The 125,793-nt window shown below is 37.7% G+C and overlaps 2 protein-coding genes across 6 annotated transcripts; one reads left to right on the top strand and one right to left on the bottom strand.

Annotated features, from left to right (window-relative positions):
* Window positions 1–4,243: 4,243 nt before the first annotated feature.
* DHFR (dihydrofolate reductase) lies at window positions 4,244–17,715 on the bottom strand. Of its 4 annotated transcripts, none has more exons than XM_015849794.2 (6): window positions 17,567–17,715; window positions 17,232–17,281; window positions 16,211–16,316; window positions 15,701–15,827; window positions 6,245–6,360; window positions 4,244–5,104 (listed from the first exon to the last, which is right to left on the bottom strand). In XM_015849794.2, exons 1-6 carry the CDS (start codon window positions 17,650–17,652, stop codon window positions 5,017–5,019), a joined length of 573 nt encoding a protein of 190 aa, XP_015705280.1. In that variant the 5' UTR covers window positions 17,653–17,715; the 3' UTR covers window positions 4,244–5,016. The 4 variants fall into 4 exon arrangements, with proteins under 4 accessions (XP_015705280.1, XP_032297311.1, XP_015705281.1 ...); XM_015849795.2 differs by lacking the exon at window positions 4,244–5,104 and adding an exon at window positions 7,393–7,561 and having other exon boundaries at window positions 6,250–6,360; window positions 17,567–17,678; XM_032441419.1 differs by lacking the exon at window positions 4,244–5,104 and adding an exon at window positions 7,393–7,550 and having other exon boundaries at window positions 6,250–6,360; window positions 17,567–17,678.
* A 30-nt stretch (window positions 17,716–17,745) lies between these two features.
* MSH3 (mutS homolog 3) lies at window positions 17,746–125,237 on the top strand. Of its 2 annotated transcripts, none has more exons than XM_015849792.1 (24): window positions 17,746–17,864; window positions 18,775–18,898; window positions 20,023–20,246; window positions 21,457–21,660; window positions 22,452–22,568; window positions 23,344–23,461; window positions 23,921–24,066; window positions 24,535–24,701; window positions 51,273–51,385; window positions 52,618–52,732; window positions 61,048–61,132; window positions 61,759–61,868; window positions 73,029–73,161; window positions 80,156–80,343; window positions 84,302–84,470; window positions 87,701–87,765; window positions 89,112–89,228; window positions 92,690–92,797; window positions 95,691–95,805; window positions 99,534–99,691; window positions 118,024–118,210; window positions 118,410–118,539; window positions 120,700–120,874; window positions 124,674–125,237. In XM_015849792.1, exons 1-24 carry the CDS (start codon window positions 17,769–17,771, stop codon window positions 124,780–124,782), a joined length of 3,273 nt encoding a protein of 1,090 aa, XP_015705278.1. In that variant the 5' UTR covers window positions 17,746–17,768; the 3' UTR covers window positions 124,783–125,237. The 2 variants fall into 2 exon arrangements, with proteins under 2 accessions (XP_015705278.1, XP_015705279.1); XM_015849793.2 differs by lacking the exon at window positions 17,746–17,864 and adding an exon at window positions 17,952–18,258.
* The last annotated feature ends 556 nt before the right edge of the window (window positions 125,238–125,793 follow it).

Here is a 125,793-nt window from a genome sequence, read left to right as displayed (position 1 = left end):
CATTTTTCTAAACTGATTATCTCATATGAACTCTTTTTCTGCAGTGGACTTTCACTTTTCAGCCCATGTCACCTTTTGTCTTTGTTTCAGGGGCAGATTGCACACTGATGTTCAACTTGCTGTCCACTGGGACCCTCAGGTCCTTTGCTACAATGCCATTGTACAGATGGGTGGCCCCAGCATATTTTGGTGCTTGGGTTCCACATCCTCAATGTCTCCTAAATACCTTCAGATATGGGGACTCCACCACTTCCCTGGGCGGCCTGATCCAATATTTGACCACACATTCTTCCTAACATCCAACCTAAACCTCTCCTGGCACAACCTGAGGCCATTTCCTTGCATGTTGTCACTCATCAGCTGAGAAAAGAGACCAGTACTCTTCTCACTGCAACCTCATTTCAGGTAGTTGTACGTGTACAATGACATGGCATCCTCTCAACATTCTCTACTCCATACTAAAGTAGCACAATTCCCCTAGTTGTTCCTTACATATCTCATTTTTCTAGTGCCTTCACTGCCTTCTTTGCAGGAGAGAAGTTTTGACTGCCTTTTGCCACGCCATCTTTCTGCAGTGAGGATGTGTGGATGTTACAGTGGTACCTGCGGCAACTGTCTTCCCTCCCCTGCAAACACTGTTAAATGCAGGGTCTGTAGTGCTGTGTTGTGCAAGATTCTGCACTCATCTATTTAAAAAAGCTGCTGCTCCTCAAAGACTTTGTCATCTTGGCATATAATAAAAGACAACAGGTGAATGCAGTAAACAAATAGGGTAGTTCAAGGCAAAGTAACAGTGAAACACAATCAGTCATATTCTGCATAATACGCAGCAGTCACAGAGTGCCAGCAGCCTTGATGCTATGAAGGGCTTTCTTAGGCATCGCCGGAGATAAGTTTCCAGGAGGACTGTGAAAGAGATTAGTGCTGTTCTACTTTTCAAAGTGCTTGACAGGATTGGTCAGGCACAGGCATGACTAAGAGCTGGATGAAGGTATGAATAAGCCACTAAGACAAACAACCTCCCAAAGGCAGGTTCTTCAGCTACTCTTTAACCTCACCTTTAAAAAGCTAAGTCGGGAGAATGTCCACAGATGTTTGTTTCTTCTTGCAGTTCTAAGATCTTTTGTTTTGTTCTCTGCACCTCGCTCACAACGTTAATATTCTTTCTTTGCAATATGAGATAGGTGTGTACATTGAACACCCATTCTTCAGGAAGGTTACTGCTCTTTTCAGATCTGTGGTGCAAACTATATAAGGTATGGAGGCACTTGTGCATGGTTCTTGAGTGCTGCTGCTTAGGCATCCTCACCTGTGTGGTTTCTGCAGCTCTCATATGCACTTTCTTATTGCGCCTCCTGTCCTTGCTTGCATTATTTTGTTGTGCTTATGACAGCCAACAGAAATCACTTACAAAGAGAGTTTATCACAACAGAGCTTTTTTAGAAAGATAATTAGACTTAAAACAACCAACCCCAAAACATATATGTATATATATATATACACATATACATGTAAATGTCACATTAATACCTTTTAAAATGTGTAAAGAGGCAGCAGTTTGCTGTGCTGGAACCGTTTGCTGGAAGGAATGCACTAACTCGCTGTAAATAAGAGAGCTTCTTGAAAGTTCATTCATTACATGTGAGAGGTTCAGCAACCTGCTTGTTTAAAATAAGGAAAAGAGATTCTGCCTATGAGCCGCAGATACTAGGGAAGGTCTAAAAGAGAAGAGGCGAGACAGAGGCAGTATGCACAGTATAGAGAAATGCTGCTTTATTTGAAAAATAAATAAGCAAAACCAAAGAGAAGAAATTAAGGCTCCACTAAGAGTTTACCTTCACCAAGTCTCAACTCTGCTTGTAGTTTAGAATCCAGAATAACATTTTATTACTTTACCAGTTCCTTAGGCAATTTTTATGTATGCTTCACATTGTGCTTTCTTTGCTAACACTCTCTAATTGATCACATCAGGTAAGAACTCTGAGACAGGCCCTACTGACCTGGCCTGGTATCACCGCTTTGGCTCCAGTGAGTTAATACCAGAGATGGTATTTCTCTCAATTTCTTTCAGGCATGTTTTAATTACCTAGCTGTGACATGAAGGCTTCTTTCTGGAACAGATATGCTTTCTGAAGTGTTTGGTGTATTTTGGCTAATTACCTCAATTCAAAAATTGTCTGTGTGGGGATGCTCATGTGATACTTGCAGGAATAATTAGGATGGGTGGGAAGGCTATTTTAGAGACTACACTGCACTGAAATGTCCTGTAGCACAGGCACATCCATTAGCAATGGTGTGCTATGCCAGTGCTGGACTCCTAAGTCTTTGTCTTAGACTCTTACAAATACTCTACCCTGGGACAGTTTGAAAATATTTTTGCAGTAATATTTAACATTACAGAACAAACTACTAAAAGAAATTGTGTAATCTTTCTTGAAAACGAGTTTTCTTATCTTTCTTTTCCCCATCTTCACCCTTTTGTTCCAGGACTTTCATCTTCATAAGACTTTTCTGACTGCACCCTAACTTGGTAGGCTTCATTCCTAGTACCGCTGGTCAGGCAGAGGCAGTTAAATCACAACTACTTAATGAGGTAAGTATCTCCTTGTTTCACACTGGAGGAAGTTTTGTTAGGCCTACTCTTAGCCACCTCACTGTCAGCAAGTGGACAAACAAGCTTTGCTGTATTTTTTTCCCTCTCCAAATGCGCCACTGCCTGCTCACATCTGCCTTTTCTGTTAGCCTTGCATTTGAACACTTGAGAATTACACTGGTTTTAGGCATAAGCCTTCAACAAATTAGCTGTAGTTTGATGACGACAATATGGTTGTCTGGTTCCATTTGAGAGTTCATGTCAAATACTCTAGATGCTCTGCTTAGATAACATGCCTAAGCTAATCGTCATCGTTTTTCCCTTCCTATTTTCCCCCATGCTACATATATATACTAATATTGTGTAGGCTAAATTAGGAAACTCCAGTTACTTAGTGTTTGCCTTTCTTCTCCACGGATTGTTCTCAGTGGCAGTGATTTGTTGTTGGAATGTTCCCCATTCTGTCCTTGAATACAGTGTGACCCTAGCAATACTTGCAAGCTACTTTAAACATTAGCTTTCTACAACCAAATGGAAATTGCTGTCCACTTTCAGACAAGAGAGAGAATGAACAAAAGACAAGCAACAGAAACACTAATGGTTTGCACTTCATCTCTTATGTGGACCATCTTGTTTTAACAGTCTTGTTGGAACTACTATTATCCTTAGAAATTTAATTTTTAACCTGTTTAGAACACTTAGTTCTTGGGAAAGCATGAATGAGGGGGAATAAATTATATCTGCGCTATACTTTTTTTGGTGATTGGTAATTATATTGTCACTCATGGTGCTATTCATTGTACTCAGCTACACGGAAATGAAGAAAAACACAACATTTCTCCATGAATTAGAATCTAGAGCTTTTCACAGCATCACACATCTGTGAGATACGGGAGTAAACAAAACGTGGGGAAGTTGTATTTGGATCTAAAGATATTTCCTTCTTCAAACAACAGTACAAAATATTTTTAAATAGCAAGGCGATGGGTTCAGTGCCCAATTTAGATGAGCAGCACACAGATGTTCTGTGCTTTCTGAGCCTACCTGTCAGACAGCCAAGTACTGCTTCTGAACGTGGCCCCATGCAAAGTCCAGCCAGTAACTTGCTATTTTGCCTAACTAGCCAGTGGCTGGTATGTCAGTCTTTGGTGCAGAACTTGGTGACTGAAGGTAGCTAAATCCGGAGAAGATTCTACAAAGTCAAAGAGAAACTTCCTGTTATATTCCTTGAAGAATCATTTGCATCAAAGTGGAAATTCTTTGAAACCAGATTGATTCTGCAAAACTTCTGACTGTATCTCGTGCAATATGTACTTAGGCAGAAATTTTCTCATCTGCGTTCACATCAGTATCACAGGGTAATCTAACATTGCATAAAGCGTTTGCTTCCACTTTAAATAAATGTCAGTTGCCATAAATACAGCACTTTGCAGATGAGCTGTGCAGAGCTTTTAACACTGACCTGTCTTTTGATATTAACTGGTACATAATAAATGCTTTTGGGAGGTTATTATCTCTTGTCAGGGTCACTGTGACTTACATCACAAAATAACAAAAAATACCAGAAAAATATCAAATCCCCTTGGCAACAGTATGTTTTCTTCCCTTTCACAAAGTGTTGGCAAATTAAAATGCAGTAAGCTTTTGCAATTTGATGCAAGCATGTAATATTGATATTTAAATCTTTATTGATTGATATAAAAAGTCAGCACATATGGACAAAGAAGATCAGCATAGCAAAGTACTTACATTTTTAAATCTGAAAAGGAACATAGAAAAAACTGAGACAATAAAAATTATTCTTTGCATCGTTTTACTTCTGTAGAACTGCCATGGGGAATTCAACAACTGTTCAAAGCTGATCCTTCTTGTGTTTTTCTCTTAATACAGGTTACTGCTTTTCAAAAGCACGCAAAATGAAGTTTTAAACTTCTCATAGAAAACTGGCCAGTGTTATGCCCTGTTGAACAGACATAAATTGCATAAACTTGTAGTTATCCACTGCAACCCTTGCTGATGTTAGAATGGAGACTTAGTGCAACAGTTAAGGGCAACATTAATTTTCCTCCAACTTGTTTCATAAGATGATGCTTTAAAAATACTTTGGGGAAACAACCAGCAAAGTTTTGGGTTATAATTTAAAAAAAAAAAAGCAAAAACAACAGTTGCTCTCAATGCAACAGAGATAAGGACCCCTCCTTGTAGTCTCTCACTGTCAGAGTGGGAGCTGCAAATGCTGCTCATACTGCAGGGTACACATTCAAAACGTGGGGTGTGTTCTCTGGGATCTTTCACAGTTGAGGTACTGCACTATCAAGGAGATTTTCTCACAGTGATGTAATATGTATGTAATGTGTATTTCCAATCAATAAGATTTCATAATTTAAAATGCCTGGTTGCATACAGAACTAAAGAAAACCTTCTTATTGTGCCAAGACAGATTTTTGATACACTTCGAATTTGTACCGGATGCCATTCTCTTCCTGAATATCAGCAGGGACACCTGGGTATCTAGAGATGGGGGAAGTAAAAAAAACAAAGGATAAAAAGTAGAAAGCAATTGTGCAAATCACCAGTAATTTATCTAATCAATCAGAAGAGAGAGCTACCTGGTAAAGACATGAAAAAACCACTCTTATCACAGGAATACTAACTATAAGCTATTTTTGGGAATCACATTAATTACTACCAGCAACGTGTATATGCATCTTTCTAAACAGAAAAAGTAGACTGTGATGTAACACAGATGAAAAAGACAACAGACATTTTGACTGAATCCCCCCACACTACTTAAAATGTCTATAAAGGCAGAAGCGACACATTTTGTTTTGTTTTGCTTTTGATTACACTGTTTAGAGGAAACAGTAAAGTAAATGCCTCTTTCAAGAATACGTAGGTGATGCTACCTACTGCAAAGTGTTCCCCTCTATTCCAGAGTTACTAAAAGGATTTTTTATTAATAGATACTCTTAAAATCTCTTCAGTTCCCAGTGACAAAGTAAGGACTTTGTATGAGTAATGCTACATTGAGGGAGGAAGGAATTTTAAACTTTTTTTCCCCCTAGATCAGCATCTGTGAGGTTTCCATTTCAGTGGGGGAATTACCAGCTATATTAAATAAAGACCAAATTCTGATTTCTGTTCACTGACCAACACCTGAGAAACAACGCAGAAAAAGACAGGGATTTTGATGTCAGAAATCAGGATACTGCATTAGGATTGTGTTAAGGCACAGAGCGCTTTGGAATCTAACATTCCCCACTCACTTAGTTTGTCTGGGCCATACTCTTCTGCACTGCCAGCACTTATTTATTCTCTGCAGCTTCACAGCTAGTCCACTCCTGCACCCTAGGTTGTGGACAGAGAGCCCATCTTGCCACACTTTCTCTTTACTGCTGGTCTGTAAATAGCTAGAAACTGAAATGGGAGCAGAAAGATAAAATTCTTCCCTGCTGATTCTTGGGGCATCCATTTGTATTTTTGCTACCTCCCAACTTCCTGTAATCTTGTTAGAGAGAGCATAAAGCATGCCTGCAATGTGACAAAGATGGCAAAAACTCGAACAGAATGTGGCCTTAGCAAGATTCTTACACATTCGAATGATTAAGTCTCCCTTCAGAACACAGGACCATTATACATTCTGATACTTACTCTGTGAGAAGTTTGAAGTCTTTGTAGTCAATTTCTGGAAAAAATGTGTCGCTTTCAAATTCATGCAAAATTCGTGTCACAAACAGTCGATGATCAATGGGCTTCTCCATTGCTGCCTTTACAAATAAAACAAACAAAGTTGAATTATTCTGTGTAAAAACCTGGACTATTTATGAAGTCTTCTTCATGTTTAATTACATTTTTAATAATCTTGTGTTAAAACACTGTTTGAAACCTGTAAGACAATGTCAAGTTTCATGGCTTCCTGAATGAAAAAGTTTAAAAAGACACCTTCTAGGTGAGATCCTTACTAACAGACGCACACAAACTCTTGAGTTAAAAATTCTGTACTGGTGCCTGGCTACAGAATACGTGTTGAAGTGCTTTATTGATGCTTCTCCCTTTCCCCCAGATTGGCAATGAGCAATACATTGTTAAAAGATGATTCACCATGCATCATGCTACTAGGTTTTACTTTGACAAGTACAGGAACGAAGTAATTTCAAACATAATCCAATAAAATTAATTGCTAGCTTTGCTGAGAAGTTGGTTTCTGGAAAAGCAACTCTATTTCCAGAGAATACCTTAAAATGAAAGTTAGAACACAATATCCATCTGCACCGAACAAGTGTTCATCTAGATTCCTTACAAATATCAGGGCCAGCTGTAGGAATTGAAACATACATCTGCAGAATAATAATTTGCTTCACAAATAAGTACAAAATACTGAGTTCTGTTTACTGAGATACTTTTATTTTGTAGTAGAGGGATAAATGAACTTTTTACTCAGGTCAATGGGAACTTTTCTAGTGTTTCAGTTAAGGCTTCTGCACTCGCAGGGAAGGATGAATGGAGTGACTGACTGCAGCTGCTGCAAAGAAAGCTGAACTTAGCAAGAAGGGGATAGAATGGTGGCTTATGCGCTGGAGAAAACATTATGTCAGTTGAACAGCTTAATGTGCTGCTGGACTGCTTGTCCCCCAGTCTACAGGAAAAGTGCAAATGCCTTCAGACATTCTTCTGTCAGACAGAACAACTCTGGAGTGGGTATGTATACATGGCTCAGCCTCATGTAGACATAAGAACTAAATGTCAAATAGAAAGAACTTGGGGAAGAGCAGTGGGCTGGTATGCCTACAACAACCTACCTTCATAGGCCTTTGCTGTTTTCTAAAGATCTGCCTGACCACTGTGAGCCCTTTTGCTGATGAAGCTGTGCTGTGCTGTCCAGGATACTGTCTCTGGGTGCCAACATCCTGTGCTTCTGAGTGGGGCTGGTCCTTCCTGTTCCCTGGCAGCAACTTTCCTGGCAGAAAACTTACATAAGTAGATTTTGTATTAAACATGAAACTTTCCACATTTGGAGTCTCTAAGTGAAATTGCTCAGAGCAGACTATAGGCAGTGAAAGTGCTTTATGACAACTCTGAAATTTCTAAGAAGATAATGGTACTTCTTTGCTAGTGTTCACTTACTATTCACTCCAGTCTTGTCCAGGTTACTCTACCTACTTTTTTTTTCTTTCACAGGAGATTAATTAAGGGATGCATAGTGCTGATTTGATAGAATTTTGACATATTTGCTCTAAGCTTAATGATGTGATTCTATATTATACTTATTAAGCACATTTATTCTAAGGAATGCATGAGTGAATACTGCTTCATTGTTATATAATACATAGATGTCAGTAATTTTGACTATTTGGACAGAATGTGGAGGAACTAATATATATTTCTACTGATCAGGCAGCACTGTGGTAAATGAACATAATACTCCACAGCCAAATAATTTCCAGTAGGTAGATCAGTACTAGCTCTTTGTTTTTTCTCTTATTTTTCAGATTTCAGGACAGTGTATGTAACTGTATGTAACAGAAAAGCTAGATTTTAGGGGAGGACTTCTCAGAAGTAGTAGTATCAGAGCAAGGGGAGATTTTTAAAGCCAAAGGATGATGCTTCTGAGCTTCGTGGTTCTCTGTATTTGAAAAATCTGCACCCTCACCACATATTCAATTATGTTCCCTTACCCCATTGCTACACTGGGTCTCAACGACATTCCTAGTCTGATTTTCATTTATTGTGCTTTCCTCCCATAATCCACTCAGTTGTCTTGTGATCATATTTGTACCTGTACTTGAAACTGCACAGGTTGTCTGCTTATGTAGCAGCTACTGAACCTTTTAAGATTCTACAGCTTGACGAAAAAGGGAAAATCAAAGCTGGCTGTGGTTTTTCTTAGAGCATAGTCTATTAAAACTATAGTTTCTGATCTGTTCCTTCAGAAATACCAGAAGATTCCTCCAACAGAGATGACATTCCAAAAGAAAGAGAGGACAGGACTGTTGAGGTGTCAAGACCAGTCCTCTTGTCCCAGGAAAGTCACCCCCATAGGTGAACCAGCCTTTTATTACTCACATATGCCTTCATATACCTAGTAAAAGATTTTAGAATACCCTTCTCTTTTTTGTCTTTTCCAAGTAACCATCAATACACTTGTCTCTGAATCATACATCAAGAAGTAGATGACCTAAGAATTATATCCCCCATAATTTCCAGATTTATTGGACAGCCTGCCATGCAAGCTGATTAGTCTACATCTGCACTTAAAGGACTACTGCCTTGAATTAGTTGTCTTCGTAGAACACAGGTTAAAATAACCCTAAAGCTCTGCAACAAATAGCTGCACATTACAAGCAGTTTCAAAAGTACTACACAGAAAATTAATCTTTTTTAGGTTTAATCACCAAACCAGACAGCATAGCAACCAGTTTCTCTAGAAGGAAGCAATTATATCTGGTCATTCAAAGATTTGCAGGTTTTAGAAGGACGCACGCACACTGTCTTGCAATCTTCCACTGATTACATAAAATAAGTAACACAGACAAAGTAGCTATCTGAAGCACTTATTTCTGAAGTGTCTTTCTGCTGCTAGACAACAATACTGCCAATCCAAACAAAGTACCAGAACAACATAAAAGAGAAAAATTCAAAAGAAACATTCTGTCCACTTGTCTTCCGGTTTTCAACCCTTAAATTGCATTCTGAAGCCCCAAAAGTATTTATTTTATGCATTAAAATAAATAAATAAATAAAAAAATCCTAGCTAAATATCTTCCAAAGCTTATGCAGGTAACAAGACTTGCCAAAGTTAAGCCTTCTCAATTAGAAGAGTGGCTATGATGACCATGAGAATCAGCACTTTCAAAAATCTTTCCTGCCCATGTTCCAAGGGCCTGGCTGAACGAGGTAATTTCCCTGCCTTTCTAAGCTGCTGGGGCTAAACATGGTGAGGAGGGAACACTGTGGTAGCTCCCATCGCCAGTTTCCTGCAAGGAACAGGACCAGTGTAATAAAAATCTTGTATGACCTTTATTGAAAAGCCTACCCATGCTGACCCTGTAGAAACAGATAAACTTTATGAACTGGACTTTCCAATGTCAAGAGGGTAGTAAGGTCCTTGTTTAGAACAGCATCTTTTAAAACTTTCCCTCTATAATCTCACCAAGTACCTTTGAAAAGAAACTTAAAAAGCATCTCTTTTTAGAGCTACAGGATTACTTTTTCCCACAGAAAAGCCACATCAAAGTTTGCTCGCAACAACAAACAAGCAAAGAACAATAGGAATACTACACCTTTCTTTCCAGTGTTAAGAATTCTCTGAGTTTACGTAGTTTGGCACATGAAATGGAAAACCTGGATGTGTCCCTCCCCTGTCTGAGAAAGCACAAAGCTGCTGAACTGAAGAAATTCACTAGTCTATTGCTAACACTGTAATTTTATTTCCTATTTGTTACTAGGTAAAAGAACAAAGCACTGACAAAAGGCATAAGGATATACTTTCACAAAGCTATATGAGTTAAGGATATATTTTTACAAAACACAAATTTCTATAGTATGAGGATAGTATCATCAACTGTAATGCCGTAAGCTTGTCACACTTATATAAATGAGGTGTTAGGAAACTACAGTAATATGGCTGTAATCCTTTCTCAATCACAGTAATAAGAATAGAGTAAAACTCTTTTTGCACTGCCACTGTTCAAATATGTATGGGAAAAGTCTCCTGTGAAGAAGTATTTGCCAGCACTGCAATAATCAAAGTTTATATTTGTTTATGTACTGGGATGACAGTAATCTTCTTTGGAAACAAAACTGCTCAGGACTACATACACCTGCACACTTAAGTGAGATTGTCATGAATTCGGTGGGATGGGGAAACAAAGCACAGACAGTACAACCACTCTGCCTCATTCAAATCTATCTATACTGTCACAGCCAGGAGTGGTTCTCTCCATAGACCAGGAGAACTGCCAGTCACTATGTCTGAAACCTTCCATAACAAAGGATTTAAAATTTAGTTTCCAGTCAAAGATATTCTTGAGACGCCGTCATTTACCTGTAACTTACTAATAATACTCTACACAGTGTTATCAACTTTCAAAAATGTTAATAGGATTGAGCCAGACTAGTTAGTTTGAAAGTGAACAGAAAAGCCAGTGGAGTCAGTACGCTGCTTTTCATACTGGTTCTCACAGGTGAGAGAAATCTTTCAGGCCTGCCGTGTGATGCCCTCCATGTCAATGGCTTCAGAAAACTCAGAGAAGCTTGCTCTTTGCAGCAAGTTCTTTGAAAGCAGCGCTACACAGCAACAATGGCACTGGAACATGCAGAGTATAGCACATTAGCACAGAAAAACACATCATCTACATTGCTTCCCTGTATGTGGTTCTCAGTCCTTGGTCCTATCTCTGGAAGAACACAGCACTTCAAAACAAAATGAAAATGCATATGTGTCAGTCTCTATTTCAGGAGCTATGCAGTTTTAAACTGTCTTGTTTTATATGTGGTTAAGGCAATAAAATTAGTATATTTATGGTATGTGAGAAATTCAGACATGTTAAAATGTAATCTTTAAAATGTGTATTTTCTCAGAATTACCTCAAGAGATCACTGAGTCCAACTCCTTGCTAAAGTGGGTTCTCTACAATGGGTTGCACAGGTAAGCCTGCATATAGGTCCTGAGTATCTCCACAGAACAAGGCTCCATAAAATTTAGTATAATGCTGAAGTTTTGTCAGGCTTGAAAAAAATCACAATAAAACTAATAACACAAGTTATTGATATTTTTCTCTCTCTCAAAGTGATCCTTATGCTACAGCACAGATCTGAAGCTTAACAAATATGGCATTCACAGCTCACTCAGGACATCCAAAACTCGGTGGAGCTTATATACTTAGTTAAGAAACTGTTTAAAAGGGTAATTAAACATCTACAAGAGACTTGCAGCACTACATACACGTAGCAACTTAATCCTTCAGTAGTTTTGAAGAATGAAAGGAGTTGGATTTCCCAAAACAGTATGTCAAACACTAATACATAAGGAAGACACCTGAGCATGGATAAAAGACAAAACTTTCCCTCGGAGATTACTAGAAATTTAATTTTCCAACTTAAGCCTCTTTGTTAAATAATTTCCCCAAATATGATTTGATAGCATCACTTATTGTCCAGCTTAGCTATTAACTCAAAATAAAAAAACTTCATATGAAAGAACAACTTTTTGTTCTGTTATGAAATTACAAGTTCTCCAGATTTAATACATGAATACTATTCTGCACTTCAGCAAACATGGCCTTGAGCATCATTGTTTGCTTCTGAAGCGCAGAGAAAGCAAGAAGCTCAGTAGGAATGTATAAATTACGAAAGACAATTTTAAATGCAGCAGAAAAACCTGTTTTGTCAAGGGAAGAGCTTGTTTGACACTCAGCCCGTTTTGGTTTTACTAACGAGGCCTTGGCTTTGAGGGCCTGAGTCATACATTTTTTCCTCTTTTCTTTATTTATTTTTTAAGTTCTGTTGCTAGTTTTTCTTCTACTGGTAGGTTTGTTCTTTGGGCTTTTTGTTTGGTTATTTCTATAAAGCAAGATTTACACTGAACACTTAAAAACTACCACGTTATAAGGCCATTCCTTGCACAGAAGCAAGTCTACACATGTTCTCTTTTTTTTAAAGAGCCCCTGTTTAATACCTGGAGTTATAGAGGACTTACAGTTCCTGTTTGTCATGGTTTTGGCTGGGATAGAATTAATTTTCTCTGTAGAGGCTCAGAAGATGCTGGCTTTTGGATTTTGGATCAAATAGCGGTGATAGCACACCAGCACTTTGGCTGTTTCAGAACAGTGCAAGGCAAGTCCTTTTCATCTTCTCACTCTGCCCTATCAGTGAGAAGCTGAGAACACAGAGAGAGCTGTGAGGGGACAGAACCTGGACCCAAATTGACCAAAGGGATGTCTGTGGCATTATGTTCAGCAATAAAAGCTGGAGTAAAGTAGAAAAGGGGTGGATGTTTGGAGTGACAATGTTTGTCTTCCCAAGAAACCACTATGCGTAATGAGCTCTGTTTACTTAGCAGCAACTGAACATCTGCCTGCTGAGGGGTAGCTACAAATGAGTCTTTTCCTTTGCTTTTCCAGCATAGGCAACTTCTGCTTTACCTTGTCTCCACCTCAACCCATTGGCTCTTGCACTTTTATATTTCCAATTTTTCCCCATCCCACCTGGGCAGTGAGCAAGTGACTAAGGAGTACTGTGCTGTCTGCCAGGGTTAAACCACACAGTAAAATCTGAATGTTGTTCTACATAAATTTTAAACACTCAGGTTAAATTCAGTTTAAAAAGACTGATGCAGCTAGTACTGAGCAGATTTATTAGTCTCTCCCGGCTGTACTATTACTCAAGTCAAAAACCAAGACCTGAACCTCTCCTTTAACAGACAATTAGGAGACTTACTTCTGCACAGTGTGCATCCATACCAATGTCGTAGCTCAGAAAAGAAATGTGGTTTTGAAATGAATCCTCTAATTGTCCCCACTTTGGTTGCACTTGGGAGCAATCCTGGTGTGCATGAACTGAACTTCTTGAAGATGAATCCAAGACACAAAGTCTGCTTATGTGATATGCTCCAACTGCTAATAGAGACTCAAGGGACAGTAAGTGAGTCACTGCTGCAAGTTGGCAACACACAACAAGCACTCGGGAGCCAGCAGAAGGCTCTCAAAACATTAAGTGCTCATGCAAAACCACAGAATGCCTCTCAGCCACACAACGTCTTTGTAATTGCTATGACCTACTGGGCTGCCACACTCTTCCTTCCTCATCCATATAATCAGGAGCAACATCAGCTCTTTCCAGAAGATCCAGTAAGGTATCACACTGAGATCTAAGGAAATTACATTTGAAAACCTATGCTGTGAGAAGTCCAAAAGCTTCACTGGGAGCAATATTATACCTTTTGTATGTATGAGGACATTAAAAATCCAGTGAAGCCATCAGTGTCAAGTCAAACTTAAGATGATGGTCAGTGTTGAGCAAGAAGTCACTCTAAAAGCTTACAGAATTGAAGAACTGTAGGGGTTTGAAGGCACCTCTGGAAATCACCTTCTCCAACCACCCCTACTAAAGTAGGTTTCTGTACAGCAGGCTGCACAGCAAAGCATGCAGGCATATTATGAATATCTCCAGGCAAACCATTCCAGTGTTTTGTCACTCACAGCGTAAAGAAGCTTTAACTCATGTTTGTATGGAACTTTCTGTGTCCAGGTTTTACCCATTACCCCTTGTTCTGTCACAGTACCACTGAGTAGTGCCTAGTCGGTTGAGGAATCTGTGAACCACATATTAACTAATCTACATAGGCCCAGGACTGTGCTGCATCTGCTAAGCTGAACAAACTGGTTGCTCTACAGGCATGTACTCCTGGGTCAAAGGACAAACTCAGTCTGATGTTATAGAATGTTATACAGGAGCCCGCAAACAGCTTTCACTTGTTAACAATGATTACACTTCCATTGGGCCCCTGCCTTTATCTAGAAGTGCAATAAGACATTCCCACATGAACATTCTTTCTGTTTCAACAGCAAAAATAATGAGTATGCTTGGTTTCTTATAAGAAGAAAATCCTCCAATAGCTTAAATGACCAAATATGTTAACCTCTTAAATAGATGGGGTCTGCAAGACATGTTGCATGTGGATTAGATGCTTGTTCAGTTCTGCACAATTTGGGATTCCCAGTTTCAACAAGGACTTGTAATTACCTATACTATCCTACCCTTCTTCAAAGTGTCAGCTCTAATAAATAGTGTTTAAAGTGACACTTTACAGAGTACAAGTATCATTCTTACTGGGATCATAATACAGTAGTTCTTACTGAAAAACACCTCTTTACTGCACTGTTGTGCAGCAGTACTCAGATGCGAATAGGTTTTATTTAGCAGGCACTACACTGTTACTTCTGAATAAGAAGGAAGAGAAACAAGGTACAGGATCAGAAATATAAAAGGACTTGCTGGTTGGAATAGTGAATATCATCTGCATAAAAGATGTGAAAAGTACAGTCCTTCTTGGAGTGGTGTGCTCTCTTCATCATGGCTTGTCCTCATAACACTCCATCTGATCAGAAAGATCTGAACTTTGGGTTAAGCCTCCCACACTGCTAGAAGCAGAAAATGTCATGCATCTCAGTGGTATCTACTTCAAACCACTCCCACTGCACTTACTCACTGAAGTATGTATGGTCACTTTCTTATACACATCCAAAGAACTAAGATGAAAATAGTACTTTAAAATAAAGTATCTACATTTACTGAATAAAATGATTCACTTCTGTTACCCATCAAGTATTTTTACTTCCCACATATCTCTACATAACATAAAGGGAATACTCCAGCTATCCTCTAATATAGGCATTAAAATGTTACCTGCAGTTTTGGTGGAGGTGTATGGTTTCCACTTTCAATTAAGATCACATTAAGATCATGGTTGTAGAAATATTTATAAAACCATCAGATTTATCCCTAATGAGTTACATATTCCTTTGAGTGAGTACTTGGAAGAGGGAAAACACCTGAGATTTCAAACTATATTCCTTATGCTGATCTGCACAGTAATAGGTTCCAAAAGTAATCCTGACCAAAAATGATAATTTATAATTTAAATATTAGTAATTCTTTCAAAAGTTGTATTGTTTTCTGTAACAGCCAAGCTATCTCTCTTAGACCCTCTTTTCTTATTTGCACACCTGTATAAAGCACTACATTCTAGTTAAAAATGCTGGACTGCTTTTCTTCATTCTCACATCATCTACAGCCAGTTTCCTTTCTCAGTAAAATAAACAAAACAGCACAAGTCTTAGTGTAAAAACCCTAGAAATTTAGACAGTTAGGAAGAGGCCTCAAAAGTGCAATGACTGTATGATATTGCAAGAGCAATATTAGGTTACTTGGACAGATATTTTCAACTTGTTAGTCAAAACGTTTCTTCCTATGGTTTGCTCTGTCAACGGAGTTCACTAAGTCAGATGGGGAAAAGGCTTACCCCTGCACTTCCTGAAGTGGAAATAACTTGAGCCATCTTTCTCCCAAGGCAGAAAATTTAATAACCTAATAGTACTTTAAATGTACCTTATAAACTGAAGTGCCTCCAACAATCCAAACCATGTCTACTTTATCTTTTAATTCCGGTGTGTCCAAAAGAGCTAAGGCATCATCCAGGCTTTTAGAAAGATAATGTGCTCCTTTTGGAGCTTCCCTAGGAAAAAAAAAAAACAGTTTTATTACTAAATATGAAAGACAAATTGTCATCATAGTAGATACAATCAAGATATACAATATATTCTGCTGAATTTACAAGTGAGTAGATGTTTCAAATTAGTTCATTACACTGAAATGTATTACTACTCACCGTTAGTATTCTCACCTCATTATTTTATGAAGTGGTTAAGAAATAAATAAGAAAAAAAAAAAAAAAAACATTAAAAAAAAATGAAGTAATGATATCACTCAGAACCCATAGCAGAGATGCTTCCTAACCAGAAACAAATGTAAAAAATGTTACATTATTAATTCTTTTATGAGGCACTGTTACATACATTCTTAGGTTTAGATCTGTTATTTATCATTCATCATACATACTTGAGCTCCCTGCTGAGCACTATATTAATTCTGTCTTTCAAGGGACGATTCTTCTCAGGAATGGAGAACCAGGTTTTTTTACCCATTATCAGTGCATTCTGTTTACCTGAGTAAGAAAGAAATGATTTGTTTAAATGACACTTCAGCTCTGTATCAGGTTTGTTTCAGTTGTTTAGTGACATCTGCTGGACTTTCACTCCCTCTTCTGAAATCAATTTCAGCAGTTATCAAGGTACATGCTTGGGCCCTGATTCCACAGCGAGTCATAGGCACAAAAGAAAAGGTTTGTGCCCCCCAAGCCGATTACCCGATTCTCTTTCACATGCACTAAGAACAGAGTTATTTGCACTTCCTCTGTGAGAGGAAGTGTACAGTCAGAACAAGTTTACCACTACCAGCTTTTGCATTTCCTTACCTGCTCACTTTCATGACCTTCGTGTCTATACTGTAAATGGTTTTATTTCACTAAAGGTCTTGTTGGATCTGAACGTTATAACTATGTATTGCCAGCACAGTTGCATGTTACTGCATACATATAACACAGCATACGTGTTTGGTTGCACATTGGCATTGTATTTAGGATGTTATGGAGTTCTGGGATGACTCAGCCCCCTGTCAGACAAACCAAACCACAAGGGTCAGGGGATGCAATGAATGGCCAAAGTTTACCTAAAGCAAACAAGCTAGTGGACAAGCTAACAGAGCCTGAAAAAACAACCTGCTGCTGCTCAACTTAAACAAAACACTTTTGCCTTTTTGCACTTTCTGACATGAAGGGATAAAACACACCTTGGACCTTCAAAAAGGCAGGGTGGGAAACTTCTGGTGAGTTTGAAATGTGAGCCATAAGACCAAAAAAGAGCAATAGCTAAAAGTAAAGTAAAAGTAATAGTAAAGGCTCTGCTTTTACTGCAAACAGATGGGCTGGTGAGGTCAGGGAAGCTAATGGGAAGGGTCATTCCTGATCTTTTCCTGCGACTAATACCACACAAACTTAGTACGGCGGCACACTGCGTATTACCTTCCACATGGGAGGTGCTGGTCATTCTCTGGAAGTACTTGTATTCATTCCTGGCGAATAAAGAAGCAGAGCGTTACAGCAAGCCTCCTTAATATAACAACTTACATTACTGTGACACGAAAGGAGAAGGACCCGCGCACCCCCAGCCCTGAGGCGCTCCCGCCCAGCACCGCCAGCCGCCTCAGCACTTTCCCGCCTTGCCCTCCTGCCTACAACTCCCAGCACGCACCGCGCGGCTCGCCGCCTTGCCGGCCGGCAGCGTGCCGCGCTGCATATTGGGACATGTAGTTCTCCGTCCATCCCTCCGGGACCGCGCGGTAGCGGGCCCGCCGTACCTCAGCGGGGGCCAGGGCAGGTTGCCGTCCTTCCCGATGCCCATGTTCTGACACACGGCCACGATGGAGTTCAGCGAGCGCACCATGCCGGCCTCCTCTACCCAACGCCCCTCACTACGTGCGGTGGCGGCGTGGGGAGGGCCCGGGGCGGGGCTCCAAGCGGAGGCGGAGGCGCTGCCCGGCGGGTCGGGCTGGGCACGCCATGCCGCGAGGGAGGCGGCGGGAGCTGGGCGGTGCGGGGCAGCCCGTCATCAGCCGCTTCTTCGGCGTGACGGGGAGCGGCACTGCCCGGCACACGGTGCGATGCGGGCCGCGGGGGGGGCTGATAGCAAGGCCTGGCCGATAGCTTGGTCTCTTGGCCTTGGTGCGGTGGACTCAGAGGGGAACTTTGATGGGATGGGCCTGCAGGCTCGGTTTCTGAGGTCCAAGGGTCTGGATTTTCTCATTAATGTGCCTGAAATGAGTGCAAGCTGCTGGTAGCACCCGCGGTGTGTTTGGAAAGAGAAATGGTAGTGCTCTTATACATTGTTGCGGCTGCGAGTTACTTATTTGTGTATGGCCGCCCTCCTTGGATCCTGCCCGTCATTGGTGGGGAACTGCATAAAGGGGTGATTCCTCATCACTGGTGTGTGCCAGTCAGATGCACCCATGGCCACGAGGTCTGAAGTACTGTGTTCTGTACAAGCATCCAGGTAATGCTGGGTGTTTGCATCTGGGATCATTATTTAAGATTCAGACTAACTCATGGCGAGGATATTCTTTCATAACCTGTTTCAAGACCTCACAGAGCCAGAGGTGAATAGCTGGCATCTGGCAAGAGAAAGAGAGGCTCTCTTAGTCTCCTCTCTTACAAAGAGGCTGATTTCAGACATAGGGCGATAGGGTGGGGTGTGGCACTACAAGGAAGGTTTGTTCAATTCTGTGCTGCAGTTAGCTCTGAGCTGCCTTTTGAAAACACTGCAGCTGTGGCTGTTTCTTTTTGAGCACAACCGCCTACTTGTTAACAGCATGCACTGCTCCTCTTATAGTCTTGCATTCCATGAACTATTTTATAAGCAGAAATGTAGATAAAATAGTTAAGGATTTTGTGTGTGGTAAGTTAATTGCATTTTGCATTATCTCTTTATGAAATCCTCAGACTTATTACTGTCTTTCAGAGAGGATGGGAATAAAAGAAATGAAATTTCTTTGATTAATTTATATTTCAGGCTTCTGAAGTTAACACAAAAAGGAGAACATCAACTGAAAACAATGAGCCATGTGAGAAGAAGCCCAAGTCACTACAAACTACTATAGATGACATCTATAATCCTGTGAAGACTCAGGATAAAAGTGAGTTAACTGTCAACAGACCTTCAAACATTTATACTCAGTAAACAATTTTTCACTGTCAAATGTTAAATAAATAAAGAAAATGATCAGAATATGGTTTAGAATGTGTCTGTTGGGTGTAAGATACATCTTTGAAGTGTCACCATGAACATACTAGCTGTACTGCTGAAGCATTCTTTGTGAGTGAGGCTACGTATTGGAGCCTTGCTCTGAAATTACTCTGCAAAGTCCCTTCAACTGACTCAAATTTAGCAGGTTGTTTAATTGGTAAAGTGTAGGTGCCCAGACAGAAATGCTGCAAGTTAGAATCATTAAGGCTAGAGAAGATCTTCAAGATCCTCTAGTTCAGTTGGCAATCCATCACCACCATAACCACTAATCATGTCCCTCAGTGACATGTTTCAGGAGAACCTCCACAGATGGTGACTAATGTTTCCCTGGGCAGCCTATTCCAGTGCTTTACCTCTCTTTCCGAGACAATGCTTTATAATCTTTGTTGGTTTAGCAGTCAGTCTTTTAGACACATGCTGCAGGTTACCTGACACCACGCCTGTGCTGCATCTGGCTTTGAACCAAGCTTTTAACAAAAAATTGATGCTAGTCAAAAAACAAATTGTTTTATATGAAGTTTATTACACTTATTCTCCATTTAAAAGAATGAACTTCTGCATTCTTTCTAAATTGGGAGTTTGTTCAGTTTTGTGGTTGTGGTGGTTTTAAGTGTTATTATGGGACACTATCATGTAGCAATGTTGTCTGTGTAAGAGCTATGCTGAAAAACCACACTTATCCCTAGTTTTGTGGCTTTGCAGTTATCAGTTCGGAATAAAATTGTATTTCTTTGCTCACATATGAAGAAGGTGATGAATACTGACTTTCTAGAAAATTTAACTAAACTTATTACATAAGTTTACATACTTATTACTTACTTAGTATACTTTTTACATACTTATTATGTAATTGTGTTGAGTTGGCTGAGTTAAGGTAATGGGAGAGAATAAAGAGTGCACAAAAGAGAGACTGACCTAAATGCCTGAATTCCCTGCTGGCTGAGGTTACTCTAATAGACATTTGTTTTTAGAAAATAATTCACTAATGTTTTTTGTTATTTATTTTTACTGAAGAGGAGCCTCAGATGTATGAAAAGCCCCGCATATGTTTGCAAACTCTAGACAGACTGCGAGAATTCTACAGTGATTCAGACCAGACGTGTAACAGAGTCCAGGAGGACAGTTTTTGGGAGAAACAATCAGTGATTTTGGAGAAGTGCCCCAGTATTACTGAGAGAAGTTTGGAACAGAAAAACCCTCTTCAGTATGGGGACAGTAGCCCAAAGGCTGCTCAGAAGGTACGTGCAGTTTTGATTGTGGATTGGGATTATGCAGTTGTGGTCACGTGGAGAATACAGAAAAGCTCTTTCTTCTCCATTCCTCTTTCTCAGACACTTGTCTCTGACTGTTTTAAATTTCTTCATCTGTGAATTTAGTGCATACATACTGCAGTTAAGTGAGAATCAATTATAGATGTTAGAACTATAAAAATATAGTTTGCACATGCATGTGTGTGAAACATGAGCAGGGAAAATGTTTTTCCTTTTATCATTCTGATTTTCTCTTTGGTGGCATCAGAGGCAATATATGCCTGCCTTAGATTCACAGTTAAAAATTTATGTGCTGCAGTAACTACAGCAAAGGTGTCTGTTTGGTGAGCGAGGGCAGTGGAACTTTCTTTCTACTAAACTGAGAACATGAACATATGATGGATGATTCTGCAGAATCAGGTTTCTCTGTGTCTTTGAAAACAATATGTTAATCTTTGAAATAACAGCTGTTGCAGGATTGCTGTCTGTCTGTCTTCTGAGCTGCCATTGGACTTGAACATCCAATTGATTTTATTCCTTGTCATCTAGATAAGACAGTTAGAAATTTGAGTTTATTGGATTTGTTTGCAGATACAGAAATTCACAGCACAATCTCATTCATCATGTTTTGTGAAATAGTTTGCTGTTAAAACGTGTGCAGGGGGTGTCTTAGTATTCTTTCTCCTAGCAAATTTTACTAACACATGATATTTTTATGTAATTTAGAAGGAACTAAGCTGTAAGTTGAGCTCGCCTTATTGATATTGTTCACTGCAATATAAAAGGCTGAATCCATCACTTCTGTTACAAAACAGAACAAAACAAAGTTGTAAAGCTGAAGTTGCTCAGCTGGCATAGTCTGCATAATGTCAGTGGAAATGATAAATAGGGGAGAGAGTGGGCTCAAAGCCTTAACAGTTAAGGCTTCTAGAATCTGTTATATAGATTTTTCTGCATAAGAGTAAATCTGTGACATTTCCTAGATTTGCTTAGAGTGGATTGAAGAAGAAATATGGCAAGTTTTGATGCTTGAGATAGCAAATTAAGACTTGTACTGAATTGGCTTTTTGGTATTTTTTTATTTAAAATAGATTTTGGGAGCATCGTTATCTCTGCATTGCAGTTTTTTATATGTAAGTTGGAGTGATAAATCTTTTAAAATTATTTTTAACTTTTCTTTTCCATACTTCATTTACAGGAGGAGCCACACTGTGATCTTGGTCAGTTTTCTGCATCTTTTAGAAGCTGTGAAAATACTTCAGACATAAATCTCAATAAGAGAACAAAAACCATTTATACTCCCCTGGAACTTCAGTTCTTGGAAATGAAGAAACGGTATAAAGATGCTATTTTGTGTGTGGAGTGTGGATACAAATACCGCTTCTTTGGAGAAGATGCAGAGGTAATTTTGTTTTTTATAGGATTATGGAAGGATATTTGCATTGCATTAACGTCTTTGGTCTATGGACATTTCCAGAAGGAGGCTTCTTGTGGACTTTGATTTTATAGCTGTTTTTGTACTTGATAAGATGAAAAATCTTTGCATACATAAGTTAGATTAACCATTATACATACATCTTTTACCATAATCATAGGATAGCACTTATAGTGGTTGCTATTCTGCATATTAAGAACTAAAGGGACACTGAAGTGCTACAATTACTTGATAGACTTAAAGTTGAAACAGTTTTAGAGATAAATTGACTCTCATGGCACAGATCAAAGTCTACCATTTCAGTTTTGAAGGTAGTGAGCCAAATGATGTCAAGTAGATGAATGGATACTGCCTGGGTGCAGATGAGGTCTTAGATGCAAGAAAAGTAGCTCTGTGGAAAATAACATGTGCTGTTACATGTTTTCAGTTCTGAAGCATATTCAGATATTGCATCCACACATGCCTAGTTGCAGTATGATAATCTGACATATGAAGTCAGTGATACTGAAGTATACCTCTGTTTGATATCATATGCGAGGACAGAGGGCAGAGGAGACAACAGGCAACGCTGGACTTTTTCCTGTTGTCCTTCCATTCTGATAGTGGACTTTTAATTGAAGTTGTACATGGGTGTTGTCACAGAAATGAATTCCTGTACTGCATTTTGATAATGTTTGTGTTTATGGAAGTTCAGTTGTAACTGCAGCTAGTATAGCTGACCTGAACTACTGTCTGACTCTTTTTCTTGTACTTTGCAGATTGCAGCTAAAGAGCTAAACATTTCCTGCCATCAAGATCATAACTTCATGACAGCCAGTATACCAACTCACAGACTGTTTGTCCATGTGCGAAGACTCGTAGCAAAAGGACATAAGGTCATCTCTGGCTTTTAATTACATGCTATCCAGAATCGGATAGTATTGAAACAACTTGCACTCAGTGTACAGGAGTCTTGTTTGAACTGAGAAGTAGGAAATTCATTATAACCTGTTTCTGCGTGTAGAATGGCTAACTTGCCCATTGTTGCATTTTCTCTTTTGTAGTGAATGCTGTGAAATTCAAATAGGTTCAAGCTTTCTCTGCTGTTTTACAAAAAAAGTAGCCTAATGTTTTCTAGAACAGTTATTGTAGTTATGTTTTAATCCAACCTTTGCCATCTGATAAGTAGGAATATGTATACTCCACTCCTCTTTTTTTTTTTTTTTTTTTTTTTGGTTATTTGTCACATCCTTTTTTTCTTATTGTAGGCCATATTTTTTTCTTCTTTCCTCCCCTTTATTGATCTCTTCCCCATAACTGTGGCTTTCTTCTTGATTTCTCTTTTTTTACTGCTTATCAGAAAAAGACATATCCAAATGAGTTAGAACAGCCATTCTCTTGCAAGTGCTGAACTCCTGCTAAATAGTTTCAGAACAGGACAGGAAGCACAGGGGCAGAAGTTGAGACAGCTGTTGAAAGTAGACAGTACATGAGGAAAAGCTATGTCTTCCTGGACTCATTAGTAGGTCTGATGCTAACCTCTGCTCTTCCTGTTCAGCTTTAATGATGCATTTACCATTTGCATATCCTAAAAGATCCACAAAAATATTTTAAAAAAATTATTTATAATCAAGGAGCTAATAATGTTGTTTGTTTTTTGTTTGTTGGTAGGTTGGAGTAATAAAACAAATGGAAACTGCAGCACTGAAGGCTGCTGGAGAAAATAAAAGCTCTCTCTTCAGCCGGAAACTGACTGCTCTCTATACAAAGTCTACGCTTATTGGAGAAGATATCCTTTTCAACTTAATTCATATTCAGACTCTAATATTTGGCTAGCTCTTCAGCTATTTTGTATTAGTGCATTTTGTTTTTCTCTGAAGTACATGTGTTTTGCAGACATGAAGTTAATGTGACAAGTGGAACAGCCCCTGTGTAGCATCTAGCTTTAGATGTAACTGCTCTTGATTGGATGAGGAGGCCTGCAGACGTAGCTGAGGATGGCTTTTTCATAAACTGATGAAATTTGCATCATGTAACTGTGTGTAATATGAAAACAACCACTGACTTAAGTTCTTATGCTGATAGTTATCTCAAATTCACTATAGTGAAGAAGTCATACTAATAAAAATGAAATAGACAGTCTAACAGTAGCAGGAAAAATGTAGTTGAGAAGGTCTTAAATCTAGAAAGGCCTACATATAATCCATAAAAGTCTGTACTGTGTTGTGTTTTTTTTAATATTTGCTACATGTGAACCCTTTGCTCAAGCTAGAAGATTCTGTAGATGTTGAAGAGGTAACAACAGATGTCCCTGATAACTACCTCCTCTGTATTTGTGAAAACGGAGAAAATGTGAAAAACAGAAAGAAAGGTGACATTCTTATTGGTGTCATGGTAAGTTTACCTGAGAAATCAGTACTTTTGTTTTATTAAATCAGGCTTTTGTTTTATTGTTTTTCTTAGAAGTGGGTTGTTGTCATCTTATAATAATGAGTGTTCTGAATTCTAAGTTCTGTTTATTATGTAACAAAGTCCAGTGTAGCTAAGATATCCCATTTTTGTATATTTGCATAGTTCTTGATAGTAGTGAAGTCTGAGCAATAATAGACTTAGGATAACAATGACACATCTACATTTTTAAGTTATCATTATGGTTTACCAAGACAAAAGTGCAGTAGTCTTTTAAACGTGCTGTCATGTTATGGATTTGAGGAACATAAATGCATTTTTGATCTGTCACTTTCTTTAAGTGTGAGGATGCTATATAATTTTAATATACACCATCAGTTTTCTTTCTGGCTTTACTCAAATGCTCCCTGAAAGTTTAACTACCCAATGTTTATACATTATTTTATTTGACAGGCAATCCAACCAACTACAGGAGAAGTTGTTTTTGACAGTTTTTCGGATTGTGCATCTCGCTTAGAATTAGACAGTCGGCTTTTACGCCTGCAGCCAGTTGAACTAATACTTCCATCCGGCCTGTCAGATCAATCTGAAAAGCTCATCAACAGCATAACCTCCATGAGGTATGTTCTGTGGGGATTTTATTGTAGTAGTATTTGACTTTTGTTGTTGTTGGTTTTGTTTTTAGTTACAGCTAAGCTATTGATGAGGTTCAGATATAGAAGCAAGCACTGGTGTGTACTCTGCAAAAGCCCTTTTCAAAATGACCGTGGTTTGCTGCTGAGTACTCATTCTCTACTTACATTTAGACTGCACTTTGTGTCTTCTGACTGAGTCTATGAAGGGTTAGCATGCCTAAACATTTGTTGTTTTCATTTAGGTCATCTTGCTCCTGCACTCCTAATTGCGTGTTTTGCTGGATTTATTTCAGAGCTGACATAACTATCTTCAGGATCTGAAAATAGTTTCCCATGTCAGTAGTCCTTGTTTGTCATAGTATTAAGATCTCTAAATGGCATGGAACAGTTTTTCTACTAATATATAACTAGACAAGACAACCTTTGCAACTGGTATTTTATTTCGCTTGTGCTATTACACTATCTTAAATTTAAATCCAGACTTGGAAGGTATGATGACTGATCATCCATTTGTATTCTGAGTTCTTTTGGTGTCAAAGGTGAAGTTGTTTCACATTTTCGATATTAATTTTACCATGGCATAGAACCAGAAGAGGAAATAATTTGTGATGATAGATGAAGGGAATAAATGATTTCTCCAAACATTGCTCCTTTCCCCTCCCCTCTCTTCTCCCACAGAACTCTGGTTTGTAGAGAACCTGTTTAGAGTTTGGCATTTCTGTTTTAAGTGAAGTCATCAGAAGAGATATGTTTCCTCTTACATGTTAATAAAATTGGAGCTAAAGAAAGCCAAAGACAAATGAATGTATTACATAGGTACAGTTTTGTACTGGTGGGAAGACAGAAATGGCATCACTTCCCATATAGTAAAAATAGACAAATTCATGGATGGTGACCACTTGACAGATTCTCAACACTCTACCTTGACTATCTTACTTAAACTCTGCCCATGTCATCATCACACATATTCCTCTAATGTTCCAGACAACTGATTGGCTTAGTCAGTCTGCTCCATAGGTATTCCTTTCCCGCCTGCTAGTGTAATCCTTTGTCCCCTTATATGAGGGAAAAAAGAAGTTGGTGTGGTATCATGGATGTACAGTCTAATTTCTTGGCATAACTGGAACTTGCACAAATGTTTCTGTATTCAGCTGTTGTTCTTTCAAGGGCTTGAGTGTATGAGAGGCAAGAAAGTAAAAGGAACTGAATACCTGGAAATCCAACTGGGAATCCTTGTTGGAGATCATAAGAAAATGTGGTCTGTGAAAGTGTCATATCCAGCACAGTTCAGTGACATGTGTGACATTTGCAGCTCATGTACGAACTGCAAAATCATAAGGAGTTGAAAAGATCTGTGTTTGACTATAGATGTACTGAGCAAGCAATGCCAGTGTGTGTTCCTGCAGTGCAGTGATTTGTTAAGACCTGGGCAAAGAAACTCAGGTTTGGAAGTAATAAACATTTTGTAATTACCAGCAGATGTGCTTTTCTGTCACATTAATAATGTTCTTTCTCTTTTGAAAGTACAGGAATATGTCCCAAATATTTAGAAATGTATCATGATTAAGATTAAAAACCTTTTTTTTTGTTGTTCCAAGCATTGTGTATTGAGTTGTGGAATCTGCAATAAGGCAGTGTTTTGTTATGGGTTTTTCAGAAACTGTTTTAATTGTATGTTAAAGTAGTTCTGATGCAGATTTTAGAAAGCAGTTGTTTCTTTTAATTGAGTGCAGCTGAAAGCATTAAGTAACTGCTCATTCCTATTATAAATGAAAAACATCTCCCAGTAGTAGATATTGTGAGCAGATCTTAGTTTATATTTTTTTCCCCTTAATAGTAACTACCCCCAGAAATTTGGACAGTGTCTCTCTGGTCTAAATGTCTTTGATTACATGAAAGTGGAAAAAATCAAACATTCGTTCATCATGCTTTGGTAGCCTCACTTCCCAACAATTGTTCTGGTACTTTCTCATAACATAGATTTAACCACTAGAGGGCCCTGAAGTATTTAATAATAATTTAAGTGGTAATATTCTCCTTTCTATAAAATTGCTATTTTAAAAGTAGTAGGTTTTTTTTGGGTTTGTTTTTTTTTTTCCCTCATGTGTAATGGATGATCTAAAATATTAAATTTGCTTGTGTTTTACTTTGTAATTTCGCTCTTTGTCTGCATTTTTTTCCTAATAACTCATATCTGTTAGCTGGGAGAGATTTAATGGATTACATTTTTTAGAAGATCTTTCTGACTAAAACCATGGGAACTGTGATCTTGTATTTCATCAAGGTTCATCTTGTCTTTGTATTTTTATAATACCATGGAAAACTGGGGAATTTATAAAAACAAGGTACAAATAGGAAAGAAAAATTGTCCTGGGAAATATACAGCTTGAAGTGGTCAAGAACAAGTAGGAGAAAAGTCCTTCTCTCTGACTGTATGCAGATGCCTTGTAAGAGTTATACCAGTAGCTGTCTGAGTGATTTAGGGGACAGTTTGCTTTTGGATACTGCATATTATTACATCAAGGTGATATAGGCTGGGTCTCTGTTCTAAAAGATATTTGAAAAAGGAATCATAAAAATTTAGTCAAGGTAATCTACTGCATCATTATGACAGTGTACATGATCAGTTGGCTGAACTGAAAGGCTTGGAAGAATCTTGCTTTCTATATTTTTTCTATTTCTCTGTTTTAAAATATATAAAAAACAAATGTGACAAATATGTACTAATAAATATATCTCTGCCATCAGTCTACAAAAATAGGACATACAAAATGTGCATATTTATTTTATCTGTAATGCTGCACTTACCACTTTAATCTCTTGTCTGTCACTACAGATATGTCCAGACTCATCTAAATCATTCACAGTTTTTACTAGTGCTTCTATTTTGGCATTGTGTACAGGACAGTAAGACACCTGGAAGCAGGGTATTGTTCTAAATTTGTTTTTAACAGAATAAATGTCTAAATAACTTGCCAAAAATATTTTACTGTCCTTATCTGGTTGCTAATCACCAAGAAATACTACTTATGACTAAAGAGTGCTTCATTATAATAGAAATCATTTCTGCTCATTCATATAAGAGCAGTTGGAAAGAATTTTGAGTCTGAAATTGAAGTCCTAACAAAAAAGTGGCCTCTTTCTTTACTTTCAAAGTTTTATGGAGTACAGCGACAACAATATGCTGTAATACTCGAAGGTACAATGATAGCACAGTAAATTTACTAATCCTGTAAATCATTACATATATGAATTTCCACATTTTATATATGGCTGAAAACAGCGTCTTGCAATGGGAAGAATTTTATAGTCAGTTATTAAACATCTGAAGTACCAGGAAAGTGGTTTTAGTTGGAACAATCACAGGCACAGATGTTAATATAATGAACACAAAGTAATAAATGTTAAATGAGGTAACTCAGATACTTGCATGATTTGTTCAACCAGTGGAGCTTTAATTCAGTTGGTGCAAAGACAGTTTAGCTGAAATGCTTTCTTGGAGGGGAAAAAAACCCTCTGTCTTAAGATCTGTAGGTTTGATTGAAGCTAGACTCTGTGTAAAAGATTTTGCTTAATCTTTTGGTTTAAACTTTAGTGTTAGTTTACCAACATGAGTAAGCTTTAAAATGTTGTTTAGTTTGTGTCTTCTGGGTAATTTTTCCCCCTCGGTAATATAAAACTTGTGGAAGCAAGTGTTTTGAAATGTGTGACGTGGTTCCATGTTCATTTTATTCCACTCTGTTGAAGTTTCAGGTGGTAAATGAAATGGCCCTATTGCCAATGTTATGACAGACACTGTCCATAAAAACTAATCACTAGAAAGTGCTATTGAAGGACATTAAACCTGAGGTCAGTCCTGGTGGCAAGCCTTGGTTCAAAAGCAAACCTTATGTTAAAAGGAGCTTATGGAAAATGGTTCAGAACAAACTGTTCTGGCAGGTACTGTTCTGTTCCCGAACCCTTACTAACATCTGTTGCAAGTGCTGGCTGAGTTCGAGGAAAATCTTTTAACACTTTTAGTTTCCCTTTTTTTATTTTTTTTTTTATTTTTTTATTTTTAACTAGAAAACTAAGAAAAGATTATTCCTTGCCAAAACACGCATATGCACTGTGCTCTTCCTAGTCAAGGGTCAATATCCATTCTCCTACACAATTCCTTCCCCTTTTGCTTGTTCTCATTCTTGTTGTGTATCTATTTTTTGTTTCATTGAAAAGTGTGGTACTTTGGTCCTGCAAGTCTTAAGTTGTCCCAGGGCTTCTCTTTATATTTCTTTCCAATTTGCCCTTTTTATGCAAATAGTGTTAATGCATTATTCTTTGACATTCCTTGACAAGTGTTGCACCCTCTCATATTCAAAGCACCATTCCAAACAAGTCTGTTTATCTGTTTGCTTTTTAACATGCTGTGTTAGATGCCTGGCCGACAATCTAAAATTGGGATAACATGGTAAATAACCTCATATGTGTCTGCAGATTTCTCACTTTATTCTCCTTGCAGACCTTGTCTTCTTCCTACTAGCTGGAGTCTGCAGTGTGGGAGGCCGTTTTGGTATCAGTGCTGCTTTACTTGTGCTGAAACAGGTGCTGCTAATTGTTGCTCTGAACAATAGCTAAGACTTAATAACTCCTGACTGTGGCATTCAGGTTTCTGTTTTTGCTTCAGTACTTCAGTATTGCTTTTGGCCTGGATATTGCACCGTGGAATTGCCTTCTCAAATCCATTCTTAACTGACCCTGTGACAGATACAGTCAAATTACCCCTGGACTGAATCCCTCAAGTAGTTCATCTTCCAGCATTACTTGCAAATCAGGCTTTGTATTTAACGATCTTCTTAAGCATTGTTTCAAGATCTGTCTGCTTATACTGAGTCATTAAAGTGCTGAATACCCGTCTGATTTAGCAATGTTTTCTGCCTTTACCTTTGTGTCAGTTGTGGTCACAGATGGATGGCTGAGGTTGGCAGGAACATCTGAATCCATCTGTCCCTGCTCCTGCTCTAGCTGGGACATCCAGAGCAGGGTGCCCAGAATTAAGAGATGTCTTTTGTCTTTTTGTTTCAATGTATTTGGTGCTGTAATAGCATAGAACAAAATGCTCAGGATTCCTGGAAATGCAAACTACAATAATCTCTTAAGTTAATTTGTAAAGGGTATAGGAGCGAGCTATGGCAAATTTAATTACCTCTATTGGTCTGTACTGCTGCTCATTATGAATTATTCTCATAGATAGTTATGAGTTTGTCACCTGCAAACGGGTGGAAACTCAGCTGCAGTTAGCTCAGTGAAGCCTTGGAAATTAATTTACAGAGCACTTAGTTTTGCATATCTTTAAATGTGGCTAACAATTGCTGAGATCAGAAGATGCTTTAATAGAGTTAATACTGAAGATTTCTTTTAAAGAATGTAGATGTGCATCTATTTATGTGGCTTAGCTTTTGAGGTTTGTAAAGGAACAAGGAGGGGGAGGAGGCTTGTAAAGGCAAATCCAAGATACTAAATGATTACAAGAAAAAATAGTTTTGCAAATGAAATTACTAAACAGCGAAAAATAACTGAAGTGTGGGTTATCTGGTAACGAGTAACCTCATGGTTTGTATAGTTTTAATATTCTCATGGATTTTTAAGTGAAAGGCAAGCTGTGACAAATATCTTGAGAACGCTTTGTATAAATGGATGGTACAAGCAGTGGAATTCGCAGCAGGAGAAAAAAAAAACGCAAGTCAAGTATGAAAACAGCATGTGAGCTATTTTCTTTAAATAAAATTAAAAAAAAAAACCACCAACAAATGCATCATTGAACAGATGTTTATGGATTAAAGAGGCTTTTTGCACTGCTAATAATCCAATTCATGTTCTGGGCAACTCAACTGTACAGAGATCTGTTTGAAGAATATTGGTCATGTCATTGGCTTACTTGGCTTGAGTGCACCGGAAAAAAAGAAGTATTACCAAATCATTGTTGGATGATGCTTTTCCATTTGATCTTGTTGCAATCATAAAACAGATGCTGTTCTCAGTATCATAGTTCATTCCTGTATTCTGTGACATTGCCACTGTAAGGTGTAAATCTGTTTTGACAAATTTCTTCTGTGTAAAAACAACTTCTCCCCTGCCTTCCTTACTGCCTTTCACAGATTCAGACACAACACAGGCATATAGCACCCTTTGGGTTCAATTACTGTTCTGTTACGTGTGGATTTGTTGTTAGAAAAGCGTGGTAAGGAAGCTGCAAAGCATTATGTCAGAACACAGTGCAAATGTTCATAGAGACCTTTTCTCCATGTGGGTGATATTAGATAAAAATTATTAAGAGTAACAGCTGTCCTTTGGATACCTTGCCCAGCCAACCTGTTCATGTAAATTCCGCCAGGCAAAAGAGAAGCTTTGTGCCTTGGTAAGTCTCCCCAGTTGTTCTTGACTGGTTTGGAGGTGCATTGTTTTTCACAAGACTGCAAACTACATGGAAAAAAAAGGTGTTGCATTCAGGAGTTTTCTTTGTGATATTCTTTCACTGATTGGTCATATTTGTGGTTTAGTGGTTTGTGCTGTATTTTGGTTCCCTTTCTTCCCAGAAGTTGAGACAGAAATTGTTAAATGAAAAACGATTAAATTGATCTTGATGGTTGTCCAGCTTCTAACAGTCAAACATTAACTTTTTAATTATGAAAAAACATTATATTGAAAAGAACAGGAAAACCAAAGTGTTCTTGTTTCATGTCTTGGCACATATTTGATTTGTTATTATAGGAGAGAGCAGTAACTGTTGTTAGCTTGTTTGTTTATCTCAATATATATTTATATTATTGACTGTTGATTTCTTATATCAACTATGGATGTTTCTCTGCCAGGGAAGAATGCTGAAGCTTGTAATTACAGATCCAGATGGGGAGTCTGGAGTTCTGCATCTCACTCTTTCTGGAGGTGGCGCCTCCATGCTGAGGTGCTGCTGATACTGTTATTTGGGGAAGAGGGGGTGTAGCAACCAATTTACAGCAACAATTTTTCCCCAGATATCTGTAAGAAAAATAATTATAGTATGTTAGTTGCCTTGGTGGATTATAGTAATAAATTATCAAGATTGAGAATCCTAATTTGAAGGGACAGTTTGCATTTACTTTTTGAAAGTTTTTGTATTTCAGATTAAGAGGTCCCTGCTCTGATTCAAGATACTGACACGGCATTGTTACTGCTATGTGATTCATACTAGTAATTTAATTTCCAGATTTTCAAATAATCCAAGTATTATTTGAAGAAGTGAACATTTACTGATGGAAATCTGCTTTGCTAATTAGGTAGCAGAGTTGTTACACATATCAGAGATTTTCATAATAGAGCAAGTGGTTATATCTGGCAGGAATGTGTAGTATGGGAGTCGCATAGTTGTATTCGGTATAGAGACTGCATAACTGCACTGAGATGAGAGAAGGGAATTCACACATTTTTGCACGCTGCTGAAGTTGTGTCACCTTTATTAAAATACAGGTATAAATGACTTGCAAAAGTGTTGAATGTCCCAGTGACTCTAATTGTCCAGATACTGTGGAGTACAGAAACTGGACAAGAATGAAATTTTAGGGTTTTTTTCTTCTTAGAAATATCCAAACCCCAGACAAAACTGCTAATTATATTTAAAATAAAAGTGATTCCCTTCATGTGGATACAATTATTTTAGTACTTTGCTGTTAAGTCCATACCGTAGGCTATCCCACATCCTGACAGTTCCATGGTAACTTCCAGTGGGCCTGTTCTGTGTTTGAAATTCGAAATTAATTTTCATCAAGCAGTTATCTAGCTGGACTTCTGCAAAGCCGAACACATATTTACAGTTCTGTGCACTGCGGAGGAGCTAACATATGATGAAGATTCACATATATATAAAAAGTGCTAACTCATAACCAGGACGTGAGTTGCTCATTTTCACTTGTTCCAGATGTCACTGAAGATGCTGCAGTAACCAGCAGATATACTGCACACATTTAAATTAAATTTAAATTAAAATTCCTAAGCTCTTAAACTATCATACTTTTGTTGTTGTAGTAGTTTTTAGCCGTCTATGTCGGCGTGTTTGGCATACAAATAACAGTGATTCTAGAGATAGAGAAGATTAATTTCCTCTTAATCCATCAACCCGCCCATCCTGAGTTATGTAAGAGACAAAAGCCATGAAGGCTTGAATCCTTAAACTACATTCTTTTTCTTTGTTTATATTGTGCTTCTAATTCTCAGATGAAAGATAACTGACTGCCTCTCCATCCCTTCCTGCCAGCCCTTTATGCCTGTGCTACCTGCTTTAGTGAGTCTTTGCCACCTCTTCATGTCTCTGCCGTTTTGTTTGCTGTCTCTATACTGCCTTTTTTCCCAACTCTAGGTGTATTTCATGTGCTCCTTGACAGTGCCAAGCAGTACATTGTGTTTTGCTGTACCTACTGTTATGCAAAGTCAAGGCTGACAGAGATCTTAAGACTTCGTACTTTAAACGGCCTCACTGAAGGTTTTACTGCTTTTGGGCTATGTATTTCACTTTCTACTGAACATCCTCAGGACTTGAGGAGGGTTCAGGAGAATATTGCGAGGATCAAGGTGATATTCACAGGGCAGTGTTGCATTTGCTATGAAAGATTTCCTGGTATATTGCTGGAGAGAGGACAAGTAGGAAAAGACTGAAAAAAGCCTTTAATTTATGAGGAACATGTAATCAGTAGTGTAGCTGTCAAAAACCCTTATTACAGTATTAATTGATGTGTTAAACTGTTTTAATTCTCTGAAAAGATTGAACATGGATTTGCATCTCTAAGTGGAGAACCTAAGCCTCCTGATTAAAAACATTCTACATATATTACAAATACAGCATGCTTGTTGTTCCTCATGTCCTTGATGGAAAAAATGCTTCATTTGTCTCAGGAACTTCATTAAAGGATTTTTATTTTGAGTACATATACGTAATAGTATACACATGTAATATACTTGTTTTGCTGTGTGTATGCAGATATGCTGTGAAGGATTTTGTAAACTCCTTGCCTGTAAAAATATCTCTGCTTCATAATGAATTCATAGCTGTAACAAGAAAAGTACCCAGCTTACAGAGTGCTTAAAAAAAAATCTGAAACTAAGGAAAACTGTAAAATGATGACTGGGCTTTGCTTTTGTCTTCTCTCAGTCTGAAGGAATATCTGTTTTCCTGGACAAGTTTTAAATATTTTTAATTGATTAAGTTTAGCATCTCCACCAAAGCTCCTGCAGTCTAGTTGTGTACACAGCAGCATTTTGAGGAAAGTGGTCAGTGCTCACATTTACATTTGATTGATGAAACTTGTCAGTCAATCTAGAAAATGCTTTTCCTTTTTTGAGTATTTTATGGTCAGATTGACCTAATAACTCTCTTTGTTCAGGCAAGCCTTGGAATTTGAAGAGTGGGAACTGAATGTAGTACAGAGAACTCTTTTCTTTAATACAGAGAAGTAAGGAATGTTGCTCCTTTCTGCTAGATTACTCTCATGGGTTTGAGGAGCAGAAGTTCTGGGAAATAGGTCTGTCTCATCTACTGGAGAGTTAAGTGCTCACTGACTTGTGTATAGAGGCAACAAGATGCAGAAAACATTGTTGAAAACAGGAGAGAAAGTACTGAAAATAAAGTACATAGTGGTACGTATTTAGTTATCTAATCTGGTTGTGAAAAATAAAATGTTGCCCAGGGCTCAGACACAGCCAGTATGAGACCACAGTCTCTCTTTGACATGAGAATTTGAATACTAATGCCTTTGGGTTTCCTAAGTAAAGAAATGCTTTCATAACTGACGTAATCAAATGCAGTCAGGATGAGATTGTGTTAATTTATTTTTTGGAGTGCATGTTTTCAAATAGTTTGTGGCTTTTTACTCAAAATTATAATGTAATTTTTGTGAACCTTGGCTCACAAAAGAGTGGAAGCTACCAACTCTATCAAAAGAAAAAGAAAAATGTAATGCTAAGGTTACAGCTGTTGGTTAAGATACTTGGGTTTATGCTGTCTTGTACAATGTAGGATTTCAATTACATTGATAAAATGCCTCACTTACTAATATCCAGTCATTCAGATAATGCAGGAATCTTAACCTACATTCTGTTTGAGCCTGACATTTCGTATGATCCATCAGCCGGGTACTGAATTTAGAGAGGAAACTTTGGTGATTATATAGAAGATATGCAGAAAAGAGCTCTGTAACTTAGGGTTAGTGTAGCCTTTGAAATACAACAGATCATTTTGAAGACAGAAGTGCTATAAAAAGCATAAGTAAGGACAGCAATGAGTCAAACACCCTCAGCTCTGACATGAAAGGATAATTAACTCTCTTTCATGACTACATCCATTCAATACCTGACTAGAGCCTCAGCAGAGGCAGCAGGGACACCTGTGACACGGGCCACTGAGAAGCAGATGAGTGTGACTAATCATTATGTTTCTAATTATCATAGTGTTATAATTTGCAGAATGGTTCTACCCTGTTCATACTGTAGATTCAGGGGCAGTGTGTGTCAGAGTTATTTCAAGGCGTGTCAGTAAGAGAAGGATCCCGTTGCTACTTGGTCAAGGTGCATATGTCATTTTTAGAAGTCTTCTCTATGCAAATAAAGGGCTTCCTGTTACCAGTGAGTTATGTTTGACTCTTGATGCTACATTAGCTACTATTCAATTGGTTTAAAAGAAAAGATGAACTTAAGCAAAACTAACACATTATATGACATGGAGTTTTCTGATGCTACAAAAGTGAATTGTAATTTGCATGGCAGTTTATTCAACCTGTGTTATATAATTAGCATGCTGGCAAATGTCATTAATCAAAAAGCAATGTGTTGCATACGAAGGCTTTGATATGATCTCACACAACATTCTTGCCTCTAAATTGGAGAGACGTGGGGGATGGACTGTCCAATTGATAAGGTTTTGGCTGAATGGGTGCATTCATAGAGTGGTACTTGAAATCTCAGTGTCCAGGTGGAGGTAAGTGATGAGTGGTGACCTGCAGGGGCTTGTTGTGGGTCTGGTACACTCAACAGTTCTGCATATGACACCAGACTGACTGGAGCAGTTGATATTTTAGAATGAAAGAACGCCATCCAGAGGGATCCGGACAAGTTAGGAGGTTGGCCTGTGTGAATGTCAGCCTAGATAAGAGGAGGCTCTGGAGACACCTTATCATAGCTAATAAATTGTTACAGAGGACCTGTAAGAAAGCTGGAGGGATTCTGTATCAGGGGGCGCAGTGATAGAACAAGGGCTAATAGAGTTCAACTAAAAGACAGTTTATTTAGATCAGATGTTAGGAAGAAATTCTTTATTTTGAGAGTAGTGAGATACTGAGAAACTGAGGCAACTCCGGTTGTCCCATCCCTGGAGGGGTGTTCAAGGCAGTCTCATCTAGTGGGAGGTGTCCCTTTCTATGGCAAGGGTTTGGGACTAAATGATCTTAAGGTCCCTTCCACCCCAAGCCATTCTGTGTTTGATTTTTAAGATACTTCGGGAGGACACCACAGAATGAGATTGATTTATAATTTTTAAGTGGTATTTGTGGGTTAAGCTGCTGTCCCATAGATCCTTTTGTGTGTTCAGCATGAAAGTTTTTGTGACTTCTTGGTGAAGTGCAACAAGTAACTGGGACAGTTCAAAAGCTGTTATTTCTGGGTGAATTGTTGAGAAGTTATTATTTATTATTATCCTAGCTGTTTTCTTAAAGTCCAAGATTTTATGCCCATGGAAAATGAAAGAGACTGGCTGAAGATGGTAGAAATGACAGGACTGTTACTTTTGGTGGTTGTGTTAATCTAAGTTAGTTTAAATTGCTTGGCAGGCTGTACTCTTGGTCCTGTGAGCACTGCGATCTAAATTGGAACTGTAATATGATAAATAAAAAGAAAAGTCACTCTTTAAAATTGTATACCTCTCCAAATTTTTATCCTTTAAAAAAAAGTACATATCTTGAAGCATGATCATAGATTTTTATTAAGAGGGATATATTTTCAGATGCCTTTACATCATAATTTTCTGTGAATGTAGACTACCACCTTAATATTATGTTTGGTGAAGTGAATTCCTGTGTGTTAGGACTGTGCTTTATAGACAGATTTCAATATACAGTGCCAATGACTTTTGGTATTTTATAATACAGGATCTGAATGATGTGTCTCCTGATTTTTCTCAGTTGTGTGCTAAAATGCTTTTCCTGACAAATATGAGCAGTTTCATTTTGTAGTTTTTGTTTTTTTTTTTTCCCCTCTGTTTCTAGCATTGTAAACATTTAATGCATTGGTAATAACATGAATTTTATTCTTCACTTCCCCTAAATTATCAAATCTTCAATTATTTACTCTCATTTATTAGATTTTACATTAGTTACTAGTAGAATATAGCTTTTTTTTTTTTTGCTTTTTTTTTTTAAAAAAAAATTCTGTCATTTTTAAGAAAACAAACCAAAATTCTGTCACTTCTATTTTCAGTTCAGTTCTACAGAGATGGTATGCAGTCATATGGTAATGAAAATCACATTTTGGACTGAACACTTGCCAGAGAGAACATTCTCTTAAAGCGAGGCCTCCAAAGTGTTAACATGAGATAAATTAAGTCTCTGTTTCAAATTCTGGTCTCCTTTTTCATTTTTCCTTTTAAACTCTACCATTAAAATTATGCTACCTTCATCTGTTTCCTTCAAATATATTTTCTATGTGTAAAACAGTTTAACTTCCATTATCGCTGTTGGCTCCTTTATCACAAATCCTAGCTTGGAAGGTAGATGTAATACAACATCTGTATTACACGGGGAAGGCTGATTTCCTTGCTTTTTTATTTGTGTTAACTTTTCATAGAATATGAAGTCAAGGTAGGTACCCATTCATGGTTAAAATATGCCACTCCTAATTAGAGGAATATGGCAGTGAGATGAAAATTTGTGTATAGAGGGCATAATTATTAACGCTCTTCATATTTACTGTATTAGGAATGTCATTGTGTTTAAGCATCTTTGCACATCTCACAGGAAAAGCCTGAAATAATTTGTTGAAAAATTAACAAGTTCATTTCATCACATTTAATGGATTCTTAAATCTCTATCAGCTTATCAAAGGAAACATTAATTGAAAGTGTAATTGACTGGCCAGCTGTTCTGTGAGCTGTTCCGTGTATTCTGTCCAGCAGCCTCTATTAAGAATGTTACAAAACATGTAAAGCTCTTTTTTCTGAAATGTGAAGCTGAGCAGATGAGGAATTCCATGTGCCAAATTCTTCTGACACTGGGAGATTTAAATGATATCTTCTTAGTTGAATGCACGTTGGGCGACCAATACCTATGGACATGCACTGCTTTTTATGGAAGCAGGCTGTTGTCAATTGATACAGAAGTCACTTTTAAAACAGGATGTGCACAGGCAGTGCACCAGAGTACTTCAATCCAAGAGGGGAGTATTGCATGACTAAAGGAGAAGTGGCTGGAAAGCTGCCTGACAGAAAGGGACCTTGTAGTGAAGGACAGTGGGCTGAATGTGAGCCAGCAGTGTGCCCAGCTGGCCAAGAAGGCCAATGATATCCTGGCTTGTATCAGGAATGTTGTGGTGAGCAGGAGTAGGGAAGTCACCCTGCCCCTGTACTCAGCACTACTGAGGCCTCACCTCAAGTACTGTGTTCAGTTTTGGGCACCTCAGTACAGAAAGGACATGGAAGTACTGGAGCAGATCCAGAGAAGGGCAACAAGGCTGGTGAACGGTTTGGAGAATATGCCCTATGAGGAGTGACTGGAGGAACTCGGGCTTGTTAGTCTGGGGAAGAAGAGGCTGAGGGGAGACCTTATAGCTCTCTTCACATGAGGGAGTTGGTCTCTTCTCACTGGTGACAGGAGACAGGACGAGGGGAAATGGCCTCAAGTTGTGCCAGGGGAGGTTTAGGCTGGATATCAGGGAAATGCTCCTTTGTAGAAAGGGTTGTTAAACACTGGAGTAGGCTCCCCAGGGAGGTGGTTGAGTCATTGTCCCTGAATGTCTTTAAAATCAGTTTGGATGTGGTGCTTAGGGACATGATTTAGTGGAGGCTTGTTAGTGTTAGGGCAGTATGGTTAGGTGGTAGTTGGACTTGATCTTGAAGATCTTGTCCAACCTGAGCAATTCTCTGATTCTATGATGCTATGTGGATGGGTTTTCCTTATTATGTACTAGAAATCTTGTGGCAGCAGTGTGTTTCTGAAGTTTTGGCTCTGAGTTTGGATGGAATGGTAAACAGGCATGTGCTGAAGAAAAGTTCTATCTTATCAAATTAATCAGAGGGCTGGAGCACCTTTCTTATGAGGTAAGGTTGAGGGAACTGGGCTTGTTTAGCTTGGAAAAGTGAAGGCTCTGGGAAGACCTCGTTGTGGCCTTCCAGTAATTGAAGGGAGCATATAAACAGGAGGGGCAACTGTTTACGAGGGTGGGTAGTGATAGGACATGGGGAAATGGTTTTAAGCTGAGACAGGGGAGGTGTAGGTTAGATATTAGGAGGAAGTTTTTCACCCAGAGGGTGGTGAGTCACTGGAACAGGTTGCCCAAGATGTTGTGGATACTCCACATCTAGATGCAGTCAAGGCCAGACTCAGTGTGGCTCTGGGCAGCCTGGTCTGGTGGTGGGTGATTCTGCACTTAGCATGGGGGTTGAAACTGGATGACCACTGTGGTCCTTTTCAACCCAGGCCATTCTATGTTTCTATGATTCTATGACTGTCATATGTTAACATCCAAAACCATACAAGTATTTACTGCATGGGTTGAATGTGTTTTAAGCTCACAGAATTTATTCCAAATACGCAAAAGGCCTCAAGGAACCGTTCCTTACTCTAGTTTTCTTTTTGTGATCTGGTTGCTACACGTGCTGTAGAAGCATACAGGTGGATCTTTCCTTGAAAAGAAGATAAGGCTTACAAGGTGTAGACCATCTACAATGGCAAACTTTGTAGTAATGTGCAGTTGGATTATTGAAGCTTCTTCAAAATACTCTGATTTGGAATGGAGATGCTGAATATTTTATTTATGATCTGTAATTACATCTGCAGTTACAAATGTTGAAATGATCTTGTTACAGCATAATGTTTTTATTTCTGTACAGTTAGACAGAATTTGAACATGTTAGATATTCCAAACATTGATCCTCCAAAAGGAGGGGGGGGGGAGAGGGAGGAAAAATGTGGCAGACTAAATAGTTACATAATCTATCATATCCTTTTAGTTGGAGTCAGTTCAAGTGATGCTGTCAGAGGTGTGAGAGGAAAATGAAACGTGAATACCAAGCTATGCATGCCCGAAATCAAAATACAAGAGACTTTGTGCCATGCTCTCAGTAGAAAAATATGGCTAAATAATCAGCTTAAATAGAATGTTCTGTCCTATTCCATATGACGTTTTCCCAGAGAAAATGGGAAGGCATATCTCCTCCTCACCTAGTTACTGGATAACTGAAGTTCACTAAGTCAAGATACTCTTTAAAGAGAATTCCTGCATGAAAAATGAGTCTCTTTTCCAAAGAGCATCTGCTGCTCAGAATTTTGAGTCTCTGGGATATGTGAGAGGAATTTGTACAAGTAGATGTGGTGTAAGTGTAGTCACAGTCCAACTCTAGAACCATAATTATTCCAGCCTCTGCTCGGTTTCTGAGCTTATCTCATTCCTACAGCACAGAGGAAACAGCCTGGTAGATGGTGTAAAGCAAGAAAGGCTGCTTGGCCAGCCCATGTGTCCTTGTCCTAATGTGTGGAGGTAAGCTGTGTCTGGTTTATATTGCGTTTAATAGCTTTCATAGTTTTGTTGAATCATTTATTTCTTTGAATCCTGTGAAAAAGTGACTTGGATGGGATTTCTGGAGGTAATTTCTCTTAAACTTGTGCTCAAGGCAGTGTTAGATCAGGTTGCACATAGTTTTGCCCAGCTTGGAAAATCCTCAGAAACTGAGGAGTCCCCAGGCTGTCTTTATCACCTTTTACCTTGCTTAACTGGTTTCGTGCCAGTTTTTTTTCCTCAAGTCCAAGCAGAATTTTGAAAGAGTTGCAGCTTGTGGCTGTCTGGTTTTGTCCTTGCGTTGTGTGCCTTTGACAAGTGTCTGTTCCAGGATTTTTTAATATGCCTTTTAGGTAGGAGTTGCCATTTAATTTTTCTCCATATCAAGTAAACCCAGTTTATTTAGTCCATCTTCATTTGATTATCTCACTAATCATGTTAGAGCTGCCCCTTAGAATTTCATCAGTTTATTAATGTGTGTCCTGTTCTGCAGGTCCAAACTGGACCCATGACTCCAGGTAGGTTTTGCAGATAAAAAAAGATAGAGCGAAATAATCATTTTTCTTTATCTCATCATACTTGGCCCAATGTGGCCCAGTATAAGTTGGTCTTCACTGCCACAAGAACGATTTGATTTTATTGTACTAAAATTACTTTATCCTGCTATGTTTGCTTCTTTTCTCTTTGTACATAATACATACCAAAGTCCCTTACTGTCTTAAACTGCATAGAGAATAAAAACAAGGATAACAAGAACAAAAGAAATAGCCAAGTGAGCATCAGCAAATACCAGCAGTTACGAAGCATAGTGCTTAATATTATTCAGTTACCTCTGCTAGCTCAATTGCAGTTGGCACAGCATAGCCTAGCCATGTTCTTATTACTGGTTTCTGTAGACCTGTTTAATGACTGTGATCTGCAGTCTTGTGCTGTGTGTACACTGTTTTGTTTGTGTGCTTTTTCGTCTTGCAGCTTTGCTGAATGTATTTTCCACCTTTTTAAGGGATAGATAATACATGAAGGACTAGCTATTAAAAAGTTTCAAGTCTGGATATAAATCAGATACTTATTTTGCAAGTAGTTAATAATGAAGAAAAAAATTGAGAATATCAAATCTTGTGCAAAAATATCTGGATAAAATTATGTAAATCTTGAAAACAGGTTGGATTATTTTCCACTTTTTTGTTGTCATTTCTTAGAAAAATGTGGTAGTTTAGACCATGAGCTGAAGAATGATTGTAGGTTGTCTGCCTGTGCCAGGTATAACAACATGTCATCTTAATTTGGAAGCAGTAATGTATACTTTCTTTTCAAATGTAAATTCAAGTGAGATGTTATGGACTCCATTTTATTTTCATTTTTTTTTCCTATTTAATTTATTTTTTAAATTTGCTTGTAATTCTACAGTGTTGTGCAAGGAATCAAGAGGATTCAGCAGTCCCCTCCTTTTTTTTTTTCTTTTTTTTTCCTTGTTATTTTTTCTTAAAAGAAATACACACCTTTAGATGTGTATTACTGGGTGACATTTGAGAACAAGTTAAGTCTCTCCTGGCAGGACATGGCTGAAGAATGCATGTGAGAAATTTTAGGCACTTGTTTCTGGTCTGAACTGTGATCTGCACTTCTAGTGAACTGAAAGAAGAAAATTTCCAGTTTCTACTTGTTTCTTTGGGGTATCGGGGTTTCTCCAGCTGTGAACACAAAGTGATGGAGCAGAGTGCCAATTAGTTACATGTAGCTAATTTTGACGACTGATCGGTTTCCAGATAGGGGTCAGAATACAACTTTATGTAATGCAGACAAGGCATAGATGGATTCTTCCTGGAGACATTTCAGCTCTTCCATTCCCACATGACAACTGCATGGAAAGTACAGCCATCTGCTCCCTGGCCTTCGCCCTGCTTCAGGGTGTCCCTGAGGGACCTCCTTGTTTCTCTTAGTGCAATACACCAGTCCAGCCCAACAAAACAGATAGACTGTCTTCTTGTAAGAATTCTCTTTTGCTTTGCTATTAGCATCTATGTATTTGTTTATTATAGAAGATTCTGAACTTTGCTTGCACAAAGTTGAAACCTGAGCAGCAAGTATACTGTTTCTGCAGAGCACAGGAAGATGTGTAAGAGACTGATCATAACCTAAGATAACCTAACATAACTGCTAAATGTAACTGGTTTCAATAGAGTAATGAGGGGAAAATCTGAGTGTGGCCTTTCTGCTTGCAGAAGAAATTTACTTTTTTTGCATGATTTTTGTTACATGTTTAGTGCTCCTAGTATATTTCTACCACAGTTCTCATGCTGATTAAAGAACAAGATTTATGTTTTTGACAGTTCTTGGCAGGTAGAGTTGTAGCAGAAGTGTGGGAGGTTAGTTCAATATGATTTATAACAGATATATGGCTGGACTCTGTTGTAGTCTTCATTAATTCTTATATAATCTTTGGAAAAGGTGTTTCATAAGCAGATGACGACTTCCATTCAAATTCCCATTTATGTTCTCTAATCTTTGCTATAGAATTCGTATCTTGAGCAAAGGCTCTATTTGTGCTTCAGCAGCTCTCCTTAGCGCTGTTGCAGATGTTCTGCAGCTGATATGTTCTACAACATTCAGCCCAGAGTTCTCTTTTAATCCTGTGAAGAAGTCACAGTATTACACTGCATTCAAGAATCTTTTCAGATCTATGCTGTTTTGTAGTCATATGCTTGTAATTTGTGATTATTTAAGTAGTGTCACCTTTCTTGGACAAACTGCTAAATATTTTCCTTATGCACGTGTAGGTTCCAAATAATTTTGAATGTCTGAGGGTCAGTGATATTTCAAATATGTTAAACTAAGAATGCCTGAGAGATTTTTGCTCAGACATGGCGTAAGAGATGAGAGATTAGTAAGGTGTATGAGAAACTTTGTTAAACGTTGAACTGACTTTGTTCAAATTGGATGTGGTCATTACTTTTTGTTCCCTAGGAAGGTAGGTCTTTGAACAAAACATGTTCTACCAAGCTTTACTCCATCAGCCTGATCCTAGGTTGAGATCAGAATGGTGAGTTTTAGTGGCAGTAGGCAGCAATTTGACAGAAGAAGAGTGGTTATGACTTCACCACACAACCTGGTAGGTGAGAAACCTTTTTAGAGGGCATAGAAGGGAACTAAAGTGCTTTGTGCTCAAAAATTTCTGCTGTTCAGAATGGAAGAATGTAGTATTCCTGTCAATCAACACAAGCATGAGCTGGTGTGAAGCAAAGGGTGGTACATCTACTTCACAGTGGTGTATAACACTGTGAAGGAGGTGTAGTGTTGTGAGGGGGATATTAGAAATGATACCCTTTGGGACAAAGTGATAGTCCCTACTTTGTAATAAACATTCGTATTAGAGTTAAAAATTTCTTAAGCTGATTTAACAGTGTTTTGCAGAAGGGAATAATTCTTATAAAATCAAAATTTTCAGCAGTAATCGCAATTGGCTTCTGGGAGAAATATGTAAAGAAAAAGATGAAAATATAGATATAAGTTCCTGGATTACATTTCTGGATTTTCTTACAAGTGTTTGTGTGGGTGGGACTCCTCAGCCCTGGGGTTGCTTCTCTAAATTAAATCTCTTTTCCCTAAACATCACTTTAGCTGTATTTCTCCAAGAACAGCGTTTCTCTACATCTTTCTAGCACGTATCATATCCATGAGATTTTGGCACTCAGCTTCTCATGGTGGTTTCAGTTAAAAACCATTATAACTCTTCTGTTCTTGGTGTTGCTGTGTTGCTTTTAACATGCTATCATCCTGTACAACTCTTTCAAGTTCTGCAACTCAAGGAAGTTCAGGCTGTAATTATGGTTTATCCAACACAGTCTCCTCTCTGTCGTCATATATTAAAATTCCATTTGGTCTGACTTTGCACGTGCTCTTAATCCTCACTTTTCATTTCTGTCATTTCCTTTGTTATCCCAGTGACAGAGACTTGCAACTTCATGAAGAGATCTGATGTTAGTCGTGGTCCTGCTTCAAGCAGAGGTTGAACAGCATGACTTCTGAGCATCCCTTGGTGACTGCAGCAACTGGCACATGCAGTTCTGCACTGCTTGCTGTAATACTGCTTTACACAGTCATGCTGCTGAGCAGTGTAAATAGGAAAGCTTAGAACTGGTGGAGTCAGAAGGGGCAGAAATCAGGGAATGGACTCTAAGGGATGAATACTGTTGCTAACCAAATACAGAAGTAACACTTCTGGCCCCAGGGAGTGTTGTGAGAAGACTGTGTTATGAGCCTGAGAAAATAGCCAGTGCTCCCAAAGTGTACTGGTGGCAAGCTTTTGCCACACTGTTCCTTAGAAATTGTGACCCAAGCTATCTGCTGTGGTCCTGATAGTTACCGTATTTTCATTTCACTGTCTCCAAGGCATTTAATGAGGTTAAGCTAGCAAAAATCTTTATTTTGTTGTTTTTCTTTTCAATCATTACTTCCCCAAGAGTTTCTAGGAAAGCAGGATAGCATGCATCTGAAATCTGTTGAACTGTTCTGTGACAGAAAGGTACCGCATTTTTCACAGTGGGTTGTGTCGGAATGAATATTTGTTAGTGTTAGAGAGGTATTCCTATATTTTGTTGGTTTTTTTGTTTGTTTGTTTTGTTTTGTTTTTTTTTGTTTGTTTGTTTGTTTTTTTCAGTTGACATTGCTCTGGAAATTTTGTGTTTATTTGAAGTTCATACAATAGAGGATTTTTTAACTAGTTGGCTTAGTCCTGAAAAAAGGAACCACGATGTCGGTGGTGATTTTACGGACAATCTTAATGGTCTGTGGAGCTGTGTCACAATGGGCTGCCGTAAACGATGCATAAGGCACTGCACGTGACTTAAAATAGTGTTATTCATTGGATAGAAACCATTCAGTGCTGTCACTGTGCAAGTAAACTATATATGCTTTGGATGCTTAATGAACAGAACTCCTGCAATAGAAGTTAGAGCATCTGCACACTTATTCCACATTCTACTTGTGCATATGTTTTTTCATGTTATATGTGTTGGTCACATATTATAGGCAATTTCTTCAGCACGTCGGAGTTTGGAGTTGAAGTCTGGTTTTCTAACTTTTTTTGCAATCACATCAGCTTCATATAATTTGCAACTGGAGTTGTCCTTTGTGTCATTTTTTTTTTTCTTTTTTTTTTTTTCCCCTGTGATAACCAAAGTATTGAATCCTACCATATGTGCCATTAATGAATGTGCCATTCATGGACCTTTCTAAAGTATGTTTCTCTATTTTGATGATGAGATCCTGGTACTTTTCTGGGTATTCTTTTCTCCAACCAGTTTTGTGCCCACTCAGTATAAATGTTTTCATATAAATCAAGCTTATGTAAATAGGCCCTGAGAATACCATGTAAAGCAGTGTTAACTAACCTCACTGAAACTTGCAGAATCACAGAAGGGCTTAGGTTGGAAGGGACCAACCCTTAAATTCAGTTCCAACCCACTGCCATGGCAATCAGATGGCAACCTGAAGATCAGGTTAGAACAGGGCCCCATCCAGCCTAGCCCTTGAACACCTCCAGGGACAGGGCACACACAGCTGCTCTGGGTAGCCTCTGACAAGGCATCACCACCCTCTGAGTAAAGAATTTCTCCCTAACATTTAACCTAAATCTCCCCATTTTTAGTTTAGAACTATTCCTCCTTGTTCTGTCACAGTCTGCCCGTTTAAAAAGTTAGTGTCCCAGTGTCTCTCCTCTCTCTGCTGAATCTGTTACTCTGCTGTTGAAGAAAATGGAATTTTCATTATCTTGATAATTCCTTGCTGACTTTTATTTATCTTGCATTATATGTGCTTAGAAATATTTTCCTAGTAGTTCCTGAAATCTGGAAGAAAAGATCGAGGAACTAAGCAAAATGCGTCTCATCCCATTCTTCAAATAGACAAATGGAAGAAGCCTGGAAGAGGCAGCTTGTCTGTGACCATCTGTTGATGCAGTAGCTTCTGGAGTCCTAACTGTGTTTGTATTTTATTCTGTAGTACATAATTTTGTTTTCATAGAAGGCATAGAGAGTCATACAATGCCTACTCAAAATACCCTTTGCTTTTCTGATAGCCTGTCTGCTATCAGATAGCATGTATCTCCAACTTCCAAAAGCTAAAAGAAAATTTTCTTTTCTTTTTATTTTTATTTTTTTGCATTTGATTGCGAACTGCATTTTGATTTGAAATGCAAACTGCATTTGATTTGCAGTTATGCTGAGGTTTCTGCTCAGCTATAATTTTGCTAAGGTGACTAGAAGGAAGTCAAGATGCACATATTGACAGATGTTGATATTTTGATAGATAGTAAAAATATAAGCAAGAGATTTTCCCCAACTTTTCTCTTTATATCTGTATTTATAAAGGTGTGTCAGATTTGCTTATTGGCTTTTTAGAGTCTCCCATTGGAGATAGTGATGTCTCTGGGACAGGATGTTTGTGCAGAATGTGGGGTGAAGTGTGTGTATGTATAGTGGAATGTGGTAAATGGCCACATGCACAAGATAACTGTTGTTTTGTTATTACTGACACCAGTGGTTTATATCATTTTGAGATGGGCAGATGCTCAGAGGAGGTCTCTGTGCTGCCAGTCTCCTTGCAGCAACACTGACTGGTGGCTGAAGGTTGCTGAGAGCAAATATGGGAAAGTGCTTTTCTGTGGCAGGAGAAAAAAGCTGCGCTTCTAAAAACGTATGCAGTCAGTGCCAAAAGAACAGCTGCTTGGAAATGTCATTGAGACGTTGCCAGAAAAGCTACTGGAGCTCCATGCCAAGACTGACCAAAAAAAGGAAGGATGATTGTTACCCAGTTCTCATAGAAAAGCTCAAAGCTAGAGCCCCTGAGCTAGAAGCAAATTGCCTAAGAAAGGCAACAGTGCTACGAAACGTAAAGCAAATATCATTTCTTCTCAGCCTGTTAAGAAGTTAATAAGAAGTTATACTGAGTATTGAATATCTGAATGGATTAAGGCAGTCAGGTAACCTTGCTCTTCTGTGTGGTGTAGGCATATCTTCCATATAGTGGCACACCACTGTTCCTAGCAGAATGGAGTATGAGAAGCACAAAGAGCAGTACGAATAAAATTTATAAGAAAATTTATGTAACAGTTATTTGTGCTTTATAAGTCTGTGCTTAACATTGGCAATAAAAACATCTGCCCTTCAAAATTCAGTATCATTTCGTAACTTGAGTTATGATGTGTGGATATACAGAACATATGGGTGCCTGCTCACTAAGTGGAATGGGTATGGTGGGGTAGTAGTTACAGGATAAAAGTCTGGTGAGTTTCTTACTTTTTTGTAGGGAAGCTTAGTTTTTACATACTTTATGCATGTGTTTTGTATTTGAATTTTGAATTGCACAGCCTTAATGAAGTGCCTCCTATTTTATTGAGAATGCTTTTGCATTTTGTGTGTGTGTGTGTGTGTATTAATGTGTATATGCTAGAATCCCACTTGTTACAAATTTACCTGTCAATGTATTGATTTCATAACAGCAGCTGATGATCACTTCCTCAGACAACTTCCATAACTCATGTGGTGAGCAAAGATAGTTCTGCATAAGATCCCAGTGCAGTTTTGAGACTTTGAGACCTGGGAGTTTGGTAAGGGCTGCTATAGATGCCTTCACAACTTCACTTGATGATTTGAAATCCTGAAACAGGTTCATTTCAGAGATGTTTATGCAAGGACTGTAGAAGGTCATTGAAAAGTGCAGTGTTCTTCACTGACTAGCCTCATCAGTGTTGCGGAACTATAGGGATTGTTTCTTCTGAGAAGCACTGGAAAGGCTATCAATAAAATGCTGTATGAATTTTTAAAAGCAATTTGCTGCAGATGTTTGACAAGAATGATGTTTACAGAAGTTGATAGAAAATTGACTCCTGATTTAAATAGGCATTGGTAGCTGGAGAGATAGAGCATCAACATATCATTCTGTCTGTAATCACAGAAATGTCCTGTGGGTGATCACTTGGCTACGTGAAGGACAGACACAAAAACTTTCCACAGCAAATTTTGTTTTCATAAAAATCAAGGTTTTTCCATGTGTTTAGTAGAAATGAATAATTCTACAGGTTTGTTGTTGTTGTTTGTTTGTTTTTTGCTTTAGCCAGAATATGATATGCATACTTTCAGGTAGATGAGGTGTCTGCTGTTTGTTTCACAATGCCTGTCTCTGGTGCAGAAACACTGAAATACATGAAGGGCTTTACAAATCACAGGTCTAGTTCTAATTTGGACATTTTACTTTAAATATAGCTGATGAACAGAAGTATTACAATAAAAGTCAGACAAACTAATTTTTCCTAAAGTTTATGCCATAGAATTGGATAAGTTCGGTTATAAAGTAAAAGAAAGTTACAAATGCATTAAAAATAATGATAAATCTTAACTCTTACTTTAAAAACAGGCAGGTGCTGTGAATCATCCAATGAACTACTCTCCAAAATCTCTTGATTTGTCTTTGGTTCTGAAAAATTATCTCTGCAGGCCTTGTGTTGTTTTTCCAAAGGCAATGTTATGAGAGCATACTAAGTACAAATGAAAAATAAAATCTTGTTTTATGAGTTTCTTTACGTCTCTGCTCATCCACAGTCAAAATTAAAGATCCACTCAGTCACAGGACTGATTCAGAGGCTTGTACTCTGCTAAGCTCTGGACATGAGCTAACACATTCTAGGAAGTGTAATGCTTAAGTGGTGTTCTTCAGAAGTGCTGTTCTGATTATACTTTCTCATTTAGTAAAATTGATGTATTGAAGTAGATTGTTAGCAAGGGTTGGAACAAGTGAACAATTCAAGGAAGAAAACAGCCAGTTGCTACCAGAGGTTGAGAAACTGACTAATTGTCTTTCATGGAAATCCAATTGCTTTAAAAATGTCTACATGTTTTGAATAGGGATGGAGCAAAGAGAGTTCTGGTGGGTCAAAAGATTGAGAACTTAATTGGATGTCAGCTAAAACTAAGGCACTTAAAATAAGCAAGGGATCATCAAGGATGTGGTAAGGAAACTCTAAGACTGTTAGTTTGACACGTGTTATAGGAAAATAACTCTAATTTTTAAGAATTGATCCTCAGAGATGTATTGATCCTTTCTCATGGGAGCATGTAATGCAGAAAACCTATCCTTTTTCTTGTAAAGTTGAAAAGCCTTGTAAGAAGAATATTGATTTGTTTCATTCCTATAACACCTACACATCCCTCTAACTGGCATAATTCCAATGTGCTAGGAATACTTAGTTAATTTATGTCCCATGATAATATGAAACTGGAGCTTGGATACTCGTATTCCAAATAGGTTTGTTTTATACACATCTTTTAGTGGCACCTTCAGTGGATACACTGTTTATGTATGATTATGTTCAAAAATTGCAAGGTTTTTGTTTGTTCTTATGGTTTATTTTCAGCTATTATTTATCAGCTATATGCATTCAGCTGATATTGTTCTGTCTGATTTTGACTTCAGTTAGCAGTTCATAAAAGCACCCCATGTAACAAAAAGCTGTGTCTGGAAACACAAATCATGCACCTTTCTTTGACTCAGATTTTGGCCAGGTACTGAACAACTGTAATCTCATGCATGTTGTAATAATTAAAGGTTTTTCCACCATCTTACATTAGTAGACTGGGGGAAGCAGGGGTCACAGGAAACAAACTTGAATAATTTCTTATGGGTCTCAAAACTGGCTGGAGTCCTCTGCAGGTGTAGTTGTTCTCTGTTGCTTGCAACCAGCAAAGATTTGTTGAGCAGAACTCATTTAAATGACTCAGCATTGGAACACTAAATTTACCTCATTTGTTGACGCAGTTAAGCTGAGAGGAATATGTTGAAAGGTCTGTATTATTATTTTTAACTTCTTTGACAACGTAGTAAGAAGGAAACATGGTAATTTTTGTAGTGCAAGCTGAAGAATGAATGCAGCAATAATGGCCTTGCAAATATGATGCAGTGGTTAGAATGCAAAGGAGCAGTTTTGCAAAAACGTGTTAAACAGATTTAAAGCTGTCTGGAAGTCATAAATGTCATGTTGGAAAAAAAAAAAGTTGAATTGAAGCTGAACTGCTTTGTGTTTTCCTTTTGCTCTGTTTTGGAGTAAGGAGTGTGCTAAGAATTGTATATCCATCTTTTGAAAACGTCAAATATACTGATCAAATGCAGCAGTGCAAAAGAGCAGCCATGGGAATGCTGAGAGGCCTAGCGTATGGCCTCTGCAAAAAGGTGGAATGAAATCTTCAATTTGAGCACAAAGAAGAGTCTTTAGATAAAAAGTAAATTACAGCAATGCTTTTTCTGCTGCACATAAGAAAAGGTGCAATAGCTTTATGTTACAATAAGTTGCATTTCAGAGAAGAGTGCCTTCACAAGTAAAGCTTAATTAAATGAGGTGATATATAACATGTGTGAGTGACTTAATTGTTCAATCAACATAAGATTTCAAGTGCAGATAAAAGCCAATAGTTGTTATAACTTATGAAAATGTATTTGCTTTGCAGGGAGACTTGATGAACTCTTTAAGTCTGTTTTGCAAGTTTTATGTTGCTGTTTTTTGTCTTTATTTTGTTTGTTCTTTTATACATTTCGTCTTTCACAGTGGAAAAAAGAAAGGCTTAAAACATTAAAACCTCCTTTAAAAGTTCCCAGTCCAGCTGTGCAGTTGGTATCCATTCTTTACCCATTCTCTTCTTATCAATTGGAAGAGGAAAGATGTACACCTTTTTGTAACCTACCAAGGCTTTCTTTTTGAAAGGAGCATGAATACTGGAAGTCATTCAAATATTTTTTTCTTTGCAGGTTACGAGATGACAGAATTAGGGTAGAAAGAATGGAAAACTACCATTTTGAATACAGTCATGCTTTCCAACTGGTTACTGATTTTTATGCAAAAGAGGTGCCTGAAATTACAGGTATGTCAGAATATCTTTGATGCATGTATTCCTGTTAGCTTGTACATGCAGAAGGAGTACACATGAGGATACGTCATAGACTTGGCTACTTCCAATCTATCTAAATGCCCCCCAACTTGATCCAATGCATTAAGAATAAATCTTGATTGCAATAGGCTTTGCCACTGGTTTCAGGGGCCTAGAAATCTGCAAGGGAAATCACAATAGTAAAGAAGACATTGAATTTCTCAGCCTCTTCCATGTCCTTCTCAACAGATCTACTGCCCATTTGGCAGCAGGCCCATGTTTTCCCTTGTTTTATTTCTGTTGCTGATGTAAGTGTAGAAGCTTTTGTTGCTTCTTGTATTTTGTCAGTTTCAATTCCAGATGTCCTCTCACTTTACTAAGCTCAGCAAGCTTGAGTGGTGTCTCTGTATCCTTCCTCATAGCGTCTTATTCATCCCATGCATGCCTCCTGCTGCTTTTACTTCAGTTTTTGCACACTGGGGCCACCTTTGAGTTTGGAGAATCCTTGAAAATGAACACTGCCTATGTAGAAATGAATGCAGCACCCTTTTTTTAATGTCATGAACATATGTGTTAAGAACAAATTCCATGTATTTAGCTAATTGATGGAAATTATACAGTATCTGAAATGTTTCTTCAAGTTCTTCAGTGTATTTGTTGACATTCTTAAGAATGGAAAATTTTTTTTGATAAATTGTCATTATGTAAGGTTTCAAAAGTACCCTTTCATAATGAGATAATGGTGTAGTGAAATTTCCTATTGTCACATTTGGAACATACATTGTAGTAGAGTACCCTCTAGATACAGAAGCACTATCTAGAAGAAATATCTGTTTTACCAAGATGGAACCTTATTCTGCAGACTTGCTGAGACAAATGAATCATCAGGCATTTGTTTTCTTTTTAATTTGCAAAGATGTTACCCACAGTAATGGAGATTTTAGAATTCAGTTCTAACTTGTATTTAGAAATATCTTCTACCAATTGTTAATTGTTTTTAAGAAGAAAAACCCATGGAATCCAGTGTTTAATATTTCATAATTTGTTTGTGTTATTGTCAAGGTGTACCATTTTTTGGAATCATTATTTATGTTGATTTATAGATATCATACTACATTGTATGCATAATGAAGACTTCAATTAAATTGAAAAATTGATTATGCTTTTTCTAAGATGCATAGGCAGTAAGCAGTGATTTAACAAGGAAATTACTCTTTTCTTTTTAGGTCCTCAAAAACTATCTGTAATTCTAAGCTTGGATAAGCCTGTTATTTGTGCTCTGGCAGCAGTAATTACATACCTCAAAGAATTTAATTTGGAAAAGATGCTTTACAATCCAAGGTAAGTTGCATTTCCACTTCAAAGCAACAACACTTCTACCAGAGATATCTTGTAACTTTTATCAGACAAATTGCCTTAAATTAAATGAGCTCACCCAGAATGACTGAAATAAACATTAAAAAAAAAAAAAAAAAAAGAAGAAGAAGTTTCTAATCAGAACTGGAATAATCAAGTGATTTTTTTATTTATTTTTTTTCACAAGTGGAGTTTTGTGAAAATATTCTTGAAGTATGTTCTTACAGACATTACTGTCAGTAACGTAAATGCATAGGTATTGCAGACAAGTATTATTAAAAATGAACAAGGAGCAAAAACTTGTAGATACTAGGAGGGAAATTATAAATTTTGTCAGTAAATACTTGCTATCATATCTCAGTTTCAGCTTTACTCGATGAACAAGTATCATGTTTTTTTTGGCAGGTTTTAAAGCCTCTTTTTATGCTGTAATTTAGCTTTGCAAGATGTTGTTTTATTTTTCCATAGAGGTGTGTAAATCATACTCTCTTTTTGTAGCTCTGGAAGCAGATATAAATGCTGACATGTTGCAATGTTTAGACAGCGCTCAGCAGATCTGTTTAAATTACTGAATCTAGTTAACAGTTAAAAAGAAAACAGACATCCAGCGCATCCCAGCTCTGTGACAAATCACGGAATCACAGAATTGCAGGAGTTGGAAGGGTCCACAAGAGATTATCGAGTCCAAGCTTGATACTGAAGCAGGTATCCTACAATATGTGGCACAGGTAGGCATCCAGACAGGTCTTGAATATCTCCATAGAAGGAGATTCCACAACCTGTCTAGGCAACCTCTTCCAGTGCTCCACCATCCTTACTGTAAAGAAATTCTTTTGCATGTTAACACAAAACTTCCTATGTTCAAGATTTAGGCTATTACTACACATTACCCAGAGGTACCTGGCTTCATCCATTTGCCTCTCTGTAGATATTTATAAACATTTATCAGACTCCCTTTCAGTCTTATCCTCTCCAGGCTGAACAGACCTTTGTTATTCAGCCTTTCCTCATACAGAAGACAGCCTGGAGCATCTCCTTGTAGGAGATCCCTGTCTTTTTTTGAACTGGAAGCCCAGAACTGGACACACTAGTCTAAATGTGGCCCCGCCAGGGCAGAGGAGGTGAGGACCACCTCCCTCAACCTGCTGGCCATGCTCTTTTTGACACACTCCATAATGCACTCCAGGACACCATTAGCCACAGGGGTGCACTGTTTGCTTATGGCCAACCTATTGTCCACCAAGACACCCAGTTTATTGTTGGAAGAGCTTCTCTCCAGCAGGTCATCCTCTAACATGTACTGATGTGATGTGTATGTGATGGCATAGAAGGCTATTAGGTTGGTCAAGCATGGTTTCCCCTTCCTGAATCTATGCCGACTACTCCTGATAACCTTTTTCTCTTTCACTTGCTTGGAGGTGACATCCAGAACAAGTTGTTCCATCAGCTTTTCAGGGATGGAGGTGAGGCTGACTGGTCTGTTGTTTCTCAGATTCTCAATTTGCCTTTTATGAAGACTGGAGTGACACTGGCAATCTTCCAATCTTCAGATACCTCTCGCATTTACCAAGGTCTTTCAAATATGATAGAGAATGGTTCAGCAGTCACCTCTGTCAGTTTCCTCAGCACATGTGGGTGCATCCCACTGGGCCCATGGATTTGTGTGCATTGATTTTGGCTAGATGCTCTCTGACCAGATCCTCTTTGACCAACAGAAAGTCTTCCTTTACCCAGACTCTCTCTCTTACTTCCTGAGGGCTAGTTTTATCATTAAAATCTGAAGCAAAGAAGGCATTTAGTGTCTCTGCCTGTTCAGTGTCAGCCACCTCATTTAGTAAGGGACCCACGTTTTTCCTAGTCTTTCTTTTACAGTTGAAATACTGAAAAAAACCTTTCTTGCTATCCTTTACCTCCTTTGCAAGGTTTAATTTCAAGAGGGCCTTAGCCTTTCTTGTTACATTCCTGCAACTCCACCATTAAGTGATTGCTGCATCCCAAAATTCCCCCAATCATTGCATCCTTGACTAGTTCTTGAGTTGGCTTCGTGGTACCTAGGAACAGGGAACCAAACTTGCAAAAAACTTGTCAGACCTTCCAGTGCAAGGTTACTGAAAAGATAACACAGCCATGAAAATAAACTCTTCTTCCCCTGGGAAGTCACAGCTCATATGTTTATTAGGTATTTTCAAGTGAGCACTCAAAAGTTTAAACAGTATTATGCAGCTGTATTAAAAAAAAAAAATATTGCCATTCAAGCATCTTTTTATCCCTTTCTGCACAAAAGGCTCTGTCCTCACTTATGTTTGAAAATATCATTAAGGTTTATTAAACGTTTTATGAAACAGCTTTCTCTGTTACGCATATGGTGTGAAATACTGTCCTGGTAGTCTCTGTGTTCCTCTATCCTGCAAACAGGTAGTAGTCGACAAAGAAAACCAGGATGCAAGCTAGAAACTCTAAAATATTTCACGTCAGTTATAGTTCATAAACGTATTGCACAATGTTCAAAGAATTTCAAGCTCTATTTTGAAGGAGTCCCTACATTATACATGTATTAAATAAATCAGTTGCTTTCAGAAAATGATTGCTGGTGTCCTCTTTAAATATTTTTCACATAGCTTCTAAAATATTTGTAGTTTGGTATTCTAGATTTTGGAATAGATTTTATCTCTCAAGTTGCCCTTCCGCTTGATAAGTACCGTTAAAATATTAACAAAGTATGCTGGACTCATAGGCCCAATGAGAAAGCAGTTCTTGTGGTATCTTCTAAGACTTCTTGCTTTTTCCACCAAGGAGTGCTCTAATCTGTGGCATTCTAGTGCTGTGGTGTTCCCATCCTTTGGCCGGTTGTTTGCAAAAGAGCTTGGATGGTGAGGCAGGAACTAGAGAAATCTTGCAAGAAAAATCTGAACTAGAAAGTGAACTCCTTTGGTCTCTCCATGGTCATGCTTCTGAATCACTATTGTCACAGTGTTCAATCACAAAGTGTATGTTTTCTGGTGGAGTGGGATACAAGTTCACATTTCACATAGAAATAAACTCAGTAGCAAAGGAGGAATGCCATCATGTGAGGGTTTATCTAGCAGCAGATAGTTGTTGATACCAGCTTCACCTCAAAATCAAATATAATTATAGACTAAGAAGGAAAAACACTAACTCTTGCAGTTGACATTTGCCTGCTGTGTGTTGCTCTGATAAATTTTATCTGAACTTTTGAATTTCTGAATGGAAAGTCAATGAACTGTTTGCTATCTTGGTGATACACTATGAAGAAATAAAAGACGTTCCTTGGGATAACATTGTTTCTGAGCTCAAGAACTCAGATTCTACTGCATTTATTTCTAAAGCTTCTACTTCTTTATCTTGCTAATACTGACTTCTAATTGTCACTTTTAGTATGTCACAGTGTATTTGCATGTATTGAATGTGAATATACTGAGCCAGACTCAATTTTATATACTTCTCTTTAGAAATGCTACTTAAATACTGGAAAGAGAAAAACTTTAAGACAAAGGATGTCAGGTTCATGGATTTTCTGTGATTCTGCAGGACGCAGAAAAGAAATACTTTCATTGTACTGTCAAGCAACTTAGAATTCCTTGGAGAATTCAGGTCAATGAGCATATACCAATGAGTCAGTGAGCATGAATTCGTAGCTATGAGACAGTTTTCAGTTTATTGATGTGGCACAGATCTGGGTGAAGAAGACGTATTTGATAGGAGGAATGAAAAAACAATTCCTTATACCTTAGCATTTTCTTCTGAGAAACACCTTTCTCCCAGCTAAAGAGAATTCCAGCTGAATTTTTATAACAAGAAATGATTACTGATGGGAAATTTATTTTATTTTGGTATTCAGGTAAAAATGTAAAATGCAGTTTTAAGTTCCTCAACAAAGCAAATTATTAAGAGAAAAAATGTTTCTGCCACAGCAGAACCCCAGGATATGGCTAGGCTACTCTGGATCTCCAGCAGCAAGTAAAAATAGATTTAGCAATGAATGAGAGAAGCTTTTATGTCATGTGTTCTATTGCTTTACATACTGAGACACCTTTATTGGTTTTGGCATGAAGCTGTACATATCTAGGAGAGATTTTTAAAGACAGATGAATACCCAGTTTTGTTTGAAAATATCATCGTTTGCATAGCAGTTGCTGGGAAATGTGTCTATGTATTTTTATATTGCTTTCCAGCATATTAGAAAGAAAAAAAGAGACTGTAGTCTTTACAGTTTGACCAGTGACAGATAAATTTAAGAAATTTGAGAAAGGAAGAACCATCCATCTTTCTGAAGTAGAGAAGTAGCTGTGGGTTTGGAGAACTGTCAGTAGTGAAGGCAGAAGTGAAAGAAAGGAGATGGAGCAGCTAAAGTGGCTATGAGGGAAGTAAGGAAAGAAAGGAGGACTTCAACAAGAGGATAAGTGATTTATTTGTTTATAGTAGAAATGGGAAGGAGTTTGTGAGATGAAACTGAGAGAAGTCAAAATTAGTTCTCTCAGCATAAAATGGTGGTCTTCCTTGAATTTTCAGGAGAAATGTCATTGAAATCAAGGACACTGTGTGTATATAGCTTCTATATCTTTTGTATGTTGATGTTTTGGAAAACTGTATTCAAGATATTGCACAGGTTTATTTCCTCCTATGTGCTGTGTGTGAGACTTTGAGAAAGAGAGTACTGAAGTGATTTTGGGAGGTCTCAAGGTCAGCTCAGAAGCATGAGGACTGGAAAGGGAAAGGTATGTTTTTCGGATACTAAGAAGAGGTGCTTATGAAAGGATGTGCCTTATCTCTGGATGGCACAGAAGACTGACAGAGAGGACTTCTTCCAGTATGGAAGTTTGAAACTTCTAGGAAGCTGAGGCTGTGTTCAGGTGAAGTGTTCTGAGGCAGCAGTCATTTGGGAAGAGCAAGGCTGCAGACCATGGGGGGAGTTCAGTGGAGAAAAAGGAGAAAACTAGTTCGGGATAAAAATGATGAAGGTTATTTTTCTTCCTTCATCCTCCTATGCTGTCTTATTTGTATACTTGTACTATGTTTTGTGTTTCCAATTTTGGTTTTGTGGTTTTTTTTTATTTTTTTATTTTAATTTTTTTTTTTTTTTTTATTTTTAATTTATTACTATTTTTAGTTAGGAATTTCTGGACTCTTGACACATCAGGGATTTGTACCAGACATTCTAGCCCTGTGACAATATCCACTAACAAATTTAAAACTCTGGTTAATTAAATAGAGAATGCAATCTGGGCTTGACGTCCTTCACTACTTAGACTGTGGTAAATGTCTTTCTTACCTAAAGCTTCTGAGAAATGAAGAGACTGCTTTTTACTCCTTGAAGCTGAACAGGAATCCCTGCAACTCTTATGTAAATGCATAGGTTCATTCACTTTTAGAAGTCTTGAAGATGTAGACGAGAGGTCTGTAAAAGGTAATTGAGCAAAGAAAATCTGCTATTTAGTAGACTTTCAAAGCAGTGCTTTGCAGCTTCATTGGGAAGCTTTTAGAGATTTGCAAAATTAAAGTATTTGAAAACGGCTGATCTGAATAACATACATTGACTTGGGCTGTGTCACTTATTGTGAAATGGTATGGAATGTCTCCTGCAGAAGGAAGCACACTTTAAAAGCACACTTTTCCTATAAGCTCCTTGGAACGTATAAAGATGAAAGCAATCAAGTTTCATAGGTAACATGCAAGAATAAAAGTTTCAGGATATAGTTTATTGTTTTAAAATCATCATAGTAACCCTTTAATAGTCATCATCAAGTGCAATTCTACTCTGAAAAGCTGTTTTATGAATAGCAACCTCTTCCTAGTAAGCATTCCTTAAAAGTTTCATAAATCCTAGCAGAAACATGCTGTTTCCTCTTATTTCTTTCTTCCTAGGCATGATCCTACTTTGCCTGCTTAGAATAACTGGCTATTTCTATCATGAGTGTTTTGCGCTGTTTAAGTATTTGACACTTGTGAAAAGTCACTCCTTTATAACTCGCAGAAGAAACCTATGTGTTGCGCTCCAGCTGAAGTGATTTTGAAGGGCCATTTCTGCTGGCACAGAAGATGGCAAATAGCAGCATACTAGAACTTCTCACAAAGGCAGTGCTGACACTCACTGTAAAACCAGCATTGACTTAATATTTTGTTTACAACCTCCATCTCATGAACTTGGGCCCTTAATTCCCTACAAAAAAAGTCTCTTTGTTCACATTTTTATCAAGTTCTGATCCTAAGCTGAAGGAAGATGAGGGGGTGGAAGCAAAACACATTCTTCATGTGACATCTGCAATTGTTGGTTCAGCATATTCTGTAGTTGATCTTGGCTATTACTCATATACTCCAAGCTCTCAATTACCAGGATTAATAGCAGGGTTGGAGTAACTCAGATAAAGCAAACAGCTGAATAAAATAAAACATACGTAACTTATGCCATGAGAACTTCTTCAGCATGTCTTCTTATGAAGGACTAGTAACTTGAACTTGCCACTGGGCAGTTAGCTTCTTTCAAATGCCATCATAGAACACTTGCAGTGGATAAGACATGCTCTGTGTTAAGTGCTTTGAAGCACCGGGCTTCCGCCAGTTAAAATGTGGAAACACTGCAGCCAGTATAGTCTTGAAGCTCACTAGTGGAGTTGATAGAAACAAGCAGAAGCATCCTTTGTGCTTTTAGGGAAAGAGAAAGGCATAGTTCTTGAACCTTGAATCCAGCGGGTTTATGAGGTCACAGGCTTGAGTAGTGGCAAATCAAAATGCAGCAAATGGGGAAATTCCAGGTCATGTAAATTCTAGATGTAGAAGAGATGATTAGGTGCTTTTGGAAGAGTGAGTACAATTTAGTATTGATTACAGAGATTGGGAGTCAAGCAAGAATCATTTCTATTTAATTTTGCCAGCACCAGCTGGGACTGAATATCATAAAAGGAAGTACTGTTTTGTTGCTTATAACATTGTGTATTTTGGAGGACATTTCTTCTTTTGCCTCCAAGCCCTGTTTTGCTAAGGCTGGTCATGGGTGCAGTTCTGAGTTAGCACTGTTTCCAAACTTTCCCTGAACTTCTTGAGGGCACTCAGTTAAATCAACTTAAAATAAAATAAAATAAAATCTGCAGAAAATACTTTTAATTTGACCCATTATTTAGGAACAAATTTAACAGCAGGTCTGAACACCTGCATGCAACTTGAATGTAGAACATTATTTTCTGAATTTTTCATGCTTTTGAAATCTTTAGTGTTGGTTTTTTGGTTTTTTTTTTCTTTTTTTCTTTTAAATATATAGCAGTAATGCAGCTGTGTATGCCTAACTGAACAGTTGGAGTATGAGCGCTCCCCCACAGAGCTAAAATAGCATGCACTAAAGAAAATTTACGACAATCCAGGAAAGCAGTTTTAAATTGTACCCAGCAAGTCATTCCTTTTAGGCTAAGACAATAAAGAGCGTCCTAGATTTTGTGCAAAAAGCAGTCAGTGGTGTGATTAACCTAGACAATCATGACTTGATTTGTCAGAAGCATTTAGTGAGGATCTTGCGCTTCACTTCACTGTCCTGACTACCACATTTGTATATCTGAGGCAGAGAAGTTTTTGTTCCTTGTATGATCACATACCTAATACATTTATTATTGTTGGCTCTGTTAAGTATTTTGCTCTAGCTGTGCATAAACATCACATTTGGGTTGGTCTATTCCTGTTGTGTTAGGGGGCATCAGAAAGTTCTGTCGTTTTGGTCACGTCGTATTAAAAACAAAATGAAACAGTTTAAATATGCACTATTTTCCTTTTCTTAAATAATGGTGCTAACAGACAGTTTAAATTAGTTCTAGTCACTATATAAAAAAAAATAAAAATAATGTATGTTTTGGTACATGTTGTTTTGATGACAAATGATCATGTTTGTTCAGCTCTCAAAGTATTAGGGTTACCCCTGTCCCTAGTCCTGTAGTGATCAAAACACTAGCAAGAGTGTTTACCTCCTGAGTTCCATCACAGACTGAAGAAAGCGCAGTTCTTTTACAGCTGAGTGCATCAGGATTAAGTAACAGGAAAGCTGAAATGTATTCTGAGCTTTGTTGGAATCATTATAAGAAACAGGGCAAATGAATCTTCTAATTTTGTTTTCCCAAGCAGTAAAATAAAATATGTTATTGGTGTTCATCTGGTATTTATTTGAATAGATTATGATTTCTTACATAATTTTTTTGTTGTTATTTCATATGACTGATGAATTCTCTGAGAAACCTGACAGCTTTTAGCCATTACATATGTGCCAGTATTTCAAATATAGCATCTGAATTTTCTCTCCTCAGCAATTTCAAACAGTTGTCAAGTGAAAATGAATACATGACAATTAATGGGACAACAATGAAAAATCTTGAAATTTTACAGAATCAGGTAAGGAAAAATATAGTGGTTTTTTGTTTGGTTTTTTGTTTGTTTTTGTTTGTTTGTTTGTTTGATTGTTTTTAATTGTTGAGATTTTCAGAACTGTTTGATATAGTATTCCTAATGAAGTTGTTTAAGTTGGTTTGAAAATTTCACCCAGATGTTTGTTCAAATTATTTTGAATGGGATCAGACTGAAGGAGGATTATATTTTAAGAGGTATAAATGAAAGATAACCTCTAACACATTTTAGTACGAATTAGGAACTTTATTATATTTTGAATAACAAAGAGTTTTCCTAAAGTTTTAGACTTCTTTAGCAAGAGCAGTCAGGTGATACATATGCAATAGCATTTGTTTTTCATCTGTGCTGCTGGTTTATGTACAGACATAATTTCACGGGTTGAAAGTATTGGATTTATTTTCTACAGGCACTTTCTGACTGAAGAAAACACATATTCAAGTAACTCATGACTGCTGGAGAAGTTTTGTGCAAGGTGTTACTCATTAGAAACACAAATAGACATGTTTTAGTTGCACAATCTTATAGTCTAAATAGACAGTTTACATAGTGTAGTGAAAATCCTTTAGCTACGTAATCGTTTAAAATAATGATGCTTATTTTTATCATTTTAGACTGATTTGAAAACAAAAGGAAGCCTGCTGTGGGTCTTGGATCATACTAAGACTTCCTTTGGTCGTCGGAGACTGAAGAAATGGGTAATTCAGCCGCTCATGAAATCCAGGTTAGATATCTCTTTTTCTCAGGCTAAATCTATATTTTAAAATTATGACACTGAATATTCCCAATGCTTATTTTTCTCTAAGATCTGAGACCCATGGTAGAGTTTGCATGCCAAATGTGTTAGATGCAGATGCTGTATGTAAAGGTTTGAGACAGTTAATCCACTCTGCCTTAACTTCTGGGCACAGAACGTCTAAGTAGTTTGGTATGGTTGGTTTGGAGCAAATTAGAGATTGCTGTGCAGAAATCAGATTTCATACCATTTTAAATCAGTTATGATTAAAATCCTCTATCAGACCATGAATGAGGAATTACGTGCTACTAATGTTTTATTCTAAACTTGCCAATGAGTGTTTCACCTACTTCTTACCCCACAAATAACTACATCCTTACTGCATTTTACTAGTTATTTTTACCATTACTCCTGTTAATGGTGTGTTACATATTAAGTGTTTCTTTTTGTTAGTTTGGAAATGTGATGACTGTTCACTCACTCATGTATTTTAAGCTGTGGTTTATTTTGTAATGATGAGAAATGCTTTATACTGTAATATGTATCATGCTTATCCTTATTTTATCTTGAAATGGACGCTCCATCTTATAATTTCCCCTTGTGGGCTTTATTGGACTGTACAACTTAACCTTCAATATAGAATAAATAACAACAGTATCGAGTCTTTCCATGTGATATTTGTTACCTACAATTTGAGTTTCAGGATTTCTCCCTTTGAAAGTGAATTCCTTGAAAGTTATCAGTGTGAAATTTGCTCAGTTACTGTGTTATTCTCTTCAAATATACTGTACAGGAAATAGTTTTCAGAATTGTAGGAGTTGGAAGGGACCTCTGGAGATCATGTAGTCCAACCCTGTGCTCAAGCAGGTTCCATACAGTAGGTTACATAGGAAAGCATTCAGGTGGGTTCTAAATGCTTTCATGGACCCTACAACTTCTCTGTGCAGCTGGTTCCAGTGCTCTGTCATCCTCAAAGTTAAGGAGCTTTTTTCTCACATTCAAATGGAATTTCCTTTGTTCTAGATTGTATTCATTGCCTTTTGTCTAGTTGCAGGGCACCAGCAAAAGTCATGGCCCCCATCTCCCCCAAATCCTGGCCATCAGACATTTATAAACATTGATAAGATCCCCTCTTGGTCTTCTCCAAGCTTTCTGCATAACAGAGATATTCCTGGACCCTATCTAAAATAACTCTTCTCACTGTTTTACTTCTGTTTTTGATTTGCTAATATCAGAAATGAGCTGTTCTACATGAACAAGTATGCCAATGTTTTAGCATCATGCTGCTATTGATAGTTAATACACGTTTGTATGGAAGCGTTTTGTTTTTTAACCAATTTTTAATACACTAAGTCATTATGTGCTTCTGAAATATGGCTGCTACATTTTATTCCTAGTCTTTTTGTAAGAACCTTTTCTCATCAGTGTTAAAGAAAAAGGAAAAAGAAAAAGAAAAAAAAGCATGTAGCCATCTTTCCCCCACCTTTGTTGCTGATGTGAAGTCTCATAGACCTGTTTCCCCTGTAGAAGCCATACTGGTTGGACAGTATGACATGGAAATTTTTTGCAAGAATTTAATATATTGATTTCAGGATGTCTTTTTTTTTTTTTTTTCTTTTTCTTTTTTTCTTCTGATAATAGCATGTATAGAATTTATTCACTTAAAAATGGCTTTACCCTCCCTGAACTCTACTTTAGGGAAGTTAATTGTCTGCCTGGTGTTCACCTTAAAAGCATATGGATAGAATTTCTGGGCCACTTTACAGAAATAAATTGAAATAAATTCCTTAAAATCTTTTGTAGCCCCATAGGCACCCTACAGACTTTTGGGAATTGTTTGTGAAGTTGTCAGTGGAGGGAGCCAGAGCACAGGCTCAGGGACCAGTGAGGTTAAGAACCTGTAAAGGAATGGCTCTAACCACACTGCTCCTGGATGAGTGCATGTGATGCCACATGTGAAAGTCTTCAGCAGTGATGCAGGCACACTTGACTGGCCACAAGGATAAAAAAAGTAAATTCTTTCTAGGGGACTCCAGGGTTTCTTTAAATTTAACCAGTAAATTTTAATTTGTATTCTCCTTTCTGTAAGTGCACAACCAATAGTAGAAGTTAGCAGTTTTTATTTCTTCTTGCTTCTCTGCTCTTTACTACTCCTAGAGAGCTAAGACTTCTCCTTTTTAAGTCTTTTTTATTCAGCATAGCAGAAATTTCTATGGCTAGATACCAGTAGTCTTTGTTTGAAGTGAAAAAAGCTGTATTGTTTCCATATTGACTAGAAGTTGTAATTTCACATGCATAGCAGTGCATTAGACATCCGGTAGCATAGCAGTGCATCAGACATCTGGTAGTATTGTTTCCAGTAATGAACACAAATGCACTTAGAGAACATTCTGTAATTCTAATTCACCTGTGCCTCATGGAGTGACATTTTCAGTGGAAGTGAGATTTTTGTACTGCAGCCTTTCCAGTCAGTGGGTAGGTGCATTTCCCCTGGCATATCAGAAAGTGAGAGAGTGCAATTACAGCTTCATGCCTTAAAGTTGAAAACCACTTGGGATGATGGATAACTTTCCGCTGGAGAAACACTATGTCAAGTTTAATAAAAGTAGAATGTGTATGGACAGATTACTTGGGCAATCCTGAAGGCAACCACTAGATCATCAGTAGTGTAATATATTGAGAGAATACCAAGAAAAGGTTTTAACCATTAGACAAGTGCAATTTGGGAAAACAAAACAGGGACAACTGAACAAGGTGTAAGGTCCTCACTTTCCTGGATGTACTAATCTGACAATGGTGAGAATGTATCAGTCACTGAAGACTGTTTTGTTTGTTTGTTGTTTTTTTAGGAGGAATTGAGGAAAGTCACTGTTTTTTGTACAAGTTGTGTTTGTGCAAATTATAGAAATATTATCTTGACTTTCCTGTGTTGCCTTCAAAGTTTCATCAAGTGTCTTTTTCACCTAACTTCCCTTTTCTGAGGGAAATGAAAAGAAAATAGTTGAGTTAGTTGGAACATTTTTGACTGAAAAGCATCCTGTTTTCATGTAATGCTGTAAAGTCTGAGCAGACGACAGAGATGCTGTCACCCTCAACAGTCAAAAAGCCAAGGCACTGGGTTCAGGATACAGTGTTCTGGTTTAGGTTCTTTTTTTTTTTTTTTTTTTTTTTTTTTTTTGTCTTTGTATGCTGTATGTGATCAACATTCATGAGTAATTTCTAATACAAAGCTATAAGTAACCCATCCTTTTTCTCACTGGTTAGTAGTTTGTGCCTGTGCCTTGCCCAGCTGTTGGTTCTTCCACAATGTATATGAAATCTGTTACTATGAGATCAAATAAACATCTTCCACCTGGTCAGGGTTGGTTGTAATTTAACAAAGAGTTCAAATCTGAAAAAGGAGAGTGGGTAGAACAATTAATTGGAGTGTCATTATTTCCAAATTAAATCAGTCTCCAAAGCTAATAAAGCTGTGATGAGTGCTTAAAGTAGAATGTGAGGTAAAATATCATATAGAACAGTTCATAGCCACTGTAGGGGAATGTGTATGCAGAGAACTCTGTGGCCTGTATGTATAGAACATAATATATTGCATAAGACATTTTTTTTTTCCTGGTCTATTTCTGGAGAGATAGAATATCTTAAATTCAAGTGGGTGGATATTATGAAGTTGCATTTCTAGTGCTGTAGCCAGGGATAAGTTAGGTACTTTGCCAACTGAGCGAAAGATAATCTGGGAAATGTTCACGTATCCCTTTGTTACAAAACTGCTTAGTTTATGAGTTAGAAAAGTGTATATTGTAAAATCTGAAAAGCTTACATGGTGGGGAGGTATCTTGAAGTGATAAAATGTTGTGTATGTGACATTTAGATTACACAACACTCTGGCTCTTATTGGGACAGTATCTATTTTATTTTGAAGGTGTTTATGGCTTGAAGTAGCCTGTGCAGACTGAGTGATCCATAGTGACCTTCTTTAATATTCTGCCATGTGTCCTAGCATTTTGCTGTGTTACATGTGAAGAGCAGAAGTTAGCTTGACAATGTTAGGGATCTCGTTACAGACAACAGAGCTCCTTAAGCATACACATACACATAGTTCAGAAGTAGTGCAAATGGAAGCAAACAAGGCATGCACCATGCTCTGGTGTCAGTAGATCTTGTCTGTGTCAGCCTGAGCAGAAATAAGGAAAAAAATGCTTGCCTATGCACACAACTTGACATGCATGTTTTGGAGATGTGTGTTGATTCTGTTGTGTACTGAATGCTACAGAACATGCTAAGTGTACTAGGGAAAACAGAGCAATAAATAAAAAGCCTCTACAGCAATCCTCCATGTCCATGTCTTCCATACCCACCCTACCAGTAGCCATATCCCTGCTCTCTGTGGAGAAAGGCTGGGGACAGAGGCATCACTCCTGATTCCTCCAGGTCATGAATGCAAGTGCAGAAGCATGGAATTAAGGAATTAAAAGATATTGTTGACATCGGGTGGGTGGCAATGAAGTCTCTTTCTGCATGCCGCCAGGGATACCAAAGTGTCTATGGTGAGCACACATTTTAGCCCTGCATATACAAACCAACCTCCCAGTGTGTTCCATCGATTTCATGTGCTTGTCTCCAGAACACATTATTAGCCAAAAATGATTAAAGCACTTTAATGTCCTTTAGTTTGGTGTGTATTTTCTAGCTCAACTATGTACATAATTGATTTATACTCGTTTGATCTTTTTCTAGTTAAAGCTGATGCTTAAACCTCAAGAAGGGAGGTAAATGCATTTATTTAGACAGATGCCAAAAACATTTCAAGCTTTTTTTTTCAAAACTTGATAATTACCCCTCACAAACAAGATTCCTGTTTTTCCTTTTTTTTTCTAGTAGCCTTTGTAATGCCCTGTTTCTTTCTGTTCTGGATGAAATGATGCTTTTAAAAAGTCTTAAAAGATAATACTAATAATTTCTGTTAGTCTGAATAACGTGCTTGCAAGATCATAGAATGACCATAGCTTTAGCAGTCTCAGAGCTGAAGATGGTTCCTAATGTCCCTCCAGAGAGGAGGAAGTATTCCTAATACACATTGCCTTTTGTTTGGAGGAGATGTCCAACAAAACTGAGATGATTTTCTATGATTCTATGATGAAGAGCTATTAGGTTTAGTGCTTTTGGTAGCAGCGGTAATTGGAGGAAGGTTAGACTAGATGATTTTGTTGGTCCCTTCCAACCTTATGATTCTATGATTTTATGAAGACAGTCCCTTTATAGGGATGTTGGCAATGACATGTCTTTCTAAATGTAAAACCAGATCATTCTGATTCCTCTTGATCTGAACATATAGTCCAATTATATTTATATACCTCTACACAACTTATAGTCCTAAGGGAAAGTCTTTTATGTTTGACTTTGACCTTGTTGCCGTATCTAAGGCATCTGAATAGTAAAGCAAACTACCTGGAAGTCTTAAAATAAACTCATCTTATTCATAGTTTGTCTGCTTACTGTCTGATACCATCAGCATCCAGACCTAGCTTAGAATTTTCTTTTCAGCAGGCATTTAGATATAAAATCTGTCCCTCCTACAGCACAATTTCATGGGCTAAATTTTCCTCCTAAGCATAAACACGCTATAGCATCTGTGCCAATATGAAATGCACAAATGCAGGTTAGAACATATGCCCGAAATCTCAAAATTGATATAGTAAAGAAAAAGATTGCAGCATCATCACATATATTCATTCATTTTTGCTTGCTGTGTTTTGGTACCATGGAGTGTTGTCTCTTACTCTTTATAAATGTAGTAATCAGGCATGCATTCATGTAAGCTAAAGTAGCAAATGATTCCCTTTTTTTTCTCACAAATAGCTGAAATATACTGTGTGTGATCATAAACAAAAGTGTTTGATTGCAATTTGCATATTTCTTTTTTTTTTTTTTTACATTCTTTTAACAGATGTGAAAACAAAGTTTATGGTATTTGTGTATTGCTGTTAAGTACTTAAGGTCCATTCAGGAATATTGTCTGCTCATGGCTCCGTGTTTATTTAGGGGAATGCTGGACCTCTGTGCAGGGCAAGGAGACATTGTGAGTTTTGCAGTAAATGATTCTGTTTCTCCTGCATATGGAAAACCAAGTGAACAGATCTGGAAGGATGCTAATTTTTTTTAGTTTTCACGTGAATTTCATTGTGGCCATCATTATTATACTTGTTTTTTACTCTTTAATTGGTGATAATGCATAAATTACAGTGGTCATAGCAGATGAACAGTTCAAAATTTAGCCCATGAAGTCACTCAGATTCAAAAGAGAACCACTGAAGTACAAAGCCACACAGGCTGTTCTAAAGGCTCGCATAGTTTACTGATTTCCTAGTGGTAATTCTGCTGTGGCTTTGTGTTCTGATACCTGTAGTTGCTTGTTGTGAGAGGAGAAAGTGGTTTAAAGCAGAAAACACTGTGTGCTATTTAGCAGTTTTTGAAAGCTGTGAACTCATCTGATGTGTTCAATTGCAAACAGTGCTCTGTAGGATGATCGAGAATCGGACTGTGTGACAGAATATAAAGCAACAGATGTCTGTGCAGCCTTCATGTTGTCATGCGATTGAAAGTAGCTGGTGTCAGAGATGTGGAGCATAGACCTGGGCAGCTGGAAAATGTTACCTCCCCAGGGTATGCTCCCGGTGATGTTCAGTGCAGGGACTTTCACAGGTACAAGAGACATCCATGTGCCTCTTGCATTTTCCTAGTGTTTAGGTAATACGTGTTCTTTGTTCAAAATAATTAGGAGGAGGCTGCTACACACTGACCTAGACACAGTTCATGGAAAGCAGCTTTTGATGTTGAACATCATTTATTATATTTTTGGAATGTTCACTATATTTCACATATTGTTGTGGTCATCAAACAAATTTAGTAAAAGTAATTGAGCTACCTATGAACCCACATTTTCTGCATTTACTGAACGTTAAGAAGTATATAATAGATTCCTATTTGTAATTCTTTGCCTTGTATAAATATAAAACTTTATACCACCGAAGTTGGGTCATATGGACTGTAAGTTATGTAGTGTTTACATAATTAGTTTCAGTTTGCTTTAAAGGTAATGAGTAAATACCACATCTAAAAATACTGGGTTTGCTTCATTGTGGGAAAGATATCTAAACATCTTTTAGGTCTGTTAGAATTGCTGATTTGGACTGATAAGATGCTGAGGCACTAATTCAGCGTACTGCATTTGTGTCTGCAGCATTCTGTTATGGCAAAATAATTTTAACTGCACGATTCAAATATTTTCCTATTTGCAAATTTTCTTTTTTATTTGCATATTTAGCAGCAGAATAAAAGAGGACAATATCATATGACTTTAATTTCAAGTAATTCTTCTAAAATACTAAAATGAAAAACATTTAAGTAAATTGCAAAGTGATTTTAGTATTGTATTAATGATGTGCCTTAGTTTCAAACCACAACACGATGCTATTCTTAGATGGAGAGTATGGCAGAAGTGAGAGTTTTGCTTTGAGTCAGCTGACTTCTGTTGCGTTATTTTTCAGATGACTGCTTGGAAAACTGGATAGATTTCAGATTTCTGACATGATTTATACAGATGGGGAAGAATATGCTAATAGTGGACCTAAATAGAGAATGGAATAGTAGCCAATATATAAAATGTGAGACAGTTTCTTAGCATCAGTTGCTGAGTTTCTTTGTATAAATGTTAGATTCAGATTTTCTCCAGGCAGATTTTCTCTTTTGAAACCATACACAGATTAGAAACCCCAAACTGTACACTGAATATTTGTGCATTGCAGAATAAATTTCTTTTCAGGTAGTTTAATGACTGATCAGCATAATATATTCATCTCCGCAAAATGTTTACTAGTGTCAGTAAAAATATTTTAAAGTTTAAAAGCATTCTTTGAAATTCACCATCTGGCTGTTTTTGTCATTTTTCTTTCCTGTTCTTCCTTCCCCATATATGTGCAGTTTTACATAACTCTTCTCAGTTTTTCTGGCTTTCAAAATAGGAATCCCAGTATGGTTTGTTTTCAGGTGGAAAAAGTGGGTCATCTGATACTGGATGCCATTCTCCTGACCCCTTCTGACTTGTAGGATTAAGGCAGAAAAACTGTACTAGTGCTTAGTTTTAGATTGCTGGAGCTACAGTACCATAGCCATATGTGAGGATGATTAAAGCGCGGATTAAGCTTTGAAGGGAGGAGTTTTTTTAATATCTACATCTACTTTACACGTTGTTGTATGTTTTCAGATGGCCAAATAGATACAATCATGCCGTTTGAATTTAGTTGCAGTGTTCTGGAATATGTGTGCTGCTTACATGGGCTTTTTATAATAAAAATACAGACGATTTTCTTCCTTAAGATGCATGTGTTTGTAATTTAGCAGCCTAGCTCACTCTCACGCTGAACAGCATTCCAAGGTCTCAAGCACAGCAAGTTTTAATAACTCTGTGAAAATTTAATCATGGCTGATGATACTGACCTTTCAGAGTTTCAACATAACTTTAAGCTAGCTTCAAAGTTCCACGCAGACAGAGTGCATTATTATTTTGTCACCGACATTAACACATCCCAATTTCCTTTCCATTATCCAGCTGTCATTCAGAGAGCCTCACTGACTGAGGCACAAAACTTATATCTGCTGTCTCAAATACACTGTGTGACAGCCAACAGCTTGCTCATTGATGGTTTAGTTATGTAATCCTGCTGGTACCATGCTGGTTGCCACAAGGCTCTTAGAGATAAAATGTAAAATTCAGGTGTGTTGTATGCTGAAAGCAGCTGCTGTACCTTCAAGCAGTTGCGCTGTTGGTAGCTGCTTTCTGCTGCTGATGTCTAAAGGCTGCTTGGCTGCCCAGAGCAACAGCAGAAGTGTTTAGCTATGTGATAAGTGATGTTTCCAGAAGAGTGGGACAGGGTCAGGAAGAAGATGGCACACTCACAGCATGCAGAGTGGAGCCTATGCAGTCTGATGTCTCTGCTATGGGCTGGGAGAAAAACAGTCTGTCAGGGCTGAGATACATTTTAGGGCCTGTGGTGTGGAGTAGACCATCCAGTTTGGAGGGAATGCAGCTCATTTCCATGCTGTTCTGTGGCCAAGCTGGAGGAGTCCATCCCTGATCCCTGCAGTGGCTGTGAAACAAAGCCTATGCATTCTCTGAATCCACTCAGACAGCAGTAGGTGAGGCATCACAAATCTTGGCATTGTACAGCCAGGCCACGCTGGGAACTGGTGCGTGCTATTTGTGATGGATGAGAGAATGGCTTTTCTGTTCTAGAATACAGCAGTATGTCACTGAAAAATCCAGCACTTAAGTGCTGTTAGACTTAGGCATATCTCGAGTGTACATATAGCCACGATGTTCTCCCTTTCACATGTGGTGTAATAAAATTTCAAGGCCTCTTAGATTTAACTGCCTTTGGGGCCACAGGCCTGTGGCTGCTAGTCTGTTGTAATGTCTGCAGTCTGTGGAACTGCCCGATTTTGTTGAATTTCTCATGGGTAGATTTTGTTAGCAGCTACAGTGCTGAGCGATGTGGCAGTTCTGGTATAAAAGCCATGGACACTGGGCAATGCAGGCGAGACAGGCAGTCTCTCTCAGATTCCTAAATTTGGATTACTGTTTGTTTTCCTCTGCTGACTGACTTCAGAGCATCTCACTGTCTGTGAGAAGAGGCACAGGATCAACTGCATTTGCTTGTATGCGCTTGGCTAGTTCATTAAGTGACAGCATTAGTGAGTGCTTTCTCCCAACCCTACCAGGATGGATGGTCACACTCAGCAGCAGCAGCATGATAAATGGGGTGATTTATGGACTCTCTTGTCTGAGGAGGAGAATGTTGGATAAAGTCAAGTTAGATGAAAATGCATGCTTTTTTTTTTTTTTTTTTTTTTTTAAATAAACACTGAATTGTCTCAGAGATTTTTCAAGTTTCCTGGAATATCATGCTTCCGGTTCAGAGTTATCTGTTGTAAATTTTCCATCTGCCTACTTTCCAGCTTGTTAGTACCTGGATGGTGTGCCTGCAGGCACACTGGTGAGGGACTTTGGGAAAAGATCTGATCTAGAAGAAATGTGTTTTTGTCATGAAATTTCAGCAAATTTTATCACAGCTTTCATTTAGTTAACTTTATTCTGTTGTGTGCACAATTGCCACGGAGATAAAGCCTGGACATGAAAATCCCTTGACATGTCTGTTCTGCAGCTGTCTTAGAGCAAGATAGCTACCTTTTGCTTTGGCAAGATTTCCTTTGTTCTTGTTCATAAGTTCTCAAAGACTCTGCATGTTTTGCACTCTCTCATGTACCTCTGATCTCAGTATTTTGTAGAAAAAGTGTTGGGTTAATTTGGGTTGCACAAAAACAAAAGAAAGGAGTTTATATCTTTGTAAGAAAGGTTCAAAAAGCTGCATAGTTATTTGTTCAAAAAAGAAAATGTTTACTGAAGCTGTGGAAACCCCATCCCTGGAGGCACAAGGTCATCTTAGATGGGGCCCTGGGCAGCCTGGTCTGGTGAGTGGGAACCTGCCCACAGCAGAAGGTTGGAGCTGGGTGGGCCTTAAGATCCCGTCCAATCCAAGCCATTCTGTGATTCTATGAGTCTATGATTGTTTGTCTTCCGTTCTGGAATATGGAAATGCATGTTACAGTTTTTGAACAAGAAAAAATCCTAATGGGGTTCTGATTATCAGTCACTGCTCAGTGTAAAAAGTAGAGAGGTGAAGTGGTAATAAATATTTATCCTGTGTTGCAATAAAGTATGAGAGACGTAGCTAAAAAGAAATTCCTCCTTCCCTTCCCCAGCTCCCAGACTGGTACTTGCCTGTAAATTTACAGTAGAGTATTTAGGACTGTGTGTTGCTCATTTTACATATCATTAAACAAATATGTAGACAGTGGCACAGTATATACAGAGCTGTTTTGAGCACAGAGTGGGCTGACATGTGCAGGGTCTTTTCATCTTGAATGAAAGCTTAGAATTTTACACGTTTATAAATTCTACTTATTTCATGAGAGTGTGCTCATAGTCAAAATGTTAAAAAAGGGGGTGGAAAACATGGGAAAAAATTGACTAGCTATATACCTTTCCTTCATAGAGTTTTATTAATTGAGCTTGTGATTAATCTCTTACAGTGAAATAAATGCCCGGCTTGATGCTGTGTCTGAAATTCTCCTGTCAGAATCCAGCGTGTTTGGCCAGATTCAGAATCTTATTTGTAAGCTGCCAGATTTAGAGAGAGGACTTTGCAGTGTTTTTCACAAAAAGGTATATCCATGGTTATCCTAATTTATTATCTTCTAATGCCGTGTTTTTATCTCAGTGTATTTTTCATAGTGTGTTTAAAAATATTTTCTTACTAGCAAGACCAAAGCTGACATAATAAAGGGATACAAGTTTATAAAAAAAATATTTTGCCTTATGGTAGACACTTATGTTATCTTGCAAGTTATCAGGGGTCTGTTGTTTGAAGAAGAAATGTTTTAGTAAAATTAGAGTACAAATGCAGTGTATTGCTAATGCTAACAGGAAAAACATTGAAGGTGTTCCTGTGTCAGTCACTGGATTCAGTGGGATGAGAGGATGCAGTAGGTCCTCATGCTGTCAGTTATTTCCTTTTAAAACAATGCATTACATTCTGCATACTTATCTAAAATCACACTTGCTTGTGAAACCATTTGGCTGTAGTTAGCTGTGTTAAGATTAATGTTAATTTGTTTATAAATTCTCTGATTTGGATCTCACTTGCACATTTTAATAAGAATTACTTGTAATGAGATGCTGGCAGTTCTTAGCTGAAGCAGATTAATGCACTAATAGCACCTATGCAGTACTTCATGTTCTTTTATTTCACTGTTATATTTAGAGGTTTTGACAGCTTGTTTTAGATAAAAGAATAGGTGGGTAGATGGAGAGCAAAGTTGTAATTTCTTTGGATGGTACAGCACAAAGACTTCATGTCTCTGAAAATTTGAAACTCAAGTTCTTTTTAAGGCTTTAAGGTGTTAGGCACAGGGAGTCACTTTCATATTTCAATGAATGGACAGAGGTCTGCCATCATGAAGTATAAGAAAAGAGGTAATGTGCACCAACTTCATCATCCTCTAAAATGTACAGTATCTACATCATACAAAGGTACTTCAAAAAGTATTCACTTTTTAATGGTTTATCTCATTTCAGCTTCAATGATAAATGATAAATGACAAGACTTGTAGGAATACAATCTGTATTCTGGCAATACTCCACTTCCATCTTTTACTTCTTTTTGTCTATGTATGTGTTAGTCTGTATCTGTTTGTTTAGGGGCTGTTCTTTCCTGTTGTAGACTCTTTACTCTTTCAGCTTTAAAATTGGCATTTTAGGTGGGACAATTCAGAGGTCATGGATTTTCATGTTATTTTTGGAATGAGGTGATGTAATCTGTCTTATCATCAACACTGGTACGGTGTTTCGTGAATCAGATGTTGGAAAGAAGTTGCATTAGTGGGGGAAGGCTCCAGTAGAACCCTCAGGAAAAGTAAATGGGGTGAGAGGAATGAGTTTTCTTGCTCCAAGCATGCAAATTGCCTCTGATGAATTAGCTTCCCATGATAAAAATCTAGTTTGTTATCCACAGCAGAATGTAGTAGGGCGTACCCTAAGCACTGAGTAATCCCTCAAAACCTGTAGGACTTTGAGTAGATGATACAGTCCCTGCAAAACAGGGTCTGTTTTGAATAAAGAAACGAAAGGGGTGACAATAGCAAGACTAGGGGAAGTGGTTTTAAGTTAAAAGAGGGAAGATTTAGGATGGATGTTAGGGGGAAGTTCTTCACTAGGAGAGTGGTTAGGCCCTGGAACAGGCTGCCCAGGGAGGTTGTGGATGCCCCGTCCTTGGAGGTGTTCAAGACCAGGTTGGACGGGGCCCTGGGCAACCTGATGTAGTAAAGGCATATGTTTGGTGGCCCTGCCAGGCAGGGGGGTTGGAACTACATGATCCTTGAGGTCCCTTCCAACCCGGGTCATTCTGTGATTCTGTGAAAGCAAACATTAGAAAGCAGATTTTGAGGTCGAGATAGATAGTGAACTTGACTGAAAAAAGGACTCTTTGTTGCATATTCAAGAACACAGAGTAACTGGTTTTCATGGATGAAGACTGCCATTTTAGTTTCCACTAGGAGTGTTTCCAGTTCTGTTAACTCCAGATGTCCATCTCCCATATGTTCCTACATGAGGTTCCCCTTCTGTATTTTCATTCCTGTTCAGGAGTACAAAAAGATTTGAACACACTGACAAATGAACTAATCAACAATTAAATATTAACTCTAATCCCTGATGTGCCATAATGTAGTCTTGACAACTCAGTGTTAACTACTGGAAAAATAGGTAAATCTGACAAGTATTTAATCTTTCAGACTCTTAGGGCTTCATTGATGTTATCATTTGGGAATATATGTTTCACAAAGGCAGGCTTCTGAAGTGTGCAGGGGTGGCTGTGTTGTATCAGTTGTTCTGAATACCTTTCATTCACATCAGTCAATGCAGAACTTCTGCTCAGTGATTAACTATGTGCCTGCAACCTCAGGTGGAGACAGAAAAAAAGAAAAAACAAAAAAACACCTGTATTTCAGAATCAACTTTGCAAGGCAAAAGCAGGAACTCTTCCGGTAAATAAGTATGTCGTCACTGCATATTTTCCTGGTCTGACTTAATTATTTTAATAAGTCAATTTACGATTCTTATCTGTTAGTATCGTAGTGGTTTGTAATTGCTAATCTGACCCTCCACAAGCTCCCATTGTCCCAAACCACCAAAAAATATTGCTAATCTAACCCCAGATCTGGAGTTAGAACAGCATTCTTGTACAAATGGGGAGGAGAGGTAAAAAAAATCAGGCATTGCTTCAAAGGTGGTGTTGCCAGCTCCAAGTTTGCCCCAGTTTGGAAAGGAATTATGGGAATGATAATTACAGGAATGAGACGAGCAATGTTACTGTTGCTATGGAGAGAGGAATTAATACAAGAACTACTTGTTCTCAGTTTCAGCAGCTCCAGCACCTGACATCTTCCCAGACAGAAATGCTGTTAACCACAAAATAGCCTTGCCCTTCTCTGTGGCAAGAGTGGGATGGCTGGAGATAAAGAGATCTGAAGACCTCTTGGTAGCATTCAGAAGCTAACTTCAAAAGGCAAATAGGAAACAATATTGTCTAACTCTAAGAAACAAGACGTTTGTCTAGGTTGTGCCTGGAGCTGATGCACAATGAAATCTTGCTGGAAAACACATCTCAAAATTACTGTTCTCTATAACAAGTTCAGCCTACTACACTGCTCTTGGAGGACTCTGGGAATTATGAATGGCTGGATCCTACCTTTTTTTTCTGTCAGTTAAAGTGATGGCAGCTTGGCCTTGGAGTGTATAGAATGGCAAGACAGTTGCCTGAGTTCTATGCTTAAATGGGTTTAGCAACCAGTGCAGAACATGCCCTCAGTACATTTAGAAATGTGTTCTACAAAACCATGTGTGGTGGGCTGTGTTTCAGAAGACAAATATTTGTACAGGTTTAATCTCTAAGTGTTGATCTTATCTGCACCCGTGGCTCCATAAGCTTTTTTTTTTTCTTACTAAAGCTCAGTCACCAGAGTGTAACCAGTCATCATAACAAACAGATAGCGAATTTATAGCACACATTAAAGTGAACAAGTTTCATGAAGTCTTCTTGCACAAGAACTGAAGTCAATCAAACCTTGTCAGGGCACATAATAAAATGTCATTTTGGTATATTCTGTTCCTAACTTTAGAGTCTCCTTGTTTTTGAGTTCCTCGTAAGTTGTCACAATTAGAAAAACAAAACCTGTTTTGTTCTGAATCAGTGTCTGAAGCCACGCCTGATAATTCATTAAAGGCTCTATGATTTTCAGTATCCTGATGATTCAGAGAAAAACACTGTATTTTTTATTTTTCCTCTTATTATGTCAACACCTGTTATATATGGCCTTGAAATTTGTTTCTGTTTGTGTAAGATATTTAAAATAAATTCTTCCCATAGCACGTTATTAACTTCAGCACATCTATTATGCTCACTATACTAAAAACTTGAAGGTCATTGTTTTTGCTTGAAATGAGTGATGAATGAATGCTGCTTTTCAATTCCCATTTCTTGAATTTTAAATGCTTTTAACTTGGACTGGTCAATGGCTGTTAACTGTAGTCTTGCTGGCTCCTTTTTAGATCTGCTGGAAACAAATTCTCTAATGCAAACAATGCTCAATGGCGTTCAGTGGTGTTCTCAGAAGGGTGTTAGACCTGTCATACTGCTGCTCAACTTCCATGTGTTCTCCCTGGTGGCAGCCACACCATTTTCATTATAGTTTGAGGAACTGCCGCTTGAAAGTATTTGACATCACTGTCAGCACTGAGGTTATTTTTCTTGTGCCAGAGAAGCTGTAACCATCACTGGGAACATTTCAAAATTAGTCTTCAAAAATGGCACTGAATAGGTTTGTGAGAATCTTTGGTGGTTGCAGGATTATTAATCCTGCTTTATGTAAACTAATCTTACAACATGTTTCAAAATCTTCTAATTTATAACACAATTATATATTGCTTCTGTAAAGTTAGTTTGAATTCAAATAGAGCTAGTCCCACTTTAATGGAGCCTATCTTTTCATAGTCATTTTATGCATCTGTTCAAGTTATTTGTTTGCTTTGTTCTGCACTGGAGCCATAAAATTTTAGATGCAAAGTCCTGCAGTGTTACTGAGATCAAGCTGAGGAAAGAATGATACTCTGAATGAGCAAAAAACTATTATTTTCATCTTTTTCTTGGGAACATTATGTTCAGCTAAGTTCTGCTAAATAAAATTTGCCATTCTCCAATGGCATTGAAGATCGTAATAGAATCAAACAGGTTTTAACTAATTAGACAACTGTGTTTGTAGCTTAGCAGAGTTGCTGCAAGAAACTTCAGAATGTTTGTTATGTACTCTTTGATATCACCTCATGATAATTGTGAGGATTGTTTGTGGTGCTCATGTACAAGATCAAGGTTTTTTTCTATTGTGGTGGAGGGTTTCGTGTTTTTGTTTGTTTTTAATTTTGTTTTCTTTTTTGCTTGATTACTTCATCTACCTCCCAACCCTTCTTACAGCACCTCAGATACATTTTATTGTTCTCTCTGAAACTTTTGCCTTTGCCCTCTCCTTGCAGGTAATGTGCTAGTTGAGTTGCAGATTGAATCTTCCCCCCCCCCCCTTCCTTTTTTAAAGAATAATTTTGTGAAAGCAAAACAAAACATAAAAACACCTGTTTGGCTTACGTATTTCATACTGCCCGTATTTTTTCATTCTTTTCTTTTCCTGAATGTTGTTCTGCTATGAATCACTTAATGCTGTCTGTCAGGAATCCACAATACAATTTTGTGTGGCAAGGCTTCAGCCTTTGCATCCTTGAGGAGTACACTTCGTAGTCAAGGGAAGTCTTGCAGAATTTTATCCTTTATCTGCATCAAGGCTGTTGACGATGATGCAGTCAGTCATACTGTAAATTACTCTGACTTTGAGTCCAGGCCTGGATTTATCACTTCTTCGGTCTTTCAGACCTTTCTTTTGTGCTGCGACTTCAAATGCCATTGACAGATTTACTGTGTTATTATTTTGTTTTATTTTGTTGTCAAAGCTTTTATAAGCAAGTTCCAGATTATCAGAAATATGTTGATAAATTGCAGCAAGCGCAGGGGAAAAATGAAGTTTTCATGAGAATGAATAATGGGTTGTTTATGAAGAAAGATTAAAAGATTATAGTTTGGTTAAATTGATTATTAAAGGATAACAGAAGGCTCTGAGATATTTGTAGGGTGTTAATAGCAAAGAGAGTGGAGTTAGTATAATACAAAAGAGGAAAACTAGAGATATTTGGATTAATTTAATGGAAGGTAAATTTAGGCTACCAGATAAAACTTTTGTATGATGAGATTTAGTGCGTTTTGGATTAGTTTTTGAAAGGAAGGGGGAAGCACATAGTTTCATGGAGTATTAAGAGCTCAAGTCTAGAAAAAAAGAAAACTCTCATACAACTGAGCAGTTGTGGAGATACCACCTGGTAGTTCTGTTCTATCCTACCTTTCATGTGTACAAAACAAGGATGAATTTGAGTTTTCTGAAAGCATGCAGAACGTAACCTGTCTTTGAAATACTATGGTTAAATTACACATTTCTATTGTCAGGCACCTGTCAACCAAAATGTAAGAAAATATAGGCATAATTCTTTATTGGCAACTTTTTTTCCCCAAACTTTCTAAGGTGTAAATGTCCCTGAGTCCCAATGAACCAGGTTAAGGAGGTGTTATGTGTCTCTGAGGACTGTGGTTCTGTTTGGTATACGCATATGTTGCAGCATAAATGCAAGCTTACATTTCTACGGGAAGTTACTGGTTTTGGTGAGACGTTTTTTTTTAAAGGAACTGGTATGCAGTTTTCCTGCTCTGTGGGTATTGAAAAGCAGCCTCTGACTGCACTTTGTGTTGCATGCTGCTCTCTGAGAGATTCCCTTTCAATAATACCGTAATCAGTTGCCTGAAGGAGACAGAAAAATCTTTTTCATACCTTTGTGGGTAGGAGAGGGTGAAAAAATAAGTGCTTGCTTTCTCCTTTTTTCCTTATCTAGAAATGTGCAAGTGAGGGCCATTACATGGGGTTGCTAGGAATTCAGTGATGGATCCATCTTGTCACATAGACCTGGCAGTAACCAGCTAGGCACTGAATCTGGCAATAGCTACCAACATTTTAAACAGTGACTTCTGGCTTCTTCTTTTCTGTGCTCTTGTGCCAGAACTCTCCCTTTCTGTGCTTAACCTTGCCTTTCCAAATGCTCTCTTGCCAAAACTACAGCCTAGGAATTCAGATGGCAACATGTAGATGCAGAAGCCTGCATGGATATGTTGTGATACTGATGAAAATACTCAGCCTACTTATTTGCTGCCCACACATTATCAGCCTGTTTTTCTGCTTGCTGTGTACTGCATGTGTATTACACATCTCCACCCAGTAATAACAACAGTGATGATCAGCTCTGGATTGATCCCTAAAGACAGCAGTTAAAACAATTAGCATTTTGTATATATCAATTAGCATGTTTTATTAACATTGCAAATGTGGTAAGATTCTGCAGTTGCACAGCAGTGCATGCGTCTTAACTGTATTTTGTCTGGTTTTCAAAATCCTGAAAAAAGCAGGGTTTAATGAAAATGTACACTGTAATGACTTAAGTATTGCTTCCTTTTCAGTGTTCAACCCAAGAGTTCTTCTTGATAGTCAGCACTCTGTCTCATCTGGACTTGGAAATTCAAGCCCTTGTTCCAGTCATACAGTCTCATGTGAAATCTCCTCTGTTACAAAATGCACTGTTGGAAATACCAGAACTTCTCTCCCCAGTAAAACATTATTTAAAGATTCTTAATGAAGAAGCAGCTAAGTAAGTAGAGAAAACAGGTGAATTTCCACGCCTCATAGAATTTCTGGCTAAGTATATTCAGTTGTGTGAAGAGTGCATCTTGTTTTAACAAATCTCAGTTTTATACTTTAGTTTTTATATTTCTGCACATGTTACTTTTAGTTAATGCAGTGCTTCTTGCAGTTTGTTGGGTTTTTTTTTAAGATAAACTAGGTGAGCAAGCATTTTGCCCTGTGTTATGTGCCTCAGGAAAACTTCTCAGCTGTTCTGGGGAACAAATCGAGTACAAACAGTGTTTTGCACATATCAATTCTTTTAACATGCGTTTACTTTATAAAATTTAGGTAGATAAGCTATTTCTTTTGAAGAGGGACCTGACGTTTAATGGAGTGGCTGCTCTGCTGACAGAAATATGCTTTTTACAATTTTTTTAAAAATTCACCAAATCCTTGAGGCCTTCCCCCAAATTGTTGTTGTTGGTTTTTGTTGTTCTATATACTCAGTAATGATGAGAATATGGAGTTTAATAATTCTGAAGACTCCATGTAGCCTGTGGGATTTGCATCAGCTCTTAGCATTTCTGGGGTTACTGCCCTGTTCATGCACTGTGCAGAATGACTAAATGAGCTTCTACCTCAGTCTTGAGATGTGCTTAGGCTTTTTGCTGTAATTACTTTTCTGTAGTCTTGGAAAGGAGAAAGCATGGAGGCATCTGTCCTTTTGATTGATTCTGTTCTTCTTTGCCACCCCATTCCTCAAAATAAGGTAGGCAAAGAAATTGTAATGAATTTGCATTATATGGGAGAGTGACTGCAAATAATTTATTGTGTATACTGCTTCTTTGGAAGTACTGCTGTCTCCATCATTAACCCTAGATCCTGCTTTTAACCACTGGAGGAAGAAGGCAAGAAAGCGTAAATACAAAATAATGAAGCAAGAACATGGATTCAGTTAAGGGAGTGATACCTGTCTGGTTCAGATTTGCAGGAGAGTAGCTTGTGGGCAGAAAGACTCATTCCTTTTTGAACAGCAAACAGTTTAATCATCCAAAAATGATTTTGTCCTGGTACTAGTCAAAAAGGCAGCCAACCTTGCCTCTTCTGGGTCTTTGTCTCCCTTCTCTGTAGTTTTTGTTTACACAACATGTTTGTGGGAAAGACATTTTGAATACATAAGCGAATATCGTTTGGCTTTATGCTCAGGTCATCGTGAACTTCCCTCTCATAGCAAATTTCATTCAACATTAAGCATTTTCCTGTGTGTATGAGATTTAATTGGTATATCTATGGTTTCTTGATGAAGTATGCAGCATATAGTTTCATGTTTCATTATATTGAAGCAGCATATCTTTTTTTTTTTTTACTATTATCTTTTTTTTTTTTTTTTTTTTTTTGCCAGCAGGCTAAGATTAGATATCCACTTCATGTATAAAATTTTTGTCATCTTTCCCCTGCTGAGAAAAATTCAGGAAGAAAACCCAAGACGTCCTTTATTTGCTTCTTAATTAGAGACAGATGCAAGGTGTATAAATTTGGACACTGAGAAGGAGTGAAATATTTGCCGTTCATTGGACAGGTGAAATAATAAGATTTCTCCTGATTCACTGTGTCCAATTATAGTTTTGGCAGTTTATGGCAAAACAGAATTTATTTTAATTATGCCAAGTTTACTGTGAGTTAAAAAATATATATCTTGTCACTGTCTTGATGATATTTAGAGTAACATACAAAAAAAAAAAAAAAAAAAAAAAAACAATAGTAAAANAAAAAAGACACAATAGTAAAACCAGATCTGCAGCATGCACAGATATTTACCTTTATTCAAGATGAAAACTAAAATAATTTTCATTGTGGCCCAAATACATCACTAACTTGTGTGAAAATATTATTCATGCTCAAAAACTCCTCATAATAATTATGATGACTATTGATATACATACGAGCACAGACACACACGTGCATCATGTGTTAATTTTAGTATATGGTGCAGTGTTTTTCAAAACTCTGTTCCAAGAGGTTTTTGACATGGAGTTTGTGATTTTTATCTTGTTTTAAAGTTTCAACCTCTAAATTTTTGGTAAGCATTACATACCAGTGACAGTCTTTGCTATGAGCTGCTGGCTGTAGAGATCTTTTTTCCTCACATTTCCATGGAAACAAGTCTAATTAGCACAAAATTGTTTCTAAAAATTAGTATTATATTTTAAAACTGTGTCTTTACTGTCACTTATATAATAGATACATCCATGTAACGTAAAGTCAGAACACAGCTTTTGTGTTTCCTGCCTGGTCACTGGGTCAAACTGAATTCATTTTCAAGGAAAAGGATATCCAAGAAGTCATGACACTGGAATTCGTCATCTCTTCCATATTTTATTACCTCATTTCCTAATTACTTGCTCTCCAAATATAAAATTCAGGGAAATTATGTAACTAACAGTTACTGTCTCATATTTTCTCTAAAATACAAATATGTAATACAGTTAACTTAGTGCAAATTGGACTACTTTCTGTTGTTTTCCTGCTACCTACTAAGGTATTTATTTACTTATTTTTGATGACAAGCTCATTTGTAATAATTTGTTCAATTTCACAGTTTTAAGCATTTGAATGGCACTTTCTGTTTCAGGTTTCAGTCCTGAACTAAGATATTGCAGTCAAAACAATTCTGTCATTTTCTGACACTGAGTCTGTAAAAGAACATTGTTTTGCATGTATTAAAAATATTCAGGTTAATCTTTTAACAAGAAGAGAAAAAAGCTCATCTGAGCAACTTCTGATTATATTCCATGTATATCACTCTGAAAGTATTGCCTTCTACTTATTTCCATGGAAACTGCAACAGCTACAAAGAACACAGGAACATTATTTGATAGAGCGCATTTTCAGCTGCAAAACGCTGTTTTTCAACAGTCACCACTATTAGCTATGCATTCCCACCAGCAATGATTGTGAGCCTGTGTGCTGTACTCACAACAATCTGCACCCACAGAGAACAGCTGTTACTGTTGCCACAGCTGAAACGCACCATTCATCGTCTCACTGTACTCGCATCCAGTGTTTGCCTCCATAAATGTTCAGTAAGCATCTATGAATGTCAATTGGTGCAACTCTTTCTGCATGGAGGACTCTAGTGACACTCCTTTGCTCCATACACACTTCCATGTCAGACACTATTCTGGCAGAGTGCCCCTCTGCTGCCATCTGTCAAACAGCATTGACATGTAATGGGATACTTGTGGGAAGGTTCAGCCTTTGCTGCTGTACCACCAACAGCCGCCTCTGCTGTTTTGGGCCAGCATCATAAAATAGGAGGCACTGCTTTGAGAGCAGCCTTCCTTCAGACTTTGATGAAAGCCTTGTGGGAAGATCTTTCTTTGCAGTCTTCACGGAAATCTGCCCATACTTGGCAAATTCTAAATCTATGAAAAAAATCGTTAACAAGTTGTACAGAACTTATCCAGAGCTCCACATTCAGTATTGATAAAGATTTTGCCTGTATTCAGGATGCTGAAGAGTGAGACAGCAACTGAAGCAACTGTAATTCCAGAATTACAAACTGAGACAGAAAGGAACAACTTGTTGTGCTTTCTTTTGTTATTTTTTACACTGCTGGGCTGTGAGAGAATAAGTAGAAAGCTTCAGGATTCACATTCAGAGGAGGCAAACAAAAAAGCCAAACCAGAACAAGAAAACAGCAGAAGAATGAGCATCATGTGTTAGAGTAGGAAGGAATTTTGAAAGTGTTTTCTGGAGCTGTCTTTGTGTAGCCTTTGATAGTTTGTATTCACAGTGCCTCTCTGTTTATGTAGTGTATATAATAGCTTCTGATAAATTTGCTGCACCAAGTAGAACTTAAAGGGAAATAAAGCTATTGTTAAAATAAATGAGAATAATTAATAAAAATAAAGACATAGCTGGTAAAAAGCGAATACATTTTCGGATTTACTGTTATTTTTTCTTACACTTCTTATGCACAGGACTGGAGATAAAACCCAACTATTCAAAGACCTTACAGATTTCCCTGTCATCAGAAAGAAAAAGGAAGAGATCCTGGATGTGCTGTCTAAAATCCAATTACATCTTCTGGAAATTCGTAAACAAATTAAGAATCCTTCTGCAGAGTACGTTACAGTTTCTGGTCAAGAGGTAATACGATGTCTGTGGTTTATGACTGTATCTTTGTACCCTACTAAAAAATTGCGGAAGGCTGGGGCTTAGCTGGAACTCTCTTCAGTTTGTATGATATTTGATGAGGTCATCTTAACATATTCTTCTGTACATCTTTGGAATAGTTTTCTGACAAGGATGCTTTTTTAATTTGTTAACTCAATTTACTTTAGTGATTTAAAGAACAAAAAACATTAGTGAAGTTGGATTTGATTCTGTAATGCTTTGCTTTTTTTCTATGTGTAAAAACAGTTGCATACTTTGAGGTTAATTATGTGGCTATTAAGTGCAGAAATATTCTCAGAGAACCAAGAGACATAGCATTAGGTTAATTTGAGGAATGGCAGAATAATTTTGTAAGTACTGATTAAGACTCTAATTTGAAGGACAGAAGAGAAGAGGAACAATATTAAGGAATGATAGATTCATTTTTCACTATTTTTAACAGTGGCTGTGGACAGAGCATTTGTATGCTATATGCTGCGCAAGTGTGGACAGGTCGTGCTTCAGTGAGCTGAGAAGTTGAACACAAAATAAAAAGAAGATGGTTCTGGAGAGATTTGTAAGGGTATTGAAAGGAGCAGTGAGGCAGCGCTGTACAGCATTATCATTTGGGAACTGACAGGAGCAAGTCTGGGGAAAAATGCATAGAAAACTGGGAAAAGAAAGAAACACTGAGAAGCAGTGAGGAAATAGCATGAGAGCTGGGGTTAAGAGAGATTAACCAATTAGGATGGAGAAAAGAGCATCTGATGAAGAGCTCAGGTGAATATTCCTCTCAATGATGACGCTGAGAAGAGCAGCTAGCAAGTTGGGTAGGTGGTCAGCATGGATGCTGAAGTCAAAGAAAAAAAATGGAAGAGAATTTGAGGAAGAAGCAAAGATCCAGGATTAGAAATGTTTCTCTTGTATAGGGTGGCTTGAAAAGTGGATGATGACAGTTTTATGGAGGAAGGGAGAAAAGAAGGTCTGGTTAAAGACAGAGGAGAGTCTGAGGGTGTAACCAGATATTAACTGAATCAGACAATTTCAAAAGCCACAAGTCAGCTTTTACCTTTTTAAGAGAGGAGGTATTTGTAGGTGTGGATAGCTCATAAGCAATTGTGAACTGAGAAATCTCTCTTGAAAGGAGCAGAAGATTTTGGGTAGCTGTTACTTGATTATGCCTGGTATCATCAAAAGAGGCAGCAGACAAAGGGTTGCAGAACCTTTTTGCAGAAAGAAGATGGTCTCTGAGGTGAGGAATGGTGCTAAAGGTGCGGAATTAATGGAAAGGGAATTGAGTGGGAAGAGCAGAGAACAGGAAAAGTCTCTTTCAGGTTAGATCTTTCTTCCCCAGATTGGTCTGATGTATTCTTACAGTCTTGTAGCACCCTGACAGCTGTAGTAGTGTTCAGAACTTCTTAGCAATTGGCTAAGGTTTGTGGTTCTTTTGTTCTGGAGGAGTGTGAAGCTGCACGGAAACTTCCTGGAGAAAAATGAACTTTAACTATTTGCTGTCTAATGTGAGCTCCTATAACTGTTTTTGCCAGCATACAATTAGATATTCAGTCAGCATAGTTTGATAACACCTGTGAAATTCCTGTTAGTATTCTGATGGATCTTCAGATGACGCACACCTTTTCTGACACACAAGGAGTCACACCCTTATCTATCTTATCTTTTGTTTCCATGCCTCTACTGTAAATTTCTATAAGTGCTAAATAGAAGAGGAAGCTGTCCAGGTAGTGACAGCATTGCTATTGGTTTTAGGCAGGGTTGAGAGAGAAATTTTGCTTCCTGCAATGGCATAAACAGTGTGTTGGTCCCAATGTATTCAATACTTCTGTTATTTCTCTATGATAGAACTAAGATTTAAATGGTGAAAAAGCTAATGCTGATGCTTTTGATGTTTCAAAGAACATCGCGGTTTCTTTCATGGTTTCTCACTGGCCACACAAATAAACCAGGCAATTAAACTGTCTGTTCACTTAGACTGTCTTGGATTCACTTAGACATCCAGCACAGATGTAAATGTGGATTATTTTCTGTCTTTGTTTTGTGAACACATCATATTTAATTATTTTGAACTTCCAAAAAAACCTAATACCAGAACAACAGCAGCACCACTAGCAGTAGCAGCAGTTGGCTCGTTTTCAAATCTTTGCAGATCTCGCTCTTCTACCTGTTTGCAGTCATGTTCTCTCATGTCCACTAAGCATTTTAAAACTTTATACTGTATCAAATATTTTATCAAATACTTAGTTAAGAACTAGAATCATATGTCATTTGTGGAAACTCGTGATCATTTTAAGATTATTCTTCATTGTAATTGGAGGTGGTTGCTGGCTATTCTGGTGAGGGAGGGAAGGTTTTATCTAAATCAGTTTGCCTGAAATGGACAAGCTTCCTGAGATGAGAATGTGATGGTTCACTGTAAAGGTGATCAGATTCTGGGTTAATTTAATCTCTGTTAGAAATTCATTTTGCAACTAAATTCTTTTATTTAAGAAAGCCTGAATTCTTTGACATCTAGGACTTTAGCACAGTGCTATAATCAATATGAATCATATGAAATACTGCAGTAAATGCATGATATAATTTTTATTCCTCTGAGCCTCTTACCATTACTGCTGTTTTCCCCTATTCCTTCTCTTTCTGACCTCAAGTGTATCTAAATTTGAAATAATGTACTGAAGATAAAGTGCTGGCATTTGAGATTTTGAGTTCTTGTTTGTGAAATGTTACAGGTGAGCATGGCTCAGAGTGAATCACTGATCCTTCTGAAGGCCTGTCTCCCTGGCATGGAGTATCCTCAGCACATGTGGATTACTGTGTAGGTGCTGTGTAAATAAACTGTGTGCCGACTGGGTACACAGCTAGGTCAGATCACATAACAGGACTCACTTAATAGCTTTGATCTGGTTTTGTCTTGGTAGGAGGGAGTTGAGAAGAGCATGTTAGTGGTTGAAGAAGGACAGAGAAGCTGCAGCAAGGGGTCACAGCACAGGAACAGCTCAGGAAGGGAGCTGCTGGTAGAAAATTTTCATGTCATAACCCTCACATCTGAGGACAAGGAACACTATTAGCTCCTGATCTACGCAGCCTTTTTCAGGTCAAACATGGTTTTCCTCTGTTGTAGGCAGATTTCTTATTAGAAGAAGAAAATATGGTTCTGTTGTCTTCCTAACAATCTGTGATGTCTAATACCAAATCTCTGTTTATTTTAGTTTTTGGTAGAAGTAAGAAATTCCAGTATATCATCTGTGCCATCTGACTGGGTTATGGTTAGTAGGTATGTAAAATATCTTTCAAGTTTGTTCTATTCCAAATAGTAAGAATAAATTTGGTGTTAATTTTAACCATGAACACATTCTTGTTGCGCCATGTACCTTTTATTTTTAAACTGAAAACCAACAAATGATTATATTTATTTACTGCCATAATAAGTTTTGCTTAAAAGCATACAAAACCAAACTGCAGAATTAGAGTTCTTGAAATGTTTTAATGTGAGATATCATTAGTGATATATATATATATATATTATACAATATATATAAATGGCATGTATATATACTGGTATCTGAACTGTTGTTTTGGTTCAATTGTTGCTGTAGTTAGTAGATGCAGACCTCTCAAAATGATAACTGTTCTTATTCTATTTAGAAAGGTAAAGGTTAGCATGCATAGATCTGTTTGTATGTCTCAGTAAACTTATATTTAAAGTGACATTTTACTCATGTACGCAAACATTGTTTGTCGTGCTATTTAGTATTATCTAATCATGTTCTTAGACATTTTGGATAATATTTTTTTTTTTCAGTAGAGAGATGGAATGAACTATGTAATTGGCTTTTTTTCCTTTTCAGTCACTGGTTTTATTATTTAAGCAGGTCAAATACCTCAGTGCTATAAGGTGTGAGCCCAGACTTCTGTCACCTGAAGTTGGCATAATCAGAGTGAACTCTGAAGTGTTTTTATTGATTTGTACATGAGATCACTATTGAACTAAACGGATTAGCCAGAGGTAAAGAAGAGCAAGTTGCAGTTAATCTGGACTTTGAAAAACAAAACAAAGCAAAAAAAACCCCTCAAAACCTCAGAATTAAAGATTTTCTGGGAATGCCAGACATAGTACTTAATGAAAATATATGGATAAATAACAAGTGCCTCAAACAGAAACTAGTATGCGTGCAGAACTCTGTATTTAACACATTTATATCAGGCTTTTATTTTCCCTTTTTAATCTGATTTTTCTTTCTTGGGAGTTCTTTGTGTATTCGATCAGTAACAGGAAAGCCATCCATTTGTGCGGTGTGTGGCTGAACAGAATTCTGTGAAATACGTACCCGTCACTGATAAGTACTAGTTTGTGAAAAAGCTTTTAAAAGCTTTCTGAATGGGCAGTGGTGCAGTAACCAATCACTTTATTCACAGTACAGACCACTGGCATCAAAATAGTTTTCTGCAGCATTAAAATACCTTTTGTACACACACACACACACACAAACACACATACACACACAATATACATTTTCAAGGCTCACATGGAATAAGAAAATTTGTCTAATTTGGAATGTAAATGATGTAGCTGATTGCTTAGTAACCTTGACTTCCTGTTTGGCTTTTTCTCTCTTCCAGCACAAAAGCTGTCAGCCGTTTCCACTCTCCTTTTATTATAGAAAATTATAGACATCTCAACCAGCTTCGGGAGCAGCTAGTCCTTGACTGCGGTGCTGAATGGCTGCGTTTTCTAGAGTGAGTTTACAACATATCCCTTACCATTGCTTTGCATTTTATATTATTTTTACTACAGGTACAGAAAAAGTAAGATCTTTATCTTAAAAAGAAAACAACAACAACAAAAAAAGATGGTTATTTTACCCTGAGCAAATTTAAAGATATCTTCAAAATATTGTTCTTGAAGTATTTTAAGGCAAGAACTTAAAACCAACTGAGAACTGACAGCAGCAGTGATATCTCCAGATTTTGAAATTCTGATGAAAATCTATTATTAAGTATATGTGGTTCTCAAAGTTTGAAAGATATTATCAACTCAGTGTAAATGAATGGAACGGAATCTAAGTTTTGTTAGTAATGCACAGTGCAAATGAAGAGAAATAAGAATTTATGATATAAGCTAAAAAAATTCTCTTTCAGTATTAACTGATAAATTGTATGGCTTCATAGCTAAGTATACCAATAATAAAAGAAAAAAATAAAGTACTTTTGCAGTGTTTCTCACTGGTTTTGGACAGGAATGTTCAGGGTACTAAGACAATCTCTTGGGTCAGTGTGAGCCACCACAGCTATACACTAACTCTACAACTGACTGTGAATCCGTTTCTTAGAAGATAATTAGTGTATATTCGTGCTTCACAACTGGAGTGTAAGATCTGTTTATCTCAGACCAGTTTCAGAGAAACTTATTTGACTGTTCAGCTGAAAGATCTTCAAATTTGAAGTTTAAAAATGATTTCAACAATTTCTGAATGCCCTTGGTTCTTCAAGTGTTGGGCTTTCAATTATTTTTTTTCACTTCCACAAGTTACAGACCACTGAAATTGTTCCTATTGTTGTGCACTGATTACTGCTTGACATTCAGTTGTGATTTTGTCCTCACTGCTGAAACTTCACAAGTTCCCTCTGAAACCGTCTCAACATGACAGAGAGTTTTTTTAAATACTGTGATTGACTATCATGCTGAATTTCTGAAAGTAAACAACACTGTGTTGAAGCCTCCTTCTACTTATATATAGTCATATGTCAGTGGCCTTTGCTGTAGTTATCTTCTTTAAAAAAGACTGCAATTTTGCTTATCATTGATTCTACTGTGTTCTGATTTAAATACAGAACAGACTATATGACTCCACCGTTTGTCTTTTAAAGAGGAGTGATCAAACTTAATGATGAAAATACTTAAGTATCAAAATACTTTTGTGGTGGATATCTGTAAGTTGTGTTCCATATCTGCCTGATGTGGTGGATTTGGCTGCACCAGTATTGGGTCACATGTGATAGGATACAGTGGTGTTTCTCCTAAGGGTCCTATCTCGTGTTGCACGATAGGACTGAATATGGGCTGAATATGTATTTGGCTTTACGCATGTCCTTCTCCTGGTGCTCTTACATCTCTTTATGTGTAGAGGCTCCTTGCTGACAGAAGTGGGACCTCTGCTCTCAGTGAGCAGGGTTGGAGTTGCAATGATTCTGCAACAAGAACAGGTTTTGAAGCATGTAGCTCTATGAACAGGATTCTCAGCAGAAATACAATTTTCTGAGGACGGAGGAGTTGGAAGCAGGTGGCTGGAACTAGAGGGAAGGAAAGGAATTTGTTCAGGATATCTCTGTCAGGTGCTAACATGGTTGTAATATGCAGATGCACCCTTGCAGCCTGTTACTTTACTTACCTCTTGACAGTTTCCAATTAACTATCACCAGATTCCCACTGCCATTCCTGACACAGCACTAGACTAGGAGTAACTCTTGGATCTTTATGCATCTCCAGAACCACAGGTTGACCACCCCTATGAAAGACATTAGCAGTATTTTGGAGTACTAGTTTTTAAGTAGTGATTAAACACTCTGGAAATTAACTATGACAATTAGTTGTTGAATGATGTACAATATTTCCAGTTTTGGTAAGTATTAAAATAAGTTTTCATGCTGTGAGCTCTTCAAAACAGTTGTGAGGCCTGAAAATTGTCTTTAGACTCTTGCATTACCGTCAGTTCTGGAAGGGCAATTGGAGCAGAGCCATCATTTTCCGTTCCCTTTATTGGTACCTGAATCATACTAAAAGTGATGTCATGCATGTAACCAAGAGCAAGGCTCTGCCTGTTGTTAGGAACTCAGCAGTTATGTTTATTTGTTACAAATGAGAAACATGTTCCAATTTGCTCTTCTCTAGCTGTTTTGGTACAAAAAAGACATTGAGGTGCTGGAGCAGGTCCAAAGAAGGGCAACAAGGCTGATGAAGGGCTTGGAGAATATGCCCTGTGAGGAGGGACTGAAGGAACTGGGGATTTTTAGTGTGGGGGGGAAAAAGGCTGAGGGTAGACCTTATTGCACTCTTCCAATATCTGAAAGGTGCCTACAATTGGAGCAGGGTTGGTCTCTTCTCACTGGTGACAGGTGACAGGATGAGGGGAAATGGCCTCAAGCTGTGCCAGGGTAAGTTTAGGTTGGATATCAGGAAAAACTTCTTTACAGAAAGGGTTGTTAAGCACTGGAATAGGATCCCCAGGGAGGTGGTTGAGTCACCATCCCTGGATGTGTTTACAATCAGTTCGGATGTGGTGCTCAGAGATGTGATTTAGCGGAGGACTATTGGTGAGGGTAGTGTGGTTAGGTTGTGATCTGACTTGATGGTCTTGAAGGTCTTTTCCATCCTGAGTGATTCTATGATTTGAAATACTGTAAAGTAGCTCTGGTAAATAATTATTGCCACTAAATTAGCCATGTAAATTTAAACTGTGTGTTAACTTCTCTGCATTAGATCTGTTGCCTCTCCCATTTACTTTGCTGTCTTCAGTGCTGGTAGCAGCATACAACATTCTACTCTTTCCCCCTCAGATTCTGCTTCTTTTCTAGGTTTATATTCTATATTGTTTCCTTGAGCTTAGGAGATAAGAAAAGAAATTCATAAGTACTAAGAAAATGAAGCCCATTGAAAACTGTTTTCTGTTTTGTCCTGGTGATTTCATCCTTGTACTGAGGGAAACACTACCATAAGTGGAAAACTAATTTCCAAATTTTCTGTTGTAAATACCATATTTTGTTGAAATTGCAGTCAATTCCTGTGTTCAGGCACTTCCATTATATATATTTTTGACTTTAACTTATGATTGAAGTGAATTGACATTTGGAATTCAGTTACCACTGTGATAAACAGTGGCATTTTTACAGACCTCATTCAGGCAGCAGGGATCAAATGCAGACCCTTCACATGCTGTCTAGTGAATTTCATTTTGCCTGCTTTTTTGCACTTAGAAATAATTCACATTTACAATAGGATCATGAAGTTCATCTTGATTAAGCTTGTTTCATCATGTTATAACTTAATACACTGCTGGGAGCTTTCAATTCAAATAATTTAAAGATCACCGGAGCCCTCTGAAAAACTTGCATGGGGTATATTTTGAAAATACGTTTTTATTTGTATGAAATTAATTTTTTCTTCTTATTTCCTCCTGCTATTTTTCACTGTTTTGGTATAGCCATTTTAGTGAACATTATCACCCTGTATCTAAAGCGATTGGTCACCTAGCAACTATCGACTGTCTGTTCTCATTGGCACAGGTGGCTAAACAAGGAGACTACTGCAGGTAATCAATTTTTAATTTTTATTTAGGATTTTATATGGAATTTGAGTATTTAAAGTAAATTTGAGTTGAGTATATGCGGCACAGTATGCATAATTAAAATTGTTTACAATAGTTTCATCTTAATTCGATTTTGCACATGCTTCTAGCCTTATTTCAAATCCTTATGCATTGCTGTTCACATTTGATGACTTCTATTTGTCTGTCTGTTGTTTTACATGAGTCTGGTAGGCAATATTTTAAAGATACATTTGAGTATGTTGAATTTCACCCAGAAATTTTTGTTCTATTTTTGTCTTTCTAGTCTTAAAGACTTTATGGTGCATGAGGCTTGTTTCGTGGATGTATTTCAGGTGAAGATAGGTGCCACCTGCTACAGCAGTGATAATGTCTCACCAAGGATCCTAAGATAGTGTTTTAGCTAAGAGGAGCTGCTCACATCTCTCTGACAAAGACCTGCTCGTGCACATCAGGCAGTGCAGCCTGGGACTCTGCTGATGCCAAGGCTGTCCTTCTTGCTCTGTGTGCTGAGGAGACATGAGCCCTCTGCTTCCCCAGAGATTGGTTCAAAGCTTTTCCATAAGCATGTCCACCTTGTAGCTTGTGTGTTCCTTTCCCATCACAAGTCCTATCTCTTGCCTCCACATAATGACAGTCACTCTCTCTAAGGTGCCCATTTCCATACTAAGAGGTCTCTATCCCCACAGACACACACTGAGATATTACTTGTGAGTGCTGCCCTACAGGCCACCAGTTACTATTTCTGAGGTATATTTCAGACAGCTCCATAAAGAGTTGATTTCCAGTCACCAATTTCCAGTAAATGTTTTCATCGTGAGGCTGTGCCACAAGTGATCAGACAATTATTTATGAACAGCCATCCGAATTAGTGAAGACTTGTGGAAATACAACAAATTGTTTATTAAATGTATGAGGATGAAGGGAAATCAACTTACATATGCTTCTGCTTTTATTCAGCACTACAGATAATATTGATCTCCTGTGGACTCTTGGGATCTTGTGTGCTTCTATCAAAATCTCTTTGAAAGTAATTGCTCCCTTATTTCTGTATACTCAGATGAGAAAACAAACTAAAATCTTATTAATTCACTGCAGAATTTAAATAATTCACTGGATGTTAAAGAGCGGCTTACAGCTTGTAAACTGTCAGGGAGGAGTCTTCTGAGTTCAACTTCAGCCACAGGGAAGATGTCAATAATTAATTTTGAAGGGGACATTCATGTTAACTAATTCAAGCATTTCAGAGGAGTTTTGGTTTTTTTTTTGTCTGAGTAAGGATAGTTTCATAATCAACCTACTAGATGTTCCACAGCTGTTGGAAAGAGGTAAGCACCTCTTACAGTTTCCAAAGGGCATTGTGGGAAACCAGTGATGGGAGGCTCTTTCTTTATGTGGAGGATAAACTAAGTCAGGGCTCTCAGGCAGCAAATTTACACATGCAAAGATGGTAGAGTAGGTAGCCCAGACATTGTTATATAATGTTTGTGCTGTCCACTCTGCAGATTGTGATGTTTTTTCCATGACTTAACTACATGTAGTGCATTCCAAAGCATTTCAGTTTTTCCCCCTGCATGACATATGCTTGTCTCATTGTGGAGACATAAGAAAAACCTTTTGAATGAGGCTCTGCATCTGCAGACTCCATTGTATGGAACCAGAACAGGCAGCAAGCCCCATAGCATCCTGAAACTAGATCCTGTCTCACAGTTTTGTGGAAGGAGACCTGAACAGTTAAAGGAAAAAAAAAAAAAAGAGTTATGATTACCAAAGATGAGGGCAGAGTTTTAAAATACCAAGTGGATCGTTTAGCATTAATTCTGTGGTTTTGAGTATTCTCTTTCCTCGGCTATTGCCACGTTCCTAAGTTATTGCTCTTTTCACAGGGTGCTTATACTTGTAATGAAGGAAAATGTTTGGAGGGGCATTAAGTCATATTGAATGTTGATCTTCACTTATGATGAGAAAGGAGAACTAGGTTGCAAAAAATGAAATAAATTGTAGTCATAATTTAGCAACTATGCTGATTTGCATTTTTTATGTGAAGAGCACACAGCTTTTTAAGGTGGAACACTTCAGACTGATATTTAACGCAGAATTACGAATGCTACATTAGTAGTGTACTTGGATATATAGTGTAATTTGTACCTAAGGTAGAGCCATTTGAAACAGTACTTTTCCTTAAACGATTTTGACAAATGATACAACTGCCATCAGTACGGTTTGTAGATTTATTTCTAAAAAGAGGCTGTCATTTCAGCTTTTCAGTTTCGTACGCTCCTTTTGTAGACAGTAATTGTGGGGACTCTTAAACATGTTTGGAAGTTGCTGCCAAGTAGGAGTGCAGCTCGTGTTTATAGAAATACAACTCTGTCCTACTGTAGTCTTTGATTTGTAGGGTCTGTGTGTGGTCAGTCACAATGAACATAGTTGAACAGATTTCTTTCTGTGCCAGCCAAGGCTTGGTCCCATAGCAGGCTGCATGAGTTGATGCCCAGTATCTTACTGAGAATGTCATATGTATCCATAAGTGCTGGAAATTTGCAAGAGGTGCTGCAGCAGTGAGAGGACAAAAGTCTACTGTCCTCAGTTAGGGTGCATTTTTTAGCTCTTAATGGTTCTTTGGAATGAGTTTTCTTGGTAATGAAAAAAAATACTTAAATACTTTAACATACATCCATCTAATAAGCTAATACTTTTCAAACTAAATGAGGCTAATCTTTAGAAATATTTGCTAGCAAGAATTCTTTTTTATGTGTCGTGTATATTTTCAGGAAATTCTGCATTGTAGATTACCCTCCCCCATCAGGTTTTAGTAACAGTTGTTCTAAGTAATGAATTACAATGCATACCGAAACTAACGTCTTCTTTTTTTCAGACCAGTTGTGAAAGATAACCAGCAAGAAATAATTATAAAGAATGGCAGGCACCCTGTGATTGATGTACTACTGGGAGAACAGGATCAGTATGTTCCAAACACCACGAACCTATCAGTAAGTATTGAGATACCCTTTGAGCTTCAGATCATTCAGGGGGAGGAATCTGTGATTTGCTTCCTGGCCAAGAAGTTAAAATAAATAATTTAGTCTTAAAACTGGCTGCTTGCTTTCATGTCAGAGAGACATTGCTACACACAGCCACATCAGTTTTGTCCTTTTGCTGTTATCACGCAGCCAGATTCTGTCTTAGCAACCCTGTTTGGGCTTAGTGGAATAAAAATAAGAAAAGAGGGGGAAAAAAAGTGATCTGAAAATTAGGAAAATGAAACTCCTAAATGCTTATTTTTGAAATGTAAGTGAATAATTACAGGATTATTACCAATGTTGTTGGAGCGAGGGTGCATTTTTGTAGGAATTTTATCTTAAATTTGTTTAGTTCTTAACTGTTGTTTTTCCAAAGGAATGCAATGTATAAAATTACTAACCATTTAAATTCATGTGTCACATTTACAGGGTCAGTTTTCCAAATTATTTCTAACATAGCTCTAAGGTACTAAGCATTTTTTTTCTTTCTAGAAGTACAAAGTTCAGTATTTCTTAATTTGATTATGCAGATTTGGAGGTCTGACTATTAAATCTGTAGTATTGTATACACACTCTGTATACTGCATAGTAATTTTAAGAAGCCTTATTAACATAGATAAAGATCTTGAATGTGTAGCTACAGATTCTGTGTTACCCGTAAGTCTCCTGACTTGTTTTATGCAACAGAGAGTTAAGTAACGTGATGTTGGGAAATGAGAAGGTTTCTGCTTTTTTGATATTGTTGTCAGTAGATCCAAGAGGGCTCCTTGTTGTTATTCGTGCAATATTACTTACACCATATAATGTAGATTAGCTAAATTTGGTATAAAAATGCTTACCTTATTTTATTTCACATATCTGTTTCTGTTGAGCATGTTTTAAGAGGGATGCTCTGAAAGTAATGCCTATTTTGTGACATTGGCCCATGATGTCACAGGCAGATACTGGTGGTGCAGCAATTGAGGTTGAACGTTCCTGCCCATATTCCATTACATGTTGTTGCTATGTGACAGATGGCAGCAGAGGGGCACTCTGACAGAATGGTGTCTGGCATGGAACATTTGCAGCAACAGTATGGAATTAACTTGCCCACTGCAGAAAAGATGGGATCCACTGACATTTGTTGATCCTTGCTAAACATTTACAGAGACCAGCCAGTGGATGCGATCACAGTGAGGCAGTGGGTGATGTGTTTCAATGGTTGCAGCAACAGTGTGAAAGAAAAGCCATCTTCCAGACCGCCAAATAGAAGTTACAGCTCAGTGTGCAGGCTCCTGTTCAGTGCTGGCAAAAAACATAGCAAATGGCAGCAACTGTGTTGAAAAACAGTGTTTTGTAGCTGAGAATGTGCTCTATCAAATAAGGTTATTGTGCTCTTTCTGTCTGTTGTAGTTTCCATGGAAATAAATAGGAAACATTACTTTTGGAGCAACCTACATGGTTCTTTTTCTTCTTTCCTGAAAAACTTTTTTTTTTTCTTTTTTTAATATTTGCCTATATCTTTTTCTACATACTACCTTTCTTTTCCTAACGAATATAAAAATAAGCTCATGACTTACCTCTAAATACATATCTGCCCTTTCATACATTAAATGCAGAAAAGGTAGCAGATGTCAGCGTAAAGTCATTGCCATGGTGTAAGTGTTGCTCAAACTTGTATGCATTTCTCTAGAAATATTTGTAAATATGGAACAATGACAGAGATATTGCACAGTACTTCATAGAACGTTTTCAGAATTGTTTGTGAATTCTGAAATAGTGACAGATGGCACCTTGAAAAAAAATCAACATTTCATTCAGTACTCATCATTTACTTTTTCCCTTCATTCTCTTTCTTATGTTGGCTTTCCAAATACTGTGTATTACAAAGCCAAGAATCATGATAGAATCACCTTCTCTCTTACTGTTGAGTTCTCTTTTTTTTTGGTGAGAGGTGGGTGGGAATCCAGTTTATTAAAACGTCTCTAGTTTTAATGAATTTGCCTGAATCAGCAGGAAAATGTGCCTCCTGTCATAGGTTCAGCTGAAATGCTGTCAGAAACCTAACTTTAGGAAGGTTTTCTTTGCTCTGACTTGACATAAACATCCATTAGCTCTACCATAAATTTCAGTAAGATATTGGTGTATGGCTGTGTTCCCTGAGCAGTATATACATATTCTTCCTGAAAGTTGGCTTTGCAGACAGACTACCAATCTCAGAACATGCTTGGAGAGGCCTTGGAGAAACACCAAGCATGAGCAAGAAACTCATGGATTTTAGCAGATTAACTCATTCTGCTTTTCAGTATCTATATATTCTTGTGTTGAGCCAAATGATGGCCCTGGTGAAGTTTTAGCAGCACTACTGGAACTGTACCTTCGAGACTAAAATGTTAGGATTTTGTTTCTGTGTAGTCATATGCATTTTATTACATCCATCCTTTATTCCCGATAATGGTATTTTCTGTGTTTTAACTTTATTGCAAGTTAGTTTTGAACATTTTTTTGTTGGTTGTGGTTTGTTTGTTTTTAGGAAAAGATAGACAACATTTACACATAATAAGTGGTTGCATATCTATTCTATATGATCTAGTTTGTGATATAACACTGTCAGTCTGTTATTTGCCTCCTGTTTGACACGAAGAGAAGTCCAAAAGAAAAGCAAATCTGTACAGTTCACAAGGTTTTTTTCCTCAGAGAACTTTGTAATTTTCTTATTGTCACGGTGCCTGATGACTTCCAGGTTTCCTAAGTCGTGTGGCAAATATTTGTTATGCACAGCTTGTCCTTTCTTCCTTGCACTTCCCACGGGGAAAGGGAATGTGCTGACTTTTTATTAGATCGTAAATTGTTGGATTTCATTGTATGTCCCAGTAGAAATGAAAAGTCTGATTGTCTGAATTCCTTACATAATCTGATTTCCTAGTCTTGATTTAGGCCCTGAGAAAGCTTTATAGGCTCACAGATGAGTTTTCATTTCTATAACATTTTCCTGCACCAGAGTATGAATTCTTTTTTCTAGAGTCTTATATGCGTTTCAGTACTATTAGGAAGTCCCACAGCTGAGATGAGTTGTTGTGTCAGATAACATTTTCCTTAGGATTTCAGTGATTAGATGCACCGATCATTCAGAGATTGGGCACAGTCTGATTACAACATCTGTGTTGCAATCAAGTATTGCTAAACTTATCAGCATCTTGATTTCTTGTAGTGGCCTGTCTGTTTTGATGTGGGTTGTTGAAAGGTTTAGCATTTAGGTCAGATCTTCTTCTCCTAGATTTTTTCCCATTTGGCAATAAGAACTCTTAACTGGAGAGGAATCCAGAGCACAGTCAAATTAGGATGACACTGGCTGTTCTAAAAGCTTTTCTCCATTTCTCCTAAGAAAATTTCATAGAAAGTTCTTGGAGAACTTTCTTAGCTCCTGGATGAAGAAAGGGAAATTTTTTCCTCAGTCTGTCCACATTGCGCAAGAGTAATGAATGTTGATTGCTGTGCTTCTCTCTTGCCAGCCTGAGGAGATCTTAGGAAGATTTATCCATGTGAGACTTAATTATGAACGTGATGAACTCTAATGAAGGAAGCTGTTCACATAGAAAGAGAACACTTAATCCTGTTGACATGTCCTGTATTTCTCTGAAAAAATATATACACACCAGTCTTTCTTATATACACTTCATATGAAGACAAAATGTTTAACCACTGTTCTGTTTTTCCAGAGAGACGGTGAAAGGGTCATGATAATAACTGGACCCAATATGGGAGGAAAGAGTTCCTATATTAAGCAAGTTGCACTGATCACAGTCATGGCACAGATTGGTTCCTACGTTCCTGCAGAGGAGTCAACAGTTGGTGTTGTGGATGGTATTTTTACCAGGTAATCTTTTGAAATTTTCTGCTTGCTTATGAAAAAGTTACTACAGTGAATGTGTAGGGATGCATTAAAGTGAATGTTAGAATGCATACTCAGTTTTTTCCTTCATTTTTAAATATGTATATTGATTGTTAGGTTTTATTTTTATTTATTTATTTATTTATTTATTTGGTTGCCTGTTTGACTGCTGTAACTGCTTTGGAATCTTTGAGTCTTTCAAAGATAAGAATATTAATGCTTATGTCATTATTAAGATTCAGACATTTAACTTCATCTGTCTGAATGGGTGTCTCAGCCAAGTATTCCAGTGCATGATACCTAATTGATATTTACTCTAAATGAATGCTGCCACTTCTGATAATCACGTTTCAGTTCTGCTGTGCAGCCTAGTCATACATACTTTCAGTATCTGGGACTGAGAATTTGGGCCTGATTATATTCTGTAGCCTGTACTATCAGTCTTAAGTATGTATTACTTGATGTATGTCTTCTATGCAGTGAACTCATGGGAGTTCACTTCGCTTGGCAGATATCAGTCTCATTTTTTTAAAATAAAGCTGAATAAATTGTAAGGATTAACAATTTATTAACAATTAAGTCTAACTTCTTTTTATAGTCAAGTATTGCTCTGGATTATCCAGTCTCTGTTTCCTTCCTCTTTTCTGTCTATTTTAATCAGCTAAAGTTCTGTGTTTGTTATACCATTTTAGCTGGATAATTATTTATGGCTCTGAGTTTCATAAAGATTAGTATTACTTGTGGTAGAATTATCTTTTCCTGAAACATTATGGCAGAGTGCACTTCAAAGTTAACTTTTAACAGAGAATTTGAATTATTGCTCATATGGGGATGCTTCACCATATATAGACGTTGTGTTCTTGTGCATCACAGTGCCATTTTAAAAAATTGACAAAATAGTGCTTTGATGCACTTCAGTGCTACACAGTTGAAGGAATTAAAAAAGAACTTGCATTGTTGTTCCAAAATTAATTGGAGTTGAATATTCAAAATAGTTACCTTTCTTTCCCCCTCAACTTACATTGAAAGCAATTGACTGGTTGATTGAACAAGCACTTCTGAGTGAATGTAGAGATACATAAGACATAATTAATTTTACAGCAAAAAACATTCCATTGTTGCTAACAACTGGAAAGCTATTTTTGTCTCCTCTGTTTTCAGATGAACACAGAGTACCTTTCTGTGTTCACACTAACTTAATTGCTAGCCAGAGAGCATAAATATATTTCTTTTAAGCTCAGTATCCCCTTTCCTTTGATGTTTGACTGTCACTACAGCATGATCTTTTCAGCAGAAAGATTGAGAAAGATTTATTTGGTCACTAGGAGCGCCATTTTGTTATGTGCCCACTAGCAAGTGAGCAAATTGTTTCTTGTCCTCTGTAGCAAGAAATCCTTGAATATACAAGTTTCACCCATTCCCAGTTCATTTCTCTGATTCCACATAGCTTTTCTCTATGTAGTGGGTATTTTTGCATCTGTTCTGATAAGCTTTTCTCTTCAACCATGCTACCTTATGCTTTTTGATTTCAAGTCAAAAAGGATTATGGCAAGTCACCTACTGGCTGTGAGGTTTCAGACGACTTAATTTGGAGCCAGTCAGATCTTAATCCTCTGATTGATTTTTATTTTTTTTTTAAATTATTTATTTTTCTCCATCTAAATTAGTTTTTGATTCTCAGCTGGATATGCCATTTTTTAATCAACATGAGATGTGTCAAAATTGAAATATGATCACTAGATGAGTATACTAATTGTTTAAATTATTGTCATTGCACTGGTAATTGAATAAACTAATTGGCTTAAGACTAATCAACAATGAACCGAAAATATATTACTTATAGAAATAGTAATGCATTTGTTACGTGGTTATCATGAGAATAACAGGAAGCAAAAAGGCTGGTTTGTGTATGACAAGTGCAAGGTCCTGCATCTGGGTTGGGGCAATCCCAAGCACAAATACAAATTAGGTGGAGAATGGCTTGAGAACAGCCCTGAGGAGAAGGATTTGGGAGTGTTTGTTGATGAATGACTCAACATAAGCAGGCAGTGTGCTCTTGCAGCCCAGAAGGCCAACTGTATCCTAGGTGGCATCAAGAGAAGAATGACCAGCAGGTCAAGGGAGGTGATTCTGCCTCCTTGTCCTGCTCTTGTGAGACCCTGTTTGTAGTACTGCATCCAGTTCAGGGGGCCCAACCCAAGAAGGACATGGAGCTGCTGGAGTGGGTCCAGGTGAAGGCTGTGAAGATGATCAGAGGGCTGGAACATCTCCTGTGCGAGGACAGTCTGAAAAAGCTGGGGCTGTTCAGCCTGGAAAAGAGAAGGCTCTTATGGCGACCTTCCAGTACCTGAAGGGGTCTACAGGAAAGCTGGGGAGGGACTTCTTATAATGGCATGGTTTTGAACTGGAAGAGGGGAGATTTAGATTAGATATCAGAAAGAAACTCTTTACTGTGAGGGTGCTGAGACACTGGAACAGGTTGTCCAGCGAGGCTGTGGATGTCCCATCCCTGGAAGCATTCAAGGCCAGGCTGGATGGATCTTTGAGCAATGCAGTCTAGAGGGAGGAGTCCCTGCCCATAGCAGAAGGTTTGGAACTACCTGATCTTAAAGGTGTCTTCCAACACAAACCATTCTATGATTCCTTCAGAAACTCAGGATATTCATTGATCTTTTGTAGAAGATAATCAGTAGAATTGTGTATATTTACACCTTTCTCTTCAGTGTAACAGAATTTGTGTGAATTAGCAGGACACGGGGAAATGGTTTTAAGTTAAAAGAGGGAAGATTTAGGTTGGATGTTAGGGGGAAGTTCTTCACTAGGAGAGTGGTTAGGCCCTGGAACAGGCTGCCCAGTGAGGTTGTGGATGCCCCGTCCTTGGAGGTGTTCAAGGCCAGGTTGGACAGGGCCCTGGGCAACCTGATCTAGTAAATGTGTATGTTTGGTGGCCCTGCCAGGCAGGGGGGTTGGAACTACATGATCCTTGAGGTCCCTTCCAACCCGGGTCATTCTGTGATTCTGTGATTCCGTGGTGTTACTATTGGGACCAGCGTTATCCATCTGCTATGAATTTACAGGATGTTAGTTTAGATGGCCTTTGCTTTCCTTCCAGGACAAATGTTTAAGAGATTTCTCTCATCATGATTTTATTTCTGCCTTTGGAACATAGGGGCCTTCCTAGGTCTGTATATTTAAGTAATGATCATTTGGAATCCCTGCATGGATGATTCCTCAATGCTTTTTCTGTCCCGTCGTAATGTTGCGTAGCCAAAAACCGGTCTTTAGTGCCTAGTCTACTCTTTGCCTAACTTTTTCATTTTCACCATATGTATGAGCTTCAACCTCTACCAGATTCTACAGCTCAGAGGCTCAAGGTGTACTGAGTCTGTCAAGGAAGCAGACATTTTATTTGTTTTTTTCTTCTGACTTCTGGAAATGTCTTAAAATTTGCAAGTTTGTCAGGGCAGGTTAACATGGTGTTTCATCCAGAGTATTTTTTAGCTCTAAGAAATTACTGCTTTATACATTATAATGCTTGGTTGGAGGAAAGAATAAATTCAGATACCACGTGCTATCCCCTGCATAGTTTCTTTAATGCTTCGACTGGCAGACCTTACATTTGTAAGGCCTCGGCTTTTGCCAAGAACTCTCAACAGTTAGGCTGTTAGGGGATGAGCTTGAAAAGAGCTCATGCTCTTTCTGGAATTCACCCTCAATTGAGCTTTTTTATTTTTATTTTTTATTTATTTATTTTTTCATCTGCTGTTATTGTTTTAATGGGATAGAGTTATGCAGGCATCCTTTCTTCACTGCCACCTCAGGCCACAGATATCTCAAAGGAAAATGGGATTTTGTGGTTGACAACTTTGGTATATTTTTAATCTTTTGAAAACACTGCACAGAAAGATGTCAGTTTCCAAGTTATTTTCATTGCTGCCATGGTGTGTTGTTTTCTAGATGCTGCTATTAGCATAGCACTCCTGCTGCGAGGGGTGCTTTACAGGCTGACTATGTGAGAAGTTCCGTGCATCAGGAGCACCAGCAGTTATACTTCTTGCTAATTTTTTTTTAATATCGAGGCTTTATACTGCAGTATCTTTTTTGTTTGTATACTGCATCTTCCCAGAGTGAATTTATATAGGTTTAAGAGATTACCATTCACATAGGATTTATATATTGTGTTTTAAGTAAGGTTTCCATGGAGATTGAAAGGTTGCTACTATGGTTATTCCTTTGGATATATTTAGTATTTATGTATTATGGCATCTTTAAATTGACTTTAAATACTGCATTCTATTAAGCATTTTAAAGCTGGTGGGAAAAAAAGTAGTTTAAAAGAAATTTCTTACTTAGAGATACAGTGAAAATAGAAATGATTAATCTTCATTACTAGTTGTACAGGCAAAATACAGAGTAGAGCTGATAATTTCATTCTGAAGAGGAGGAAAGGGAGAGATCCTTTCAGTTCATAATGCCTCCAAACCCAGATGATCTGCTATTACCAGTCTGTTAATTGAAAACTTTGAGGGGTGAGAGTAATTTCTTCCAGTCTCTTGTTCTCTTTTACTACTTCTTAAGTAAGTCTCTGAGTGTTTTTGTGGATTATCCCCAGATTCAACCATTTCTTATTTGTAAAAACAGTCTTGTTACTTCCATTGCGGTGCTTTGATCCTCATCCTAGCAAGAGGATGTGAAGGAATTGTGAAATGCAGAGTAAAAAGTCTGCTTTATATTTAATTATCTGTATTTTTGTGTGTTTATTTAAAGCTGTATTTGGATTAATTTATCTGTTTTATACTAAAAGTGCTTGAATGAATCTCTCACTTGAAATTCTACATATCCATATTCAATTCTTCATAGAATCATAGAATTACCCAGGTTGGAAAAGACCTAGAAGATCATCAGGTCCAACCACAGCCTAACCATAGTACCCTAACTCTAACGAATCAAGCTATGTGAAAACTGAGCTACTACTTTTCAGATCTTCTGCTATACACTTAAGGGACAGATAAGTAATGAGGAGGACATTGTCTTTAGAGGATGTTCTGTAAGTGGTATTTTTTTTCAGTAAAGGATAATGTTTTCAAGCAGCCTTCACTCTCAGAATTTCACTTAATCAATTTCATCATAGTTAGCAATTTTAGAAGAGTTTTGTAAAGGTCACTGTCCAAAGTACATTGACTTTTAATGGGATTTGAGTGTTTAATTCTCTGATATGTTTAAAAGTTCACATTCAGAGTTCTTTGTGCAGTAAATGCATTCAATTTTTCTTTTAAATTAACCTTCCATTTGTGTTAGTTTTTCTACTAATTTACTTACTCAGACATTGAAACTAATTTAATATTTCTCTCTGTGTGTTTTGTAGAATGACAAAGCAAGCATGAACACGCACATGTACAGGAACTAATGAAAGAAATTCTGTTGACCTAATAGAGCACTGAGAAGGGACAGCGTTAGCTGCTGAGGATAACTGACCTGTAAAGAGGTCCCGCTTGATCCATTATTGAAATAATTTCTTACTGCTAGAAACCTTTAATGCACTTCCTGTAGGTCACCAGTATCTCTTTATAAGAGTCAGTTTTCAAAATTGAGAGAGACAAAGAATATTACAACAATTTAGAGGTAGAAGATGAAATAAGGAAACTAATTAGTAGTTCAAATTACTGAAGTCTTTATATTCAAAATCTCAAGATTTATTCAAATCATAAGCTGCCAGTAGAAAGAATAATTCTAAGGAGACAGCCGCCAACTCTAAGAAATGGTAAGGAGCAAAAGAAGAATTTCCTGTCTTTAATCCTCATGATGGCAAAGAAATTGAGTTTGAATTGTTGAAGAAAGTATACTGAGAAAACTGAGGAGTGGAGGAGGTTGGCAATACACATTATTAAGTGATAGCTGTAGGTTGCTTATCTAAGCAGCAGTTTAATTTCTTTCGTTTTATGTAAGACATATGGGTTGCCAGCACTTTAAGGTAATTGTCTTGGTATGGACTGCACATCACATGATCTGTATTGTGGTATACAGGACTCTATCCTACATTTAATCCCTGTAACAGGTGATTTGGTTGTGGGTTTTTTTGTGTTTTTTTTTAAAGATGAATTCTTGATTCCTAGGTCTGTTGTTAGGAGATGATTAAATTCCTCTGCATGTCATAAAATGTGAAAACAGCAGGTCACTTCTCACCTCAATGCAGGCAGGAAGATTTAATTATTCTAGATTGTACTTACCTGTCTATTCACAGGGTCTTTCACACAGACATGGCTGTAAGTGAACACCAGAGCAGGTAGATTTGTGATTTTCAATTACATTGCTATTTTGGTGTTTTCTTGTCTGTCTTTTTATCTAATGTAATAATTTTGAAAAGGCCTAGTAGTTGTTCATGCAGCTAAAGCCAGAGTACAAAAATCTTCAGGCAGCTGATCCTCGTGTCTATGTACAGCATGACAAAGTTGCAGAGCCGTATGAATTAGGCCCCTTTGCCATGGGCCTCAGTCAGTTCATTTTATTCAATTGCAGTCACTGAGATCCAGTTCCAAATATGGACCTTGCTAAGGAAAGGTGATCCTGAGTTTAGCAATGGTTTCACTAATGGGAAAGAACTGTAATCTCTGCAAATGACAGCAGTGCTACTGAGAAGAGTCAATGACTAAAGATCACCTCCTGCTATAGAAAATTGGATTTGAGGACCTATCCATGTCAGTATCAATGATTTCTTCACAACCTGTGAAATGCAGTAATATAATTCGCCGGCTGGTGCTTACCCCCAAATCTTTCCAGTCTTTCTAGAGTCTAGAAAAACATCTGAATAGTCTGCATCTACCCAGGAACAGACATCTCACATTATTCCCTTTTTCACAGGTAGTGCCAGACTGCCCCAGACTGGCCTCTCACTCCAAACTGGCCTTTTTTATCCCAATGAGCCAGATTTATTGTGACATCAATAGTGGCACTTAGAAAAACACCAGTAGTGCTGACCAGACAACCTTTATTTCTCTTCTAAGAAACAGAATGGATTAAAAATGAAATCTCCTTTTGCCCTCCATGTTCTTTCAAAAATGTGAGCAACAATTTTTTCAACCCTTTCAGACAATCAACTTACATTGTGCACTCCCATCCAAAGATGAAATGGCATCATTGCTACGTATACCTTGCTTAACATGGTGGCACTGATGAAATGTAATATTTTTGTCAGTATGAGGCTGTTTTGAAGGCCAAGACATTTCATCACAGAGCCTCTCAAAATGGATAACTCAGTGCATTGTGCTGCTCTTGCCACTGGTGACAGTACTTTCCCTGTAAAGTCTTACTGCTGCTGATACTATATCCAATGGATTCACAAATCTGCAAATCTGACCTGTGGGCCTATTCTATATAAATCTGTGAGAACTGTGCACTCACATGGGTGTGAACTTGATGTCAGATCTGAAAAAGCAGTGTTTGTATCTCTCCATAAGTGATGTGTCTGACTCTTCTCATCTTCATCATCCAGGGAGCTAAAGCATTGCATGCCAATGATGTACAATGGGATCCACACTGCAAATACCTGAAGAGGAAAGAGGAAAGAGGAAAGGGCATTTGTATATACTGAAGTAACTTTTTTTTTTTGTTTTGCTTAAGGCACTAGAGCCATTGCAGATGCTTTCTCTGGTATTGTCTTTATGTTGTAAGAATTGGCACCTAAAAGATCATTTACTGGCAAGGAAATAGGGAAAGTTTTATGCAAAATGTCTGTCTGATCGCTAAATGATGGAGCTGACTTTCAAAAAAGGTTCCTTATAAAGGAAATTTGTGTGCTACCTCCTGAAATACTGTGAAAGTTATTTAGTTCTGACAACTTGCCAGTCTCATATTACTATTTTCTCAAGTGTGTGGAGCTGGAAGAAACTAACAGGCAAACTCACTGTTTTCTCTCTAAACAAACAATTTCTTCTTTAACCGGATAAAATGTTCATACTTATGGCATCATTACAGATTTTAGTACAGGTAAAAGTAATGATGGAAAACCAATGCATTATTAGTACCTGCAAGCATTTGGGCAATCAATTTTGGATGTTTGTATTTATTTTTAATTTCCTTCATTGGAATGTCAGTATCATTAAAGTCTGAAAGGTCTTTAAAGCTGCATGATTTACTTTAACAGCCTAAATGTTGCAAAGCCTGTTCAAAGTGTATTTTGTAAGAAGTCCCGAGAAAACTGGAAAGCACAGCATAGTGTGGTATATGAACAAGGAAGCAGAAAATGTTTCCATCAGAGCAGAGATTGAATGGAAGATGTTTTCCAGGTGCTTTTCACAATGCATTGAAACCTGAAGTCAGTCACATAAGAACAAAAATGAAATAGAGCTTGTCAGTATTAACAGAAATGAGTGTTCCATTGGTATACCTTCTGAAACTTCACAGCTTTTTGTACTTGGGCAAATAATGTTGCTCTTTATATCATTCCACTTTCACCAGCTGATCGGTGAAAGGCAGCACAAGAGAAGACAGGGAAAAAAAATCACTGATGCTTATTGTATAGGGTAAATAAAAAATTCCATTTTTTTTTTTTTTTCAGAGCTTCACAGCAGAAGTTGTGCTATTTGCACAGTGACAGGCAAGTAATGTTTGAAAAACAGGGCAGTTTGTTACGGCTAGAATTCAGTTTGCTCTCTTCTTTGCCATTTACTCATTGTTTGCTTCATGGGTGAGCCTTACATGCAAAGAGAATGCCCAGGAGTTTGCCTGCTTGAAAATGGTTTAGAAACACTGTATGTTAGAAGTCTCTTCCTACCTGGTGATTTCACTAAGCAGAAAGAACTGTATCCTTCATCCAGATCAGCACTTGTGCACTTAACTTTGATTGTTGAAGGGGAAGCACGCTGATGGCATTTTAAAATAGTTATCAGCATGCAGGAAAGACTTGGAGAGCTTTTAAGCTTTAAATGGGCATCCCCCATCTTGATTTTGGTCTTTTGTTCTAAGTGGAATATGATGTTACTGCTTTTCACCCCTAGGGAGCTAAATTGATTGCTTTTTGCTAATAACCTTTAAGGAGAAATAAGGCATGCTTTGGAGTTATATGTGAGTTCATGTGTATGTGACTTAAAGAAAGGGTTTTTTATTTCCTCTGGTGTTTCAGCATTATTACCATTTCAGGATTGCCATGCCTTTCTCTGAATTCTCCTTTTACTGGTCACAGCCTCAGAAATGAATGAGATCACTGGGGTGGAGTGGCATAGATTATATGTGTTCACATATTTAATAATAAGTTGTCCTTTATGGCAGTCTCTGCAGTATTTTGCCAGAGCAGCCTCTAACCTTTTATTTTTATAGCATGTTATGAACTTTGTTGTTCTTAGCTCAAAAGACCTGTTACCAATCTCTAAAATTCTTTGGCTGCATTTATTGCTTTATTAAACTTTATTGATTTCTTCAAGGCTTACAGGGTAGGATTATTGGAGATTAGTCTTACTGTCAGTCCTAGAAATATCAGATCGCAGAACCTGGCATAAGGATTCAGCTAGTGTCTTCACATATTTATCATAAAATATAAGCTATGAAATTCCATTTCTGAGGTGACAGTAGTGGCTGGCAAGGCAGTCTGCAGGCATCCTTTGTCATACAGAAATTGGTTGAGAATGCTGAAGAGAACCTATGGAGGAGTTAATCATTTAGCAGAGCTGCTTGTCTGTATACTGCCTGCTTTTGGCCAGAAGCTTTACTGAAGCTTTATTCTATTTTTCAGATTTGGATTTTCCTTTGAAGAAAGTAGATTCTATGTGTGCACGTGCAGTTACCCTCTGAAAGATAAGGGTCAGAAAATGTCAGAACAAATGCGTCTTTTCACACCAGTGCATTTAAATGTGCTGATGTTTATTAAAAAATGTACACACAAATTGTGTATCTGCAAAACAGCAGGGAACCATTCACAATAAACAATCCCAAGTGACTGAGAAGTTCACACCAGAGTTTTCTATGTGGTTATGCTCAGTAAGTGTTGCTTTGGTGTCTGTATCACTCTGGAAAGCAACAGTGAGAGTCAGAACAACAGAACTTGTGAGTTGTCAAGACCCAAAAGTAATTTCCAGAAGTATTCCTTCTTTGAAGCACAGTAATTTGTTTCATTTTGTTCTTGCTTAATTGTAATGTGTTTATTGCCAGAATAACAAAAATGACTGAAGCTTTTCATTTATGCTTGCATTCATATAATTACACTTCTGGGGTAAATTATTGAGGGAAAAGAAAAGGGTTGTATTATATTCTTTGCACCCATTTTCTATCATGTGGAGAAAACAAAGAGAAAAAGTTGTAGTTAACATTGCTCAAATAAAAGTGTTTTTGTTCTGTTTTTCTGGAAAAGTTTTATCTTGGTTATCTGGAGTGCTTTTGAACTGCAGCTACATCTAGCAGCGTAATGTAACTCTACAGAGAGGAATTAAGCAATGCTCTGCATATTTATGGCTAGTTTAGCTTCATAAGTTCATTTCATAGTAAAATGTATCTTCAGTGCTTGGTCTGTATCTCATACAAGTAGTATTGGTTTATTTAACAGAACACATGTGGCATTTGGTAAAATCTTTAAACAGCTGTTTTTTACAGGGTTCTAAATCAACTTTGAAAATTCATTTAAGCCAATAAAAGGTGGTTATTTAAATATAGAGGGAGAATTATAAATATAATTATATAAAATATATTTTATATAATACAAAAATTTATAATATTAATATATATCATTATCATTTTCAGAAATTATAAATTATAATTAAAGGAAAAAATAAAAGGTATACTGTGTATTGCACTGTCCTTGAAAAGAAACTGATAGGGTTACAATGGTATATGGAGGGGGAAAAGAAAGAAAAAAAATGCCTATGAAATTGACCAGCTGTTTTACAGTCAGGTTGAAGCTTCGTTCCTGGAATAGTGGCACCTACCTTTCTGAAACTCAGCCAGGCTAGAATTTAACCTACTCACAATTTGAACTGGATTTTCTTTAGTGTCCACAGGTCTAAAGGGGAAAAGTTCACTTCAGCTGTTGTCCCTGGTCTGTTGCTATAGTTCCTGCATTTTAATCCTCCCTTGGCCTCAATCCTTCGGCTACATGTGAACATTAACTTAATTACCTTGAGTTCCCTCAGTGGAATCTCTTGGCCAATACTCAAAGGAAGGAGTAGTAAGTGTAAACCTATGTGTGTTTTAAAGCTGTGTCTTCTGTCTTCATCATTTTTTTTCAGTTTCTTTGGGCTGACACTGGTGTCTTGCACATAAGCACTGACTAGGTTGTATTTTTAATCTGTTCTTTCTCTTGACCGTTAATAAAATGTAGATGTTGTTAACTACATGTTAACTAAATGTTTCCTACAGAGAAATCAGGGTCAGGTTTTGGAGCTTCTGTTCATTAATGGGACCCTCACAAAACTTCTTTTCCTTTGAGTATTGGCCTTTCACTGCACACTGCCTGCACTGCCAGTCCTTGCAGTCTGAATGGGGAGCCCGGTGCAAGCTTTTCCCAAGAACAGTCGAACATCTGTTGCATTATAAAGCATCAGAAGCGAGAGGATTATGTTCTGATCATTCAGTGATTGTATTGATAAGGCTGGCATTGCCTCCTCTGAACTTAGTCCTGCCCGGTTCAGTCAGTTGATGTGAAGCTTTTAAACTGTTGAATGTTCGCTGCAATCCGTGGATGTTTATTTCCCATGGCTTCCCGCAAAAACATTGCAGATCATATCTTGAAAGCCCATCTGTTAGATTCATCTTGTCAAATGTACTACGGTGTTAGTATGTGCAGCACACATTTGCTGACTAGAAGTAAAAGGTAACAGGCTGTCGCTATGCAATGGCTTGTTTTGGCTACTTCATTTACCTAATGACATAAGGAAAAACTTTCTGTCTGAGAGAATGGTCAGGCACTGGAATGGCTGCCCAGGGAGGTGGTGGAGTCGCCGTCCCTGGCAGTGTTCAAGAGGTGCTCTGAGGAGCTACTAGATGTGGTTTAGCGCTTGTGGTAGCAATGGTGATGGGAGGACAGCTGGACTGGATGATCTTGTAGGTCCTTTCCAACCTTGTGTTTCTATGATTCTATGACATGGGAAAAAAACGATAAAAGCGAGATTGTGAAACTGAGTTTTGATATCAGTTTGGACCAGTGGTTGCAGGTTTTACTAGTTTCATTAATTTGTCAGTAGTTGGGAATATCGTACCTCTACAGCAATTTACAACATAAAAATTATTTTGACAGTGTAATGCATGCTTTTCAACAACTGTTCTTTTAAATTAGGTAACATACCATGGATATTTATTTAATTTGCTAATAAACAGTTATAGAAACTGTTGACCATGTACATGCATGTTGGCTATTAATAAGTTTGTGTTATGAGCACATCCAAATTTCTATTGCTCTTGTCCATGTAATTTCACACACATTTGCTTTTTGGAAGCAGTCTGTGAACAATACAAAAATAATAACCATCCTGAACGGTGCATCTTGTTATACTTAGGAAAAGAGCTTTTTTTTTTTTTTTTTTTTTTTGGATTAAATTCTGTAATTGAAATTTCTGTATGTTTTCTGTTATTGTCAGTTTTTGTTTTAATAAGCAATAGATTGATGGAAATGAAGTAAATGACTTACCAGTACTTTGTGGGGGAGTGTGAAACATTAGTTTCTTGCCAGTGAACTCTTGCAAGCTCGCTGTCTTCTAAGGATTACCAGACAAATTGTCACTGTAGAATAGAAATAAGCCAGGAGTTAGAATGTGTGACTTGGGTTACTCATATAGTAGCACTGTGAAATTCTCATTAGTGGGCTCAGTGTTTCAAAAATACCCAGGGTTTCAATTTGCTGTCATGGGCAAAACAAATTGATCATTCTGGTTGATAGTGTTGGGTATTTGGTGTTGGTAGGAGAGACTTGCAGTACTCAACCTGACAGTCCTCAGTTTAAGACATCTGTTTTCATTTTCTTGGCAGACCAGTTTTTAACATGAGAAATCTGAAATGTTGTTTGCAGTAAAGAGGGCGTGTTTTATTTTGTTTGAAATATTTTCTTGAGGAATATGAAAAGAGTGTGAAAGTGGCCCCATAGCTTAATGTGTTAATATTAAATCTTGCCATTAATTTGTCTCTTAAAACAGCAATTAATTAAATTTACAGCTTGGTGCCTAACAGAAAGTTGAGAACTGAGAACAGTGGGAGAAGCTGAACCTAGATGTTGAAAAGAAATGATGGTGTGTCCTTCTATTCATATCAGGATCAATAACAAGACATTCCCATAAACATTTTCTTCAGTTTATTATTCACATTTTTCCAACTTCTTTGTGCAGAGACCAAGTAAGAAACTTCAGCTGGGAAGAGTGTTTTCTGCAAAAATTAAAAGAATATGAAGAAGTTGTTAGGAAATTGTTTGCTTGTTTGTTTGTTCTTTAAAGGAGTAACTGTGTTGCTGATCAAAAACATATTGCTGAGAAAAGCCCTGTGCAAGCAGTGGGATAAATTCTAAGGCAAGACCCCAGCTACTCCTTTCTTTCTTCAAAATGCTTATTTTAGTTTAAATAACACCTGTTCAAATACAGTGAGCTTTGAAGTGACATTTTGAAGGGTTTTGTTTGAGAAGAGAGTGAGTGAAATTGTAAAGTCACATTATGACTATATTTTGTTTGTGTTTTTCTCTTTCAGTCAGAGAAGGAATGTCTTTGTCGTTGCTGAGAGCATGTAATTCTACACCTTCTATCTGAGATAAGTTCAGGGAAAAGAGTAATTCTGTCGTAGTGTTAGTTGCTCTTGATGAATAAATAATTTGACTATGAGTACATTCTGAGTAGAAGTCTGATTTCAAATCCTGATCTCTTAAAAACTAAACCATGCCTAGAAACCTGAATGCCTTTTCTTGAGAGCTGCAGTTACTGCAGAGGCAATGTGTGGAGACTCTACATTAACTGGATTTGTTATTCTGTAATAGGAACAGTTTTCATTTCTCCAGTTAGTATTTTAGTTGGATGAGCTTCTAGGCAGGAGCACCTTTCTACAGTTAAGGTGAAAAAACACTTAAATTTCTTTTTTTCTTCAATAAGTATTTAACAAACTGGGAATGAAAAATGGCACTGCTGTGTTTGAAGCCATGTGAAAGTAGTACTTCTGGAAAGTTAAACTTCTGAGTTTTCCTGGTTGCTTTTTATTACCACCAGGTGACCTCAGGCCCCTGCTTGGTCATTTTCCCAAGTATTGCAAGGCATTCAGACTAACACAAAAGAATGTTAAAGCATTTGGGGTCCATACCGTGTTTTCAGTTGTAGAACTAAATCAACACACAGCACGTTGGGTAACCTGTTTTAAAAGAAAACATGGGGAAAAAGCCTCAGGTAGAAGCTTCTAAGTTTCAGATGAATTTCTCTGCTTGAGAAGTTCACGTTTTTACTGCCTTCTGTCACATTGGGGCCACTTCAGGTTTAATGTACATACTGGGGCTGTTAAGTCAGATATGCTAGTGCAGGGTAGATGCTGTTCTCTGTGGGACCTCTATTATCTATTCCAAAATAATGTTGTCACACCACTGCAAGCCACTGCAAGCCATCTCTGGTTTGCAAGTCTGTGCTTCTCCAGGACACTGTGGTTTTTGAGAGCAGCAATAGCAGAGCGCTGAGTGAAGGATCTCCAAGAAGAGCTCACTTGCCTCAATTTCATTTCTTCCCTCCATACTAATTTTTCACGAATGGCTGTCAGGACTTAAACCTGACCGACTGATCAAAGGTTTGAAAGCACCAGACTTGAAGGTAACAGTGAGAGCCACACAGCACCTCTAAATGCAGTATGAGCTCATGACTGCTGAAAGTAATTTTAAATGGATACTGCATTCATACAAGGAAAAACAATTTTGCTGTTTTAATTCTACAGGTATCTGTATGGTATCTTATATTTTATCATTAGCAAATCCTCAGTATTTGTAGAGCCCCTTAGGACAAAATGTGATAGGAGAGCTTCCCCGAACAGCGTGCACTTGATCTGAAAAAGGTCACTGTTGTGTGCATGTGTTGACTCAAGAACGCAGGTTAAAATGCTGCTCCTGCTGAAAACAGGAAATCAGTATCTTTTCCTCTGACGGGTCACGTACAGGTTAAGCATGTAGAGCTAACTGATTTACATAAAGCCAGCTAGCACTGCCTATCATGTAATTTATCCTTCAAAAAATTAATTGATGTAAATACTGTGTCTGTTGTTTTTTACTGAGCTTCTAGGCAAGAATGCTCAGCACTTGAAGCCAAATGCTGAAAAAAGATAATGCTTCCCAGCATTTTTTTTCTTTACATATCAAATATGTTGAATATTATAAGAAGAAGAGGTTTTAATTCTATAAAATCTGGTTGGTTATCAGAGACATTATAGCACGTGGTTTGCAGCCAAACTGCATTTGTAGAGAAGTGATAGATCTCTTGCCAGCACTAAAGAGGCACTTTTCACGGATGTCTGCATGTTCTTCGTGGGCAGAATGAAGTAATTTTCCTGAAAGTAGATGTTAGAAATTCTATAGCAGAAATGGAAGTTTTCATATTAACTATGTCACCACTTCCAGCAGCTGGTGCTTTAACAGATAAAGCTAATGAGGGTGAGTGGTGGTGTTTTGCTCTAACAGTCTTCGTTTGCAACTGTTTTATTGTATGCTTTTTTCCATCTTTTTCTTTTTTCTTTCTTTCTTTCTTTTTTTTTTTTTTAAATTAGTATCTTTAATTAGGAAAGAGGTAAGCAAAGAAAATTTGGATAATGCATAATGTGTCTGTATCACTGTAGTAAGGGCCACTTATTGGCACATTTCACTGCATTGTTTTCTAATGTAGTGATGTATCCAATCAAATGGTCATTTCTAATGAGCCTTTCCTCATAAGAGCGGTGCTCCAGGCCCTTGATCATCATTGTGGCCCTTTGCTGGACACTTCCCAGGAGATCCCTGTCTGTTTTGTCCCAGATAAAGATAATATTAATTTCTGTTTATAGCTTAAGCATTTAACAAGGAAGTTCTGAAATTTTCACAAATGCAAACTAGATTCAAAATGACTAAACAGTTCTGAGGGCTCTGTGATGCAATCCAGGAGAGAAACATAACTGAGAACACTCATTGTACCCTTCATAGGTGCTGAACAGACTGACTGGATAAGTAGGTGCTGTCTCTGGAATGAAAAGCCCAATAAAAATGCTGAAGTACTGATACTGTTAATGCAGGGTTGGAAACTAAGGTTAAAGTTACCCATGGTAACTGTGTGGTATTTTGTAGACTATAAAATCCGTGGATTTTATAGATGTGAAGGGTATTTATCTTTCTGGCAAACTTATTTGTAGTTCACAGCGTTAAAAGCAGGTCTAATTTATATTCTTCTGTGTAGATCTGAGACATAGTGCAGTAAGTGGGGATTGTTTAATTTTGCAATAGTATGTGGTATGTGAACCAAAGTAGAAAATGTCCTGGGGAGGTTATAGGACAGTGAGAACTTCAGCAGCATGTTTGCTGTTCTTACTGTCCTGGTACATATTTAAGGCATTTAAAGAGATTGCAGTATTGAATGGTTAATAAAATGTTAATTTCACAGCATCTCAGTATCCTGAATTATATATTTAAGTTAATTAAACTTTAATTTAACTGAGTTATGTGCAAAATCACCTTTTATTAGAATATGTGGGAGTATACCCACTGCGTGTGTATGCAAACACATAGCCATTAAAAAAAACCTAAGTACTTGATGTGCACGTTGTGTCATAATGCCCATCTCCAACCCAAATTACTTTGTTTATAGTTGTAGATTTGCTTACTGCTAAGTTTCATATGTCACAATGCCGCATTTTCAGGATAGGAACTGGAGGATATATAGCAAGCAGAACTGCACAGTGTTGAACCTGTTTGTCAGTGGTGTTGGTAGTCAATTACTCTTACAATTATAAGATACTCATAAACAGATGAGAATCTTGCTAGTGCTTTGGAGGCAACAAAAGCAATTACATTGGAGAGATGCTGCAAAAGACTGAAAGAAAAAGGCTATACTGGGATTCTCTTTCAGGTTTTGATTGGCTTTAAATACCGCTGTGGCCAACTGTTATATTTGAAAATGTAATATGTTAAGCCTGTGAGTCAGTTTTCCTTAAATCAGTGTGGCTTGTATGTAAATATATTGTTGGCTGATGAGAGCGAACAAACCCATTTTTACAGCACAGCACAGTGGATTGCTAATCATAAGCTATCTCAGAAGTGACATTGCGATGTGGTTAATGTAATTGAAAAGTATATATGGAGGAAGGGAATGTTCTTCCTTGCAGGTAGACAGTGTAGTTGCTGAGTAGGCAAGGAAACCTGCACAAGAAAAGAAACATACTGAAACATATTATCAGGTTTCTGGGGTAAAAACTGTGTTTTCATCATTTGAAACTAAATGCAGGGACTGAAGGTTACATGAGCCTGAAGCAGCATTGAAAGTGTTGTGTGGGGCATGACAGAATGTGTGTGTACATGCACGCCCATTTCTGTGGCAAGCAGAGGAGGTAAGTTGAAGGAACATTACAGAAATGGATGAGGAGAAAAATCATATTGAAGTTTGTAATTGGAAGAAATTGTTATTTTTATAGTGCTTGAAGGACCTAACTGTTCTATCTGCTGAATGCACAAATACCTGGAAAAATGAGTTTCCACTGTATTTCTTCATGGGAGTGCTCCTATTTGATAACTGCAGGTGTAGCATTTATAAATACACAAATTACATACCAAGAGGGAAATAACCTTTTTACAGCTACATTTGCTGGAGTCCTAATGAGCTGACAAGTCAGGATTGTCAGGGTCCATTTTAAAGGGAAGAGCTGACCACTTTGTGCAGCTTCTCAACATGGAGGGATTCTGAGCTAAGAAACACATGCTTGCCTGCAATCCCTTTTACCCCCAGTTTCTGTAGCTGCCGTGAGATGTCGCATTTACTGTCTGTTTGACAGTACACTACTGTCTTGCCTTGAGACTACATTATAGATGGCACAGAAAATTTCCCTGCTGTCCTTACAGTCTCAACTCCCCCAGAAGACCATGGGGTCTGCGTGAACTGATGTCTTGAGAAATGCATGCAGGCTTTTGTTTAATGGTATGTTAATTGTTTTTTTCCCGACCATTCAGTCCTTCAGAGCACACCCTCTCATCTACACCATTTGCTTTTGCTGTTTTTTTTCATAAGCTTGTTCAGGAAAGTGGATGTTTTGCCTGATTTTTTGCTCCTGCAACAGGAGATTTATAGCAAAGTGATTTCATGATCATGATCTTTTTTTCGTTGTATCTGGCCCAATCTTGAACTCAATATATTGATTTGCTTCATATCCCAATGCAGAATGGGCGCTGCAGATAACATTTACAAAGGCCGAAGTACCTTTATGGAAGAGCTGACAGACACTGCTGAGATAATAAGAAAAGCAACTTCAAGATCACTAGTAATTTTGGATGAACTGGGAAGAGGAACTAGCACACATGATGGAATTGCTATTGCTTATGCTACGCTTGAACATTTTATTACAGATGTAAGTAGTCAATCTGACGTGCTTGTGAACACTTTTTCAGCCTGTACTATTGTAAGTTGACTTTGATATGGTCCGTGTTCCACTGTTGTAGAAATGTGCTATGTCTAAACTCAGTGCAGGGGCTTATGTATAAAGAATACCAATGCTATGTTGTGTTTGAAAAAAAATTAAACCTTGCGTGTCAATCTCTCTATTGTAGGTGGAGTCACTAACGTTGTTTGTCACCCACTACCCTTCAGTTTGTGAGCTAGAAAAAGTGTATCCAGATAAAGTTGGTAATTATCATATGGCTTTCCTGGTGAATGAAGAAGAAAGTGCTGAACAGAAAGGTACAGTATAAATTCATTTGCTATTCTGGTATTTCAGGCAGAGGCAGAAGTTGTGGTAGCCTCTACATACTGCACACACTGAAGTGTCAGTCTATACTTTCAATTTTAGGGACTTGAAAATTAAATAATAATTTCTCTCTCACAGTTGATGCAAGGATGACTGAGCTAGGTCAGATCAAAGATTCACCCAGCCCAGCGTCCAGCTTCTCACGGTAGCCAAATAACAGAGGATTAAGGAGGAGGGATTAGGGATCAAACATATGGCGGCTCTCTATAAAAGAGCCCACTGTCTGCAAACATTTGCTGGTTGGAGGGGGGGAGGGGGTCTGTTTTTATGTTGTTTGCTTTTGAATCTTTGGATTTCTTTTTAACAAAGTCCTATCTCCCTTTGTATCCATGTATACTTTTAGCATCTTCATCCTACTGTGTCAAAGAGCTCCAAAACTGAACACTGCATTGTGAGAGGAACCACCTCCTCTTGTTCATTTTGAGACTGTTTTGAAACATGTAGTTTCAGTTGATGATCCCAGTTCTTGAATTCAAAGAGACGGAGGAATAATCTCAATGTACTGTTTCAGTCCCGTGCCTAATTTTGTATGTTGCTTATCTCAGTCCCATTCATCTTTGTTTTTATCAGGCAGGAGAGTCACAGTGACACTTCTTGTGACTGTTGGTGTGAAGTAGACAGTATTTTCACTGCAGTTTGTCACTTTACTGCCTACCCTTTTTCTCTATTTGCTAATGGATGAGGTAAGCAGCTCTGTCTGCTGCGATGATCCTCTGCTCAGTCTCTCCTCACAGTGAGAACTGACTCTTAGCATTACCTGTCTGCTAGACAATTATTTACAAAGGCAAAGGCCTTCCTTGTAGATCTTGGCTGCTTGGTTTTTAGGAGAGCATTTGATGCAGGACACTTCTCAAAAGCATTCTGAAAATCAACATAGGGTTTATCCACTGTGTGTTTACTCACATGGCTTCCAAACTTAAACCAGATCTGTGATGTAGAACTTTCTCCTACACAAAGTTCTTCGGTTGTGAAAAAAGTTCTAGGCTGTGAATTAAACAGGCAGGGGTGCCTAGTATTGCCAATAAATACTGTACATAAATAAAATAATCTATCTCTTTTTAAACTTCTCAGAAATTTAAAAAGAAAGTTTACTTACTAAAACCTGTACTCACATAGAAACTCTTTAACTTTGGATGGAGTTTTATCTGGGGGGAAATTTTGGATTTTATGTTCTATTTAATTTTAAAAGCATGGATCGCTGAAATACATGTTAACTAGAGGTCAGGCTGTTCAAAGTACTGTTGTCTTTAAATGAACGCCGTCTAGTAGCGCTGATGTTTGTGGTTAAGAGCACTAAATGTTCATCTCCGGTATTCTCCAGCAAATAAGATGATGTTCAATACATACTGTTCCCTATCTACTGTTTCTCTGAAACCCTGTACGTTATTTTGTAATACGATGCTTCAGCCTTCTTTCTTTCAATGCTTATTGGCCTGAACCTTCAGGCCATATGTAGTCTTCACTGTTAAAACTCCAGAAAGCACAACAGGTGTAATATCACAACGTCAGAACAGCAACGTGTACATTTCTTACTTTGCCTGTATTCTCAGCTCCCATGTCTGTTGTCTTAATGCTTTAATTGTTCTACTAAAGATGAGGTTTATGGCACAATTTTTGCCAGCCTCTGGCTTGGAACATTCAGATCAAATCAGCTTGAGTCATTATCATTTATGGAAATCTCCACTTCCCAAAAACCTACATTTTCGGAACAGAAGAATGAAGGGCAGTGACTGACACCATATTATTTCTGCTCCTAACACCAGCCCTAGATTGTGCAGAAACGTTAAGAGGATGCCTGAAGAGGAAAGGGAATCATCAGATTTATTGTGCTGGCTCTTATATTTTCATCTTATTGCCATGGAGTAGAAGAATCCACTGCTTGTACATTTGGATTCCATAAGCTTTTTCTGGAGCTCTTAGCCTATGGGCAGGCAGCAAACATTTTGCTGTGCTGTAGTGATAGACTTCTTGACTGCAGGATTATAGACATTTTGTTGCATAGACATGAGTTGTAATGTCATGTATTTCAGGCACTGGACCACTACACATTATTAATAAAATAGAGGGACTCTGATTTTTGTTTTATTTTTTAGGATCTGAAGAGGAAGAGAATCCTGAATTTATCACTTTCCTTTATCAAATAACTAAAGGAGTCACTGCAAGAAGCTACGGGCTGAATGTTGCCAAACTGGCAGATATTCCCGAAGAAATCTTGAAGAAGGCAGCTCACAAATCAAGGGAGTTAGAGAGATTGGTGAATATGAAAAGGTGGGAACAATTAGGAGGTTTCATCCAGATGTAAATGGAAGAGCATTACACAGAATGTACATTTAAAAGAGCCACGAGAGCTACTTCACATATGTAATGTTCTTTCAGGAAAGAGAAAGGGAGACAAAACTTTCTAAACTGTTTGATAAATTATGCTATCAATTTCAATTAAAACTTTGGATTTTCTAGTTAGCTATTGTGTCAGAGGTTAATTACTACCTTCTTAATCACAGTTGGGAAAAAAAAACACACCATGAACATATTGAAATAAAGCTGGGAATAATGTCCTTTTTTTCTTCTTAAATCCTAGCAAACTTATTCTTTAAAATGCATTATATTCACTTTTTCAGGACCAATTCTGACAGATATATCTGAAGTACATCTAATATCCATTTCTCATGTAATAATGATGGTGAAGATATAGATTTAATTTGTAAAACATATTCGCTTTTACACTTGAAATTTTATTTGCAAGCTACAATGGCTGCTCCAAAAGTAATGCCTCCTAATTTACGATGTTGGTCCATGATGCCAGAGATGGATGTTGCTGGGATGACAGTAGAGGTTGAACCTTCTCACCAAAATCCTGTTAAATGTTGTTGGTGTGTGACAGATGGCAGCAGAGGGGCAATTTGACAGAGTGGTGTCTGACACAGAAGTACATATAAAGCAGAGGTGGATCACTGCTTTTCTCCATGCAGAAAAAATGACATTCACAGAGGTTCATTGACTCTTGTTTATGGAGACCAAACAGTGCAGGCTGTTGTTCATTGCAGGCAACAATGCATAGCTAATGGCGGTGACTATGTTGAAAAAGAGTGTTTTGGAGCTGAGAATTTTCTCTACCAAGTAATGTTCTTGTGCTCTTTGTATCTTGTAGTTTCCATGGAAATAAACATGAGGCATTACTTTTGGAGCACTGTGCATGTAATGTAGAGAGGAATGCTGTTATTTTTGTATTTTTGCTATTTTAACTTAAAACTAAATATTTACTATAGAGTGCCCCCAAACACAGCAGATTTTACTGATAGTTGAGATTTTAGAATTTGTTTGAGAACCAGGTTTCATTTAGAAACGTGTGTGCCTCACATACTCAGCTATTCAGGAAAATTCATGTGTATCTAATAGCCTCACCTTTTTACACCCTGTAACATTATGTACATATTTGAGATGTAAATACATGCATAGTATTCATACGCATTTCCACCTTTGTTGTTGTTGTTGCTATTCTTTTCAATGCAGGTCCTATCAGGAACTTTCAGGTAGTCCTTTGGGAACACAATAAGTCAAGGTCTTTGCTGCCTGATGGTCGTAGCAAATCACAGTAGAAGAATTCTGTAAAAGAAAACTTTATTGCCTAGTTATTTGTAGGTGCAAACAGTTCTTTTGATGCTAACTAATATGTACTGCTCAGCGCTGGCTTTTATCCATTTCTAGGAAGCAAAATAAAATTAAAAAGAAAAACACCTGTATGGATGACGCATGACAGTTTGTGGGAAAAATAATGTGGTAGCTTTTGTTCATTGCAAATAGTGGTCCATAATTTACCAAAGTAAAATGTCAAACTACTAGCAATGCTGTAACTCTGCTAGGAGGTATATAGGATTCTAGATCTAGAAAAAATACTTTCTAGAAAGGTGAGAATGTGAGCTGGAAGGCCAGAGTTATTGTGTAATGTAATTTAGAAGAGAAGTAATAGAATATGACAGTGTAATTTCCATTCTGTCAAAATCATAGGGCAGAGACAGCGTTCTAGCATGCCTCCACTGCCAAAAAATGTAGTTAACTGCATACAGAACCTGTGAGCAGTGAAAATAGTATGTGATGATGTCATTAGAAGAGTGATCTGCAGTGCAAAGGAAGGGTAGGACTAGGGCTGAGTGGCTAAGTGTAATTACAGGACTTAATTGTGTGACATTTTTCAGCTTTTCCGTATGTGCGCCGCCATCTGTATTTTAGATTTTGGTGTGCAGTTTGCTGGTATTCTTAAAGAGAAAAGAATAAATCTGTCATCCATGTCTGCAGCGGGTCCTTCACCCCGGCTGATGGCTGAGGCCATTGCCTCCTGCCCCTCCAGGGTGTGCAGCTTTTCAGATTCAGTCCAGCTGGAAAATCCCTTTTCTTCACTCCCTGCCATACCAGTTCAGTTTCCCGGTGTGTGAGGAGAGCAGGCAGGACACGTGTGGGAGGGAGGGGGTGCTTCCTTCAGGCAGCGGGGTGAGGCTGCAGCTCTGCTGCCCACAGCACCAGCCCCACATGAAGGTCATCACATCCACCTCCCTCTTGAATGATGGACAGGGCTGTGCACAGGGCCATTGCTGAAGTGCTGGGTTGGATGTCTTCTGCATCGTTTCTTCAGTGTTAATTTTTGTGTGAACTCTGTGGGGGTCTTCACGCACCTGCATGAACACAGAGCTCCAGTCAGTGGCAAGTCAGAGATTATCAAATGTGGCTGGTGACTTAACAATCACTCTATCACACAATTCTTATTTTTTTTCATTCGATATAAGTAATTTATAAAGTTATATTCTCTTTTGCCTATTCTTTACTTTCTGTTATTGCCGTAATGTGGAGATTTCAGGGAGGGTCCAGAGAAGACCACAATATGCTCACATGGCTGGAGCACCTCTCCTACAAAGAAATGCTGAGGGAGCTGGAATTGTTCAGTCTTGGGAAGAGAAAGCTCTGGGGAGACCTCATTGCAGCCTTGCAACGTTTGAAGGGAGATTATAATCAGGAGGGAAATCAACTTTTTACATGGTCTGATAGTAATAGGACAAGGAGGAGCAGCTTCAAATTAGAAGAAGAGAAATCTGGGTTAGATATCAGGGGGGATTTTATTGCAGAGAGTGCTGAGACCCTGGCACAGGCTGCACAGAGAGTCAGTGGATGCCCCATTCGTGGAGGTGTTCAAGGCCAGGTGGAATGGGGCCCTGGGCAGCTTGATCTAGTGCTTGACCTAGTGGTTGGCAGCCCTGCCCAAAGCAATGGCTTGGAACTAGATGATTCTTGAGGTCCCAGCCAACCAAAACCATTCTATGATTCAACATTTTTTTCTGTACCTCCTCTCCAAAGATACATTAACACATTTTAAAATGGCTATGAGCTTTGCTGTGGTGTATCAGTGATAGGACATAAAAGCTATCATGTGAGTCAAACTCAGACCTGTTCATAGCAGTATACAAGGACTGTCACACACAACAGCCACAGGCCAGCTGCCTTGTCTTATTTTCTTAAATCACTTTCATTTTATTTAAGAAAATCCACTGAGTAATTCCGTCCAGTCTTGACATCTTTGTCATCAGGAATGTCTGTTAACCCATTTTAAATGACTTGTTTACTTGCCACAGTGTTTATCAGTCCTTCTGATACTGAAAAACGTTTTGAAAAGAAAATAGGAAAGATACATGTATTCAGTGAGTTTGGACATGTGTTACCCCTTTTACTGATTCCTCGTTTGCACAGCTCCTAGAAACGTGCAATCTGAAATGTGCAAACTAAAGGTGTTTTGTGGTTTGCACAGGCATTCATTTAATGATTCACATTTGCTGGGTGTTGTATTTCATCTTGAATTTGTGAATTACAGTAAGTTATTTGTAAAATTACAGTGTTGACTGTGCTGTAGATGGGATACCTATGAGGTCATTGATTGCTTTTAGATCATACAACATTCTGAGCAATGCAGAATGCTGTTTTTGACTGTGTACAACTTTGTAGATGACTGTAAGGCTTTCAAGGAATGAGGTACTTAATTTGAAAGCGTGTCCATATTTTGACTGACTTTCTTTTTCCCCCCCAGACAAAAGCTGAAGTCTTTTGCCAAAGCATGGAAAATAAATGATGCTCAGGAACTACAGAAATGGAGAAATATGTGTGAACCTGGAGATGAAAGAAAGGACAGATTTTAACCCTCAGATCACACTTAAAGATGGAAAATACTGCAGATAGAAGATATGAATCTGGAGAGTAATAGATTCTGTCGGTGCATATATAGTTGTAGGTGCATTAAGTTGGCTTCTCTGCTTTTCCAGAGATAAGAGATGCTGTGCTGTGATAAGGTGCCCTGTATCCACATCCACTGCCTGATAGCAACTTTCTCACTCCATATTCCTTCCCTGAAATGTTTTCCCTAATTGCAAAATGGTATTGGATTAAGTTTAGAATTTGTATAGAAAACATGGGAAATTATGTTGGTAAATTATTAGAGACATGTTTTATAAATAAAATAATGGATTTTAAACTTTATTGTACTTCAATTTCTACTGAAATAATTCTCTGTGTTATGAAAATGTAACTGAGTCCTGGCTGTGCTGTACCAATGTGCAAAAGGGAAGAACAAATAAACTGTTTGTTTTTTCCTTCATTTTAATGCATTTAATATCATTTATGCAGAGCACCCCTTATGCTGGATGTACACAATGAATTTAAGAACGTGTGTATTATGCAGCTGGATGGGAGAGTCTCTCTCCTACTTGATGACATTAATGGTGATGCAATGTGTAACTTCCAAAGCAGCAACACAAAACGTGCACTGTCTGCATTTCTGCTTCCCTCTCCTTCATTCTCACACCTGCCCACTTCCTTTTTACTCCAAATATGGCAAGAAGAGCCGAGATGGGTGATTCAAACTATGCAACTGAAATCCCAGCATGAAGCTGGAAAAAAATAGAAATACTTAATTTTTGTTATTATTATTTTCAATTTTCAAGGAAATTTCACATAGGAATTTGGTGTCCTAATTAGTTTTTCTTTTTTTCTTGTAGTTGCAAAGAACTTCAGTAAAATAAAATATCAAGGTTCTGCTATAAAGAAAATAACAAAATGGGGTTTGTCATCTTTGAGACAGCTGGAACTCTGTGATGATTTCAGTAAACATAATGAGGGTCTCTAGTGTCAAAGCGATCCATGTCAGATGAATG

Source organism: Coturnix japonica, chromosome Z (assembly GCF_001577835.2).
Source record: "Coturnix japonica isolate 7356 chromosome Z, Coturnix japonica 2.1, whole genome shotgun sequence".
Lineage (NCBI taxonomy): Eukaryota > Metazoa > Chordata > Aves > Galliformes > Phasianidae > Coturnix > Coturnix japonica.
The sequence above is the reverse complement of the archived record's forward strand: the minus strand, read 5'-3'. Positions and strand labels throughout refer to the sequence as shown.

Excerpts from the sequence above, each read along its gene's own strand:
- DHFR (XM_015849794.2), bottom strand. The coding sequence starts at position 17,652 with ATGGTGCGCTCGCTGAACTCCATCGTGGCCGTGTGTCAGAACATGGGC. Across the intron at positions 15,828-16,210 it reads GTGCTCAGCAGGGAGCTCAA|GGAAGCTCCAAAAGGAGCAC; the intron begins GTATGTATGATG and ends TTTTTTTCCTAG. Across the intron at positions 6,361-15,700 it reads GAGGCACTTCAGTTTATAAG|GCAGCAATGGAGAAGCCCAT; the intron begins GTACATTTAAAG and ends TTATTTGTAAAG.
- MSH3 (XM_015849792.1), top strand. The coding sequence starts at position 17,769 with ATGCCGCGAGGGAGGCGGCGGGAGCTGGGCGGTGCGGGGCAGCCCGTC. Across the intron at positions 20,247-21,456 it reads GCCCAAAGGCTGCTCAGAAG|GAGGAGCCACACTGTGATCT; the intron begins GTACGTGCAGTT and ends CTTCATTTACAG. Across the intron at positions 80,344-84,301 it reads CTTAATGAAGAAGCAGCTAA|GACTGGAGATAAAACCCAAC; the intron begins GTAAGTAGAGAA and ends TCTTATGCACAG.